General features: G+C 43.6%; 3 protein-coding genes and 1 pseudogene across 5 annotated transcripts in view; 3 read left to right on the forward strand and 1 right to left on the reverse strand.

The window, feature by feature from the left end:
• Positions 1-9,156, forward strand: part of LOC311121793 (GTPase IMAP family member 4-like) — a 17,604-nt gene extending 8,448 nt beyond the window's left edge. The window contains exon 2 of the mRNA XM_084196243.1: positions 7,076-9,156. Within this exon, the coding sequence (XP_084052369.1) occupies positions 7,076-7,941 (866 nt within the window). The 3' untranslated portion in view covers positions 7,942-9,156. The remainder of the gene's footprint in view (positions 1-7,075) is intronic.
• An 11,048-nt stretch (positions 9,157-20,204) lies between these two features.
• LOC311121803 (GTPase IMAP family member 8-like) lies at positions 20,205-96,141 on the forward strand (the record flags this gene model as incomplete). Its single annotated transcript, XM_084196248.1, has 7 exons — positions 20,205-20,437; positions 20,538-20,710; positions 26,415-26,612; positions 26,812-27,057; positions 33,610-33,780; positions 42,485-43,159; positions 95,306-96,141. 7 exons carry the CDS (start codon positions 20,205-20,207, stop codon positions 96,139-96,141), a joined length of 2,532 nt encoding a protein of 843 aa, XP_084052374.1.
• A 3,512-nt stretch (positions 96,142-99,653) lies between these two features.
• Positions 99,654-106,686, reverse strand: LOC311121804 (small ribosomal subunit protein uS9-like; annotated as a pseudogene). Its single transcript has 2 exons — positions 106,257-106,686; positions 99,654-99,659 (listed from the first exon to the last, which is right to left on the reverse strand). The product of its transcript is annotated as a small ribosomal subunit protein uS9-like (transcript).
• Positions 106,687-134,865: 28,179 nt separating this feature from the next.
• LOC311121790 (GTPase IMAP family member 9-like) lies at positions 134,866-139,179 on the forward strand. 2 transcript variants are annotated; one of them, XM_084196240.1, is made up of 3 exons: positions 134,866-134,926; positions 135,967-136,056; positions 138,209-139,179. In XM_084196240.1, the coding sequence occupies exons 2-3, from the start codon at positions 135,975-135,977 to the stop codon at positions 139,093-139,095; spliced, it is 969 nt and encodes a 322-aa protein (XP_084052366.1). In that variant the 5' UTR covers positions 134,866-134,926; positions 135,967-135,974; the 3' UTR covers positions 139,096-139,179. The 2 variants fall into 2 exon arrangements, with proteins under 2 accessions (XP_084052366.1, XP_084052367.1); XM_084196241.1 differs by having other exon boundaries at positions 134,879-134,926; positions 135,970-136,056.
• The last annotated feature ends 5,000 nt before the right edge of the window (positions 139,180-144,179 follow it).

Consider the following 144,179-nt stretch of genomic DNA (forward strand, 5'->3'; position numbering starts at 1 on the left):
CCATCATGTTAAATGTGCAACCAGAGGAAAAAAAACTCTAGACCACCTTTACTCCACACACTGAGACACATACAAAGCTCTCCCTCGCCCTCCATTTGGCAAATCTGACCATAACTCTATCCTCCTGATTCCTGCTTATAAGCAAAAACTAAAGCAGGAAGCACCAGTGACTCGGTTAATAAAAAAGTGGTCAGATGACAAAGATGCTAAGCTACAGGACTGTTTTGCTAGCACAGACTGGAACATGTTCCGGGATTCTTCAGATAGCATTGAGGAGTACACCACATCAGTCACTGGCTTCATCAATAAGTGCATCGATGATGTCGTCCCCACAGTGACCGTACGTACATACCCCAACCAGAAGCCATGGATTACAGGAAACATCCGCACTGAGCTAAAGGGTAGAGCTGCCGCTTTCAAGGAGCGGGACTCTAACCCGGACGCTTATAAGAAATCCCGCTATGCCCTCCGACGAACCATCAAACAGGCAAAGAGTCAATACAGGACTAAGATTGTATCGTACTACACTGGCTCTGATGCTCGTCGGATGTGGCAGGGCTTGAAAACTATTACAGACTACAAAGGGAAGCACAGCCACGAGCTGCCCAGTGACACAAGACTTCCAGACGAGCTAAACCACTTCTTTGCTCACTTCGAGGCAAGCAACACTGAAGCATGCATGAGAGCACCAGCTGTTCCGGATGACTATGTGATCACGCTCTCCGTAGCCGATGTGAGTAAGACTTTTAAGCAGGTCAACATTCACAAAGCCGCAGGGCCAGACGGATTACCAGGATGTGTACTGCGAGCATGTGCTGACCAACTGGCAAGTGTCTTCACTGACATTTTCAACATGTCCCTGACTGAGTCTGTAATACCAACATGTTTCAAGCAGACCACCATAGTCCCCGTGCCCAAGGACTCTAAGAGAACCTGCCTAAATGAATACCGACCCTTAGCACTGACGTCTGTAGCCATGAAGTGCTTTGAAAGGCTGGTCATGGCTCACATCAACAGCATTATCCCAGAAACCCTAGACCCACTCCAATTTGCATACCGCCCCAACAGATCCACAGATGATGCAATCTCTATTGCACTCCACACTGCCCTTTCCCTCCTGGACAAGAGGAACACCTACGTGAGAATGCTATTCATTGACTACAGCTCAGCATTCAACACCATAGTGCCCTCAAAGCTCATCACTAAGCTAAGGATCCTGGGACTAAACACCTCCCTCTGCAACTGGATCCTGGACTTCCTGACGGGCCACCCCCAAGTGGTAAGGGTAGGTAACAACACATCTGCCACACTGATCCTCAACACGGGGGCCCCTCAGGGGTGCGTGCTCAGTCCCCTCCTGTACTCCCTGTTCACCCATGACTGCACGGCCAGGCACGACTCCAACACCATCATTAAGTTTGCCGACGACACAACAGTGGTAGGCCTGATCACCGACAACGATGAGACAGCCTATAGGGAGGAGGTCAGAGACCTGGCCGTTAGGTGCCAGGACAACAACCTCTCCCTCAACGTGACCAAGACAAAGGAGATGATTGTGGACTACAGGAAAAAAAAGAGGACTGAGCACGCCCCCATTCTCATCAACGGGGCTGTAGTGGAACAGGTTGAGAGCTTCAAGTTCCTTGGTGTCCACATCACCAACGAACTATCATGGTCCAAACACACCAAGATAGTCGTGAAGAGGGCACGACAAAGCCTATTCCCCCTCAGGAGACTGAAAAGATTTGGCATGGGTCCTCAGATCCTCAAAACATTATACAGCTGCACCATCGAGAGCATCCTGACTGGTGGCATCACCGCCTGGTATGGCAACTGCTTGGCCTCCGACCGCAAGGCACTACAGAGGGTAGTGCGTATGGCCCAGTACATCACTGGGGCCACGCTTCCTGCCATCCAGGACCTCTATACCAGGCGGTGTCAGAGAAAAGCCCTCAAAATTGTCAAAGACTCCAGCCACCCTAGTCATAGACTGTTCTCTCTGCTACCGCACGGCAAGCGGTACCAGAGTGCCAAGTCTAGGTCCAAAAGACTTCTCAACAGCTTCTACCCCCAAGCCATAAGACTCCTCAACAGCTAATCATGGCTACCCGGACTATTTGCACTGCCCCCCCACCCCATCCTTTTACGCTGCTGCTACTCTGTTAATTATTTATGCATAGTCACTTTAACTCTGCCCACATGTACATATTACTTCAACTACCTCAACTAGCCGGTGCCCCCGCACATTGACTCTGCACCGGTACCCCCCTGTATATACAGCCTCCCTACTGTTATTTTATTTTACTTCTGCTCTTTTTTCTCAACACTTTTTTTGTTGTTGTTTTATTTTTACTTTTTTGTTAAAAATAAACACACTGTTGGTTAAGGGCTGTAAGTAAGCATTTCACTGTAATGTCTAAACCTGTTGTATTCGGCGCATGTGGCCAATAAAATTTGATTTGATTTGATTTGAACGCATCCAACTGTTTTTAGTCTTTGCTGTAATAAAGGCTTTACAAAAAAGGTATGCTTAATTTATTTAGTGTTGTTTACACTGTTCCAAATGGTCTGATTTTGTTTTCATTGTAATCTAACAGCACCGGTTTGCAGCGTCTTACCTTCCTCCTTTTTCATGATCTCTACAACTAACTACAATTTCTTTCAGACATCTGACTTCCCCTTTCCCTCCTGAGCAACCAGTAAACATTCCCCCATTTCAATTTATTTTCTCGTCCTCCGCATCCATTTTGCTGTCACACGTGTTGTGGTGTTCCGATTTTGTTACAACCGATTTATTGATGCGATTATGATAGGCTATTTTCAGGCCCCATTGATTATGTGCATGCGATGCATACATGTGTCACGTAAAGAGGGAATAGGGAATGTTTTTCTTAAACAAATGACTGATTTCGGTAACAACTTTTAAGTCAGAAATGCTTCAGCAACACGGACAGGATGACAAACACTGTTGGACGAGAGAAAGACAACAGATGCTAGCTGTCATTTTTTTAACACAGTGCAGCAAGTGTAGTTCTAGAGAATTTGGTAGTATGTCCTACTGGCCTCTGAACCACAGACCACGTGAATGGTGTTGTGTGGGCAAGTGGTTTGCTGATGTCAAAACATGTTGCACGTGCATGTTCGTTAGAGGGTGAGCTTTTCATAGATAGCTTTTAATAGTTTGTAATTCAAACAATTCTGACTCTATTTTTTGAACCTCTTTGCATTCACATTGCTATGTTTAGTAAGGTACCAATATCTTTTTCCAACATGCACTCTGGGTTTTTACAAAAGTGCAGGACAAGCCATTCAATCAGAATGTGTTATCGGACAGCTAGATATACCTACTTACAGTGGGGAGAACAAGTATTTGATACACTGCCGATTTTGCAGGTTTTCCTACTTACAAAGCATGTAGAGGTCTGTAATTTTTTATCATAGGTACACTTCAACTGTGAGAGACGGAATCTAAAACAAAAATCCAGAAAATCAATGTCTGATTTTTAAGTAATTAATTTGCATTTTATTGCATGACATAAGTATTTGATACATCACAAAAGCAGAACTTAATATTTGGTACAGAAACCTTTGTTTGCAATTACAGAGATTAGGTTGACCAGGTTTGCACACACTGCAGCAGGGATTTTGACCCACTCCTCCATACAGACCTTCTCCAGATCCTTCAGGTTTTGGGGCTGTCGCTGGGCAATACGGACTTTCAGCTCCCTCCAAAGATTTTCTATTGGGTTCAGGTCTGGAGACTGGCTAGGCCACTCCAGGACCTTGAGATGCTTCTTACGGAGCCACTCCTTAGTTGCCCTGGCTGTGTGTTTCGGGTCGTTGTCATGCTGGAAGACCCAGCCACGACCCATCTTCAATGCTCTTACTGAGGGAAGGAGGTTGTTGGCCAAGATCTCGCGATTCATAGCCCCATCCATCCTCCCCTCAATACGGTGCAGTCGTCCTGTCCCCTTTGCAGAAAAGTATCCCCAAAGAATGATGTTTCCACCTCCATGCTTCACGGTTGGGGTGGTGTTCTTGGGGTTGTACTCATCCTTCTTCTTCCTCCAAACACGGCGAGTGGAGTTTAGACCAAAAAGCTCTATTTTTGTCTCATCAGACCACATGACCTTCTCCCATTCCTCCTCTGGATCATCCAGATGGTCATTGGCAAACTTCAGACAGGCCTGGACATGCGCTGGCTTGAGCAGGGGGACCTTGCGTGCGCTGCAGGATTTAAATCCATGACGGCGTAGTTTGTTACTAATGGTTTTCTTTGAGACTGTGGTCCCAGCTCTCTTCAGGTCATTCACCAGGTCCTGCCGAGTAGTTCTGGGCTGATCCCTCACCTTCCTCATGATCATTGATGCCCCACGAGGTGAGATCTTGCATGGAGCCCTAGACCGTGGGTGATTGACCGTCATCTTGAACTTCTTCCATTTTCTAATAATTGCGCCAACAGTTGTTGCCTTCTCACCAAGCTGCTTGCCTATTGTCCTGTAGCCCATTCCAGCCTTGTGCAGGTCTACAATTTTATCCCTGATGTCCTTACACAGCTCTCTGGTCTTGGCCATTGTGGAGAGGTTGGAGTCTGTTTGATTGAGTGTGTGGACAGGTGTCTTTTATACAGGTAACGAGTTCAAACAGGTGCAGTTAATACAGGTAATGAGTGGAGAACAGGAGGGCTTCTTAAAGAAAACTAACAGGTCTGTGAGAGCCGGAATTCTTACTGGTTGGTAGGTGATCAAATACTTATGTCATGCAATAAAATGCAAATTAATTACTTAAAAATCATACAATGTGAATTTCTGGATTTTTGTTTTAGATTCTGTCTCTCACAGTTGAAGTGTACCTATGATAAATTACAGACCTCTACATGCTTTGTAAGTAGGAAAACCTGCAAAATCGGCAGTGTATCAAATACTTGTTCTCCCCACTGTACATTTTGGAAGCTAATAGATTGAATTTAGTTAAAATATTATAAATAATAATTGTAGTCAGAAGATATTATTAACATGTACATTTGATCGGTAACAGAATAAATGTGGTCCTCTGTAGCTCAGCTGGTAGCGCACGGCACTTGTAACGCCAAGGTAGTGGGTTCGATCCCCGGGACCACCCATACACACAAAAAAAAAAAATATTAATGTATGCCCGCATGACTGTAAGTCGCTTTGGATAAAAGCGTCTGCTAAATGGCATATTATTTATTATTATTATTGTATTATATTATATCAATAGAATAACTGCAGAATAAATTATGCTGCCCCTTTAAGAGCTAAAATAGGTTTTGTACCCTATATTGTGATTCTCACCAAATATATTGTCTTCTCACACTAGTCAAACCCCACAATCAATAAACAGTTTATGAAGCCCTCTCAGCCTATAGATCACATATCGCAAACAAATAATCTGAATTTAAAACTCAAGACATTTTTTGAATTTTTCTGCGTCCTTGACAATCGCTAATCAATATCCAAAAACAGAACACATTTCTGTCCGCGAACCTGCACATCATCATCTTCTCTCTTTTGTGGCACCAATGTGAGGGGTTACCGCAGGGGAAACAGTGTTGCAGTAGTCTAGTGTGTGGTGCGGGAATAATGACAAGGGAACCTGGGGAGCTTTGGGTTCACACAGTTCACTCTATTGAGGGTCTGAGTTCCTTTGAAGTGTATGAAATGCACAAAAAATTTATCGAACTGCGATGAGTTCACAAACATTGGCTGAAAGGCACTAAGTGTGTAAACACCCTAAGACTATGCCACCATCCAGCAATATTAAAATGTACATGTGCGTAGAGCGTGTGTGCTAGCATGTGTCTGTGTATGCGTGTGTCCGCGTTGTTCCGTAAGGTGTGGTTTTATCTGTTTTTTAAATCTGATTTTACTGCTTGACTGAGTTACTTGATGTGGAATAGAGTTCCATGTAGTCATGGTTCTGTATAGTACTGTGAGTTTCACGGAGACTGTCCTGGACTTGGGGACTGTGAAGAGACCTCTGGTTGCATGTCTTGTGGGGTATGTATGGGTGTCTGAGCTGTGCGCTAGTCGTTTGAACAGACAGCTCAGTACCTTTAACATGTCAATACAAAGACCAGTTGTGATTCAATCAATCTCTCCTCTACTTTGTGCCAGGAGAGATTGACATGCATGTCATTGATGTTAGCTCTCTGTGTACATTTAAGGAACATACCTGTTTCTTTCTTCTGGGCCAACTGTAATTTGCTTATGTCACTCTGAATCTAATTTAATGGATTTAGTAAGTGACATCGCCCCGCAGCACTCGCTTCTGGCTTCATGAAGTGCTTTGAGAGGCTAGTTAAGGATCATATCACCTCCAGCTTACCTGACACCCTAGACCCACTTCAATTTGCATACCGCCCCAATAGATCCACAGACAATGCAATAGCCATCACACTGCACACCGCCCTATCCCATCTGGACAAGAGGAATACCTATGTAAGAATGCTGTTAATTTACTATAGCTCAGCATTCAACACCATAGTACCCTCCAAGCTCATTATTAAGCTCGGGGCCCTGGGTCTGAACCCCGCCCTGTGCAACTGGATCCTGGACTTCCTGACGGGCCGCCCCCAGGGGGTGAAGGTAGGAAACAACATCTCCACTACGCTGATCCTCAACACTGGGGCCCCACAAGGGTGCGTGCTCAGCCCCCTCCTGTACTCCTTGTTCACCCATGACTGCCTCAGTCATCAAGCAGTATTCGTTTGTTTTCATGTTCAGTACACTACTTCTGTTTTGTTCAACTGCCTTGATGATTATTAAACGCTCTTTCTGCACCTGCTTCCTGACTCACTGCGTATACGTCATATATTTATATATTTCTTAATTCCATTATTTTACTTTTAGATTTGTGTGTATGGTTGTGAATTGTTAGATACTACTGCACTGTTGGAGCTAGGAACACAAGCATTTCACTGCACCAGCAATAACATCTGCTAAATGTGACCAATAATATTTGATTTGATTTGACATTATTAGTAACTGATAATGATGTGACTTTGAATCTAATTTAATGAATTTAGTAACTGAAACATTTTGTTTTTTCACAGGTTTAGTGCATCCAGCTGATCTGAGGATAGTTATGGTGGGGAAGACTGGATCAGGGAAGAGTTCAACAGGAAACACCATCCTGGGGAAAAAGGGGTTCCATTCTAAGTCAAGTCCAAAGCCAGTGACTGAAATGTGTGAGAAACAAAGTGTAGTGGTGTATGGGAAGAAGATTGACGTCATCGACACTCCTGGGGTCTGTGACATATTATTGACAGAAACAGATTTTATTGAGAAAATAAGGAAACAGATTCGGGGACCAGATAAAGCAGAAATAGAGAGATGCATCAAGATGTCAGTCCCAGGACCCCATGTGTTTCTGCTGGTGATCAAGCTGGGTAGATACACAGAGGAGGAAAGAAAAGCAGTGAAGTACATCCTGGACAACTTTGGAAAACAGGCCTCAAACTACACTATAGTATTATTCACTGGTGTAGATCAGCTGGATGACACATCAGTAGAGGAGTTTCTGAACGAGAGTCCGGAGCTTCAGACACTGGTCAGAGTCTGTGGAGGCAGATATCATGCCTTCAACAACAGAGAGCTTGGAGACCGTACTCAGGTCAGAGAGCTGCTGGAGAAGATAGAGGAGATGGTGAAGATCAACGGATACTACACCAATAAGATGTATGAGAAGGCTCAGACAGAGATCAGGAACAGTCAGTTGATAGAGTTGGGTAAACAAGGAGCTATAACAGTTGGATCCATTACAGCAGTAGGAGTAGGTCTTAATAAAGCCCCAACAAAAGTTCTTATTGCAGCCCCAGTACAGGCTGCAGTTGTAGGGACAGTGATAGTAGCAGTAGCAGCAGCAGCTATAGGAGGAGGGGTGTCACAGCTTGTAACCAAGAGGGAAAACAACAATTAACTACAGGGTTAGTGTCTGTAAATAAGCCCTGAAGGACCAAAATGATTATCGATTTACGTTTGATTTATTCTTTATCTGATATGGTTTGACCTTTACCCTCATTTGGTCACTGCATACTGCATTTAACCACCAAATGACTAAATCATTCATTAAAGTTATTAAGTTAATTATTGTAAGAGTTTTACTTCACATAAAGGAAGGGTGAGCCAGTACATCTGTACAACATGGCTCTCATACCTGATGTGTTAAAGCATCTCTGTAATCATGGTTATAATGTAAAGTAGTTTAATCCCATTTATTTACTGTCTTTTGTTATGTACTTTTAACATGCTGTTAAGTAGTGATGGGCACTGATATGGAACATCTATATCGATATCAGTTTAATATTCTCTAACCTAACCAAGCAGTTTTATTACAATGTGAAGCCTGTTGATGGCCATCAGCAGGCAGTTAAGTATGAGAAGGTATTGTTCCTGTAGGAACAGTGATGTATGGTCTTTTACATACAGTAAGGTTAACAGCAAGGATAAGGCCTTGCTCATATTGATATCATATTGAATTATAGATATTGGTGCCCACCATTACTGTCTTTCAATACATAATAATTCATTTATTTTAACTTTGTAATACTTGTAGATTATTTACAAAATTGAGATATGTAAGATTTTATTGATTCATTGAAACTGTCCTTGATGTTGACCTGTATTTGATGATAAAACATTCCCATATTAAATGGGAAATCTGCAGTTGTTACATCCATTTTAAGACTTATAAATTAATTATATGTACCAATTGATTCTTGAAGAATATAACTTACAAATGTCTCATGAGCTTAGTTCAACTGTCATACCCCATCAAAGAACCCAAATTATAAGCTGGTTTTATTCCAATGTTTGTAAACAAATTAAATGTAAACAAACATTATATAGCACTTAAAACATCAAAAGTATAATTTTGATATCATGGATGGTCAGTCCTTGCATCCATAGCTCTGTCTATGAATTTGAAAGTGGTTACATTTCTCCAGCCCCATCTCTCAGGTTTTTACCGAAACACACTTTATTGTTTCAATTGCTGATTGCCGCTTTAAGCTACATCGATTATTATAATTTCTTTGGTTTCATGCTTGTGCTGCATATGATGTTTCATGATTTGCTAAGTCATTGTTGGTGTATAAATTACTCAGATTTCAACAATATCTAATAAAGTGAAATCAAGAAAATCTTATTTTCATACTTTGTTCAAAAACCACTATGCATACAACAGGCCAGTTGGTTTATTTCATGTTTCTAAATCTCTACTCTCTAGCGAGTGAGAGAGAGAGAGAGAGAGAGAGAGAGAGAGAGAGAGAGAGAGATCATAAGGGGACGTCATTGGGGTTGTCGTGGTAACCTCAGTAATGTAGGGCTTGATTCACACATAGGAAATGCATTTCCTAGGCACACCTTTCCTACGCACGACTTTCCGACGCACTTCTCAGTAGTTGGTATTCAGACGTACCTTATGAAGGTGCATAACAGGCTTTGCAGGCGTGGTTCACTTACACACACTGAACACATTTAATTAAACTGCTGAAATGTCAGGGTTGAGTGTAGAGGTGGTGTAGAATCAGGCGCAGGACACACAGAGGTTTCGAATAGCGTCTTTAGTAAAGTCGAGTAAAACACGGCAACAGGCTACAGGCAAACTTTATGCACAACAGTAAAGTATGCTAAGGCGCACAACGTGCGGAACTCTCTCTCAAAACACAAAATACAGAGAGAACAGAATAAACGAACTAGCACACAACGTGACAAGGAACAATTACACACAACACCAGACCAAACACAAGAGAACTAAATAGGACGCCTAATAAACACTAATAAGGAACAGGTGTAGCAAAACAGACAAAACCAATCAATTATAGAAACATAGAACGGTGGCAGCTAGTACTCCGGAGACGACGACCGCCGAAGCCTGCCCGAACAAGGAGAAGGAGCAGCCTCGGCCGAAACCGTGACATGTAAACTCTCCCACTTAATGTCCAACAGATTTTCTCGTGGGGTATTCATTAAATTGGGTTTAAAGTACATTTATCTTAAGCAATCCCTTTACCCCCTAAGGTCGATGTCTGCGCCCCCACGGAAATCTAATTAGCATCAAAATCCGTCAGTTTAAGCTAGAGATACACTATATATACAAAAGTATGTGGACACCCCTTAAAATTAGTGGATTCGGCTATTTCAGCCACATCCGTTGCTGCCAGGTCTATAAAATTGAGCACACAGCCATGCAATCTGTTGGACATTAAGTGGGAGAGTTTTCAGCAGTTTAATTAAATGTGTTCAGTGTGTGTAAGTGGGCTCCCGAGTGGCGCAGTGGTCTAAGGCACTGCATCTCAGTGCTTGAGGCGTCACTACAGACCCCCTGGATCGATTCCAGGCTGTATCACAACCGGCCGTGACTGGGAGTCCCATAGGGCGGTGCACAATTGGCCCAGCGTCGTCCGGGTTTGGCCGGTGTAGGCCGTCATTGTAAATAAGAATTTGTTCTTAACTGACTTAAAATTTAAAAAAATTAAAAAAATAGACAAACATCGGCAGTTGAATAGCCTTACTGAAGAGCTCAGTGACTTTCAACGTGGCACCGTCATAGGATGCCACCTTTCCGACAAGTCAGTTTCGTCAAATTTCTGCCCTGCTAGAGCTGCCCCGGTCAACTGTAAGTTCTGTTATTGTGAAGTGGAAATGTTTAGGAACAACAACAGCTCAGCCACAAATTGGTAGGCCACGCAAGCTCACAGAACAGGACCGCCGAGTGCTGAAGCGTTTAACGCGAAAAAATTGTCTGTCCTCAGTTGCAACACTCACTACCAAGTTCCAAACTGCCTCTGGAAGAAACGTCAGCACAATAATTGTTTGTCGGGAGCTTCATGAAATGGGTTTCCATGGCCGAGCAGCCGCACACAAGCCTAAGATCACTATACACAATGCCAAGCGTCGGCTGGAGTGGTGTAAAGCTCGCCATCATTGGACTCTGGAGCAGTGGAAACGCGTTCTCTGGATTGATGAATCACGCTTCACTATCTGGCAGTCCGACGGATGAAACTGGGTTTGGCGGATGCCAGGAGAATGCTACCAGCCTGAATGCATAGTGCCAACTGTAAAGTTTGGTGGATGAGAAATATTGGTCTGGGACTGTTTTTCATGTTTCAGCTAGGCCCCTTAGTTCCAGTGAAGGGAAATCTTAACATTACAGCATACAATGACATTCTAGATGATTCTTTGCTTCCAACTTTAGGGCAACAGTTTGGGGAAGGCCCTTTCCTGTTTAAGTATGACAATGCCCCCGTGCACAAAGCGAGGTCCATACAGAAATGGTTTGTCGAGATCGGTGTGGAAAAACTTGACTGGCCTGCACAGAGCCCTGACCTCAACCCCATCAAAACCCCTTTGGGATGAATTGGAACGCCGACTGCGAGCCAGGCCTAATCGCCGGACATCAGTGCCCGACCACACTAATGCTCTTGTGGCTGAATGGAAGCAAGTCCCTGCAGCAATGTTCCAACATCTATGTGAAATTCTTCCCAGAAGAGTGGAGGCTGTTATAGCAGCAAAGGTGGACCAACTCCATATTAATGCCCATAATTTTGGAATGAGTTGATCGACGAGCAGGTGTCCACATACTTTTGGTCATGTAGTGTATCTGTTTTTTCAGCATTAGATGTGTCTCAATCCACTGCATCCGTTTATGTCACACTTCCGCATCTGTTGTTAAAGGTTACAGAGCTAGAGCGGTGTTTGACAGACCATGAGACATCCCAAAAATCGGTCTTCTCACAACATTGTCCGTAGCGTCCGAACGGTTTGGCCTCTATGAAAAGATGAGACTCTCACAAACATGATGGTGTTCTCTGTTTTGCTCTACGACCCCCATAAGCGTCTTGGGACTCATCTGAAGTCGGTACAGCCGATCTGCCAACTTCTGTCTATAGCGTCCAAACAGTTTGGGCTACACACTAATATGACCCCTCTGTGAAAAGGTGAGACTCTCACGAACAAGTACATGTCAGTTTGCTCTAGGACACCCACAGGCCTCACAAGACTCGTCTGAACGTCCCCCAGTACCATTTGGAAAAATGAATGGAAGTAACGTATATAGGGAGACTTAGTGTAAAAAATAAGGGGTTAAATACATGTAAAGAAAAGAACAAAGATCCTGATCTTTCTTATATCTCTCAGATATAGGACCGACACTTCAGAACAAACTTCCTTTTGATTTATTTTGGGGACTATCTGTTGTTCCATGTAGTGAATCTGTTGGTCAATGTGTTTGTACGGGCCCAAAATAACTGTATCAAATAATGTTTTTATATCTTTTTTTGATACTTCAAGGGGTCTTAAAATCAAATAGCTAAATGTATGCCCCCCCACCCGGGCTTAAGCCCTATTCGGACAGGATCAGTTTTTCTGGGGGAGCTCAGGTAATGTAATTATGAGCACAAGTAGAAATCACCACATCCTAATTTTATTCCCGTACGAATCTGCCATGTCAATACTTATTACTTGGCAGGGAGGTTATTATCCCAGCCCTAAAAACCTACTATTTTTCTGCAAACTCCCAGGTCCTCTGATAATACTTATCCCGTGTGAATCGTCATCCCTGTGTTTTGAGGGATATTACAGAGATATTACAGGTGCTGCTACCAGTTTAGGTAAGAACATGGGAACATTGGAACAGATTTATGCTTAAAACAAAGTGCTATGCAGGCAGCATATAGATGAATTATCTGTTTTGTCACATATGAACTTTTCTAGTGCCATACTTCTCTTTTAAAAGATGAAGTGGACAATATTGTGCCAATGAATTGATAAATTGCCAAATGTGTCAGTTAATTAAATGTCTGCATAGGTTACACTTCATGATTCTTATTGATATGCATGATTATTTGGACTTTCTCTGAACTGAAGGCCATTAGGCCAATATTATGCTATCCCTAGACATTTGAAATATCTTCACGCCTAGAAGATCCTCCAGGCTTCCGTCATAACGGTCAATTTTGAATGAGGAAAAAAAAAAATTACAGGGGCAGTTTGGTAAAACTAATCTCGTCCGAAATATCTACTGGAAAAACGGACATGCTGGGGTAATAATCATATAACTGACATTTGTGATGGAAATTTCTGTTAAACCTTTATCATGCTTGTGTAACTAGAAGCTCTTTCTTTAAGCCTGGTTGCTTAGGCATTATTTCTGAGATTGTTGATATAAATAGGTCATATGAGATTGTGTGTGCATGGGTATGGGCCTGTTTCTAACTGTTCTGTGTGTGTAGCATAACAACCTAGTTTTAGGGAAGTATGTACATGATGTCTGGGTGCACAGCCAAGAGCTGACAGGAGAGACCTATGGTTTCCTGCCAGTCTGAAGGGAAAGATCGGTTCCTCTCAATCTACTGAAACCAGAGCAAAGTGTTTAATCCTGCGCTCGAATGACAAAACTGTTGTCCTGGCTACGGCCTGTTGCTGGGCAAAAGGGTCATGCTTCTGTGTGTATATTAAGCCCCACATCATCTAGGCAGACAGCGAAAGACGCTTGCTTGCTCGGGTCAATTGACCATTAATCTACTTTTGAGGAACTATGTCTGGGGAGATTTCCTGTTGTTCTGTCCTCAGAATGAGACGACCTTTTTCACAGTTCAATTGACTTTAGTGACGGAAACCTGGAGGTTTTTATTCTAGGTCTAGACAATAATAAGATAACTTGTGCTCGGCTGACAAATGTGTAGGTTTCCCCATAATATTTAAACTGAGGAATTGTGATCACAATCTTTATTTTAGCGATCAACAGTATTCCTCCTAATGAAAATGCCCCCGATCAACAACGCACCGCATTATGAGAAAGTAAACTTGCCATTTTCCAAAAAGTTTAGATCAGTGGGGAATCGGGCACCCCCTTGGGTGCTGCCATAGATTTACATTAGAAGTGCCCATCCAAGAAGGCTCAAGGTCATTGGCCACAGATAAAATGACGTCAAATCACGTTATATCTACCATAGCTTTGATTGGAATGATCATGTCAACGTCATACTTTCGAAATCTTAGCTAGCAAGCTTGACAAGCAGTCGTCATCATGAATCAAGTCAACAATCTACTGGCAAATCCTTTTCAATCCTTTTCATATGAAGAGAAATTATAGATAAAACATATCGGTGCTCATCGGCATTTGGATATAAAATTACACAACAAGATGGAAATCGCAAATTCAACAATGAGTGGTTTGGAAGCAATCAGTGACTAACTGCAAGCGTTGTAAAGCAATCACTAGCCTGCTATTCGGTGGAGAGGATGTCTGGTCCAAGTCTGGGTTTAAGGGTCTCTTTTCCAAGCTTAAAAGGATAAACATTCACATGCAACACCATGGGCCAGAAAAGGTTGAATACATTGGCCATGCTGTCAATCCAGCATGACTTCTGCCACGTTCAAAACAACTGGAAACTCGGAACTGGGAAATCTCAGACTTCAGTGAGTTCAACACTGAAAAAAACGAGCTCCGACTGGGAAAATACGGTCATCCAACTTGGAATTCCAAGATGTGAACTCGAGGCTCTAGAGCTCCGACCTGAAGATGACTGACGTCATAATTCAACCTGGGTTTTTTTCAGAGTTCTCAGTTGTCTTGAAAGCACCATAAATCCAGAGAATGCCAGACTTTGATGACAAAGTTTGACGACAAAATTTCACACAAGATGGACCGCCGCGCCACCTTCCTGTTCAAGTGAGCACAGCACAACAAGGTGAGTCCAAAAATGTATTGTATGTTGCTGCATAAATGTAATATGCCAGCGAGATATGTATACTGTAGCGAAGAAAGTAATACTAAGTGTATGTTGTGTAGTAAGCTGTTAGTAGCCCATGTGCCTCACCCTAATAATTTGGTATATTTACCCCTCATAACTTAGCTTACTGTTCTGACTTGGTGGTGCAGATGTAGCCTATAGCCTGTTTTAGAGAAATGTCATCATCAAATATTTGAAGAGCTTTCATTGTCTGCTTATATGCCCCCTTTATTTATCCTATGGTTCTGACTTTGTGTACAGGGAGAATACTGTAAGAACGGCCCATGTTCGGAATTCTGTCTCTGTACATTTCAAAAGTGCTGAACAAATCATTATAGTGACTACGTCCGTGTTAGCTCGCTCATTAATGTCTTTAATGTAACGAAATTACGGATTGCCTCATATCCGCTCATCGTTCCCTTATGCCATAGTGTGTACATCTCAATTGTCACTAGAAACCACATTTGTTTCAGCAAGTCAACCAAATCAGCTATGTATTTTAAAAAGGCAGTGAATGAACTGTTTCGCTGCCAGACAAGGCTCCGCTGATAGCCAGGTGTAGCAGTGGTAAGGATTTACTACATGGTGCTGAAAAGAAAGCTCTGCTGTTGGGACAGCTTTATGTAGGCCCTAACAGTTTATGGACACCGTTTGACACCGTTATAGTGCAATGAATGTATTGTTTAGTGTTGTGCTATGTAGTGTAGTGGCTTTGCTGGCATGCATCCCCCAAATACTTTTTGAGTTTGCCCCACCAAGATTTACATGCTAAAATCGGCACTGCTTTAATTAGAATTTTGTAGACAGACTCAATAGAAGACACCAAGAGAATGGGTTCAGAATATTAGGGATCAATGAAAGAAATCCCTCTAAATATATGCATATTTGTTTCTGTTTCAGCACCAACTGGTAGAAAAAAATACTCTTATCTTGCAGATTATTTAGGCAAATTTTAGGGTTACGAAAGTATGTATGATAAAAAACAGGTTTGGAGAGCCTTTACGCACTAAATATATTGATTAATCAAAAATACAGCAGTCCTGAAAGTTGTCATATTCAAGTTCAATCCATGAAATATTGGAAGGTGGAAAGAAGTGTAAAATAGGGGTTGAACAATAGTCCAATGAATCCTCCCTAATCATGGAACTGTATGACAACGGTCCAGTCGCCGTGAACCGTGGGCCAGGCTCAAGGTTTAACCTGCTACTTTTTATATTATCAACTGTTACTGCAATGACGGCGTTTACAGAGGAAGGAAATGAAGGGAAACGAAACAATGGAACTAAATCGAACGGTAATGTACATTGTCGTTCGATTTATACCAACTGAAGGGAACTAACAGTAATTTGGCAGTTGAATATGTGTTGTTATTAGGCCTACTGACGGTCGATACTGACAGTGGCTAATATTTAATAAACCCTTTTTGATTAAAATGTCTGGTTTTGTTATTACTTTACTGTCGTAATGTATTACATTTATGGGTTTGTAATGTGCAGATTTCTGGTAGTGGGCACGGGCTCCAGGTCCACCAAACTTCTTGGACTCTAAGCTTTGAGGGTCGGCCACCAGCAGGGTCCTATCGCACTGGATCAGCATATTCTTGATCTCCTTCATGGAGGCCTCATCCACATATTCCTGGTAGTATGTGATCAGGGCTTTGGAGATGGTCTGAAAGATAGTGTAGATCTGTGCCACGTGTCCACCACCCTTCACTCTGACTCTGATGTCAACTCAAGCAAAACGCTAAATGCCCAGCAGCAGCACTGGCTCCAGCAGCTTGTTCTGGAGATCGGCTGGCTCAATCATCTCAAGGGGTCTGCTGTTCACCTTGATGAGGCCATCCCCCTCTTGCAGTGAGCGACAGCGGAGGCACTTTTTTAAATCTGAAAACCTGGACAGTTTGCAGAAGACCTTTGGCTGGCATGTTTGTGAAACAAGTAAAGCACCCAAAAAATGTTTTATCTGATTCTATTTTTGCCTTTTTATCAGAGCTCACGGGGGAACATACCATCTTCAGTTTAGTGCTGTTTGGAGAGATAATCTGGTTATTAATTTCATTTTGAGGTGCACATTTTTCAAATATGCACATTTACAATGTATTGTTTGACAATCCGTGTGCGGGTCTGTGAATTAAAAAATGATCTAAAAGTGTGTGCTGAAATATATATCTGTCCAGAAGAGTTCACTGTAGTGTACAAACACAGTTACAGTTTCCAGAAAGAGGATGAACCTTTAATACGGATCGGCAGTAATTTTGGCAGGAGGACCATGACTTCCAATTGCAGCTTTTGCAGCACATCAACTTTTAAATGACCATGACTGAAGATGAGGAAGAGGGGAGGAGGCAGTGTGACTCTTCCATCTTTACTTAATGTCAAGTAGTAGCAGTAGAGTAGATTAATACTGTACAATAAGCCCTACATAAATGGGTCACAAATCATCTACAGTATAATACTTTTCCATGCTCTGTAAAAGATGAATAAATGTGAACAAATACATTAATGATTTTGTCACACAGCTATGCCACATTATGAATCTTTATAGAACATGATGTACGGTTATAGATTATTTGTGAAGCATCTATGTAGTGCTTATGAAGCCTATATGAAGCCTTTATAAGATGCACTTCAAATAAAGCGGGAACCTACTTTTAAAAAACAATTCTAATGTATATAGATGGAAGGGCTTTGGTGATGGAACAAGTTTCTTGATGCAATTATAATTTTTTGTGGAAATTAATAAAAGCCCAATAAATAAATAAAATATACAGAGCATATATAGATTATTTTAAAGATAGATGAAACCCTAATATTCATCAGCAGTGCTAGCCTACTTCTGTTAAGTCAGTCCTGATATGGGTCTGAACCTGTTAGTCATCAAGGGATTAAAAGAGAGATTCATCCAGCAATATCTTTCCCTGATTTCATCTGACCAAGTATTCAGATATTGTGTGATGAGAGTTACAGGCCAGGCCACTGAAAGGCATTTATCCTACCCTGTAAAATCCTTAAAAATAACAGCAACAAGAACTAATGACTAGATCACCAGATACACATGATCAGATAATCCTTTATGTAAACAAACATAGTGAGCCCACTAGAACCCAGGTCCAGCGGCTGTCAACCCAACACAGCCCGTATCCACAAAGCATCTCAGAGTAGGAGTACTGATCTGGGATCTGTCCATATAATCTTATTCATTATGATCTAAAAGTCAAAACGGATATTAGGTCAGCACTCCTACGGGCCCTGGTCACTACTAATCGTTGTTGTCGGCTCAATCTGTCATGGAATCAGTAAACCCTGCTCTCATATCTGTCATGGAATCAGTAAACCCTGCACTCATATCTGTCATGGAATCAGTAAACCCAGCTCACATATCTGTCATGGAATCAGTAAACCCTGCTCTCATATTAACACAAATATGTAACCTAGATTTGGTCCTTTAATTCATGATTGCTCTTCTGCTGTTCTTACATTTAAGTCATTTAGCAGACGCTCTTATCCAGAGTGAACCACATGAACAATTAGGGTTAAGTGCCTTGCTCAAGGGCATGTCGACAGATGTTTCAGCTAGTCGGCTCGGGGATTCAAACCAGCGACCTCTCGTTTATTGGCCCAACACTTCTAACCGCTAGTCTACCTGCCTGGAAAGAGGCCTCCATTAAAGTATTAAAACTGACTGTATAAGATGTAATTGCATTTTACAGGCATGGCAGATGATGTTGAAAGTAAATGATGTATTACTTTCCCTTGTATTTCCAATAGCCTGTTATCAGTAGTGATGAAGCTTGTTCAGTTCTAAGAGTTGAATGGTGCTTCCTGCTGTATGTTGATGGGATTACATGATCTTTGAACCAGTCCCAAACCTTCCTTCTGTGAAACTATTTTGCTTTCAAACAGTGTATCCACCAGTGTTATTTCAGGATGATTTCCACCATATTGTTGATTTATTTGAACACACACTGAAGACTATAATCATATTCAGGGCCAAATGTGTTTTACCCTTATCATGTAGTTTTAGTCATCAGTCCTACTTTGTTGTTTTTACTGTTTATGAAATCTCATTTACTATCTGCATGATCTTTAACGCTTCGAACACACCGAATGTGTTGTACACCAGAAGTACATTCATTTCCAATGGAACAGCATTGCGTTGCAGAGGCAGTTGCAGATCGTTCTGTGTGGTGCATACGTTGGATTTATCGAACGTATGCATCAAATTGTATGCGTAGACTTGACAGAAAGTAGCAAAATGTGAATGTTGAATTTTTGTTGCCACATATCCAGTAAAATAAATTGTGGGATTTACATTATAAAAACAGTTTGACTGCAGAATTTCTTTACATTCTTTATTATATTAGATATATTTTATGTGTAACTAGCTAGCTAAAGGGCTCTCTAGTTAATAGCCCCTATGGGACATCAGATGTACTTTTACAGAATGTTCATTAGGACTATAACTTTTCCCAAAGTTGGTTTAAAATCATTTTTGAATGATGCAATGTTACCAAATGAAAAGGAAGTTGGGGTGCCTTCTGCCCTGATGAAGGTAGGCTAGTCTTCTCCAGGACCCCTTGTTGTTCAGGACAGTTACAGTCATTCATTACATTCTTATTGGAATCATGTACACTCTTAGAACAAGGGGTTCCAAAAGTGTCCTTCTGCTGTCCCCATAGGAGAACCCTTTTTGGTTCCAGGTAGAACCCTTTTTGGTTCCAGGTAGAACCCTTTGGGGAAAAGGTTATACATGGAACCCAATAGGGTTCTGCTTGGAACCAAAAGGGTTCTACCTGGAACCAAAAAGGGTTCTTCAAAGGGTTATCCTATGGGGACAGCCGGAGAACCCTTTTAGGTTCTAGATAGCACCTTTTTTTCTAAGAGTAGAGTTGGCCTGGGCTACAGTTTATTGATACAGTCATAGACTGAATTGTACTTTTTCAAGGCATTGTTAATGATGGTTGATGAGTATTATAATATAATTAGTAGAGCATAATAAACAGTAATGAGGTAGCTATATGAGTAGATAGAATATGTGGGTGGAATTCAAGTCACACACACTATTGATAAATATTCTGAATTATGTTTCAGATTCTTGGCGACAGGGGACTCCTACAGAACCATCGGATTCAGCTACTGAGTTGGACGGTCTATGGTGGCAGGCGTTGTCCCCTCTGTGGCACAAGCCATTTGGGACTGCCTGGTCGGTGAATACATGCCTGTCCCCAAGGAGGAAGACTGGAGGGCCATCGCTGCCAAGTTCCTGGAGAGGTGGAATTTCCCCAACTGTCTTGGCTCCATTGACGGGAAACATGTAGTAATCAAGGCTCCACCGTGCTCGGGTTCGCAATTCTACAACTACAAGGGTACATATTCAGTTGTACTCTTGGCTGTTGTAGATGCCATCTACTGTTTCCTTGTCGTTGGTGCTTACGGCAAGGGAAGTGATGGCGGGACCCTCTGGGACTCTACCTTCGGCCAGGCACTTCAGGATGGCACCCTGGAGATTCCACCACCTGCATCACTCCCTGGGGCTGAAGACCTGGGACCCGTTCCCCCACGTCTTCATCAGCGACGAGGCCTTCCCTTTGAGACTCAACCTCATGAGGCCCTTTGCTGGACGCCAGCTGCTGTTGCCAAAGCCTGTAAGGATCTTCAACAAACGACTGTCCAGGGCAAGGTTAGTTGTTGAATGCGCCTTTGGGATTCTGGCAGCCCGGTGGAGAATGTATCGGAGAGTGCTTGGTCTCAGCCCCTGAAATGTCGATGCCTGCGTGAAGGCCACGTGTTCTCCACAACTACCTGTGGAGGGCATTCCAGGAGCCGCTCCGGATGGAGATGGGCACGCCAAACGGTCACCTACCTGATGTCGCCAGGGCACGTGCCAACAACGCCCCAAGACAGGCACTCCAGGTGAGGGAGAAGCTGACCACCTACTTCTCATCGCCAGCAGGTGAAGTCACATGGCAGCATGCCGTGGAGTGAAACGGCTCTTTTAAGAGCCCCCTAACACAAAGGTTATTTTAAGAACCATCCACCGTTGTCCATAAAATATATATTTTTCCCAGATTATTTTATGTCTCATTGTCTCTCTTCATTTGGAAGTTATATTTAAGTGAAATCTGGGAGTAAAGACCACACCTTAACCCCTTCGCTCTCTCATTAACATCAGTATTATACACACCTGGCATGGTACATCAGGTGAGCAGGAGCTCTAATTAAGGTTATACGACATACAGGTAGTATGATAACGATGGGAAAAGGTCATCTAGGGTCCATACAAATAGTACAGTTTACCACGATCTTCACTGGTCTGACAAAATGCAGGTGGAACAACAACGAATTAGGAAGAGAATGGGTTTTTTCCTTGATCTTGTCTTAGCTCTGCAAAGGTGTAGGGAAGAAATAAACAGAATAATTATAAATGAGATATAAATAAACAAATGAAAACTGACTATGAAAACATTAGAATTGAAGAAGTATTCAAGTACAGGAAAGAACATGACAGGTGTGTGGGTTGTAAAAATGTTACACAACTATTGAAAGAGGTGTGTGTGTGTGTGTGTGTGTGTGTGTGCATGTATGTGCGTGTAAAAATACAAAAAATAATGTGTAGCCTGTAAGAGAACAACAAGAGCATGTATTTTTGACACAACTGCAGACAGATACAGGCACTACTCATAAAGCCTAGACGTAGTAGGGGAACATCAGACATGGCCATAAAGAGAGAGAGAAGGCGGGGCACTGGAGATCTAAGGTACAGAGAGGAGTGGAGGAGAGGTGTGTGTGTGTCTCTGTCTCTTCCTGTTCAACGAGGTCCTCACTGGTCACTTCCGGGTCATAATAATCTCAGGTGGTCCTAGGTCCAGAGGTGCTTCCTCTATTTCATTATCTTCCATGGCAGCACCAGTGGAGGTCATACTTGTGGATGATGTAGAGGGTCTGGCTGTAAAATTGCCACTCGTTGCCCTAGGCACAATAACTGGATCCAGAAAGGAAAGAATGTGGCAGAAGCTCCAAGGCCGCTGGCCTGAAGCCGCTGGCCTGAAGCCGCTGGCCTGAAGCCGCTGACCTGAAGCCGCTGACCTGAAGCCGCTGACCTGAAGCCGCTGACCTGAAGCCGATGGCCTGAAGCCGCTGACCCAGACCTCTCTTCTTCTCTTTCTCTCTCTCTGATACCTTCTCCCTGAGTCCTCTCCACTTCCTCCTACAGTCTTCTTCTACATAGACATGAACATGATAAGCCAAACCATTACCTAGCATAACTATAGTTATTAGATAGCTATCATGGACATGTCACCTACCGTACACACAGACACACACACGGTTATCTGACCAAGTTATCAGGGGTAGTATCTACCATCATTTCTATTACTATTTATCTCACATACACACTCACACTCTCTCACATACACACTCACACTCTTTCAAACATGATTACTTGGCCAAGTTATCAGGGGTAGTAACTAGCATAATTTATATTACTATTTCTCTTTCACACACACACACACACACACACACACACACACACACACACACACACACACACACACACACACACACACACACACACACACACACACCTCATTGGCTAGGTTAGCTAGCTAGGTTAGCTAGCTAGCTAACTAGCCACATCTAGCACAAGCTCACTACTAAACTGACCTGGAAATCCTACTATCGTGGACACTCGTCTCCAAGCAGCATTTTCTGTGTCCCTGTAGCTGTCAGCAGTTGTGTCAAAAAGACACGGTTTTGAGGATACTGGGAAAATTATTCTCTAACCGCATGTGACTGTCTGCAACACGTGTGTAGATACCTGCATTCAGTATCGTTGCGTAGCTGCGCAAAATGTTATGCAGCATTGATGCAATGACGCAGCCAGTGTGTTAGAAGCGTTAATCATTTAGAATATGCTGCATTGTTTACACAGAATAAACAGAACAGAAGAAGCATGGGAAATAGAACAGAATAACAGAATAAACAGAACAGACTGTTTCACAATCAACTATGAGTCTACTGATGCACCCGTGCGTCAATCTAAGTAACATCATAACAAAATCCCCATCACAATCCATCAGTTTAAGCTAAAGATACTGTATGTGTTTTTTGGCATGGGCTGCTTCTCAATCTACCACAATCTGTTTATTCACTTCTATGTTTATTGTGTTATATATTTATTCTGTTATTGTGTTCTATGTTCTATGTTGATTCTGTTCTGTGTTGATTCTGTTCTATGTTGATTCTGTTCTATGTTGATTCTGTTCTGTGTTGATTCTGTTCTATGTTGATACTGTTCTGTGTTGATTCTGTTCTATGTTGATTCTGTTCTATGTTGATTCTGTTCTGTGTTGTTTATTTTCTATGTTGATTCTGTTCTGTGTTGATTCTGTTCTATGTTGATTATGTTCTGTCTCTATTTCGGCCTTCCACATCTGCGGTGGTGGAAGGTGGCCGAGCTACAGCGGTGTTTGTCAGACCATGAGGCATTGTGGAAATCGGCCTTCTCACTAAAACGTCTGTAGCGTCCGAACGGTTTGGCCCACAAACGATGGTGTTCTTCGTTTTGCTCTACGACCCCCACAGTGTTATGAGACTGGTCTGAAGTCAGTACCAGTGTAATGAGACTGGTCTGAAGTCAGTACCACTGTGTTATGAGACTGGTCTGAAGTCAGTACCACAGTGTTATGAGACTGGTCTGAAGTCAGTACCACTGTGTTATGAGACTGGTCTGAAGTCAGTACCACCGATGTGCCAACTTCTGTCTGTAGCGTCTGAACGGTTTGGGCTACACACTAATATGACCCCACTATGGAAAGGGGGAGATTCTCACAGGCACGATGGTATGTGACAGGACTCATCTGAAGTAACTGGTACCATTAAAAAAATGAATGGAAGTATGCAGGTAGGATTGTGGTTAAATATGTGTCCATATCTTCTAGATATAGGAAAGACCCCTATGAATTAACCCTGATGCTTGTCCAGTAGGGGTGCATCTCAATAGTCTGCCTTGGCTTCTTAACCTTTTCTGTCTCCTTTCCTTCATCTGTAGAGAACATGAGATAACTTGACAAATGCCCATTAGCCATCCTCTACATTGCTATCTGTGTGCTATCCTATCTTGTATTTTGAGATCAGCGCAAAGGCAAGCGGAGAGACAAGGAGAGGAAGCCACAAGACTATTGAGATACACCTTCTCTCTCTGTGTGAAAGATCACCTGGTTCCTGTGAATAATACACCTATACTGCCCCCATGTTGATATATAGGGGAACTGCAGTTTGGTTTAGGCCAAGAGGCATTCTCTGTAAATATTGTCACAGAAAGTGTAAAAGCGCAATTTTATTTGCCATTCTATGAGTTGATTGCAAATACAGTGCCTTGCAAAAGTATTCATCCCCCTTGGCGTTTTTCCAATTTTGTTGCATTACAACCTGTAATTTAAATTGATTTTTATTTGGATTTAATGTAATGGATATACACAAAATAGTCCAAAGTGAATTGAAAAAAATAACTTTTTTAAAGAAATTCTAAAAAATAAATAATGGAAAAGTGGTGTGTGCATATGTATTCACCCCCTTTGCTAGGAAGCCCCTAAATAAGATCTGGTGCAACCAATTACCTTCAGAAGTCACATAATTAGATAAAATAAAGTCCACCTGTGTGCAATCTAAGTGTCATATGATCTGTCAAAACTGGAAAGAATATTGCACCAAAACAAACCTGCCAAGAGAGTGCTGCCCACCAAAACTCACGGACCAGGCAATTAATCAGAGAGGCAACAAAGAGACCAAAGATTACCCTGAAGGAGCTGCAAAGCTCCACAGCGGAGATTGGAGTATCTGTCCATAGGACCACTTTAAGCTGTACACTCCACAGAGCTGGGCTTTACAGAAGAGTGGCCAGAAAAAAGTTATTGCTTAAAGAAGAAAATAAGCAAACACGTTTGGTGTTCACCAAAAGGCATGTGGGAGACTCCCCAAACATATGGAAGAAGGTACTCTGGTCAGATGAGACTAAAATTGAGCTTTTTGGCCATCAAGGAAAACGCTATGTCTGGCGCAAACCCAACACCTCTCATCACCCCGAGAACACCATCCCCACAGTGAAGCATGGTGGTGGCAGCATGATGCTGTGGGGATGTTTTTAATTGGCGGGGAAACTGGTCAGAATTGAAGGAATGATGGATGGCGCTAAATACAGGGAAATTCTTGAGGGAAACCTGTTTCAGTCTTCCAGAGATTTGAGACTGGGACGGAGGTTCACCTTCCAGCAGGACAATGACCCTAAACATACTGCTAAAGCAACACTTGAGTGGTTTAAGGGGAAACATTCAAATGTCTTGGAATGGCCTAGTCAAAGCCCAGACCTCAATCCAATTGAGAATCTGTGGTATGACTTAAAGATTGCTGTATACCAGCGGAACCCATCCAACTTGAAGGAGCTGGAGCAGTTTTGCCTTGAAGAATGGGCAAAAATCCCAGTGGCTTTCACACCCCAAGAGACTTTCAGCTGTAATTGCTGCAAAAGGTGGCTCTACAAAGTATTGACTTTGGGGGGTGAATAGTTATGCACTCTAAAGTTTTCCGTTTTTTTGTCTTATTTCTTGTTTGTTTCACCCCAAAAATATTTTGCATCTTCAAAGTGGCAGGATGTTGTGTAAATCAAATGATACAAAAAATTCATTTTAATTCCGGGTTGTAAGGCAACAAAACAGGAAAAATGCCAAGGGGGGTGAATACTTTTGCAAGCCACTGTAGTAGTACCGCAAAATGGCCGTTGTTAATTTCTCAGATATACTACATTGGTAGTGGATGGGGTTAGGGTTTTTAAAGTGCTTTGAGACCCATAGGAAAGCACCAGCCCTTGAGACCTGGGTTCAAACACTATTTGAAATCATTGACTGAGCTCGCCTGTTGCAATGGAACCAATAGAAAAGTCGTAAAAGTGCAAAGCCGCCCAGAGCCCTCACCGTTTTGTTGACGTTGAGTGAGAGGTTATTTTCCTGGCACCACACTCCCAGAGCCCTCACCTCCTCCCTGTAGGCTGTCTCATCATTGTTGGTAATGAAGCCTACTACTGTTGTGTCGTCTGCAAACTTGATGATTGAGTTGGAGGTGTGCTTGGCCACGCAGTCTTGGGTGAACACGGAGTACAGGAGGGGGCTGAGCATGCACCCTTGTGGGACCCCAGTGTTGAGGATCAGTGAAGTGGAGTTGTTGCTTGTAGCCCATTCCAGCCTTGTGTAGGTCTACAATCTTGTCCCTGACATCCTTGGAGAGCTCTTTGGTCTTCTGGAATCTGATTGATTGATTGCTTCTGTGGACAGGTGTCTTTTTTTACAGGTAACAAGCTGAGATTAGGAGCACTCCCTTTAAGAGTGTGCTCCTAATCTCAGCTCGTTACCTGTATAAAAGACTTTCTGATTGAGAGGGGGTCAAATACTTATTTCCCTCATTAAAATGCAAATCAATTTCTAACATTTTTGACATGCATTTTTCTGGATTTTGTTGTTGTTACTCTGTCTCTCACTGTTCAAATAAACCTACCATTACAATTATAGACTGATCATGTCTTTGTCAGTGGGCAAACGTACAAAATCAACAGGGGATCAAATACTTTTTTCCCCTCACTGTACATACTATATTTTGTGTTTCAACAGCATTAATAAAGCCTGCTGGTCTGAGGATACTTCTGGTGGGGAAGACTGGGTCAGGGAAAAGTGAAACAGGAAACACCATCCTCGGGAGAGAGGTGTTTAAAGCAGAATTCTCTTCGAAGTCTGTGACTGCAAAGAGTGAGAAACAGAGTGGAGAGGTGGATGGGAAGAACATTGATGTGGTTGACAGTTCAGGAATCTGTGACATATTATTGTCAGAAGCCCATGTCCTTCAAAAAAAACCTGAAAAAGATTGGGGGGAAAGAGAGAATGAAAATAGAGCGATGCGTCAAGTTGTCTGTCTGATACACAGAGGAGTGTAGAAAAGCTGTGAAGTGCATCCTGGCGAACTTTGGAATTGGGCCCTCAGACTACACTATAGTATTGTTCACTTTTGCAGATCAGTTAGGAAGAAAACCATTTAAGGTGTTTCTGAAGGAGAGTGAGGATCTTCAGACACTGGTCAATATCTGTGGAGGCAGATATCATGTCTTCAACAATAGAGAGCAGAGAGACCGTGCTCAGGTCAGACAGCTGCTGAGGAAGATAAAGGAGATGGTGAAGGGGAATGGAGGAAAACACTACACCAATAAGATGTATGAGAAGGCTCAGACAGAGATCAGGAACAGTCAGTTGATAGAGTTGGGTAAACAAGCAGCTATAACAGCTGTAACAGCTGGATGCACAACTACAGCCGTAGGACTAGGTCTTATTGCATCCCCAATAGAGGCTGCAGTTGTAGGGACAGTGATAAAGGTAGGATTAGCAACAGCATTGGGAACAGCTATAGGAGGAGAGATAAAACAACATGTTATGGATAACAAGGGACAGGAGGAAATGAGATGCAAGAGGGGGAAGATGCAAGTGGAGAGGAAGAGACAGGAGGAGGGGAGGATGATTGAAGAGGAGATGAGGAAGATGGAAGAGGAGAGGAAGAGACAGGAGGAGGTGAGGAAGATTGAAGAGGAGATGAGGAAGATGGAAGAGGAGAGGAAGAAGATGGAGGACGTGAGGAAGATGGAAGAGGAGAGAAGGAAGATGGAAGAGGAGAGAAGGAAGATGGAAGAGGAGAGGAGGAAGATGGAAGAGGAGATGATGAAGATGGAAGAGGAAGAAGATGGAAGAGGAGATGAGGAAAGAGCAGTAGGAAGAAGTTAATTAAGAGTCCATTAATGCACACTTGTGTCAATATAATGAACATAATAAAAAACTCCCCATCAAAATCCGTGAGTTTAAATTAGAGAGATGTTTTTTTGCATGGGCTGAATCTCAATCCACCACATCCGCCTATCTCGCCCTTCTGCGTCTGCTGTGGAAAGTGGCAGAGCTACGGCGCTATTTGTCAGACCAGGAGACATCCCGAAAATCGGTCTTCTCACGAAAACATATGTAGCGTCCGAATGGAAAGATGAGTCTCACGAAGTTGATGGTGTTCTCCGTTTTGCTCTACGATCCCCACAAGCATCACAGGACTTGATGCTGAAGTCGGTACCACCGATCTGCCAACTTCTCTCTGTAGCTTCCAAACACTGATATGACCCCTCTATGGAGAGGTGAGACTCTCACGAACATGTTGGTTGTTTCGCTCTAGGTCACCCACAAGCCTAACAAGATTAATCTGAAGGTAGCCCAGGACAAGTAAAAAAAAAAAGGAATGGAAGTATACAGTATATGGAAGTCGTTTAGTGCTTAAAAAAGAAAGGGGTTTAATATGAATGTTTCCTGATCTTTTTTATATCTCTCAGATATAGGACAGACACTTCAGAACAAACTTCATTTAGATGTTTTTGGGGACTGTCTTTCCATGTATGAATCTGTAATTCAATGCATTTCTATGGGGTAATAGCATTAAGGCAAAATTTAAAAATGTGCCTTCGGAAAGTATTCAAACCCCTTGACTTTTTCCACATTTTGTTACGTTACAGCCTTATTCTAAAATGTATTAAATAAAACAATTTCCTCAGCAATCTACACACAATATCCCTTAATAACAAAGCAAAAACAGGTTTTTAGAAATTGTTGCAAATTTATTAAAAATAAAAAAACAGAAATACCTAATTTACATAAATATTCAGACCCTTTGCAATGAGATTCGAAATTGAGCTCAGGTGCATCCTGTTTCCATTTATAATCCTTGAGATGTTTCAAAAACTTGATTTCAGTCCACCTGTGGTAAATTCAATTGATTGGACATGATTTGGAAAGGCACACACCTGTCTATGTAAGGTCCCACAGTTGACAGTGCATGTCATAGCAAAAACCAAGCCATGACGTCGAAGGAATTGTCCGTAGAGCTCCAAGACAGGATTGTGTCGAGGCACAGATCTGGGGAAGGGTACCAAAAAATGCCTGCAGCATTGAAGATCCCCAAGGTCATAGTGGCCTCCATCATTCTTAAATGGAAGTTTGGAACCACCAAGACTCTTCCTAGAGCTAGCCGCCCAGCCAAACTGAGCAATTGGGGGAGAAGGACCTTGGTCAGGGAGGTGACCAAGAATCCGATGGTCACTCTGACAGAGCTCTAGAGTTCCTCTGTGGAGATGGGAGAACCTTCCAGAAGGACAACCATCTCTGCAGCACTCCACCAATCAGGCCTATGGTGGAGTGGCCAGACGGAAGCCATTCCTCAGTAAAAGGCACATGACAGCCCGCTTGGAGTTTGCCAAAAGGCACCTAAAGACTCTCAGACCATGATAAACAGGATTCTCTGGCCTGATGAAACCAAGATTCATCTCCTTGGCTTGAATGCCAAGCGTCACGTCTGGAGGAAACCTGTCACCACCCTTACGGTGAAGCATGGTGGTGGCAGCATCATGCTGTGGGGGTGTTTTTCAGCGGCAGGGACTGGGAGACTAGTCAGGATCGAGGCAAAGATGAATGGAGCAAAGTACAGAGTGGTCCTTGATGAAAACCTGCACAGGACCTCAGACTGGGGCAAAGGTTCACCTTCCAACAGGACAACGACCCTAAGCACACAGCCAAGTCAACGCATGAGTGGTTTCGGGACAAGTCTCTGAATGTCCTTGAGTGGCCCAGCCAGAGCCCGGACTTGAACCTGATCGAACATCTCTGGAGAGACCTGAAAATAGCTGTGCAGCGACGCTCCCAATCCAACCTGACAGAGCTCGAGAGGATCTGCAGAGAAGAATGGGAGAAACTCCCCAAATACAGGTGTGCCAAGCTTGTAGCGTCATACCCAAGAGGACTCGAGGCTGTAATCGCTGCTGATGGTGCTTCAACAAAGTACTGAGTAAAGGGTCTGAATACTTATGTAAATGTGATATTTCAGGGTTTAAAAAAATATATAACAAAAAAATCTAAAAACCTGTTGTCACGGCCGTCTACGGAAGGAGTGGACCAAAGCGCAGCGTTTGTAGCGAACATGACTTTATTAAAGTTAAAGTGCACGAACGAGAAAACAATAAACAATGACGGATAGTGAAGTCCTCAGTACACAGACTGAAACATGGAACAAAAACCCACAACCCTAAGGTGAACACTGACAGTTTAAATATGGCTCCCAATCAGAGATAACGAGCCGACAGCTGACACTCGTTACCTCCGATTGGGAGTCACATGACGAGACAAGACACTACAACCAAAACCAAACACAACCAAATGAACACACCCTATACCCAACACAACCAAATGAATACACCCTGGCTCAAACTACACAGTCCCGGAGCCAGAGCGTGACAGTACCCCCCCCTAAAGGCGCGGACTCCGACCGCGCCTACACCCCAAAATAGGGGAGGGCTGGGTGGGTGTTGCTCCTCGGAGGCGGCTCCGGCTCCGGGCTTGACCACCACCCCACTTCACTCCCCCCGTAGTGCCCCCGGTCCGATCTGACCCAGCTTGCTGGATCAGGACCTCCGACGCGCACCCCTGGCTTGGTGCGTGAGGTAGGAATGGACCGGAACTGGCAGACGATACGCACCCTTTGCCTGGTGCGTGGAGCCGGAACAGGCCTCACCAGGCTGAAGACTCGCATCCCTGGCTTGGTGCGAGTAGCAGGAATGGGCCGGATCAGGCTGACGGCTCGCACCCTTGGCTTGGTGCGAGTAGCAGGGACGAGCTGAACCAGGCTGACGACTCGCACCCTTGGCTTGGTGCGAGTAGCAGGAACGGGCTGGACCAGGCCGACGACTCGTACCCCTGGTTTGGTGCGAGTAGCAGGAACGGGCTGGACCAGGCTGACGACTCGCACCCTTGGCTTGGTGCGAGTGGCAGGAACAGGCCGGACCGGGCTGGCGACGCGCACCGTAGGTTTGGTGCGAGTGGCAGGAACAGGCCGGGTCGGGCTGGCGACGCGCACCGTAGACTTGGTGCGGGTGGCAGGAACAGGCCGGACCGGGCTGGCGACGCGCACCGTAGGTTTGGTGCGAGTGGCAGGAACAGGCCGGGTCGGGCTGGCGACGCGCACCGTAGACTTGGTGCGGGTGGCAGGAACAGGCCGGGCTGGGCTGGCGACGCACACCGTAGGTTTAGTGCGTGGAGCAGGAACAGGCCGGGCTGGGCTGGCGACGCACACCGTAGGCTTTGTGCGTTGAGCAGGAACAGGCCGGGCTGGGCTGGCGACGCACACCGTAGGCTTTGTGCGTTGAGCAGGAACAGGCCAGGCTGGGCTGGCGACGCACACCGTAGGTTTAGTGCGTGGAGCAGGAACAGGCCGGGCTGGGCTGGCGACGCACACCGTAGGCTTAGTGCGAGGAGCAGGAACCGGCCGGGCAGGGCTGGCGACGCACACCGTAGGTTTAGTGCGTGGAGCAGGAACAGGCCGGGCTGGGCTGGCGACGCACACCGTAGGCTTAGTGCGAGGAGCAGGAACCGGCCGGGCAGGGCTGGCGACGCACACCGTAGGTTTGGTGCGAGAGGTAGAAACAGGCCGGACTGGGCTGGCGACGCACACCGTAGACCTGGTACGTGGAGCAGGAACAGGCCGGTCCGTACTGGGAACACACACCACTGGCCTTAACCGGGGATCAGGAACGGGCCGGACCGGACTGGTAACACACCTCAGTCTCTCACGCCGTGCCTCAATTACTTCCCTCCCTCTACTCGCCAATGGCTCCCGTAATCCGGTAGCCTTCTCTCCACGTCTCCCTGTGGCAGCCTCCTGCTGCCCAGCCGCCCATGCCGTGTGCCCCCCCCTAAAAATTTCTTGGGGTTGCCTCTCGACCCTCCGACGCTGCTCCCACGTCCAGGTTGCCTGTTCCTGGACACGCTGCTTGGTCCTGGTATGGTGGGTTTTTCTGTCACGGCCGTCTACGGAAGGAGTGGACCAAAGCGCAGCGTTTGTAGCGAACATGACTTTATTAAAGTTAAAGTGCACGAACGAGAAAACAATAAACAATGACGGATAGTGAAGTCCTCAGTACACAGACTGAAACATGGAACAAAAACCCACAACCCTAAGGTGAACACTGACAGTTTAAATATGGCTCCCAATCAGAGATAACGAGCCGACAGCTGACACTCGTTACCTCCGATTGGGAGTCACATGACGAGACAAGACACTACAACCAAAACCAAACACAACCAAATGAACACACCCTATACCCAACACAACCAAATGAATACACCCTGGCTCAAACTACACAGTCCCGGAGCCAGAGCGTGACACCTGTTTTGTCATTATGGGGTATTGTGTGTAGATTGATGAGGAAAAAAAACATTTAATCCATTTTAGAATAATGCTGTAACATATATATTTTAAGTCAAGGGGTCTGAATACTTTCTATATGCACTGCATAGCATACTTTCTTACACAAAACAATACTAGTTAGTTAATGTTAGTTTCGTTTAAAACCACCAAAATTTGGGAAATCCCACGCTCATCACATTAATTTGCATTTCACAGACCAAACTACGGTAACGTTAAGACGAGGTAGCCAGATTTCAGACAGGACAAACACTGCAATTAGCTATTCTAATTTTTTTTGTAAATGGCATGTTATAGAATGGTCCAGACACTTCTTTTGTGATTTGGCTTGTTTTTGAGGAACTTATCCCAGCTGAGATTCACTTCCACATTGCTCATTGTGCAGTATCAGGGCACACAAAAGACATGAACAAAAACTTGAAAAACACCCAAATAAGTCCTTTTAGAAACGGACACACTCTCAGTATAGTGATGTAGGTATTTAGATGAACAGATATATTCTAAATGTGTACTATTGTTGCGTCACCATCTTTATTGCAAAAATTCAGACCAATGCCTATTCTCACTTAAAAGGTAGTGTTTTGTTTTTAATTACATTATGTCCCTGTTAATTTAGCTTGCCAACAATCATTTAGTTGTCTCAATGGAGCATTCATCATGACATAGCCCGTTATGGACAAATAGACTACATTCTAGATTGCTAAACACTTATTGAGCTTATGTTGTGTACACGTATCTACATTAAAGCACAGGTTTTGTTCTTGAGACATGGGGAATGGGGTGGGGTTTAGGGGTAGGTGGGGTGTATCTGAGGGAACAGTGGGTGTAAGGGTAGGTGGTGTTGATATAATGGGCATCATGCCAACCCAGAGAGGGCGCTAGTGGGTCACCTATCTAGGATAGATAAACAGGTGGGTTGTAGGGTAGGTTGGGTGTATGGCTGGTGGGTGTAGTGGTAGGTGGGGTGGGTGTAGGGTAGGTTGGGTGGGTGTAGTGGTAGGTGGGGTGGGTGTAGGGTAGGTTGGGTGGGTGTAGTGGTAGGTGGGGTGGGTGTAGGGTAGGTTGGGTGGGTGTAGTGGTAGGTGGGGTGGGTGTAGGGTAGGTTGGGTGGGTGTAGTGGTAGGTGGGGTGGGTGTAGTGGTAGGTTGGGTGGGTGTAGTGGTAGGTGGGGTGGGTGTAGTGGTAGGTGGGGTGGGTGTAGGGTAGGTTGGGTGGGTGTAGTGGTAGGTGGGGTGGGTGTAGGGTAGGTTGGGTGGGTGTAGTGTGGTAGGTGTGCATACATTTTTACGTATGGGTGGTCTGGGATCGAACCCACTACCCTGGCGTTACAAGCGCCATGCTCTACTAATTGAGCTGGGAATAGTTGTTGTAGGGACTTTTGAAACACTACTGTGGTTGGCACAAAGTGAAAAACATTTTTAAACTTTCAGTTTGCCTTTGTGTAGTTAACTGAACATACTCAACAGTAAATATATGCTGTATTCACTGTTATCTCTCTGCCCTCTCAATACCTTCCCCCTATCTCTGACCCCATAGCTCTGATCCTCATGTCTCTGATCCTCATGTCTCTGACCCTCATGTCTCTGATCCTCATGTCTCTGACCCTCATGTCCATGTCTCTGACCCTCATGTCTCTGACCCTCATGTCTCTGACCCTCATGTCCATGTCTCTGACTCTCATTTCTCATGTCCTTGATCCTGATGTCTGTGATCCTTATCTCTCAAATCTCTGACACTCATGTCTCTGACCCTCATGTCTCTGATCCTGATAGACTACCATTTAGAGGGCACTTAACCCTGATCTGGGACATAGCCCTTTCTTTGTGCGTGTGTTTGTGTGTGTGTGAGTCTGTGAGTCTGTCAGTCTGTGTGAGTGTGTTTTCATGCATTTGAGTGTATGTTACTCAACATTGCAATCAGCCTGTGGTTCAGAAGGGCAGTGAAGAGATTAGACCTGAGATAAGTAGAGGTATGCACACCTGCAGAATTGCACGTACTCACCCACATGTTTTCTCTGAAATGTCTATGTTTTGGTATAAGATAATCTGCGAGTACCATATCTTGTTGTATGAGACCATGTGACTATGCTGAAAGCCATAACCAACACACACACACACACACACACACACACACACACGTTTCTCGGAAACGTCTCTGTTTTGGTAAAACAGCAGTAGAGGGTGTGGTCACTAGTTTGAGGCAATGTTAAAGCCGACTGAATAGTTTATAGATCTGAGATCATTCTTTGTCTTCACCTCCAACTAACCAGAGTTTCATTAAGAACTGGAGATGATGAACTACAGAGTTTCATGAAGAACTGGAGCTGATGAACTACAGAGTTTCATGAAGAACTGGAGCTGATGAACTACATGTAACACTCTGGCTCCGGGACTTTTGGATTTGAGCCAGGGTGTATTTGTTTTGTTGGGTATTTGTTGTGGGGTTGGTTGTAAGGGTGTATTTGGTTGGTTGTGTTTTGGGTGTGTTAATTGTGGTGTCGTGTGACTCCCAATCGGAGGTAACGAGTGTCAGCTGTCGGCTCGTTATCTCTGATTGGGAGCCATATTTAATCTGAATGTTTTCCTGTGGGCTTTGTGGGTTTTTGTTCCAGGTTCAGTCATAGTCACTGTAGGACTTCACTATCGTCATTTGTTTGTTGTTTTCGTGGTTGCTTTTATTTAAATAAAGTCATCATGTTCTCTCCACGCGCTGCGTATTGGTCCGTTTCCTCAGACGATCGTGACAGAAAAACCCACCTTAGAAGGACCAAGCAGCGTGTCCAGGAGCAAGACAGCTGGACATGGGAGGAAGCGCCTGGTAAGGAAATCGAGAGGCTGGCGATGGCCCAGGTGGGCAAATCGTGGTCCTGGGAGGACATGCTCGGGGGCAAGGGACCTTGGGGGAAGATCAAGGCCCTGGCGAGAGAGGAGCAACGGCGTCAGCAGGGCCATCATCGTTGGAAGGACGAGAGGCAACCCCAAAAAGTTTTTGGGGGGGGGCACATGGCTTGGACGACGGGGCTAACGGAGGCAGAGAAGGGGCGAATTCAAGAGGCAACCAGGTTACGGGGGTCACTGGCCAAAGTAGGGAAAGGAGATGTAGAGGCACGGCGTGAGAGACTGAGGTGTGTATCCAGTCCGGTCCGGCCCGTTCCAGTTCCCGGGGTAGAGCCAGTGGTGTGTGCCTCCAGTAGGGTCCGGCCTGTTACGACCCCTCGCACCAAGGATACGGTGCGCTTCGCCAGCCCGGCCCGGCCTGTTCCGGCCACTCGCACCAGGGATACGGTGCGCTTCGCCAGCCCGGCCCGGCCTGTTCCGGCCACTCGCACCAGGGATACGGTGCGCTTCGCCAGCCCGGCCCGGCCTGTTCCGGCCACTCGCACCAGGGATACGGTGCGCTTCGCCAGCCCAGCCCGGCCTGTTCCGGCCACTCGCACCAGGGATACGGTGCGCTTCGCCAGCCCAGCCCGGCCTGTTCCGGCCACTCGCACCAGGGATACGGTGCGCTTCGCCAGCCCAGCCCGGCCTGTTCCGGCCACTCGCACCAGGGATACGGTGCGCTTCGCCAGCCCGGCCCGGCCTGTTCCGGCCACTCGCACCAGGGATACGGTGCGCGTCGCCAGCCCTTTCCCACCAGTGCCTACACCACGCCCCAAGCCTCCTGTGTGTCTCCCGAGTCCTGTGCGTCCTGTTGCTGCTCTCCGCACTAGGCTTAATGTGAGTCCCCAGGGTCCAGCATGCCCTGTTCCGGCTCTCCGCACTAGCCCTTATGTGCGTTCCCAGGGTCCAGCATGCCCTGTTGCTTCTCCCCGCACTAGCCCTGAGATGCGTGTCCTCAGCCCGGTACCTCCAGTTCCGGCACCACGCATCAGGCCTACGGTGCGTCCCCAGGGCCAAGCATGCCCTGTTGCTGCTTCCCGCACTAGCCCTGAGATGCGTGTCCTCAGCCCGGTACCTCCAGTTCCGGCACCACGCATCAGGCCTACGGTGCGTCCCCAGGGTCCAGCATGCCCTGTTGCTTCTCCCCGCACTAGCCCTGAGATGCGTGTCCTCAGCCCGGTACCTCCTGTTCCGGCACCACGCACCAGGCCTACGATGCGCCTCAGACGGTCAGAGTCTGCCGTCTGCCCAACGGGGTCTGAACTGCCCGTCTGCCCAACGGGGCCTGAACTGTCCGTCTGCCCAACGCCGTCTGAACTGTCCGTCTGCCCAACGGCGCCTGAACTGCCCGTCTGCCCAACGCCGTCTGAACTGTCCGTCTGCCAAGCGCCGCAGGAACTGCCCGTCTGTACTGAGCCTGCAAAGCCGCCCGTCTGCCATGAGCCTTCAGAGCCGTCCGCCAGACCGGAGCCGCTAGAGCTCTCCGCCAGACAGGAGCAGCCAGAGCCTTCCGCCAGACAGGATCAGCCAGAGCCTTCCGCCAGACAGGAGCAGCCAGAGCCTTCCGCCAGACAGGATCAGCCAGAGCCTTCCGCCAGACAGGATCAGCCAGAGCCTTCCGCCAGACAGGATCAGCCAGAGCCTTCCGCCAGACAGGATCAGCCAGAGCCTTCCGCCAGACAGGATCAGCCAGAGCCTTCCGCCAGACAGGATCAGCCAGAGCCTTCCGCCAGCCAGGATCCGCCAGAGCCGTCCAGCCAGGATCCACCAGAGCCGTCCAGCCAGGATCCGCCAGAGCCAGCCAGCCAGGATCCGCCATTTAGTCAGGTACTGCCCCTTAGTCCGGTGCTGCCCCTTAGTCCGGTGCTGCCCGTTAGTCCGGTGCCGCCCCTTAATCCAGTGGGGTTTAGTTGGGGGGTGGTCATGTGGAGGAGGCTAGGGAAGCGGGTGGTGACTAAGGTGGGGTGGGGACCACGACCAGGGCCAGAACCGCCACCGTGGACAGACGCCCACCCAGACCCTCCCCGAGACTGTATGCTGGTGCGCCCGGAGTGCGCACCTTTAGGGGGGGGTACTGTAACACTCTGGCTCCGGGACTTTTGGATTTGAGCCAGGGTGTATTTGTTTTGTTGGGTATTTGTTGTGGGGTTGGTTGTAAGGGTGTATTTGGTTGGTTGTGTTTTGGGTGTGTTAATTGTGGTGTCGTGTGACTCCCAATCGGAGGTAACGAGTGTCAGCTGTCGGCTCGTTATCTCTGATTGGGAGCCATATTTAATCTGAATGTTTTCCTGTGGGCTTTGTGGGTTTTTGTTCCAGGTTCAGTCATAGTCACTGTAGGACTTCACTATCGTCATTTGTTTGTTGTTTTCGTGGTTGCTTTTATTTAAATAAAGTCATCATGTTCTCTCCACGCGCTGCGTATTGGTCCGTTTCCTCAGACGATCGTGACACTACAGAGTTTCATGAAGAACTGGAGCTGATGAACTACAGAGTTTCATAAAGAACTGGAGCTGATGAACAACAGAGTTTCATGAAGAACTGGAGCTGATGAACAACAGAGTTTCATGAAGAACTGGAGCTGATGAACAACAGAGTTTCATAAAGAACTGGAGCTGATGAACTACAGAACGAAGCTTTTCTAAGAACATCCACGAAGAAGGACGAAGGAAAATGGCAGATGAGAGCGGTAAGAAAGTTTATTCACAAATCTTTTTAAATTCAAATGTGAACACATTTCCAGCAGCAACACCATAGAGATGTAATAGCAATGCCACTAAAACAATGATATAACGACTTTTGATATAGATATTGGATTTATTAATGTCTGTAAACTCATAAGATGTATGTGAGTGACAGAGGACAAGGACACGCCATGTGTTATTGATGTCACGGGTGAGAGACAGAAGGTCGGCGTGCCAAGATAGATTGGGGGCCACTGGTGCTAATCTTAGAAGGAGTACGTGGTGTAATGGCCTGGCTAGGGTGCCACACGATACCATGTACGGGGATCCTATTGTAGTAGATGAGTGACACTAAATAATGGTTGGTAACTGTGGGACAGAAGTAGATCAGAGAGCATTATATATTAATATAATAATATGCCATTTAGCTAACGCTTTTATCCAAAGCGACTTACAGTCATGCGTGCATACATTTTTTACGTATGGGTGGTCCCGAGGATCGAACCCACTACCCTGGCGTAACAAGTGCCATGCTCTACCAGCTGAGCTGCAGAGGACCACCCATACGTATATAAACTGAGAGATTTTCTATGGAAGTCATTCGGATGACAAGGGGCTACATCCGTACTGCCTGTCATTGAATCCAATACTGTAACCATTAAATAACAATGAATCAACTCTCCATCTAAGTGGTCGAATACTCTCTTACATCCTGAATTACTCGATACCAGAGAAACTAGTCGTAACAAACAAAAAATGTTTCAAGGGAATTTGCAAAAACAAATAACTTTCACTGTCGAACGGCAAAGCAAAGAAAATAAAAGGAAATGAGATTAAATGACTAGACCACAATATGGCATAATTATAAACTGCGTGATTCGAGCCCTGAATGCTGATTGGCTGAAAACCGTATACCACGGGTATGACAAAATGTATTTGTTCTGTTCTAATTGCGTTCATAACCAGTTTATAATTGCAATAAGACACCTCTGGAATTAGTAGTATATGGCCAATATACCACGGCTAAGGGCTGTTCTTAGGAACGACGCAATGCGGTTGTTTTTCAATGTTAGTTTGAGTTTGCTGCAACTGTCTGCTGCTAGGAAGACATTGCAGTCAGAGATTATTTTCACCCGTGCGTCAATTTAAGTAACATAAAAAAATCCCCATCAAAATCCGGAAATTTAAGCTAGGGATACATTACATACCAAAAGTATGTGGACACCCTTTCAAATTAGTGGATTTGTCTGTCCTCGGTTGCAACACTCACTACGGAGTTCCAAACTGCTCTGGAAGCAAAGTAAGCACAAGAACTGACCTGAAATAAAAGATTCACGAAATTTTCCATACACACAAAAATATTATTTATGTCTAATTTAGTGCACACATTTGTTTACATACCTGTTAGTGAGCATTTTTCATTTTCCAAGATAATCCATCATGCGATGCTATTTGATTTTAAGACCCCTTGAAGTATCAAAAAAAGATATGAGATATTATTTGATACAATTATTTTGGGCCCGTACAAACACATTGACCAACAGATTCACTACATGGAACAACAGATAGTCCCCAAAATATATCAAAAGGAAGTTTGTTCTGAAGTGTCGGTCCTACATCTGAGAGATATAAGAGAGATTAGGATCTTTGTTCTTTTCTTTACATGTATTTAACCCCTTATTTTTTACACTAAGTCTCCATATATACTTTACTTCCATTAATTTATTCAACTAGTACTGGGGGACGTTCAGACGAGTCTTGTGAGGCCTGTGGGTGTCCTAGAGCAAACTGACATGTAGTTGTTCGTGAGAGTCTCACCTTTTCACAGAGGGGTCATTTTAGTGTGTAGCCCAAACTGTTTGGACGCTATAGACAGAAGTTGGCAGATCGGCTGTACCGACTTCAGATGAGTCCCAAGACGCTTGTGGGGGTAGTAGAGCAAAACAGAGAACATCATCATGTTTGTGAGAGTCTCATCTTTTACATAGAGGCCAAACCGTTCGGACGCTACGGACAATTTTGTGAGAAGACCGATTTTCGGGATGTCTCATGGTCTGTCAAACACCATTTATTTTCTCGTCCTCCGCATCCATTTTGCTGTCACACGTGTTGTGGTGTTCCGATTTTGTTATAACCAATTTATTGATGCGATTATGATAGGCTATTTTCAGGCCCCATTGATTATATGATGCATACATGTGTCACGTAAAGAGGGAATAGGGAATGTTTTTCCTAAACAAATGACTGATTTTGGGAACAGAACTTTTAAGTCAGAAATGCTTCAGCAACACGGACAGGATGTCAAACACTGTTGGACGAGAGAAAGACAGAGATGCTAGCTGTCATTTATTTAACACAGTGCAGCAAGTCTGAGCCCAGCCAATCAAATCAATTGCTGTCGGACTCCCTCGAGTCATTTGTGTGCCTTAATAATGTCATAAAACTGTGTGCTTAAAACATCAGACAAGCTCAGTGCATATAGTTGATTTGAATAAAACACATAGGTTGTATCTGTATATGGAAAAAATACCTCTGGTGGCATGTCTTGTGGGGTATTTATGGGTGTCTGAGCTGTGCGCTAGTCGGTTGAACAGATAGGTCAGTACCTTTAACATGTCAATACAAAGACCAGTTGTGATACCATTCACATTGCTATGTTTAGTAAGGTACCAATATCTTTTTCCAAAATGCACTCTGGGTTTTTACAAAAGTGCAGGACAAGCCATTCAATCAGAATGTGTTATCGGACAGCTAGATATACCTACTTACATTTTGGAAGCTAATAGATTGAATTTAGTTAAAATATGATAAATAATGATTGTAGTCAGAAGATATTATTAACATGTACATTTGATCGGTAACAGAATAAATGTGGTCCTCTGTAGCTCAGCTGGTAGAGCACGGCACTTGTAACGCCAAGGTAGTGGGTTCGATCCCCGGGACCACCACCAAAAAAAAAATGTATGCCCGCATGACTGTAAGTCGCTTTGGATAAAAGCATCTGCTAAATGGCTTATTATTATATTATATCAATAGAATAACTGCAGAATAAACTATGCTGCCCCTTTAAGAGCTAAAATAGGTTTTGTACCCTATATTGTGATTCTCACCAAATATATTGTCTTCTCACACTAGTCAAACCCCACAATCATTAAACAGTTTATGAAGCCCTCTCAGCCTATAGATCACATATCGCAAACAAATAATCTGAATTTAAAACTCAAGACATTTGAAATTTTTCTGCGTCCTTGACAATCGCTAATCAATATCCAAAAACAGCACACATTTCTGTCTGCGAACCTGCACATCATCATCTTCTCTCTTTTGTGGCACCAATGTGAGGGGTTACCGCAGGGGAAACAGTGTTGCAGTAGTCTAGTGTGTGGTGCGGGAATAATGACAAGCGAACCCGGGGAGCTTTGTGTTCACACAGTTCACTCTATTGAGGGTCTGAGTTCCTTTGAAGTGTATGAAATGCACAAAAAATGTATCGAACTGCGATGAGTTCACAAACATTGGCTGAAAGGCACTAAGTGTGTAAACACCCTAAGACTATGCCACCATCCAGCAATATTAAAATGTACATGTGCGTAGAGCGTGTGTGCTAGCATGTGTCTGAGTATGCGTGTGTCCGCGTTGTTCCGTAAGGTGTGGTTTTATCTGTTTTTTAAATCTGATTTTACTGCTTGACTGAGTTACTTGATGTGGAATAGAGTTCCATGTAGTCATGGTTCTGTGTAGTACTGTGAGTTTCACGGAGACTGTCCTGGACTTGGGGACTGTGAAGAGACCTCTGGTGGCATGTCTTGTGGGGTATGTATGGGTGTCTGAGCTGTGCGCTAGTCGTTTGAACAGACAGCTCAGTACAAAGACCAGTTGTGATTCAATCAATCTCTCCTCTACTTTGAGCCAGGAGAGATTGACATGCATGTCATTGATGTTAGCTCTCTGTGTACATTTAAGGACCATACCTGTTTCTTTCTTCTGGGCCAACTGTAATTTGCTTATGTCACTCTGAATCTAATTTTATGAATTTAGTAAGTGACATCGCCCTGCAGCACTCGCTTCTGGCATCATGAAGTGCTTTGAGAGGCTAGTTAAGGATCATATCACCTCCAGCTTACCTGACACCCTAGACCCACTTCAATTTGCATACCGCCCCAATAGATCCACAGACGATGCAATAGCCATCACGCTGCACACTGCCCTATCCCATCTGGACAAGAGGAATACCTATGTAAGAATGCTGTTAATTTACTATAGCTCAGCATTCAACACCATAGTACCCTCCAAGCTCATCATTAAGCTCGGGGCCCTGGGTCTGAACCCCGCCCTGTGCAACTGGATCCTGGACTTCCTGACGGACCGCCCCCAGGGGGTGAAGGTAGGAAACAACATCTCCACTACGCTGATCCTCAACACTGGGGCCCCACAAGGGTGCGTGCTCAGCCCCCTCCTGTACTCCTTGTTCACACATGACTGCCTCAGTCATCAAGCAGTATTCGTTTGTTTTCATGTTCAGTACACTACTTCTGTTTTGTTCAACTGCCTTGATGATTATTAAACGCTCTTTCTGCACCCGCTTCCTGACTCACTGCGTATACGTCATATATTTATATATTTCTTAATTCCATTATTTTACTTTTAGATTTGTGTGTATGGTTGTGAATTGTTAGATACTACTGCACTGTTGGAGCTAGGAACACAAGCATTTCACTGCACCAGCAATAACATCTGCTAAATGTGACCAATAATATTTGATTTGATTTGACATTATTAGTAACTGATAATGATGTGACTTTGAATCTAATTTAATGAATTTAGTAACTGAAACATTTTGTTTTTTCACAGGTTTAGTCCATCCAGCTGATCTGAGGATAGTTATGGTGGGGAAGACTGGAGCAGGGAAGAGTTCAACAGGAAACACCATCCTGGGGAAAAAGGGGTTCCATTCTAAGTCAAGTCCAAAGCCAGTGACTGAACTGTGTGAGAAACAAAGTGTAGTGGTGTATGGGAAGAAGATTGACGTCATCGACACTCCTGGGGTCTGTGACATATTATTGACAGAAACAGATTTGATTGAGAAAATAAGGAAACAGATTCGGGGACCAGATAAAGCAGAAATAGAGAAATGCATCAAGATGTCAGTCCCAGGACCCCATGTGTTCCTGCTGGTGATCAGGCTGGATAGATACACAGATGACTGTAGAAAAGCTGGGAAGTACATAAAGGACACATTTGGAAAACAGGCCTCAAACTACACTATAGTATTGTTCACTGGTGTAGATCAGCTGGATGACACATCAGTAGAGGAGTTTCTGAACGACAGTCCGGAGCTTCAGACACTGGTCAGAGTCTGTGGAGGCAGATATCATGCCTTTAACAATAGAGAGCAGAGAGACCGTACTCAGGTCACAGAGCTGCTGAGGAAGATAGAGGAGATGGTGAAGATCAACGGATACTACACCAATGAGATGTATGAGAAGGCTCAGACAGAGATCAGGAACAGTCAGTTGGTAGAGTTGGGTAAACAAGCAGCTAATACAGCTGTAACAGCTGGATGCACAACTACAGCAGTAGGACTAGTTCTTATTGCAGCCCCAGTAAAAGTTGCAGTTGTAGGGACAGTGATAGGGGTAGGAACAGCAACAGCTATAGGAGGAGGGATTGCACAGCTTGTAATCAAGAGGGAAAACAACAATTAACTACAGGGTTAGTGTCTGTAAATAAGCCCTGAAGGACCAACATGATTATCGATTTACCTTTGATGTATTCTTTATTTGATATGGTTTGACCTTTACCCTCATTTGGTCACTGCATACTGTATTTAACCAAATGACTAAATCATTCATTCAAGTTATGAAGTTAATTATTGTAAGAGTTTTACTTCACATAAAGGAAGAAGGGTGAGACAGTACATCTGTACAGCATGGCTTTCATACCTGATCATGGTTATAATGTAAGGTAGTTTAACGTGCTGCTCGCTAATCCCATTTATTTCCTGTCTTTTGTTATGTACTTTTAACATGCTGTTAAGTAGTGATGGGCACTGATATGGAACATCTATATCGATATCAGTTTAATATTCTCTAACCTACCCAAGCAGTTTTATTACAATGTGAAGCCCGTTGAAGCCATCAGCAGGCAGTTAAGTATGAGAAGGTATTGTGCCTGTAGGAACAGTGATGTATGGTCTTTTACATACAGTAAGGTTAACAGCAAGGATAAGGCCTTGCTCATATTGATATCATATTGAATTATAATAATAATATAATAAATTATAGATATTGGTGCCCACCATTACTGTCTTATAATACATAATAATTCATTTATTTTTACTTTGTAATACTTTTAGATTATTTACAAAATAGAGATATGTAAGATTTTGTTGATTCATTGAAAATGTCCTTGATGTTGACCTGTATTTGATGATAAAACATTCCCAGGTTAAATGGGAAATCTGAAGTTGTTACATCCATTTTAAGACTTATAAATTAATTATATGTACCAATTGATTCTTGTAGAATATAACTTACAAATGCCTCCATTAGCTTAGTTCAACAGTCATACCCCATCAAATAACCCAAATTATAAGCTTGTTTTATTCCAATGTTTGTAAACAAGTTAAATGTAAACAAACATTATATAGCACTTAAAACATCAAAAGTATAATTTTGACATCATGGATGGTCAGTCCTTGCATCCATAGCTCTGTCTATGAATTTGAAAGTGGTTACATTTCTCCAGCCCCATCTCTCAGGTTTTTACCGAAACACACTTTATTGTTTCAATTATATAATAATTTATTTGGTTTCATGCTTGTGCTGCATATGATGTTTCATGATTTGCTAAGTCATTGTTGGTGTATACATTACTCAGATTTCAACAATATCTAATAAAGTGAAATCAAGTGAAATCAAGAAAATCTTATTTTCATACTTTGTTCAAAAACCACTATGCATACAACAGGCCAGTTGGTTTATTTCATGTTTCTAAGTCTCTACTCTCTAGCGAGCGAGAGAGAGAGAGAGAGAGAGCGAGAGAGAGAGAGAGAGAGAGAGAGAGAGAGATCATAAGGGGAAGTCATTGGGGTTGTCGTGGTAACCTCAGTAATGTAGGACTTGATTCACACATAGGAAATGTATGCATTTCCTAGGCACACCTTTCCTACGCACGACTTTCCGACGCACTTCTCAGTAGTTGGTATTCAGACGTACCTTATGAAGGTGCATAACAGGCTTTGCAGGCGTGGTTCACTTACACACACTGAACACATTTAATTAAACTGCTGAAAACTCTCCCACTTAATGTCCAACAGATTTTCTCGTGGAGTATTCATTAAATTGAGTTTAAAGTACATTTATGTTAAGCAATCCCTTTACCCCCTAAGGTCGATGTCTGCGCCCCCACGGAAATCTAATTAGCATCAAAATCCGTCAGTTTAAGCTAGAGATACACTATATATACAAAAGTATGTGGACACCCCTTAAAATTAGTGGATTCGGCTATTTCAGCCACATCCGTTGCTGCCAGGTCTATAAAATTGAGCACACAGCCATGCAATCTGTTGGACATTAAGTGGGAGAGTTTTCAGCAGTTTAATTAAATGTGTTCAGTGTGTGTAAGTGGGCTCCCGAGTGGCGCAGTGGTCTAAGGCACTGCATCTCAGTGCTTGAGGCGTCACTACAGACCCCCTGGATCGATTCCAGGCTGTATCACAACCGGCCGTGACTGGGAGTCCCATAGGGCGGTGCACAATTGGCCCAGCGTCGTCCGGGTTTGGCCGGTGTAGGCCGTCATTGTAAATAAGAATTTGTTCTTAACTGACTTAAAATAAAAAAAATAGACAAACATCGGCAGTTGAATAGCCTTACTGAAGAGCTCAGTGACTTTCAACGTGGCACCGTCATAGGATGCCACCTTTCCGACAAGTCAGTTTCGTCAAATTTCTGCCCTGCTAGAACTGCCCTGGTCAACTGTAAGTTCTGTTATTGTGAAGTGGAAACGTTTAGGAGCAACAACAGCTCAGCCACAAATTGGTAGGCCACGCAAGCTCACAGAACAGGACCGCCGAGTGCTGAAGCGTGTAACGCGAAAAAATTGTCTGTCCTCAGGTGCAACACTCACTACCAAGTTCCAAACTGCCTCTGGAAGAAACGTCAGCACAAGAATTGTTTGTCGGGAGCTTCATGAAATGGGTTTCAATGGCCGAGCAGCCGCACACAAGCCTAAGATCACTATACACAATGCCAAGCGTCGGCTGGAGTGGTGTAAAGCTCGCCACCATTGGACTCTGGAGCAGTGGAAACGCGTTCTCTGGATTGATGAATCACGCTTCACTATCTGGCAGTCCGACGGATGAAACTGGGTTTGGCGGATGCCAGGAGAATGCTACCAGCCTGAATGCATATGAGAGATATTGGTCTGGGACTGTTTTTCATGGTTCAGCTAGGCCCCTTAGTTCCAGTGAAGGGAAATCTTAACATTACAGCATACAATGACATTCTAGACGATTCTTTGCTTCCAACTTTAGGGCAACAGTTTGGGGAAGGCCCTTTCCTGTTTAAGTATGACAATGCCCCCGTGCACAAAGCGAGGTCCATACAGAAATGGTTTGTCGAGATCGGTGTGGAAAAACTTGACTGGCCTGCACAGAGCCCTGACCTCAACCCCATCGAAACCCCTTTGGGATGAATTGGAACGCCGACTGCGAGCCAGGCCTAATCGCCTGACATCAGTGCCCGACCACACTAATGCTCTTGTGGCTGAATGGAAGCAAGTCCCTGCAGCAATGTTCCAACATCTAGTGGAAAGCCTTCCCAGAAGAGTGGAGGCTGTTATAGCAGCAAAGGGGGACCAACTCTATATTAATGCCCATGATTTTGGAATGAGTTGATCGACGAGCAGGTGTCCACATACTTTTGGTCTTGTAGTGAATCTGTTTTTTCTGCATTAGATGTGTCTCAATCCACTGCATCCGTTTATGTCACACTTCCTCATCTGTTGTTAAAGGTTACAGAGCTAGAGCGGTGTTTGACAGACCATGAGACATCCCTGAAAAATGGGTCTTCTCACAACATTGTCCGTAGCGTCCGAACGGTTTGGCCTCTATGAAAAGATGAGACTCTCACAAACATGATGGTGTTCTCTGTTTTGCTCTACGACCCCCATAAGCGTCTTGGGACTCATCTGAAGTCGGTCCAGCCGATCTGCCAACTTCTGTCTATAGCAGGGGTGTCAAACTCATTTTAGCTCAGGGGCCACATGGAGGAAAATCTATTCCTAAGTGGGCCGGACCGGAAAAATCATGGTATATATAACTTAAAAACAACAACTTCAGATTGTTTTCTTTGTTTTAATACGATCAACATACAACATAAAGCTGGAGCCTGAGGACAGTGTGTCCAAAATAGTACAAGCACAACATCACTATTAATCATAAAACACGTCAAGTTTATTTGAAAATTCTAAAGAAAAAGAACACACAAACACACAATGCCTCAGTGATTAACATAACTGTTTCACAGATCACAGAACTATATCAGGGTGTCATTTCTCAGGCAGAAATGTAGATAAAAATAATGAAATCCTGTTCCCCAAACAAGTGCAAGAACCACAGAGTCAAGAATAGGTTAAATATACAAATAAAATAAAATCAATTAAAAACAATAGCACATCAACATAAAAACATATAAACATAAAGCTGGAGCCTGAGGACAGTGTCCAAAAGCACAACATCACTATTAATCATAAAACACCTCAAGTTATTTGAAAGTTCTGAGGACAAAGAACACACAAACACACAATGCCTCAGTGATTCACAGAAGTATATCACAGATCACAGAACTATATCAGGGTGTCATTTCTCAGGCAGAAATGTAGATAAAAATAATGAAATCCTGTTCCCCAAACAAGTGCAAGAACCACAGAGTCAAGAATAGGTTAAATATACAAATAAAATAAAATCAATTAAAAACAATAGCACATCAACATAAAAACATATAAACATAAATCTGAAAGCGTTGCTCAAACTCCCGTAACAGTCCAGTTATTTTATCTTTGAACCGCTTCATGTCTGCCACATGTTGGGTCGCGCACACATTTTTCAGACAGGGGAAGTGAGCTGCATCACCACCGGCAAGTTGCGTCTCCCACAATGACAGCTTCAACTTGAAAGAACGTATGCTGTAATAATACTGCGTGACAACTTTGTTGCGCCCTTGCAGCTGTTTGTTCAAGTTATTCAGGTGCTCTGTAACATCCACCATAAATGCAAGGTCCGGCATCCATTCTGCGGAATGAAATTCTAACACTGGTTTGCCCTTTTCTTCCATGAACTGTTCAATTTCTTCTCGTAAATCAAAGAAACGCCTCAGCACAGCACCTCGGTTTAACCATCTTACCTCAGTGTGGTATGGCAGGCCATAGATGTGGTCTTTCTCTCTGAGAAGGCTGTCAAACTGACGGTGATTCAGGCTTCTGGATCGGATGAAATTAACAGTTTGGATGACCACCTTCATGACGTTATCCATCTTTAATGACTTGCAACACAAAGCCTCCTGGTGCAAAATACAGTGAAAAGTCAAAAAATCACATCCTCCATTTGCAGATTGCACTTTCTCTCTGAACTTTGTCACAACGCCTGCTTTTTTCCCGATCATTGAGGGCGCACCATCTGTAGCCAGGCTGACAGCGCGGGACCAGTCCACTCCGACCCTGTCCAGCGCGCCGACCAGTGCGGTAAAAATATCAGCTGCTGTCGTTGTATCTGTCATCGGCACCAACTCCACAAACTCCTCGGTGACGGTCAATGTGTCATCAACTCCGCGGATGAAAAAATGGCCAGTTGTGCAACATCTGTAATGTCCGTGCTTTCATCAATTGCAACCGAAAACGCAATAAATGACTTTACTTTTTGCTTCAACTGGCTGTCCAAATCCACTGAAAGATCGGAAATCCTGTCTGCAACTGTGTTTCTTGTCAGGCTGATATTTGCAAAAGCCTGCCGCTTTTCAGGGCACACAATCTCCATTAAAAACATCATGCATGTTTTTACAAATTCACCCTCACTAAATGGTTTTGAAGCCACTGCGATTTCATTTGCAATGAGGTAGCTAGCTTTCACTGCAGCGTCACTGATGTCTCGGCTGTGAGTAAACACAGACTGCTGTTTCTTCAGACCCGCCAACAGTTCATTCACCTTCTCTCATCTCCGCTGTCCTTGAAAGTTGTCATATTTGTCGGCATGAAGACTCACATAGTGGCGACGAAGGTTATATTCTTTCAGCACTGCAACATGCTCTGAACACACCAAACATACAGCTTTCCCATTCAATTCCGTGATTAAATAGGATGACCATTTTTCTTGGAACACTCTGCACTCTGCGTCCACTTTTCTCTTTTTTGACAGAGACATATTGGGGCAATGAGGGTGCCAAAGCACATAATGTTAAAAGTAGAAGCCGTAATAAATATCGCGGGCAAAACAAAGTAGCTCATTGGCTGCACGTGCTTGACCTACTTGCTCTGCCCCGGTATAAATAGTTTGCTTGCTTAACACAATTGCTATTGTGCCATCCAGTGGACGCAATTGGAACAGCAGTTTATTTTATTGAAAAATTGCAGCACATTTTTATACTTAAATTATTTTTTTTTTAAATACAAAATGTTTTATTTTTTATTTTTTCAAAATCATCTCGCGGGCCGGATTAAACCCGTTTGCGGGCCTGATTCGGCCCGCGGGCCGTACGTTTGACACCCCTAACTTAAATCCAATGACATGGTGGCATTTGTTGTTAATTTCACGTTGAATTCACGGTTAGTTGACAACTCAACCAAATGTAAATCAAAACTAGACGTTGAACTGAAGTACATGTGTGCCCAGTGGGTGATGGTGATGCAAAGCATTGCAGAATGATAGTTGTACCAAATGTAACTTTTGGGCACTCACAAAAGGTTTTAATTATGTAACTTTCTCTGTTTCCTACTATTTCCATCATCTTAAATACACTTATTATCACGATTCAGGATATGACCCAGATGCAGACACAGGAGGCGGATGGTTCAGTTCTTAGATAATTTATTATAACACGGGGAGCAGGCAAAGGGTAGGTCAAGGACAGGCAAAGGTTCGTAACCAGATCAGAGTCTGACAGGTACAGGACGGCATGCAGGCTCAGGGTCAGGGCAGGCAGAATGGTCAAAACCAGAAAGACTAGAAAACAGAAAGTAGAGGGACTGGAAACGAGGAAAACACGCTGGTAAGACTTGGCAAGACGAACTGGCAACAGACAAACAGAAAACGAAGGTATAAATACACATGGGATAATGGGGAAGATGGAAGACACCTGGTGGGGGGTGGAGACACCTGGTGGGGGGTGGAGACACCTGGTGGGGGGTGGAGACAAGCAAAAGAGGTGAAACAGATCAGGGTGTGACACTTATCTTCCAACATTACCATGGGTTGAAGAACTGAATGTGTAAATTGTATTGATGGCTATCTTTCATTGGTCTCCACTCTGAACGCATTCTCCATAGGCTACGTTCTAATATTGTGCCAATCAAATTCAAATTAAATGTACACAGTATCTAAAGGGATAGCTTTAAATAAATAAACCGAATTTTTTTTGAAGAAAAACTCCCTCATCAAGTTGGTAGGCCACCCAGTGGGTGTGTTTTCTGGGATTTAATGAAACGTATTCAGTACAGGCAAGGGAGCCACACCTGCAAACCTTTATACGCTCCTGCATTAGGTAAGTCTGAATACCAAATACTGAGAAGGGCTTGAACCAAAACACATAAAAAGGGATACATTTCCTAAGTCTGAATCGGCCTCATGACGCATTTATGAGTTTGACTCTTCAAGAATGAATGGCTGTATCACTAATAAGATAAAACAGATGTACCAATCCCAGATTGCCCATTTAACCCCAGATTAACATTAAGGTTACCACAAAGCACAGATGATTCATCACTGCTGTGTGCCGACTTCACCCAATTATACACTGGCATGGCAGGAATGTATGTAACCCTTTACTCTGCCCTCCTTCAGGTACAGGTTGCTATAGCTGCAGGAAAAACACCTCATCTGCATTGCTCCTCCTCTTGTTTCATAGTCTGTGATTTCCCAGAATCACTGTTGTGCTGTCATAGAGACAGAGACGAGAGACAGGAGGAGAAGGAACTCTTGTTATTAGCAACTGTTACAAGTGGGTTGGCATTACTAGCTGCAGCATGTTTTAGGGCCAAACAATAGAAGATTGAATAAGGTGTTTGATTGAATGCTGATATAATGTTTCATCACCTGACCACAGAAGTTACACCTACTAATGAAATGTTTTGTTCCCATCAATATGTTCTGTATATAGCAATATTTTCAGATTTAGATATAAATATGTTTGATATGTAAAGGAATGGGTATTTAAGGTATTGTGATATGAGGGTGATGTTTAGCCTTGCATTTAAGAGCGTTGGGCCAGTAACCAAAAGGTCGCTGGTTGGAATCCCCGAGCCGACTAGGTGAAAAATCTGTCTGTGCCTTTGATCAAGGTACTTAACCCTAGTTGCTCTGGAAAAGAGCGTCTGCTAAATTACATAACTGTAATATGATATGAATTTGTCAGATTAATGATTTCATGTTCTACCAAAACTTTTGTTAATCTTGGTTGAACTGGAATCCCCTCTGTGTGTGACACATGACACAAAATGTATTTCTTCAATAAAAATAATGTAGTACTGCATCTACTTAGTCACTGGGTCATTGATATTGGATATCATGTAAAAGAAAAACAGAATAGGCATTTGTTTTATAATTTTAACAAAATCAGCCCAGAAACATCTGACATGTTGGTTGCAAACTTAAAGACAAACAAATGAGTATGTGACATATTAGTTTGTTTCACGTTAAGCAGTTAGCTTGGGTACTTGACTGCCGTTGTGAGGTCAGAACGCTCGGATCAACCCTACTCCTCGGCCAGAGCGACCAGTGTGCGCTCTGAATGCTCTGAGAGCGAAACGCTCTGAGTCTATGAACAGACAATCTGACAACACTCTGAATTTACGAAAGCCCAGAGCGCACTCTGGCACTCCAGGGGGAATTTACGAACACAACCAAAGACAAACAAATGACTATGTGACAAATGCATTCGTTTGTTTATCCAGGCATGCTGCTGTCACACCTAACAATTACTCTACAGGTAGCTACCACAAGGTTATTAATAAGGCAGAGCTAGGGGTTTTCCAAAACTGTGTGTGTGCGTGCGTGAGTGCATGTGTGTGCGTGTGCATGTGTCAAACCGGCAGCTCCAACAATTGGAGGGTTGCTGGCCACCTCTGCTATGTCATCATTCCATAAAACCAGTTCCTCCAGCAACATGCAAGCCACACCTCTATAGTTCCTCCTATTCTTTTCTGATCTCTGATTTCCCAGAATCATTAACATATTCTAATAGAGAGGACAGTGGTTTTTAATTAAACCAGTCTACTATTTGAAACATGGTTGACTTTGAGATTTTAACTATGTACAGATATAGGATCTTAATTTGATCACTCTTGTAGCTGAGCATTTTCCTGCTAAGCAGGAAATGCAAACTTGTAGTGTATTTGAGTTTTTAAAAAGCTTCTAAAGTTTGTAATTTCCACATAGAAATATCAGACTTTCTCTTTCTACCATTTTATTTTGGTCTTCTCTTAACTACTTCTCCTCTTCCTGTTATCTCGCTGCTTCCTCCTCCTCTCTCTCCTCCTTCTCCTCTCATCTCTTGGACCTTCATCTAAGCCTCCTGGTCCATCTCATTGGTGTACAGTCCTCCATTCTGCTTCACCATCTCCTCTATCTTCCTCAGCTGGGGCCTCATCTATAAACCGTGCGCACGTACAAAATAGACCCCGAAATGTGCGTGCGCCAGTTTTCACGCACAATTTATAATTTCTAAAATCTTAACTTGACGTGAGAATGTGCTTTCCTCCCCGCAAACTTTAAACCATTCATATGCACAGTTTCTAGTGGTTGAAGTATTTCATTGCAAGAAGGCAAAAGTAGCTGTCAAGGTGCTGAGTTAAGGGACGGTAAACGGAGTGCTCGTAGAGTGTCATCCTTTTATTAAACTTATCACACTATACGTTCTCAAAAATAAGCAAAGAGCGAGAAGCACCAAGTGACTTACGTGCCGTGAACACAATAGCAGACAAGCACGAACAATGATCCACACACAGGTGGATGTGAGAGGTGCCTAAATACTATCCCCAATCAGAGACTAACTCTAGACAGCTGTCTCTGTTTGGGGATCATCAACCACCTTTAGTATTCATGTGAGGGCTTGACTGTGGTCCTACCACTCCCCCTAGTGGAAATAAGGCCTACCGACAGTCAAACCTTCACAGTAGCATTGTAGCGTTGTGCAAATGGGGAATACAGTGCTTTCAGAAAGTATTCATACCCCTTGACTTACTCCACATTTTGTTGTATTAAAAACTGAATTCAAAATGGATGAAAAAATAATAGTTGCTCACCCATCTACACACAATACCACAAAATGACAAAGTGAAAACATGTTTTTAGAAATCTTTGCACATTTATTAAAAATGAAATATAGAAATATTACATTTAGATAAGTATTCATCTCCCAGAGTTAATATATTTTAGAATAATCTTTGGCAGCGATTACAGCTGTAGTCTTTCTGGTTAAGTCTCTAAGAGCTTTGAACACCTGGATTGTACAATATTTGCACATTATTCGTTTTTTAAATTCTTCAAGCTCTGTCAAGTTGGTTGTTGTAGACAGCCATTTTCAAGTCTTGCCATAGAATTTCAAGCCCATATAAGTCAAAACTGTAATTAGGCCACTCTGGAACATTCAATGTCGTTTTGATAAGCAACTCCAGTGTATATTTGGCCTTGTGTTTTAGGTTATTGTCCTGCTGAAAGGTGAATTTGTCTCCTAGTGTCTGTTGGAAAGCAGACTGAACCAGGTTTTCCTCTAGGATTTTGCCTGTGCTTAGCTCCATTCTGTTTATTTTTATCCTAAAAAAAACTCCCTAGTCCCTACCAATGACAAGCATACCCATAACATGATGCAAAAAAAACTTTTAACTATTAATTTCCTCTTGTTAAAGTTAGCTACATAGCACAATCTGCAGTAAGAGATGTACTAGTGGAACCTTTAGTAGGACCATCATGGTGAATGATTGGAATGATTGGAGTTCTTGCTACTTCTGTAACAAAATCATAATAACAGTGCAATTGCTGTTGCAGTCATTGATATTGGCTACGTTCTAATATTGTGCCAATCAAATTCAAATTAAATGTACACAGTGTCTAAAGGGATTGCTTTAGATAAATAAACAGAAAAACAAATTCAAGAAAAACTCCCTCATCAAGTTGGTAGGCCACCCAGTGGGTGTGTTTTCTGGGATTTAATGAAACGTATTCAGTACAGGCAAGGGAGCCACACCTGCAAACCTTGTTACGCTCCTGCATTAGGTAAGTCTGAATACCAAATACTGAGAAGTGCTTGAACCAAAACGCATAAAAAAAGGGATACATTTCCTAAGTCTGAATCGGCCTCATGAGGCATTTATGAGTTTGACTCTTCAGGAATGAATGGCTGTATTACTAATAAGATAAAATAGATGTACCAATCCCAGATTGCCCATTTAACCCCAGATTAACATGAAGGTTACCACAAAGCACAGATGATTCATCACTGCTGTGTGCCGACTTCACCCAATTACACACTGGCATGGCAGGGATGTATGTAACCCTTTACTCTGCCCTCCTTCAGGTACAGGTTGCTATAGCTGCAGGAAAAACACCTCATCTGCATTGCTCCTCCTCTTGTTTCCTAGTCTGTGATTTCCCAGAATCACTGTTGTGCTGTCATAGAGACAGAGATGAGAGACAGGAGAGGAGGAGAGAGCAGAAGAGACAGGAGGAGAAGGAACTCTTGTTTTTAGCAACTGTTACAAGTGGGTTAGCATTACTAGCTGCAGCCTGTTTTTGGGCCAAACAATAGAATATTGAATAAGGTGTTTGATTGAATGCTTATTGTAATGAATACTCGGACAGAGTGGTAAGATCCAATCGCAGAATAGCGATGCTTTATTAGAGTACAGACAAGGGAATAGCTTAATCGTGGTCGGGCGGGCTGTGGTCAAAACCGGGCCAGGCATAGACAGGCAGAGGTACCAATGGAGCAGGCTTAGTCGTAGTCGAGGGCACAGGCACAGGATCAGAGGACGGTAATCACTGGGGTAGACAAGCAGAGGATTAAGCAATTTGGGGAGTCAAACAACAAGGCACAGGTCGGATACACGGGTAATCAAAAACAACAAACTCTCTCTCTCTCTCTCGGAACAAAACGCTTAGCAAGTCACAATGTAACAATACCTCGCGCCGACTGAGCTTCTGAGCACACCTTAAATCCTACACTAATTACTGACAGGTGTGCTCAGAACTCAGGTGAACCAGATCGAGTCTGATGACTCCCCTTCTCTGTAGATCGGGGAAGTGTCAGACTCTGTCTAGACCCTGCCAACCCCCGATCCCTTACAGTATCCCCCTCCCCAGGGCCGGCTCCTGACGGCCTTCTACCTCTACCGGGTGGTCTTCCTCTGGGTCGGGGTTTTGGATGATCTGGGTGCTCAGCGTGGAAAGTGGCCTTGAGAGCGGGATCCAGTATGTCCTTAGCCGGAACCCAGGACCGTTCCTCAGGTCCATATCCCTCCCAGTCCACGAGATATTCGATGCCCCCTCGTCTCCGTCTTGACTCCAGTATCTCGTGGACTGTATAGGTGGTGTCCTGTTCATCCTCCAAAGGTGGTGTAGTAGGTTGTTGAGCGATTGGTGGATACATCGGGCTATAATGGACAGGTTTCAACAGGGAGACGTGGAACGTAGGGTTTATCCTGTAGTGTCGAGGGAGTAACAGACGGTAGGTGACAGGGTTAATACGTCTCTGAACTTTGAAAGGACCAATGTACCTGGGTTGGAGCTTCTTGCAGCTCCGTCGGAACCGCAGGTCTCGGGTAGACAGCCACACTCGTTGCCCGGGTTGATAAGTGGGAGTAGGTCTCCGGCGTCGGTCGGCGTAGGTCTTTTGCTGTTGTGAGGCTTGACTGAGATGTTGACGGGCCGTCTCCCAGACCTGCGCACTGCGACGGAACCACTCGTCCACCGCCGGTACCATCCCTGATGCGGTATCCCACGGGAACAGGGGGGGTTGATACCCTAGAACACACTGGAAGGGCGTTAAGCGTAGGGAGGTGTGAATGAGTGAGTTCTGAGCATACTCTACCCAAGGAAGGAATCGACTCCACTCTTGCGGTTGGCCGCGAACATTGTTGCCGTAGATATTTCCCAATTTCCTGGTTGAGCCGTTCTGTCTGCCCATTGGCCTGGGGATGATATCCAGAGGTTAGGCTAACCGAGATGCCCAAGCGTTCGCAGAAGGCCTTCCATACCCGGGATACAAACTGGGGTCCCCGGTCGGAAACAATATCCTCCGGGACACCAAACTGCCGGAACACCTGGGTAAACATAGTCTCAGCCATCTGAGTGGCGTTAGGCAAACTGGTCATGGGTACTAACCGGCACATCTTGGAGAAACGATCGATGACCACAAGAATTACAGTATGGCCCTCTGATTCTGGTAGGTCGGTAACAAAGTCCATAGCAATGTGCGACCATGGTCGCTGAGGAGTTGGCAATGGCATCAGCTTACCCTACGGTAGTGCACGAGGTACCTTGGACTGAGCACATACTGGACAGGATAAGACATAGACTCTGACGTCATCTGTGAGGGAATCCCACCAGTATTTTCGGCTGATGAGTCGTGTAGTTCGAGTGATTCCGGGATGACCAGATCCCAGCGACGTGTGGCACCATTCCATCAGTTGAGGTCGAAGAGGAGCTGGCACAAACACCTTAGACCCCGGGGTTTCTGGAGGGGCTGGTTCCGCTTGTAAGCTCTCCTGAATCGTGTCATCAATAGCCCACCTCACCGGACCAGCACGGTAACTCATGGGGAGAATAGGTTCTGGCTCCACGGGTCTTTCCGTGCGCTCGAACCGTCGGGAAAGCGCGTCCGCCTTACCATTCTTGGACCCAGGGATATAAGAGACAGTGAATCGGAAACGGTTGAAGAATAAAGACCACCTTGCCTGTCGGGAGTTCAGTCGTTTGGCACTGTGAAGATACTCCAGGTTGCGGTGGTCCGTGAGCACTTGGAACGGATGCTCTGCTCCCTCCAACCAATGTCTCCACTCCTCCAGTGCTAACTTCACCGCCAGTAATTCCCGATTACCCACGTCATAGTTCTGCTCGGCAGAATTCAGTTTCCTTGAAAAGAAAGCACAGGGTCGTGATTTAGGTGGCTCACCTTGGCGTTGGGATAACACGGCTCCAACTCCAACCTCCGAAGCGTCCACTTCCACGATAAACGGTAAGGTAGGGACCCGGCTGACATAGAATAGGAGCGGTGGTAAAGCGTTGTTTCAACGTCTCAAACGCACGCACTGCCCCCTCCGTCCAGTTCAGACCACGACCCTTGTAGCTGGTCATCGCCGACAGGGGCGCTGCGGTTGTGCTGAAATTACGCACGAACCGTCTATAGTAATTGGCAAACCCTAAGAACCTCTGGAGCTCCTTCACCGTCTGGGGTTGAGGCCAGTCTTGTACCACTTGCACCTTGGATTCATCCAGTTTAACCCCTTCGGGAGTGAGTATGGCCCAAAGGAAGGAAATCGTAGTGACATGGAATTCACTCTTTTCTGCCTTCACGAACAGAGAATGTTGTAGGAGCCGATCCAGAACCTGTCGTACATGGGACACATGTTCACTCAGAGAGTTAGAATATATTAGGATGTCATCAATGTACACTATAACAAATCGATCAATCATGTCCCTGAAAATGTCATTCATGAACGCCTGGAATACTGAGGGCGCGTTGGTAAGTCCATAGGGCATGACACAATATTCGTAGTGTCCTCGATGTGTGATGAAGGCGGTCTTCCATTCATCCCCCTCTCTAATACGCACCAGATTGTACGCACTCCTTAGGTCCAGTTTACTGTACATGGAGGCCTGTCCCACCTGTTCAAGGGCTGCTGGAATCAAAGGAAGAGGGTAACAATGTTTGATGGTAATATCGTTCAACCCTCGATAGTCTATACAAGGACGCAGTCCGCCATCCTTTTTCTTCACAAAGAAAAAACTGGATGCGGCGGGAGACGTCGATGGTTGAATGGCCCCTTGCTGTAGCGCCTCATCAATATACTGGCTCATCGCTTCTCGTTCCGGCTGTGACAACGGGTAGATTCTTCCACGAGGAGGTGTAGCTCCGGATAGCAGATCAATCCCGCAGTCCTAGGCCCGATGAGGTGGTAACACGGTAGCCCTCTCCTTGGAGAACACCTGCGCGTAATCCTGGTATTCTGTAGGGACCACAGTAGACACCGCACCCTGCGCATCCTCCACAGTAGACATTTTGCACGGTAAATTGAGGCACTCTGCCCTACATACCTCACTCCAAGCTGTGATATCGCCAGATTTCCAGGAGATGACCGGATCATGGAGGACGAGCCAGGGGTGGCCGAGAACTAGTGGCTCCCGTGGAGCGGAGATGACGAAAAAAAAGATGTTCTCCTGGTGTATGGAGCCCACTTGTAACTTGATTACCTCTGTACGGTGCGTAATGAACCCAGTGCCCATGGGCTCACCGTCTAGCGCGTTGACTCACAGGGGAGGTTGAATTGGGATAAGTTGAACTCCCAACTCCTCAGCAAGACCCATATCCAGAAAGCTGGCAGCCGCTCCGGAATCAATAAGTCCTTCCAACCTGCGCACTTTCTCTCCGACAGATAAGGTAACTGGCACATACATTTGTTTCGATGTAATGTTCAAAACTTGATTCTCACTCACCGGTTTGGCAGTTCCAAGGCGATATCCTGGTGTACGGTTAGGTCGTACCGGACATTGACGAACGAAATGACCCGACTGACCACAATACAGGCATAGTCCGTCTTGCCGACGTTGTTGTCTCACCGAACCTTGTAGAGGTGACCGTCCCAGTTGCATAGGTTCCTCCTCAGATTCTCTCCTCCGCTCTGTCGATTGCATAGGACCATTGATCGAGGACTCCCGGACTGTGGATGCCTTGTGTTGCACTATAAGATTATCAATAGAGATGGCTATTTTGATAAACTCATGTAGCGCAGTGATATCTCCTCGACAAGCCAACTCAGTCTGTACGTCTTTCCGCAGCCCTCTTCGGAAAACTGTGAGCAAAGCAGTCTCGCTCCATCCGCTACCGGCTGCTATAGTACGGAACTCTAAAGCGTACTCGGCTACTGTGCGACGGCCCTGCTGAAGTTCGCATAGTTGGTCTCCCACACTACGCCCAGATACTGGGTGGTCGAACACCTCTTGAAACAGTCTCTTGAACTGAACTTCCGCATTCAACTCGGGGACCTCAGCTGCCCAAAGCGCAGTAGCCCAATCCAGTGCTCTTCCCGTTAGCAGAGAAATCATGAAATCCACACTGCTACGGTCATCGGAAAACATAGTACAATTATACGACATATACAGGGACGTCTGGAGTAGAAACCCCTGACATTTGCCAGGTTCCCCGTCGTACCTTGTAGGTAGAGAAATCGGAGGTGCATGACGAGGACTGACCGTGCTCAGGGTGGTGCCTTCAGCCGCACCAGCGTTGAGTAGCTGTAGGAGTTCATCCATCCGTTTCTCCTGTAATTCCCATCGCCTCTATAATTCCGCTGGATCCATGGTATTGGCGAGGTATTCTGTAATGAATACTCGGACAGAGTGGTAAGATCCAATCGCAGAATAGTGATGCTTTATTAGAGTACAGACAAGGGAATAGCTTAATCGTGGTCGGGCGGTCTGTGGTCAAAACCGGGCCAGGCATAGACAGGCAGAGGTACCAATGGAGCAGGCTTAGTCGTAGTCTTGTAACTCCTGAGTGGCGCAGTGGTCTAAGGCACTGCATCGCAGTGCTAACTGTGCCACTAGAGATCCTGGTTCGATTCCAGGCTCTGTCGCAGCCGGCCGCGACCGGGAGACTCATGGGCGGCGCACAATTGGCCCAGCGTCGTCCAGGGTAGGGGAGGGAATGGCCGGCAGGGATGTAGCTCAGTTGATAGAGCATGGCGTTTGCAACGCCAGGGTTGTGGGTTTGATTCCCACGGGGGGCCAGTATAAAAACAAATATGTATTCACTAACTGTAAGTCGCTCTGGATAAGAGTGTCTGCTAAATGACTAAAATGTAAATGTTAAATGTAGTCGAGGGCACAGGCACAGGATCAGAGGACGGTAATCACTGGGGTAGACAAGCAGAGGATTAAGCAATTCGGGGAGTCAAACAACAAGGCACAGGTCGGATACACGGGTAATCAAAAACAACAATCTCTCTCTCTCTCTCTCTCTCTCTCTCTCTCTCTCTCTCTCTCTCTCTCTCTCTCTCTCTCTCTCTCTCTCTCTCGGAACAAAACGCTTAGCAAGTCACAATGGAACAATACCTCGCGCCGACTGAGCTTCTGAGCACACCTTAAATCCTACACTAATTACTGACAGGTGTGCTCAGAACTCAGGTGAACCAGATCGAGTCTGATGACTCCCCTTCTCTGTAGATCGGGGAAGTGTCAGACTCTGTCTAGACCCTGCCAACCCCCGATCCCTTACACTGATATAATGTTTCATCACCTGACCACAGAAGTTACACCTACTAATGAAATGTTTTGTTCCCATCAATACGTTCTGTATATAGCAATATATTCAGATTTAGATATAAATATGTTTGATGTGTAAAGGTATGGGTATACCTTTACACCTCCAAAAGTTACACCTCCAAATAAACACACCCTGTCTTCCTGTTGTTCTCTCTCTGTCTGTCTCTGGTCTGGTCTAGTCTGACTGGTTTCGCTGTGCTAGATATAAGTTAATAATGTCTCCCAAATGGCCCTATTCCCTATATAGTGTTCTACTTTTGAACAGTGGCCCATAGTGAATAGGGTGCCATTTGGGACGCATACAATGTGTTAGACACACTGCTGCTAGGCTGAATAATAATGTATGCACTCACTAACTGTAAGTCGCTCTGGATAAGAGCGTCTGCTAAATGACTAAAAATGTAAATGTAAATGTATTTAAGGTATTGTGATATGAGGGTGATGTTTAGCCTAGCGGTTAAGAGCGTTGGACCAGTAACCAAAAGGTCCCTGGTTGGAATCCCTGAGCCGACTAGGTGAAAAATCTGTCGATGTGCCTTTGATCAAGGCACTTAACCCTAGTTGCTCTGGAAAATAGCATCTGCTAAATGACTGAACTGTTATATGATATTAATTTATGTCAGATTAACTATTTCATGTTCTACCAAAACTTTTGTTAATCTTGGTTGAACTGGAATCCCCTCTGTGTGTGACACATGACACAATGTATTTCTTCAATAAAAATAATGTAGTACTGCATCTCTAATTAGTTTGGAGGCAAGTGATTCTCGTTTAATGTGCAATTTATCTCACCTGTGGTAAGTTAAAGGTTCCTACAGGGTAAAGATAGCCATCCAACCAGTTTTGTAAAGAGAAAACAAAACATTCTGCTCCATTGCACTCCATTGTAAAGTGCAAGGGTGACAATATTTTTGATCGCAACTGTACTTTAGATCCAGAAGAGACTCCACTATCAAAATAAGAAATGATGGTAAACTGTATAGACACACAGGCTGGGATTCAATACAATACTGTATCGACACACATAGGCTGGGATTCAATACAATACTGTATCGACACACATAGGCTGGGATTCAATACAATACTGTATCGACACACAGGCTGGGATTCAATTCAACACTGTAGAGACACAGATAGGCTGGGATTCAATCCTATACTATATAGACACAAATAGGCTGGGATTCAATACAAGGCGTGTTATAGAGCACTAGACAGCTGACAATGCAACTTCAGCAGACATTTGTATGCATTTACCATTAATGTGATCTCTGTGAATGGGGAAATTGCCTTGGGGGCATTGTCAGCTGTCTAGTGCACTGTTCTGTAACACACCTTGGATTGAATCCAGGCCATAGTGTTGTTCTGTACTGCTACCTGAGGTCAGAGCATTGGGCCAGTAACCAAAAGGTCACTGGTTCAATTCCAGGAGCAGACAAAGTGAAAGATTTCTCATGATGCCCTTGAGCAAGGCACTTAACCTCAATTGCTCCAGGGATGCCGTTAATAATGGCTAACCCTGGCTAACGACCCCACCTCTCTGCGGGTGTTGGGATATGCAAGAAATACATGGACAAATTAAAGCAGCTACTATAGTCACCATGTGTTATGATGAGTTTCTCGGGTATCAAAGAATCAAGGATGCAAGGATATACTTAGACACTTTGTAGACAGTTAATGCAAATGTTTAATGATCGGTACCGGGTTCGTTACAACAATGACCAGAGCTTTGCCCTTAGTATTACAAACTAACTTGAACAAAGGAAACACTCTACCTTATATACCTTCTGTTACCCTCTTCCTGGCATACATCTGGTGAGTCTCCATGGGCACTCCCTGTCTTTGATGTTCATCACTCTTTACCCCAAGTCACTATCCTGCCCATCACTCATGCTATCCTAAACATCAGTAATCTACCTTGACATAATGGAATGTAGACTCCGTGGCACCAAGCCACTTATCTAGTAACTCTACCCCACGATACTATGACATGACATCATTACACTATAAAAACATCATATCACCATGCTAGTGAGCCTGACCTGAAATAACCCCTGCACATCTCATGACTGTTCTTAATCATGGCAGTTATCTAAGGTTTCTCTTTCCCTGTTTGGAAACATGCAAAACGAGTTTATAACCATTCCATTGGATAACAATAGACATGTGGTAAAAGATAAGATATGTATCTAAAGAGAAAAGACATCGGTACATGTAGGATGCGTCACAAATGGCACCCTATTCCCTTAATAGAGCGCTACTTTCGACCAGGACATAGTGCACTATAAAGTGAATAGGGTGCTCTTTGGGAAAAAACCCATGTGGAAATTGAGCAAGTTGAGGTGACTAAACTGCTTGGAGTAACCCTGGATTGCAAACTGTCATGGTGAAAATATATTGATACAACAGTAGCTAAGATGGGGAGAAGTCTGTCCATAATAAAGCACTATCAACAAGGCCAGTCCTACAGGCTCTAGATTTGTCGCACCTGGACTACTGTTCAGTCGTGTGGTCAGGTGCCACAAAGAGGGACATAGGGAAATTGCAATTGGCTCAGAACAGGGCAGCACGGCTGGCCCTCGGATGTACACAGAGAGCTAACATTAATAATATACATGTCAATCTCTCCTGGCTCAAAGTGGAGGAGGACTTCATCACTACTTGTATTTGTGAGAGGTGTTGACATGTTGAAAGCACCGAGTTGTCTGTTTAAATGACTGGCACACAACTCAGACACCCATGCATACCCCACAAGACATGCCACCAGAGGTCTCTTCACAGTCCCCAAGTCCAAAACAGACTATGGGAGGCGCACAGTACTACATAGAGCCATGACTACATAGAACTCTATTCCACATCAGGTAACTGATGCAAGCAGTAGAATCAGATAAAGACTATGCCAGGGATGGCAAACTCATTCCTTGGAATGAGTTTGAAACCTGTGATCTATGCTAACTGGTAATGTTACAAGACTTCATTAAAAAATACAAAGCAGGGTCATTATATTGCAATGACACAACTTAATTACTTGCCATGTGTCATGTCTACTCCCGCTCCGGCGCTTGACCTTGCCGGTTTACTAACCACCGGTCCTGGCAACCCATCATGAGGCACACCTGGCAACCCTTATTACGCACACCTGCGCCCCATCATGAGGCACACCTGGACTCCATCACTACCCTGATTACTCCCCCTTTATCTAGCACTCCCTAGCATCACTCTTCAGGTAGTATTGGTTCAGTTTTCACGTCCAGACGTTGCTCTTGTTTTGTAGCGCTCCATGTTCGTTATTATTAAACTCACCATCTGCACCTGCTTCCCTGCGTTTGTTATGTAACACCATGACACAGAATTGTAAGTTACAAGGCATTTGATGACCAGAAAATGCACAAGATAAGGATTCAATAAATTCAGATGTTGTCTATAGTCATTTTTCGGGGCGATGGCTAATGACAACTCAAAAGTTATTTAAATTTGACCAAATTCAATTGTTTGGTGTTGAAATACTGTTCAAAATTGCATAACACATTTCATATATTTTTTTAACCGTCCTCTGACCAACTCACCTATATGAAGGGTGTAAAGCTGGTCGCGTTCCTGCCTGACTACATTGCTGAGGTTACATTGCTTCAACCAATGTTGCATGCCATGTCTTAGACTGCACAGTCGGGCATCAGATTGCTATAGCATATGATGTGTTTAGCTGATATGTTAAACACCTATTCAGGCGTTGTGAGATCTGACAGGCATCTGGATTGTTGTTGGCCTGGAAGGTTGTCGGCCCTAACCACCCCCCTTCTCTTCCCTGATCAACAGAACACATTTCTGTGAAACTGACATCTGTGCAGCAGAGATTCCACCTCCAACTAATCTTAGGTGACACAATCAGTGAATGTTCAGTTCATTACCTGCCTATTGTATAAACAGGTGGGCCCATAATGACCTAGTTACATAGGTGAGACCCATAAAAGACAGAACATCTCTTGGCACAATAGATTCATACTATAGTCTGACAATAAGACATACTTTCACTTCTAAAGCGAGCCAACACTGGAATGAATGTGGTCCAACAAGAAAGACAGCAGAAAAAACTTCTTGCAACACAACACTGCGATGTTGAAATGGGACCCCTTTCCCTAATCCAGATTGTCATGCCTCTAAACCGTGATGTTGTCACGTTCGTTTAAGGACGGGTCAGACCAAGGCGCAGCGTGAAATGCATACATGTTTATTTCAACGATAAACACACGAACAAAACAACGTAACATGAAGTCCTCAGGCTGAACACAATACAATCCTCTACACCAGGGTTCTTCAATTCCGGTCCTGGAGGGCCGAAACACTTCTGTTTTTTATTTCTACCTGGTAGTTAATTGCACTCACCTGGTGTCCCAGGTCTGAATTAGCCCCTGATTAGAAGGAGAGGATGAAAAACAGAGGTGTTTCGGCCCTCCAGGACCGGAATTGAAGAACCCTGCTCTACACGGAACAAGATCCCACAACTAATGAATGCAAACAGGCTGCCTAAGTATGATCCCCAATCAGAGACAATGAGCGACAGCTGTCTCTGATTAGAAATCACACCCGGCCAAACATAGAAATACAACACCTAGACTGAGAACATAGAAAATACAACATATAACTCCACACCCTGACTCAACATACTAGAGTCCCATAAGTCAGGGTGTGACAGATGTAAAAGTGAGTTAAATGTCATCCCTCCCCTATTCCAGCTTAATCTGTTCACTATCATATAGAAATGGATGAGATTCTTGCAGAAAGCATTAAGGCTTTTCAGATATATATTTTTTTGTGTTGCCCAAACGGTTTGGACACTATAGAGAGAAGTTGGCAGATCGGCTGTACCGACATCAGACGCCTGTGGGGGTCGTAGAGCAAAACGGAGAACACCATCGTATCCGTGAGAGTCTCATCATTATGAGGGCTTTAACAGGTTGAAATCGCCTAATGAGTGACAGGTTGACAACTGTGTGGCTTAATGCCAGACAAAATTATAAATAAATAAATAAATAATTAGTCATTTAGCAGACGCTCTTATCCAGAGCGACTTACAGGAGCAATTAGGGTTAAGTGCCTTGCTCAAGGGCACATCGACAGATTTTTCACCTAGTCGGTTTGGGGATTAGAACCAGCGACCTTTCGGTTACTGGCACAACGCTCTTAACCACTAAGCTACCTGCCGCCCAACATGTCATTAGAGCCCAACATGTCATTACATTTTAACATCATGACAGATAATGATAACATTTTATTAACAACATAATAACCAGTAACTTGTGACTTTCACACATTTCAGAAAGCAACAGAATGAAAACAGTCATTCTGAAATGATAAAACAGTTACAGAGATAACCATGATAATACTTACTTCTCCAAACCAAACCCCAGAGGACTCTGCTGCTCTGCATCAGTGGGCAGTATGAACAGTCCTGTCCTGTCCTGTGTAGTCTAACACTGTGTATTAGTAGAGTTCTGTCCTGTCCTGTGTAGTCTAACACTGTGTATTAGTAGAGGTCTGTCCTGTGTAGTCTAACACTGTGTATTAGTAGAGGTCTGTCCTGTGTAGTCTAACACTGTGTATTAGTAGAGGTCTGTCCTGTGTAGTCTAACACTGTGTATTAGTAGAGGTCTGTCCTGTGTAGTCTAACACTGTGTATTAGTAGAGGTCTGTCCTGTGTAGTCTAACACTGTGTATTAGTAGAGGTCTGTCCTGTCCTGTGTAGTCTAACACTGTGTATTAGTAGAGGTCTGTCCTGTGTAGTCTAACACTGTGTATTAGTAGAGTTCTGTCCTGTGTAGTCTAACACTGTGTAGTGGTAGTAGCTGGGCTTCGCACTATGGCACACACACACACACACACACAGTGGTAAGAACACATATCCATACATCCCCACACACGGACACATAAATGCTGTCACACACACGTACCCACTACACACACACACACACATACACACGTACCCACTAAACACACACATACACACGTACCCACTACCTTTTGTGTATTTTACTCCCTTTTTCTCCCCAATTTCGTGATATCCAATTTCGATCGAATTACGATCTTGTCTCATCGCAGCAACTCCCCGACAGGCTCGGGAGAGGTGAAGGTCGAGTCAAGCGTCCTCCGAAACGTGACAGGCCAAACCACACTTCTTAACACCCGCCCGCTTAATCCGGAAGCCAGCTGCACCAATGTGTCGGAGGAAACACCGTTCAACTGACGACCGAAATCAGCCTGCAGGCGTCTAGGCTGTCACAAGGAGTCGCTAAAGTGCAATGAGAAAAGTAAAGCCCCCCCGGCCAAACCCAGACGACGCTGGGCCAATTGTGCACTGCCCTATGGGACTCCCACTCACGGCCTGGGATCGACACAGTCTGGGATTGAACCTGGGTCTGTAGTGACACCTTGAGCACTGCAGTGCCTTAGACCGCTGCGCTACTCGGGAGGCAAGGTGTTAACATTCTATTGTTGCAGGAGTAGTAACACCCTTGAACCTTAGGTTTTATTGATGGTTTAATGTCTCGGAAAACCTTGATAACCCCCCTGAGTTAATACTAAGTGGAAGTACCTTTGGCAGCCATTACTGCTGTGAATCATTTTCAATAAAAATATCATAACTGGATAAGTCTCCACCCCCCTGTGTTAATACTTGGTGGAAGCACCTTTGGCAGCCATTACTGCTGTGAATCATTTTCAATAAAAATATCATAACTGGATAAGTCTCTACCCCCCTCAGTTAATACTAGGTGGAAGTACCATTGGCAGCCATTACAGCTATTAATCATTTTCATTAAGACTCTACCAACTTTGCACAACTTTTAAGTCTACATACATCCATTGTTTTTGTCAACATTACTCAAACTCATAAAATTGCTTTGGGAATCATTGATGGACAGCAATATTCAAACCTTGTCTTTGATTTCCAACCAAATTTAAGTCAGGCTTGAGACTGGAGGCAGATATTGACTTTGTGTTCGGGTGCCTGGATGATGAGGAAGGGAAGGTGTTCTTAGTGCAGGGGTCCCATGGTAATGGTGCGTAGTGCTGTGATGTGTGTGATTGTACCAGATCCCAGTTGATTATCCAGAGCTTGAACCGGAAACGCTTGAACTCTACTTCATTACTGTATTTCGAATGCACTTCATTACTGTATTTCTACTGTACTTAATAATCCAGGGTAAGGGATGTGGGCTCAGCAATATAAGGCAATTATTACTCAAAAAATTACATTAGATTAACTATTTGTATTACCTTAACAATTACTTAGAGGGATTTTTTATTGTATACCTACTGAAAAGGATTTAGATAGAATTCTATATTGTATAAATATAGCAGTAGGTCAATTTGAATATGGGTATTTCTATGTAGTGCTTGGGCTGTATAAAGTTTCATGATTTACATTTTACATTTACATTTTCGTCATTTTGCAGATGCTCTTATCCAGAGTGACTTACAAATTGGTGCATTCACCTTATGATAGCCAGTGGCACAACCACTTTACAATAGTATTATTATTCTTTTTTGGTGGGGGGGGGGGGGGGGGGGGGTTGGGGGGGGGGGGTAGAGGGATTACTTTATCCTATCCCAGGTATTCCTTAAAGAAGTGGGGTTTCAAGTGTCTCCGGAAGGTGGTGAGTGACTCCGCTGTCCTGGCGTCGTGAGGGAGCTTGTTCCACCATTGGGGTGCCAGAGCAGTGAACAGTTTTGACTGGGCTGAGCGGGAACTGTGCTTCCGCAGAGGTAGGGGAGCCAGCAGGCCAGAGGTGGATGAACGCAATGCCCTCGTTTGGGTGTAGGGACTGATCAGAGCCTGAAGGTACGGAGGTGCCGTTCCCCTCACAGCTCCGTAGGCAAGCACCATGGTCTTGTAGCAGATGCGAGCTTCAACTGGAAGCCAGTGGAGTGTGCGGAGGAGCGGGGTGACGTGAGAGAACTTGGGAAGGTTGAACACCAGACGGGCTGCGGCATTCTGGATGAGTTGTAGGGGTTTAATGGCACAGGCAGGGAGCCCAGCCAACAGCGAGTTGCAGTAATCCAGACGGGAGATGACAAGTGCCTGGATTAGGACCTGTGCCGCTTCCTGTGTAAGGCAGGGTCGTACTGTGCGAAGGTTGTAGAGCATGAACCTACAGGATCGGGTCACCGCCTTGATGTTAGCGGAGAACGACAGGGTGTTGTCCAGGGTCACGCCAAGGCCCTTTGCACTCTGGAAGGAGGACACAACGGAGTTATCAACCGTGATGGCGAGATCATGGAACGGGCAGTCCTTCCCCGGGAGGAAGAGCAGCTCCATCTTGCCGAGGTTCAGCTTGAGGTGGTGATCCATCATCCACACTGATCTGTCTGCCAGACATGCAGAGATGCGATTCGCCACCTGGTTATCAGAAGGGGAAAGGAGAAGATTAATTGTGTGTCGTCTGCGTAGCAATGATAGGAAAGGCTATGTGAGGATATGACAGATCCAAGTGACTTGGTGTATAGCGAGAATAGGAGAGGGCCTAGAACTGATCCCTGGGGGACATCAGTGGTGAGAGAACGTGGTGCGGAGACAGATTCTCGCCACGCCACCTGGTAGGAGCGACCTGTCAGGTAGGACGCAATCCAAGAGTGAGCCGCGCCGGAGATGCCCAACTCGGAGAGGGTGGAGAGGAGGATCTGATGGTTCACAGTATCAAAGGCAGCAGATAGGTCTAGAAGGACGAGAGCAGAGGAGAGGGAGTTAGCTTTAGCAGTGCAGAGAGCCTCCGTGACACAGAGAAGAGCAGTCTCAGTTGAATGACCAGTCTTGAAACCTGACTGGTTTGGATCAAGAAGGTCATTCTGAGAGAGATAGCAAGAGAGTTGGCTAAAGACGGCACGCTCAAGAGTTTTGGAGAGAAAATAAAGAAGGGATACTGGTCTGTAGTTGTTGACATCGGAGGGATCGAGTGTAGGTTTTTTGAGAAAGGGTGCAACTCTCGCTCTCTTGAAGACGGAAGGGACATAGCCAGTGGACAATGATGAGTTGATGAGCGAGGTGAGGTAAGGGAGAAGAGAAATGGTCTGGAGAAGAGAGGAGGGTATAGGGTCAAGCGGGCAGGTTGTTGGGCGGCCGGCCGTCACAAGTCGCAAGATTTCATCTGGAGAGAGAGGGGAGAAAGAAGTCAAAGCATAGGGTAGGGCAGTGTGAGCAGGACCAGCGGTGTCATTTGACTTAACAAACGAGGATCCAGTCATCCACAGAGAGGGAGGAGGGGTGGTGGGAGGTGGAGGAGGATTCAGCAGGGAGGAGAAGGTGGCAAAGAGCTTCCTAGGGTTAGAGGCAGATGCTTGGAATTTAGAGTGGGCTCACTCACAATTGTGCCTAAGAACACAGCCATGAATAAAGCATGGTACCAACACATTCTCAGAGAACAACTTCTCCCAACCATCCAAGAACAGTTTGGTGATGACCAATGCCTTTTCCAGCATGATGGAGCACCTTGCCATAAGGCAAAAGTGATAACTAAGTGGCTCGGGAAACAAAACATCGAAATTTGGGGTCCATAGACAGGAAACTCCCCAGACCTTAATCCCATTGAGAACTTGTGGTCGATCCTCAAGCGCCGGGTGGACAAACAAAAACCCACAATTCTGACAAACTCCAAGCATTGATTATGCAAGAATGGGCTGCCATCAGTCAGGATGTGGCCCAGAAGTTAATTGACAGCATGCCAGGGCGGATTGCAGAGGTCTTGAAAAAGAAGGGTTAACACTGCAAATATTGACTCTTTGCATAAACTTAATGTAATTGTCAATAAAAGCCTTTGACACTTATGGAATGCTTGTAATTATACTTCAGTATACCATAGTAACATCTGACAAAAATATCTAAAAACACTGAAGCAGCAAACTTTGTGAAGACCAATACTCTGACATCGCCCTATTGAAGCTGACATTTAAAACGTCCATCTCTGACATCATCCCATTGAAGCTGACATTCAAAACGTTTAAGGTTAGGGTTAGGTAAGGGTAAGGGTTAGGTAAGGGTTAGGTTAAGGTTAGGTTAGGGTTAGGTTAAGGGTAGGGTTGCCTTTAGTGTAGGTCTACTGCAGGGACAGAGGTAGAGGCTCACCACTGATATAATTATGACTAAAACAATTACATTAGAGGACCTAGGCAACTAATACCCTGAGTGCCAGTCTGTTTGTGCTATCATTCCAACTACTTGTCACTCATTGTCATGGCTTGATAGTGATCAATGGAGTTGGAAAGAGCACAGACAGATCTGGGACCATGATGCTTCAGGCTTTCAGTCAAAACAGACAGTCAATATAAGAAAGCTCAGAAAAATATATATACAAAATGTGACACATTTTTAACCCCTCATTTTTGTTGGCACAAAACTACTTCCATTCATTTTTAAACAGGTTACCTTCAGACGAGTCCCGTGACACTTGTGGGGGTTGTAGAGCAAAACAGAGAACCCCATTGTATAACACCATAACAAAACCATAATAACAGTGCAATTACAGTTGCGGTCATTAATATTGGCAGCCTTTCAAGATTCAATCTTTTTTCGAATTAAATTGAAATTGAAAAACCTTTTGGTGCACAGGACCAAGAAAAATTAAAAAGTATTCTTTTTTTATTCAGAATTCAAATTAATTTGGTTGGAGGCAAATTATTTTAGTTTACAGTGCAAATGATCTCCCCTGTGGTAAGTTGCAGTTAGCATGGCTGATGCGAACCACATGGTATACTGTACAAGGCCTCCCGAGTGGCGCAGTGGACTAAGGCACTGCATCGCAGTGTTAGCTGTGCCACTAGAGATCCGGGTTTGAATCCTGTCTCTGTCGTAGCCGCCCGCCCGGGAGACCCGGCGCAATTGGCCCAGCGTCGTCCAGGGTAGGGGAGGGAATGGCTGGCAGGGATGTAGCTCAGTTGGTAGCCAGTATGAAAAAAAAAAAAAAAATGTATGCACTCACTAACTGTAAGTCACTCTGGATAAGAGTGTCTGCTAAATGACTATAATGTAAAAATGTATGAGGAGGAGCTGTAACTCACTGGTCTGGACAAGAAGCTGTTAATGCAATATTCTCTCAGAAATTTAGATAACTGTTATGTGAATTATTTAACAAACTATTTAAGTGTCTCTGTGCGTCTCCCAAAAGGTTGTAAGTCTTTTGGGATTTAAGTAACGGACAGAGTCCCGGAATGCATAGTCAGGGATATTTATTCATTGAGAATTCTGCCATCACAATTTCAGAGTCCATCTTTTATACTCATACGTCATACAAACATCCTGCCCCCCCCCCCTTAGGCGGCCTGTATTTTTCCACTATACACATCTTGTAAGCACACACACACACTTCGGTTCAGCTCATGTTTTCCTCTGCTCTCCTGACCATTAGGTCACACACTGTTCTTATCTTTTCCTACTCCTTGCTCGGCCAGGTGGCAAACTTCAGTTATCGCATCCTCACAATATCCTGCATACTCCTCAAAAAGTTTCTCTCCTCCGTAAATTGGGAGGCCCCTTTATCTTGGTTTAGACAGTTCTCCTTTGTTGTCTGGTCTAACTCTTACTCACATTGTTAAATAGTAGCTCAATGCCATAGTCTTTACTGGTCCTACACTCACACATTCTAACACATTTCACACAGTTTCAGGCTGTAATAATTAGTCATTAATAATTAATCTGTCAAGAACGCATTGATTGGTTCTCTGAAATGTTATTTCTTTCCTCTGGGGTTGAGACCTCTCATTGTTTGGATTTGAAAATCCAACAGTTGTAATGGAAGGTGGCGGCGCTCGGGAGCTGTGAGTGTGAGTGAGAAAGGGTGCGTTCCACAGCTAAGGCAAGGCAATGAAACAACCAATGGTTGCGTGCCACGTCATCGACTGTGTCATTGACTGGAAAATTGCTATAACATATGATGATGTTAGCTGATACTTAAAATACCTATCCAGGCATTGTAAGATCTGTCAGGCGTCAGCGATGTCTAAGCATAGGAATGCGACAAGGAGGAGAGCCAACCAGTAAAAGCACAGCCCCCTTCATTGTCAACGCATTGTGCCGACAACATCAAAATAGCCTTTCAAGACTGAAGTCAGGAGGACTTTGAGTTACTATCAGCCAGACTAAATTGCAGGGTTACAGGATAAAATTAGCCATTCAACCAGTTTTGAAAAGAGAAAACAGAACATTCTGCTCCATTGTTGCACTCCCATTGGAAAGTGCAAGGGTGCCAATATATTTGAACGCAACTGTACTTTAGAACTAGAAGCAACTACACTATCAAAATCAGAAATTATGGTAAACTGTATAGACACTTATAGGCTGGGATTCAATACAATACTGTATAGACACACAGGCTGCGATTCAATACAATACTGTACAGACACACATAGGCCGGGATTCAATCCAATACTGCATCGACACACATAGGCTGGGATTCAATCCTATACTATATAGACACACATAGGCTGGGATTCAATACAAGGCATGTTATAGAGCACTAGACAGCTGACAATGCAACTTCAGCAGACATTTGTATGCATTTACCATAACTTTGATCTCTGTGAATGGGGAAATTGCCTTGGGGGCATTGTCAGCTGTCCAGTGCACTGCTCTATAACACACCTTGGATTGAATCCAGGTCATAGTGTTGTTCTGTACTGCTACCTAAGGTCAGACCATTGGGCCAGTAACCAAAGGTTGCTGGTTTGAATCCCAGAGCCAACAATGTAAAACAAATATTTCACTGAGCCCTTGAGCAAGGCACTAAATACCAATACCTTCAGGAAAAGCCAGAGAAATCGCTGACCCTGACTTTGACTCTCCACTAAGGGGGAGTTGAGAAATGCAAGAAGCACATTTCCAGTTCCCACAAAAACACAATTGTACAAGTGTGAAATAGGCACCTACTATCAGTGGTGGGAAAAGTACCCAATGGTCATACCTGAGTAACATTAAAGACACTTGAATAGAAAATAACTCAAGTAAAAGTGAAAGTCACCCAGTAAAAACTTGAATAAAGTTTTAAATGTACTAAAGTACAGTGGTGGAAAAAGTACTCAATTGTCATACTAAGTAAAAAGAAAAGTAAATACTATACATCAAATGTGTTATATTAGGCAAATATATGACAGCAGGGGCACACTCCAACACTCAGACATAATTTACAATGAATAGAGTGCCATTTGGAACGAAACACAACACAACACAACCCCAATGGGGAAATGTAAAATCACTTAAGTTTATATTTAGTGTAGAGAGATCAACACAATGTTTAGCATATTTAGAGTTTCTGTAATAAACATGATTTCCAGGGTTCTATTTGTGACACTCAAGGTGCAGGTTGATAGTCACTAGACTTGATGCTGAATGTTATGGTTTGTTGTCATATCTGTTGATAGTGACTGACACCAGAACAAACTACTGAAGGTCCAAGTTCAATGACCAAGGACACACCAATTATTCACTGTATTATATTGATGACATTCTGTGGACACTGATGATCTGATTATTTTACTACTGCTGTTTGATGTAATTGATTACTAATGATCATTTGACCACTGTGACTGCTTTAATACTGTTATATAAATATGTAACAGCTGATGTTAATAACGCTGTAACGGCTGATTTTTATAACAATGTAATTGCTGATGTTTAACTCTAAGAGCGGATGTTTATAACTATGTTACAGCTGATGTTTTATAACTCTGTTACGGCTGATGATTATAACTCTGTTACAGCTGATGTTTATAACTGTAACATCTGATTTTTATAACTCTGTAGCAGCTGACGTTTATAACTATGTAGCAGGCAATGTTTATAACTCTGTAACAACTGATGATTATCACTCAAACAGATTGTTTATAACTCTGTAACAGATTATGTTTACAATTGTAACATCTGATTTTATAACTCTGTAGCAGGTGATGTTTATAACGCTGTAACAGCTGATGTCTATAACTAACATCTGATGTCTATAAATAACATCTGATGTTTATAACTCTAACAGCTTATGATTATAACTATGTTAAAGCTGATGTTTATAACTTTGTAACAACAGATGTTCATAAGTCTGTAACAGTTGATGTTTATAACTCTGTAACATTATGTTTATAACTCTGTGACAGCTGTTTATATCTCTGTAACAGTTTATGGATATAGCTCTGTAGCAGGTGATGTTTATAATGCTGTAACAGCTGATGTTTATGATGCTGTAACAGCTGATGTTTATGACGCTGTAACAGATTATATTTATTACTCTGTAACAGCTAATGTTTATAATTCTGTAGCAGCTGATGTTTATAACTACGTAACAGCTGATGTTTAGAACTCGGTAGCAGCTGATGTTTAGAACTATGTAACAACTGATGGTTATAACTAAAAGCTCATGTTTATGACTCTCTAACAGCTAATGTTTATAACTCTAACAGCTTATATTTATAACGCTGTAACAGCTGATGTTTATAACTGCTTAACAGCTGATGTTTAGAACTCTGTAACAGCTGATGTTTAGAAATCTGTAAAAGCAAATTACATTTACATTTTACATTTACGTCATTTAGCAGACGCTCTTATCCAGAGCGACTTACAAACTGGTGCATTCACCTTATGATAGCCAATATTTATTATTATTATTATTATTATTATTATTATTATTATTATTATTATTATTATTATTATTATGTATATTATGTATATTTTGTGTGTGTGTGTGGGGGGGGGGGGGGGGGGGGTAGAAGGATTACTTTTATCCTATCCCAGGTATTCCTTAAAGAGGTGGGGTTTCAAGTGTCTCCGGAAGGTGGTCAGTGACTCCGCTGTCCGGGCGTCGTGAGGGAGCTTGTTCCTCCATTGGGGTGCCAGAGCAGCGAACAATTTTGACTGGGCTGAGCGGGAACTGTGCTTCCGAGAGGTAGGGGGACCAGCAGGCCAAAGGTGGAAGAACGCAATGTCCTCGTTTGGGTGTGGGGACTGATCAGAGCCTGAAGGTAAGGAGGTGCCGTTCCCCTCACAGCTCCGTAGGCAAGCACCATGGTCTTGTAGCAGATGCGAGCTTCAACTGGAAGCCAGTGGAGTGTGCGGAGGAGCGGGGTGACGTGAGACAACTTGGGAAGGTTGAACACCAGACGGGCTGCGGCATTCTGGATGAGTTGTAGGGGTTTAATGGCACAGGCAGGGAGCCCAGCCAACAGCGAGTTGCAGTAATCCAGACGGGAGATGACAAGTTCCTGGATTAGGACCTGTGCCGCTTCCTGTTTAAGGTAGGGTCGTACTGTGCGAATGTTGTAGAGCATGAACCCTGAAGATCGGGTCACCGCTTTGACGTTAGCGGAGAACGACAGGGTGTTTTCCAGGGTCACGCCAAGGTTCTTTGCACTCTGGGAGGAGGACACAACGGAGTTGTCAACCGTGATGGCGAGATCATGGAGCGGGCAGTCCTTCCCCGGGAGGAAGAGCAGCTCCGTCTTGCTGAGGTTCAGCTTGAGGTGGTGATCCGACATCCACACTGATATGTCTGCCAGACATGCAGAGATGCGATTCGCCACCTGGTTATCAGAAGGGGGAAAGGAGAAGATTAATTGTGTGTCGTCTGCGTAGCAATGATAGGAGAGACCATGTGAGGATATGACAGAGCCAAGTGACTTGGTGTATAGAGAGAATAGGAGAGGGCCTAGAACTGAGCCCTGGGGGACACCAGTGGTGAGAGCACGTGGTGCGGAGACAGATTCTAGCCACGCCACCTGATAGGAGCGACCTGTCAGGTAGGACGCGATCCAAGAGTGAGCCGCGCCGGAGATGCCCAACTCGGAGAGGGTGGAGAGGAGGATCTGATGGTTCACAGTATCAAAGGCAGCAGATAGGTCTAGAAGGATGATGTTTATAACTTTAACAGCTAATGTTTATAACTCTAACAGCTAATGTTTATAACTCTAACAGCTAATGTTTATAACTCTGTAACAGCTGATGTTTATAAGTACGTAACAGCTGATGTTTATAACTACGTAACAGCTGATGGTTATAACTCTAACAACGGATGTTTAACTCTAACAGCTTATGTTTATAACGCTGTAACAGCTGATGGTTATAATGCTGTAACAGCTGATGTTTATAACTACGTAACATCTGATGCTTATTACTCTGTAGCGTCTGATGTTTATAACTATGTAGCAGGTGATGGTTATAACGCTGTAACATCTGATATTAATAACTATGTAACAGCTGATATTTATAACTCCGTAACAGCCGATGTTTATAACTATGTAGCAGGGGATGTTTATAACTCTGTAACAAATTATGTTTATAACTCCAACAGCTGATATTTATAACTCCGTAACAGCCGATGTTTATAACTATGTAGCAGGGGATGTTTATAACTCTGTAACAAATTAGGTTTATAACTCCAACAGCTGATATTTATAACTCCGTAACAGCCGATGTTTATAACTATGTAGCAGGGGATGTTTATAACTCTGTAACAAATGATGTTTATAACTCCAACAGCTGATATTTATAACTCCGTAACAGCTGATGTTTATAACTCTGTAGCGTCTGATGTTTATAACTATGTAGCAGGTGATGGTTATAATGCTGTAACAGCTGATATTTATAACTCCGTAACAGAAGGATTACTTTTATACTATATTTATAACTCTGTAACATCTGATGTGTGTAAAAAAAAATCTGCTTCTGTTTTGGATGGTGTCTCCCTGTTGTAACTTGCAATAAACCAGACTTTAAGAGGTGCATTGTCGGCTGTCTAGTGTGCTGCAAGAAACTAAACATGTACCCCAGGATCACTACACAGCTGATTCAAATAACCAACTCATCATCAAGCTTTGATTATTTGAATTAACTATGTAGTCCTAAGACAAAAAAACAAACATGCACCTAGGGAGGGCCCCAGGACCGAGTTTGGGAAACCCTGTTATAGATCAGCAACCCTGCTCTATAACACACCTTGAAATGAATTCAGGCCATAGTCTTGTTCTATATTACTACTACAGTGAGCCTGACCTGAAATAACAGGGTTTTCCGAACTCTGTCCTGGGCCGAGTGTCAGGTATATACAGTTACTCTTTCTCTGTTAGGATACATGCTCAGACATGTTGATAGCTTCAAAACACAGCAGACATTCATACATCTGGTAAAATAAAAGATAGTTATCTAAAGAAGAATGAGGAAAGACGTCAGCACATGTGGTAAGTGTCACAAATGGCACCATATTCCCTTTATGGTGCACTACTTTTGACCAGGGCCTTTGTTCACTCTAAAGTGAATAGGGTGTCATTAGGGACGAAACCCACATGTACCATAAAATGGCAGCTACTCTCAGTACGAAGCTATTCTTCGCTGCAACCGAGCGGGGCTCCACTCACACACGCACATATTACACTCTGCAAACTTAACTCTAACTTACTCAAGATGTTACTAAAACACACCTTAACACTCTTGACATGTTAGCAAGTTATTACATTTAAATTAACTCTGTTTTATATCAATAACGTACCTGAAAAAGGGGAGAAATAATCACGAGAGTGATGCAGTTATGTTTCCTCACTGAGTACCCTTAAATTAGGCACCACAAAATAAAGTAGTCAATATAACGTTTACACATTCCTCTTACAATTTTTACCCTTTGTACGCTTGACGGATTTTAACTTTTTAACACAATTATATGAATTTTATCAATCTCTATGAACTAGTACTGAATGCATGATATTTTTAACCTTATATATTTTAAGATCCTCACATACCATGAACTTACTACTACTTTTTAGTGTATAACAGGCTATGAGTATTTCCTTCAACCTGTCACACTATCAACCGTTTTGTTAGCTAAACAGACTGGTACACACATAGAAATAGAATCAGGTTACACAGGCTACATTGCCACACCTTTTACTGGAAATGCACCTCCTGATGAGAAGGGCTGTGAGTCTAAGGGAAGTCATTATATAAACACCAGCTACAATGTAGAGTGTACTTCAGGCTACACCTTTAGGCTAATCCAGGAAGAGACAAAGCTGTGTTATCCATGTTTGCAGAAACCCACTTTTTAAAGACTAGAGAGTGAAGGATTTAGCCTGAATCAACTTCACCTGGACATCTGTGAGGCAGACAAGAGAACAGAAATACCTTTCCTAGGATAAACTTCAGTACACAAACGTTCGGTACACAAAAAACAAGTATGGCAGATGATTATGAGTATAGTGAGTACATATTGTTTTGTATTTATTGTATAATGTGATTTGCAAATTTTTTTTGAAAAGTTTTAATAAGGGTATGTTTGTAAAATCATTCTGGAGTGCCAGAGTGAACTCGGAGTGCATCCTGGGCGTTCGTAAATTCAGAGCGTTGTCAGATTGTCCTTGGCTAAATTCAGAGCATTTCGCTCTCGGAGCGTTGAGAGCGCACACTGGAGACTCTGGCAGAGGAGTAGGGTTGATCCAAACGTTCTGACCTCAAAACAGCAGTCAAGCGCCCAAGCTAACTTGCTAGCTACTTCCAGACACAAATGAGAGAACACCTCACTCTGACCATTTTACTCACCCTAGCAGAGCTGGTTAGGCTGTTTTCATGTTATCTAGATCATTGGTGATGGTAACTGTGCTGCTGGCAACAATTACATTTTTTTGCATATTCAACGGGTGTTGCACGTTTGTAAATGCATCAGTTATTCACTCAGACGAGAGTTTCACATTTCCAAAATATTTTTTTTTAGCTAGCTATAGGTGAGTATGGGTTGATTACTTTATGTTTAGATTTTTTTTTTGAATAATTCATGTTTTCAAATAATAATAGTTTTATTTCTATCATACATTATAGCAGGTGTGTCAAACTCAATCAGCCCATGGGCCATATTGAAAAAACACAACAAATCCGTGGGCCAGACATAGCAAAAATGTTTTTTACAATTGAGATGTTTTATTATAAAAAATATGGTCCTTTATAATGTCTACTTATGTACATAGAATGCTGTTTATAATATTTTAACATATTTAAACAAAATACAAGATTAATAATATCAAATCCAGTCTTTGCTATTATGCTTGCATATGTGCTACAGCCCAAATGAAAAAGTATGTAATAATTCCAAATGAAATTTTTTTAGCTAGCTATGGGTTGTTGTAACATTTAAGCTTTAGACGGCATGGATCACAAGTGCGGTTGAATGCAGCATTGCTGTATGGCGCATTCAACAAGTCTTGTAGTTGGGTAGCCAGCCTAGGCTACTGCTCAAATGTTGCTGTAATATGCCTACATGTTTCTCCTTTGTGTGGTGTTTTGTTGCAGCTTTTGTTGTTTGGCTATTCATTGTCAAGCTTTAAAAACCGAACCTTGGCATGGACGGTCCGGTAGAAGATTCAGTCAGTGCCATTAGTGATGATATGATACAGCACATTGACTGGCTCATGTGTGGGTGTGTCTGGGGGGAGTGGTTTGTGTGTGGCAATGCACTGGCGTTTGACGTGCAGCACAATGGCAGTTTTTGCTGTGACTTGTAGTGCATTGCATCGCGCATAGTATTGTAGCGGTCCAAAAATGAATTGGCAACCCAAATCATTGAGCGGTCTGGATAAAATTGTGTCATGGGCCGGATTTGGCCTGCTGTCCTTGTGTTTGACACGTGCATAATGGACACGGGCTTCAAATAAATTGGTACCATAATATTTTATCAATTTCCACTACAGGTTCTAATTGTGAATTATACCTTGGTGAAATATCCTCACCCATTGGTCCTGCTTCACCCAGTCACATTCCATCCGAGAATGCCAGCAGGTTAGATAAAAGCTGGACAATAGAATAAAACAAGTGCACTTATCAGTAGAAGATTGACAGCCTGTTTTGAAAGGGGCATTCCACCCATTTCCAACCTCATATTCATTATCTCTCTCTACATGTGAGAAAAGTGTGCATGTCTACGTTCTGCAGTTAAAAAGATAAGAAGAAACGTCCTTAAAAAGTGCAGTGTGATGACGTCATCACATTGCTTTACAAGGAAACAAAAACACATTGATTTTCAAAACCTGCAACGAGTTTAACTGGTTACACGTAAATGACTTAGGTTCTCAAGGGAATATACTAGATCTGTTGAAAACGAACATAGGATTCAATAACAAGTGTTTTATTTGATTATTTCCAAACCTATATTTCAAGTTGGTGCAGCCTATTTCTGTCAACATTCAACTTAATTTCTTCCATTGGTTAAACCTAAAGAATAACAAATACAAACAAACATTTCCTGTAAATACAAACCTTTTGTTTTTATCTTGTGGCAAGTATATTTTTCACTTGGGAACTAACTATCCAAATTACTTCAACTGGGTTATGAGCAATTACATCAATTCCATGTGTCCATGACATGTAATAATGACTCCAAACTTTTTTGAACTTTCAAATTTATTGGCCAAAATATTGTAGCCAAATGGTGACTTTGTTAACAATGGACGCCTTAAGGCTTCTAAGTATCACATGAACTTATGCTAGTATCATTACAGATTCCGTGTGGACAGTGTACAATTGAAATGCTGTATGGTAAATACAACATACCAGATTAACTTGAATGACTTTTAGTCAGACAGGTGGTTAAAATAACACATTTAAAGCCACACCACAAATAACCCACACCGCTTCTTCTGTTAGGCTGCCACCACTACAATCCCATATGGAAAAGTAATGCAGTGCATTAGGAAAGTATTCAGACCCCTTAACTTTTTCCATGTTTTGTTATGTTACAGCCTTATTCTAAAATGGTTTAAATCATTTTTTCCTGCATCAATCTACACGCAAAACCCCATCATGACAAAGCAAAAACAGGTTTTTAAAATTGTTTGCAAATTCAATACAAATATAAAACTGAAAGATTACATTTACATCAGTATTCAGACCCTTTACTCAGTACTTTGTTGAAGCTTTGGCAGCGATTACAGCCTTGAGTCTTCTTGGATATGACGCTAGAAGCTTGGCACACCGGTATTTGGGGAGTTTCTTCCATTCCTCTCTGCATATCCTCTAAAGCTCTGTCAGGTTGGATGGGGAGCATCGCTGCACAGCTATTGGCAGGTCTCTCCAGAGATGTTCGATCGGGTTCAAGTCCAGGATTTTGAAAAAGTCAAGGGGTCTGAATACTTTCCTAATGCACTGTAGTAGGCCTAGCCTATAGAAAGCTGTAATCGCTGCCAAAGGTGCTTCAACAAAGTACTATTTCAAGGGTCTGAATACTATGTAAATGTAATTTTTCAGTTGTTGTTTTTTAACACATTTGTAAACATTTCTAAAAACCTGTTTTTGCTTTGTCATTATGGGGTATTGTGTGTAGATTGATGAGGGGAAAACCTATTTTAGAATAAGGCTGTAACGTAACAAAATGTGGAAAAAGTCAAGGGGTCTGAATAATTTCCGAATGCACTGTATGGCCTTATATATAAAAGAACGTGATGCAGGCATGAGTGTGCAAGGAAGTATTGAATGTGTCACTGTCTGTGATCTTGATAACTCAAAAATGTTTCTCCACTTGTGCACCTACGTTGTAAACTTTCATTCATAGGCTAGGTTGTAGCAACCTCATGATGGGCTGCTTGCACCCGCCCACCCGACTAGAATCACTACTCTCGACGGGTCTGACCTAGAGTATGTGGACAACTACAAATATCTAGGTGTCTGGTTAGACTGTAAACTCTCCTTCCAGACTCACATTAAGAATCTCCAATCCAAAGTTAAATCTAGAATTGGTTTCCTATTTCGCAACAAAGCCTCCTTCACTCATGCTGCCAAACATGCCCTCGTAAAACTGACTATCCTACCGATCCTTGACTTCGGCGATGTCATTTACAAAATAGCCTCCAACACTCTACTCAGCAAATTGGATGTAGTCTATCACAGTGCCATCCGTTTTGTCTCCAAAGCCCCATATACTACCCACCACTGTGACCTGTACGCTCTTGTTGGCTGGTCCTCACTACATATTCGTCGCCAAACCCACTGGCTCCAGGCCATCTATAAATCACTGCTAGGCAAATCCCCGCCTTATCTTAGCTCATTGGTCACCATAGCAACACCCACCCGTAGTCTGCGCTCCAGCGGGTATATCTCACTGGTCATCCCCAAAGCCAACACCTCCTTTGGCCGCAATTCCTTCCAGTTCTCTGCTGCAAATGACTGGAACAAATTGCAAAAATCTCTGAAGCTGGAGACTCTTATCTCCCTCACTAACTTTAAGCATCAGTTGTCAGAGCACCTTACCGATCATTGCACCTGTACACAGCCCATCTGAAATTAGCCCGCCCAACTACCTCATTCCTATATTGTTATTTATTTTGCTCATTTGTACCCCAGTATCTCTATTTGCACATCATCTCTTGCACATCTATCAGTCCAGTGTTAATACTAATTGTAATTATTTTGCACTATAGCCTATTTTATTGCCTTACCTCCATAACTTGCTAAATTTGCACACACTGTATATTATATGTATTTCTGTAGTATTTTTGACTTTGTTTTGTTTTACCCCATATGTAACTCTGTGTTGTTGTTGTTTTTATCTCACTGCTTTGCTTTATCTTGGCCAGGTCGCAGTTGTAAATGAGATCTTGTTCTCAACTGGTTTACCTGGTTAAATAAAGGTTAAATAAATACAAATAAAAATAAATGGGTAACTACGGTAACGTTAAGACGAGGTAGCCAGATTTCAGACAGGACAAACACTGCAATTAGCTATTCTATTTTTTTTGGTAAATGGCATGTTATAGAATGGTCCAGACACTTCTTTTGTGATTTGGCTTGTCTTTGAGGAACTTATCCCAGCTGAGATTCACTTCCGCATTGCTCATTGTGCAGTATCAGGGCACACAAAAGACATGAACAAAAACTTGAAAAACACCCTAATAAGTCCTTTTAGAAACGGACACGCTCTCAGTATAGTGATGTAGGTATTTAGATGAACAGATATATTCTAAATGTGTATTAATGTTGCGTCACCATCTTTATTGCAAAAATAAATACAAGTACAAACATAGCTTTAAGATACATATTATTTTGACAGAGGTAGTGAACTGTCCATTGATCAGTACAGCAATTGAAAAAACAGGACCATGTTTGAAACACAACTGGTTCTGAGCTTATGTCAATATTACCCAGGTCAGCTAAACGTTACATCCTGTACGGTCTCTACCACACTGTCTCTCATTAGCACAACCAGCTGAAGAGAATTTTCTCCCTAATTGTCTTCCTCATGCCCTATATGAACTTGTCCATTCCCTTTGTGATTATTCTGAAGTAGGCCATTTTAGGCCAAAACATCAGTCTATTAAACTTGTCTAATAAAACTACACATTTTTAAATGGTGAGTGAGCGTTACGCCTTTTCCTGTCCTGTTCTGGAATTTCCCAAGCTGTTTAAAGGCACAGTCAACTTAGTGTATGTAAACTTCTGACCCACTGGAATTGTGATACAGTGAATTCTAAGTGAAATAATCTGTCTGTAAACAATTGTTGGAAAAATTGTGGTTGAAAAACGAGTGGTTGAAAAACGAGTTTTAATGACTTCAACCTAAGTGAATGTAAACTTCTGACTTCAACTGTAAAGACGGAATAGGGAATGTTTTTCCTAAACAAATGACTGATTTTGGTAACAGAACTTTTCAGTCAGAAATGCTTCAGCAACACGGACAGGATGACAAACACTGTTGGACGAGAGAAAGACAGAGATGCTAGCTGTCATTTATTTAACACAGTGCAGCAAGTCTGAGCCCAGCCAATCAAATCAATTGCAGTCGGACTCCCTCGAGTCATTTGTGTGCCTTAATAATGTCATAAAACAGTGTGCTTAAAACATCAGACAAGCTCAGTGCATATAGTTGATTTGATTAAAACACATAGGTTGTGTCTGTATATGGAAACAATACAATAGAGTATCCAATTCTCACAAGTGTAAAGTGTTAAGGTCAACGGCATCATGAACTCTACCAAGTACCAGGTCATGTTAGCCAAAAACCTGGTTGCCTCTGCCAGGAGGCTGAAATGAGTGTAAGGGGTGAACAATAGATATTATGTAATGTGATTCACAAAAAAACATTTTGAAAATGTCCATTAAATAAGTAAAACTATACAGGATGTCAATCTGAGCCTTTTTTATGTCTTCTACAGCTCATTTACTTTCAGAGGTCGATGAGGCATCAGGCGTTGGTGAGTATGTCTCGATTCCGTTATAGTGAGAAAGATTTTCTGAGAATTCAAAGGGAAAGCCAACAAATGCACAGAAATCCAGATCATATTTCATTATTCTGTCATAATTAATAAATATGTCGGAGTGTACTATGTAACAAACAGATTATTGTCGGATAAGGTAGTCAAAGCAGACCTCAACTTGATACATGGTCAACGGGAATTAGAAAAAGATGTATACTGAACCAAAATATAAAAGTGTTGGTCCCATGTTTCATGACCTGAAATATAAGATCCCATACATTTTCCAGACGCATAAAAAATGTATTTCTCTCAAATTATGTGCACAAATTTGTTAACATCCTTGTTAGTGAGCATTTCACCTTTGCCAAGACAATCCATCCACCTGCCAGGTGTGGCATATCAAGAAGCTGATTAAACAGCATGATCATTACACAGGTGCACCTTGTGCTGGGGAACATAAAAGGCCACTCTAAAATGTGCAGTTTTGTCACACAATACAACGCCACAGATGTCTTACGTTGAGGGAGTGTGCAATTTGCATGCTGACTGCAGGAATGTCCACCAGAGCTGTTGCCAGATAATTTAATGTTAATTTCTCTACAATAAGCCACCTCCGTTGTTCTAGAGAATTTGGCAGTATGTCCAACCTGCCTCTGAACCACAGACTGGAGTTGTGTGGGAAAGTGGTTTGCTGAGGTCAACGTTGTAAACAGAGTGCCCCATGGGATTATGGTATGGGCAGGCACAAGCTATGGACACCGAACACAATTGCATTTTATTGATGGCAATTTGAATGCAGAGATACCTTGACAAGATCCTGAGGCCTATCCCTGTGCCATTCATCCGCCGCCATCAGCTCATCTCATGTTTCAGCATGATAATGCAAAGCCCCATGATCTGTACACAATTCCTGGAAGCTGAAAATGTCCCAGTTCGTCCATGGCCTGCATACTCACCAGACCTGTCACCCATTGAGCATGTTTGGGATGCTCTGGATCGATGTGTACGACAGCGTGTTCCAGTTCCCGCCAATATCCATCAACTTCGCACAACCATTGAAGAGGAGTTGGACAACATTCCACAGGCCAAAATCAACAGCCTGATCAACTCCATGCGAAGGAGATGTGTGGCGCTGCATGAGGCAAATAGTGGTCACACCAGATACTGACTGGTTCTGATCCACACCCCTACTTTTTTAAAGGTATCTGAGACCAACAGATGCATATCTGTATTCCCATTCATGTGAAATCCATAGATTAGGGCCTAATGAATTTATTCCAATTGACTGGATTTCATTATATGAACTGTAACTCAGTAAAATCTTTGAAATTGCATGTTGTGTTTATATTTTTGTTCTGTATAAAATGTGCACCCCTTGGGGTCCCCAAGGGATCTACTGTTGTCCAGCTGACTATGACAGGGGGGCGGGGATTGGTCCTAGTGATGTCAGGCTGAATAGGCAGAGCTGAAAGGAAAAATATAATTTCTGTTCTGTTCGAGTAAGGGTGTTTTCTCATATAGTCCTCTTTAAAAGATCCGATTTGTATTCACTCTGCCCTTGCCTTTGAATTATTTTTGCAAGAATTACATTTGATCGGTAACAGAATAAATATCAATAGAATAACTGCAGAATAAATTATGCTGCCCCTTTAAGAGCTAAAATAGGTTTTGTACCCTATATTGTGATTCTCACCAAATATGCCTTCTCACACTAGTCAAACCCCACAATCATCAAACAGTTTATGAAGCCCTCTCAGTCTATACTGTACTTACAGGTTATAGAGAAAACAATGCAATTATCACAACACAGGTTGTAAGATCGATTTTTTCCTGGTTTGGCTTTCCCAGTGATTTTACTCACGCACCGCTACTGGTATCAATCCAGCCTTACACCATAACAATGTCAGATCAGCTGGTCTGCTAATTTATTCCAGTGTTCTTTTAATTGCAACCCCTATTATTTTAGTGTAATCTCCCAGAAGTATCATTTTAAGGAAACCAGCATTAACTCAGCAGTACGTGTGAAGTTCAGCTTGTTCATTGCAATAACCTTAGACCACCAAAATGGCTACAGTTCTTGGAAACATATGTCAGCCTTCCCCTTTAAGAATATGAATTAAAATACATATATTCAAAAACAGGTCACGTGTTACCTTGTTGGCCTCCAAGCTGCCACACCAAAGAAACAGCAAATGTCTTTCATCTTACTTTTCTAAATGATCATCCAATAATTCAATAAAACTCAACCTTTAAGGTGACCGCCGTGGCAGCTTGGAGTCCAGCAGCTACCTCTCTCTGATCTGTCTTGCCACCAGAGCACACCATATTCTTTTAAAGGGAGGGGCAGAGGTGTGCTCAGTCACCTTGTTAACCTGCAAACGGGAAGACAAACATAATGGATCACCTATCACATTCAACACAGAATGGCACACAACAAATAGTCAAAAAGGCTATGAGTAAAATGGAATATCTACCCTGTTCCCGGGGTCCAGTCACATTTAAGCCTACTAGTAGGTGTATACCCCCAGGCTTGGAGGGAAGTAAAAGTCATTCCGCTACCTAAGAATAGTAAAGCCTTCTTTACTGGCTCAAATAGCCGACCAATTAGCCTGTTACCAACCCTTAGTAAACTATTGGTAAAAAATGGTGTTCGACCAGATACAATGCTATTTTACAGTAAACAAATTGACAACAATCTTTCAGCATGCTTATAGAGAAGGACATTCAACAAGCACGGCACTTACACAAATGACTGATGATTGGCAGAGAGAAATTGATGATGAAAAGATTGTGGGAGCTGTTTTGATAGACTTCAGTTCGGCTTTTGACATTATCGATCATAGTCTGCTGCTGGAAAAACGTATGTGTTATGGCTTTACTCCACCTGCTATATTGTGGATACAGAGTTACCTGTCTAACAGAACACAGAGGGTGTTCTTTAATGGAAGCCTCTCCGACATAATCCAGGTAGAATCAGGAATTCCCCAGGGCAGCTGTCTAGGCTCATTACTTTTTTCAATCTTTACTAATGACATGCCACTGGCTTTGAGTAAAGCCAAAGTGTCTATGTATGCGGATGACTCAACACTATACATGTCAGCTACTACAGCGACTGAAATGACTGCAACACTTAACAAAGAGTAGCAGTTAGTTTCAGAGTGGTTAGTCCTAAATATTTCTACAACTAAAAGCATTGTATTTGGGACAAATCATTCACTAAACCGTAAACCTCAACTAAATCTTGAAATAAATCATGTGGAGATTGAGCAAGTTGAGGTGACTAAACTGCTTGGAGTAACCCTGGATTGCAAACTGTCATGGTCAAAATATATTGATACAACAGTAGCTAAGATGGGGAGAAGTCTGTCCATAATAAAGCACTATCAACAAGGCCAGTCCTACAGGCTCTAGTTTTATCGCACCTGGACTACTGTTCAGTCGTGTGGTCAGGTGCCACAAAGAGGGACTTAGGAAAATTGCAATTGGCTCAAAACAGGGCAGCACGGCTGGCCCTTGGATGTACACAGAGAGCAAACATTAATAATATGCATGTCAATCTCTCCTGGCTCAAATTGGAGGAGAGATTGACTTCATCACTACTTGTATTTGTGAGAGGTATTGACATGTTGAAAGCACCGAGCTGTCTGTTTAAACGACTAGCACACAGCTCAGACACCCATGCATACGCCACAAGACATGCCACCAGAGGTCTCGTCACAATCCACAAATCCAGAACAGACTATGGGAGGCGCACAGTACTACATAGAGCCATGACTACATGGATCTCTATTCCACATCAGGTAACAAGCAGTAGAATCAGATTTTAAAAAACAGATAAAAATACACCTTATGGAACAGCGGGGACTGTGAAGCAACACAAACATAGGCACAGACACATGCATACACACACATGATAACATACACACTATACACACACGTACACATGGATTTTGTGTTGTAGATATGTGGTAGTGGAGTAGGGGCCTGAGGGCACACACTTAGTGTGCTGTGAAATCTGTTGTGAATGTATTGTAATGTTATTTGAAATGTATAACTGCCTTAATTTTGCTGGACCCCAGGAAGAGTAGCTGCTGCCTTACTTGATGCCTTACGTGATGTGGAATAGAGTTCCATGTAGTCATGGTTCTGTGTTGTACTGTGAGTTTCACGGAGACTGTCCTGGACTTGGGGACTGTGAAGAGACCTCTGGTTGCATGTCTTGTGTGGTATGTATGTATGGGCCAGTAGAGATTGACATGCATGTCATTGATGTTAGCTCTCTGTGTACATTTAAGGACCATACCTGTTTCTTTCTTCTGGGCCAACTGTAATTAGCTTATGTCACTATGAATCTAATTTAATGAATTTAGTAAGTGTCATAACCCTGTGGCACTCACTTCTGGCATCATGAAGTGCTTTGAGAGGCTAGTTAAGGTTCATATCACCTCCAGCTTACCTGACACCCTAGACCCACTTCAATTTGCATACCGCCCCAAAAGATCCACAGACGATGCAATCGCCATCACACTGCACACTGCCGTAACCCTTCTGGACAAGAGGAATACCTATGTAAGAATGCTGTTCATTGACTATAGCTCAGCATTCAACACCATAGTACCCTCCAAGCTCATTATTAAACTCGGGGCCCTGGGTCTGAACCCCGCCCTGTGCAACTGGGTCATGGACTTCCTGATCGGCAGCCCTCAGGTGGTGAAGGTAGGAAACAACACTTCCACTACGCTGATCTTAAACACAGGGGCCCCACAAGGGTGTATGCTCAGCCTCCTCCTGTACTCCCTGTTCACCCATGACTACGTGGCCAAGCACGCCTTCAACTCAATCATCAAGTTTGCAGATGACACAACAGTAGTAGGCCTGATTACCAACAATGACGAGACAGCCTACAGGGAGGAGGTGAGGACCCTGGCGGAGTGGTGCCAGAAAAATAACCTCTACCTCAACATCAACAAAACGAAGGAGCTGATCGTGGACTTCAGGAGACAGCAGAGGGACCATGTCCCCTATCGACGGGACCGCAGTGGAGAAGGTAAAAAGCTTCAAGGTCCTCGGCGTACACACCACTGACAATCTGAAATGGTCCATCCACACAGAACACAGTGTGTTGAAGAAGGCACAACAGGAGGCTGAATAAATTTGGCTCTTAAGACCCTTACAAACTTTTACAGATGGACAAATGAGAGCATCCTGTCGGGCTGACTCCGACATGCTCGTCCTTGTCACGTCTACTCCCGCTCCCCCTCTCCAGTGCTCGACGTCACCGGTCTACTAACCACTGAGCCTGACAACCATCATTACACACCTGGACTTCATCACCACCTTGATTACCTTCACTTTATTTAGCCCTCAGTAGCCTCAGTCATCAGGCAGTATTGGTTTGTTTTCACGTTCAGTACGCTACTTCTGTTTTGTTCATCTGCCTTGATTATTAAGCTCTCCTTCTGCACCTGCTTCCTGGCTCACTGCGTATACGTCATATATTTATATATTTCTTAATTTCATTATTTTACTTTTAGATTTGTGTGTATTGATATTGGTAACAGAACTTTTAAGTCAGAAATGCTTCAGCAACACGGACAGGATGACAAACACTGTTGGACAAGAGAAAGACAGAGATATAGAACCTACACACCGTGGCTCAACATTAAAGAGTCCCCAAAGCCAGGGCGTGACAAGCATGATAAAGGTTTAACAGAAATTTCCTTCACAAATGTAAGTTATGTAGTTATTACCCCAGCATGTTCGTTTTTCCAGTGGATATTTCAGACGGGATTAGTTTTACCAAACTGCCCCTGTAATTTTTTTTTTTTCCTCATTCAAAATTGACCGTTATGACGGAAGCCTGGAGGATCTTCTAGGCGTGAAAATATTTCAAATGTCTAGGGATAGCATAATATTGGCCTAATGGCCTTCAGTTCGGAGAAAGTCCAAATAATCATGCATATCAATAAGAACCATGAAGTGTAACCTATGCAGACATTTAATTAACTGACACATTTGGCAATTTATCAATTAATTGGCACAATATTGTCCACTTCATCTTTTAAAAGAGAAGTATGGCACTAGAAAAGTTCATATGTGACAAAACAGATAATTCATCTGTATGCTGCCTGCATAGCACTTTGTTTTAAGCATAAATCTGTTCCCATGTTCCCATGTTCTTACCTAAACTGGTAGCAGCACCTGTAATATCTCTGTAATATCCCTCAAAACACAGGGATGACAATTCACACGGGATAAGTATTATCAGAGGACCTGGGAAACAGTAGGTTTTTAGGGCTGGGATAATAACCTTCCTGCCAAGTAATAAGTATTGACATAACAATTATTTTGGGCCCGTACAAACACATTGAACAAGAGATTCACTACGTGGAACAACAGATAGTCCCCAAAATAAATCAAAAGGAAGTTTGTTCTGAAGTGTCGGTCCTATATCTGAGAGATATCAGAAAGATCAGGATCTTTGTTATTTTCTATACATGTATTTAACCCCTTATTTTTTACACTAAGTCTCCATATATACGTTACTTCCATTCATTTTTCCAACTGGTACTGGGGGACGTTCAGATGAGTCTTGTGAGGCCTGTGGGTGTTCTAGAGCAAACTGACATGTACTTGTTCGTGAGAGTCTCACCTTTTCACAGAGGGGTCATATTAGTGTGTAGCCCAAACTGTTTGGACGCTATAGACAGAAGTTGGCAGATCGGCTGTACCGACATTAGATGAGTCCCAAGACGCTTATGTGGGTCGTAGAGCAAAACAGAGAACACCATCATGTTTGTGAGAGTCTCATCTTTCCATAGAGGCCAAACCGTTCGGACGCTACGGACAATATTGTGAGAAGACCGATTTTCGGTCAGTCTCATGTTTTGTCACACACCATTTATTTTCTCGTACTCCGCATTCATTTTGCTGTCACATGTGTTGCGGTGTTCCGAGTTTGTTATAACCAATTTATTGATGCGATTATGATAGGCTATTTTCAGGCCCCATTGATTATATGATGCATACATGTGTCACGTAAAGAGGGAATAGGGAATGTTTTTCCTAAACAAATGACTGATTTTGGGAACAGAACTTTTCAGTCAGAAATGCTTCAGCAACACGGACAGGATGACAAACACTTTTGGACAAGAGAAAGACAGAGATGCTAGCTGTCATTTCTTTAACACAGTGCAGCAAGTCTGAGCCCAGCCAATCAAATCAATTGCAGTCGGACTCCCTCGAGTCATTTGTGTGCCTTAATAATGTCATAAAACAGTGTGCTTAAAACATCAGACAAGCTCAGTGCATATAGTTGATTTGATTAAAACACATAGGTTTTGTCTGTATATGGAAAAAATACAATAGAGTATCCAATTCTCACAAGTGTAAAGTGTTAAGGTCAACGGCATCATGAACTCTACCAAGTACCAGGTCATGTTAGCCAAAAACCTGGTTGCCTCTGCCAGGAGGCTGAAATGAGTGTAAGGGGTGAACAATAGATATTATGTAATGTGATTCACAAAAAAACATTTGGAAAATGTCCATTAAATAAGTAAAACTATACAGGATGTCAATCTGAGCCTTTTTTATGTCTTCTACAGATCATATTTCATTATTCTGTCATAATTAATAAACATGTCGGAGTATACTATGTAACAAACAGATTATTGTCGGACAATTTTGTTAACATCCTTGTTAGTGAGTTTTTCACCTTTGCCAAGACAATCCTCCTACCTGACAGGTGTAGCATATCAAGAAGCTGATTAAACAGCGTGATTATTACACAGGTACACCTTGTGCTGGGGGCCATAAAAGGCCACTCTAAAATGTGCAGTTTTGTCACACAATACAATGCCACAGATGTCTTAAGTTGAGGGAGTGTGCAATTGGCATGCTGACTGCAGGAATGTCCACCAGAGCTGTTGCCAGATAATTTAATGTTAATTTCTCAACAATAAGCCGCCTCCGTAGTTCTAGAGAATTTGGCAGTATGTCCTACTGGCCTCTGAACCACAGACCACATGAATGGAGTTATGTGGGCAAGTTGTTTGCTGATGTCAAAACATGTTGCACGTGCATGTTCGTTAGAGTGTGAGCTTTTCATAGATAGCTTTTAATAGTTTGTAATTCAAACCATTCTGACTCTATTTTGTGAACCTCTTTGCATTCACATTGCTATGTTTAGTAAGGTACCAATATATTTTTCCAACATGCACTCTGGGTTTTTACAAAAGTGCAGGACAAGCCATTCAATCAGAATGTGTTATCGGACAGCTAGATATACCTACTTACATTTTGGAAGCTAATAGATTGAATTTAGTTAAAATATGATAAATAATAATTGTAGTCAGAAGATATTATTAACATGTACATTTGATCGGTAACAGAATAAATGTGGTCCTCTGTAGCTCAGCTGGTAGAGCACGGCACTTGTAACGCCAAGGTAGTTGGTTCGATCCCAGAGAAAAAAAATATGTATGCCCACATGACTGTAAGTCGCTTTGGATAAAAGCGTCTGCTAAATGGCTTATTATTATATTATATCAATAGAATAACTGCAGAATAAACTATGCTGCCCCTTTAAGAGCTAAAATAGGTTTTGTACCCTATATTGTGATTCTCACCAAATATATTGTCTTCTCACACTAGTCAAACCCCACAATCAATAAACAGTTTATGAAGCCCTCTCAGCCTATAGATCACATATCGCAAACAAATAATCTGAATTTAAAACTCAAGACATTTTGGAATTTTTTTGCGTCCTTGACAATCGCTAATCAATATCCAAAAACAGCACACATTTCTGTCTGCGAACCTGCACATCATCATCTTCTCTCTTTTGTGGCACCAATGTGAGGGGTTACCGCAGGGGAAACAGTGTTGCAGTAGTCTAGTGTGAGGGGTTACCGCAGGGGAAACAGTGTTGCAGTAGTCTAGTGTGAGGGGTTACCGCAGGGGAAACAGTGTTGCAGTAGTCTAGTGTGAGGGGTTACCGCAGGGGAAACAGTGTTGCAGTAGTCTAGTGTGAGGGGTTACCGCAGGGGAAACAGTGTTGCAGTAGTCTAGTGTGAGGGGTTACCGCAGGGGAAACAGTGTTGCAGTAGTCTAGTGTGAGGGGTTACCGCAGGGGAAACAGTGTTGCAGTAGTCTAGTGTGAGGGGTTACCGCAGGGGAAACAGTGTTGCAGTAGTCTAGTGTGAGGGGTTACCGCAGGGTAAACATTGTTGCAGTAGTCTAGTGTGTGGTGCGGGAATAATGACAAGCGAACCTGGGGAGCTTTGGGTTCACACGGTTCACTCTATTGAGGGTCTGAGTTCCTTTGAAGTGTATAAAATGTACAAAAAATGTATCGAACTGCAATGAGTTCACAAACATTGGCTGAAAGGCACTAAGTGTGTAAACACCCTAAGACTATGCCACCATACAGCAATATTAAAATGTACATGTGTGTAGAGCGTGTGTGCTAGCATGTGTCTGAGTATGCGTGTGTCCGCGTTGTTCCGTAAGGTGTGGTTTTATCTGTTTTTTAAATCTGATTTTACTGCTTGACTGAGTTACTTGATGTGGAATAGAGTTCCATGTAGTCATGGTTCTGTGTTGTACTGTGAGTTTCACGGAGACTGTCCTGGACTTGGGGACTGTGAAGAGACCTCTGGTTGCATGTCTTGTGTGGTATGTATGGGTGTCTGAGCTGTGCGCTAGTCGTTTGAACAGACAGCTCAGTACCTTTAACATGTCAATACAAAGACCAGTTGTGATTCAATCAATCTCTCCTCTACTTTGAGCCAAGAGAGATTGACATGCATGTCATCGATGTTAGCTCTCTGTGTACATTTAAGGACCATACCTGTTTCTTTCTTCTGGGCCAACTGTAATTTGCTTATGTCACTCTGAATCTAATTTAATGAATTTAGTAAGTGACATCGCCCCGCAGCACTCGCTTCTGGCTTCATGAAGTGCTTTGAGAGGCTAGTTAAGGATCATATCACCTCCAGCTTACCTGACACCCTAGACCCACTTCAATTTGCATACCGCTCCAATAGATCCACAGACGATGCAATCGCCATCACACTGCACACTGCCCTATCCCATCTGGACAAGAGGAATACCTTTGTAAGAATGCTGTTAATTTACTATAGCTCAGCATTCAACATCATTAAGCTCGGGGCCCTGGGTCTGAACCCCGCCCTGTGCAACTAGATCCTTGACTTCCTGACGTACCGCCCCCAGGGGGTGAAGGTAGGAAACAACATCTCCACTACGCTGATCCTCAACACTGGGGCCCCACAAGGGTGTGTGCTCAGCCCCCTCCTGTACTCCCTGTTCACCCATGACTGCGTGGCCATGCATGCCTTCAACTCAATCACCAAGTAGCCTCAGTCATCAAGCATTATTAGTTTATTTTCATGTTCAGTACACTACTTCTGTTTTGTTCAACTGCCTTGATGATTATTAAACTCTCTTTCTGCACCTGCTTCCTGACTCACTGCGTATACGTCATATTTTATATATTTCTTAATTCCATTATTTTACTTTTAGATTTGTGTGTATGGTTGTGAATTGTTAGATACTACTGCACTGTTGGAGCTAGGAACACAAGCATTTCACTGCACCAGCAATAACATCTGCTAAATGTGACCAATAATATTTTATTTGATTTGACATTATTAGCAACTGATAATGATGTGACTTTGAATCTAATTTAATGAATTTAGTAACTGAAACATTTTGTTTTTTCACAGGTTTAGTGCATCCAGCTGATCTGAGGATAGTTATGGTGGGGAAGACTGGAGCAGGGAAGAGTTCAACAGGAAACACCATCCTGGGGAAAAAGGGGTTCCATTCTAAGTCAAGTCCAAAGCCAGTGACTGAACTGTGTGAGAAACAAAGTGTAGTGGCATATGGGAAGAAGATTGACGTCATCGACACTCCTGGGGTCTATGACATATTATTGACAGAAACAGTTTTGATTGAGAAAATATGGAAACAGTTTTTGGGAACAGATAAAGTAGAAATAGAGAGATGCATCAAGATGTCAGTCCCAGGACCCCATGTGTTCCTGCTGGTGATCAACCTGGATAAATACACAGAGGAGGAAAGGAAAGTAGTGAAGTACATCCAGGACAACTTTGGAAAAAAGGCCTCAAACTACACTATAGTATTATTCACTGGTGTAGATCAGCTGGAGGGACCAGTAGAGGAGTTTCTGAACGACAGTCCGACGCTTCAGACACTGGTCAGAGTCTGTGGAGGCAGATATCATGCCTTTAACAACAAAGAGCTTGGAGACCGTACTCAGGTCAGAGAGCTGATGAGGAAGATAGAGGAGATGGTGAAGTTCAATGGAGGAAAACACTACACCAATCAGATGTATGAGAAGGCTCAGACAGAGATCAGGAACAGTCAGTTGATAGAGTTGGGTAAACAAGGAGCTATAGCAGTTGGATCCATTGCAGCAGTAGGAGTAGGTCTTATTAAAGCCCCAACACAAGTGGGGAAAGTGATAGTAGCAGTAGCAGGAGCAGCTATAGGAGGAGGGATAACACAGCTTGTAACCAAGAGGGAAAACAACAATTAACTACAGGGTTAGTGTCTGTAAATAAGCCCTGAAGGACCAAAATGATTATCGATTTACGTTTGATTTATTCTTTATCTGATATGGTTTGACCTTTACCCTCATTTGGTTATGTCACTGCATACTGCATTTAACCACCAAATGACTAAATCATTCATTAAAGTTATTAAGTTAATTATTGTAAGAGTTTTACTTCACATAAAGGAAGGGTGAGACAGTACATCTGTACAGCATGGCTTTCATACCTGATCATGGTTATAATGTAAAGTAGTTTAACGTGCTGCTCGCTAATCCCATTTATTTACTGTCTTTTGTTATGTACTTTTAACATGCTGTTAAGTAGCGATGGGCACTGATATGGAACATCTATATCGATATCAGTTTAATATTCTCTAACCTACCCAAGCAGTTTTATTACAATGTGAAGCCCGTTGAAGCCATCAGCAGGCAGTTAAGTATGAGAAGGTATTGTTCCTGTAGGAACAGTGATGTATGGTCTTTTACATACAGTAAGGTTAACAGCAAGGATAAGGCCTTGCTCATATTGATATCATATTGAATTATAATAATAATATAATAAATTATAGATATTGGTGCCCACCATTACTGTCTTTCAATACATAATAATTCATTTATTTTTACTTTGTAATACTTTTAGATTATTTACAAAATAGAGATATTGATTCATTGAAACTGTCCTTGATGTTGACCTGTATTTGATGATAAAACATTCCCATGTTAAATGGGAAATCTGCAGTTGTTACATCCATTTTAAGACTTTAATTATATGTACCAATTGATTCTTGAAGAATATAACTTACAAATGTCTCATGAGCTTAGTTCAACTGTCATACCCCATCAAAGAACCCAAATTATAAGCTTGTTTTAGTCCAATGTTTGTAAACAAATTAAATGTAAACAAACATTATATAGCCCTTAAAACATCAAAAGTATAATTTTGATATCATGGATGGTCAGTCCTTGTATCCATAGCTCTGTCTATGTATTTGAAAGTGGTTACATTTCTCCAGCCCCATCCCTCAGGTTTTTACCGAAACACACTTTATTGTTTCAATTGCTGATTGCCGCTTTAAGCTACATCGATAATTAAACTTTTTTTGGTTTCATACTTGTGCTGCATATGATGTTTCATGATTTGCTAAGTCAATGTTGGTGTATAAATTACTCAGATTTCAACAATATCTAATAAAGTGAAATGTAAAAAATTAAATTAAATTGGGTTTAAAGTACATTTATCTGAAGCCATCCCTTTACCCCCTAATGTCGATGTCTGCGCACCCACGGAAATCTAATTAGCATCAAAATCTGTCAGTTTAAGCTAAAGATACACTATATATACAAAATTATGTGGACACCCCTTAAACTTAGTGGATTCGGCTATTTCAGCCACACCCGTTAATGACAGGTATATAAAATTGAGCACACAGCCATGCAATCTCCATAGACAAACATTGACTGTTGAATGGCCTTACTGAAGAGCTCAGTGACTTTCAACGTGGCACCGTCATAGAATGCCACCTTTCCAACAAGTCATTTTCGTCAAATTTCTGCCCTGCTAGAGCTGCCACAGTCAACTGTAAGTTATGTTATTTTGAAGTGGAAACGTTTAGGAGCAACAACAGCTCAGCAGCAAATTGGTAGGCCACACAAGCTCACAGAACAGGACTGCCAAGTGCTGAAGCGTGTAACACGAAAAAATTGTCTGTCCTCAGTTGCAACAATTACTACCAAGTTCCATACTGCCTCTGGAAGAAACGTCAGCAGAATAATTGTTTGTCGGGAGCTTCATGAAATGGGTTTCCATGGCAGAGCAGCCGCACACAAGCCTAAGATCACCATACGCAATGCCAAGCGTCGGCTGGAAAGCTTGCCACCATTGGACTCCAGAGCAAAGGAAACGCGTTCTCTGGATTGATGAATCACACTTCTCCATCTGGCCGTCCGACGGACAAAACTGGGTTTGTCGGATGCCAGGACAACGCTACCTGCCCCAATGCATTGTGCCAACTGTAAAGTTAGGTGTAGGAGGAATCTTGGTCTGGGACTGTTTTTCATGGTTCGGGCTAGGCCCCTTAGTTCCAGTGAAGGGAAATCTTAACACTACAGCATACAATGACATTCTAGACGATTCTGTGCTTCCAACTTTGTGGCAACAGTTTGGGGAAGGCCCTCTCCTGTTTCAGCATGACAATGCCCCTGTGCACAAAGTGAGGTCCATACAGAAATGGTTTGTCGAGATCGGTGTGGAAGAACTTGACTGGCCTGCACAGAGCCCTGACCTCAACCCCATCTAACACCTTTGGGATTAATTGGAGCGCCGACTGCGAGCCAGGCCTAATCAGTGCCCGACCACACTAATGCTCTTGTGGCTGAATGGAAGCAAGTCCCTGCAGCAATGTTCCAACATCTATGTGAAATTCTTCCCAGAAGAGTGGAGGCTGTTATAGCAGCAAAGGTGGACCAACTCCATATTAATGCCCATCATTTTGGAATGAGTTGATCGACGAGCAGGTGTCCACATACTTTTGGTCATGTAGTGTATCTTTTTTTTCTGCATTAGATGTGTCTCAATCCACTGCATCCGTTTATGTCACACTTCCGCATCTGTTGTTAAAGGTTACAGAGCTAGAGCGGTGTTTGACAGACCATGAGACATCCCAAAAATCGGTCTTCTCACAACATTGTCCGTAGCGTCCGAACGGTTTGGCTTCTATGAAAAGATGAGACTCTCACAAACATGATGGTGTTCTCCGTTTTGCTCTACGACCCCCATAAGCGTCTTGGGACTCATCTGAAGTCGGTACAGCCGATCTGCCAACTTCTGTCTATAGCGTCCAAACAGTTTGGGCTACACACTAATATGACCCCTCTGTGAAAAGGTGAGACTCTCACGAACAAGTACATGTCAGTTTGCTCTAGGACACCCACAGGCCTCACAAGACTCGTCTGAACGTCCCCCAGTACCAGTTGGAAAAAATGAATGGAAGTAATGTATATATGGAGACTTTGTGTAAAAAATAAGGGGTTAAATAAATGTAAAGAAAAGAACAAAGATCCTGATCTTTCTTATATCTCTCAGATATAGGACCGACACTTCAGAACAAACTTCCTTTTGATTTATTTTGGGGACTATCTGTTGTTCCATGTAGTGAATCTGTTGGTCAATGTGTTTGTACGGGCCCAAAATAACTGTATCAAATAATGTTTTTATATATTTTTTTTATACTTCAAGGGGTCTTAAAATCAAATAGCTAAATGTATGCCCCCCCACCCGGGCTTAAGTCCTATTCGGACAGGATCAGTTTTTCTGGGGGAGCTCAGGTAATGTAATTATGAGCACAAGCAGAAATCACCACATCCTAATTTTATTCTCGTACGAATCTGCCATGTCAATACTTATTACTTGGAAGGAAGGTTATTATCCCAGCCCTAAAAACCTACTATTTTTCTGCAAACTCCCAGGTCCTCTGATAATACTTATCCCGTGTGAATCGTCATCCCTGTGTTTTGAGGGATATAACAGAGATATTACAGGTGCTGCTACCAGTTTAGGTAAGAACATGGGAACATGGGAACAGATTTATGCTTAAAACAAAGTGCTATGCAGGTAGCATACAGATGAATGTTCTGTTTTGTCACATATCAACCTTTCTAGTGCAATACTTCTCTTTTAAAAGATGAAGTGGACAATATTGTACCAATGAATTGATAAATTGCCAAATGTGTCAGTTAATTAAATGTCTGCATAGGTTACACTTCATGGTTCTTATTGATATGCATGATTATTTGGACTTTCTCTGAACTGAAGGCCATTAAGCCAATATTATGCTATCCCTAGACATTTGAAATATCTTCACGCCTAGAAGATCCTCCAGGCTTCCGTCATAACGGTACATTTTTAATGAGGAAAATAAAGAATTACAGGGGGTTGCCTATATAAGGGTTATGTACTCCTTGTGTCATTCGAGCTCTCTGGCGTACACCTAAGAACTGCATGTCCGACCAGCTCCATTATTGCAATAATTAATTTATAAATAAAGTATAATTGTTTGTAGAAATAACAAAGTCTCCCCTTATTGGGTAGAATTTCCACGACCCATTCCATTGTAATACTAGTCTTTAGCCCTATTCGGACTGGACTAGTGTTACTGTGGAATGTTGGATATGTAATTATTACCCCAGCATGTGCGTTTTCCAGGAAACGATCCGCACAAGAATAGTTTTTCCAAACTGCCCCCTGTAATCACTTCTTTCGTTCAATTGACTTTAGTGACGGAAACCTGGAGGTTTTTATTCTAGGTCTAGACAATAATAAGATAACTTGTGCTCGGCTGACAAATGTGTAGGTTTCCCCATAATATTTAAATTGAGGAATTATGATCACCATCTTTATTTTAGCCATCCACAGTATTCCTCCTAATGAAAATGCCCCCGATCAACAACGCACCGCATTATGAGAAAGTAAACTTGCCATTTTCCAAAAAGTTTAGATCAGTGGGGAATCGGGGATGCCCTGCTTTACGATGTACTACCTACATTTACAGCCAGAGTTTCATTAAATATACCTCTCCTGCCAAAAAAAGTATCGACATGGCACATTACCCAACCTCCGAATTTACTCTTATGGGTTAAATACATTGTACCTTTAATTCAGTGGCGACCCGTCATTCAGGTTAGGTGGGACAGAGTGTGATACTCTGGCTCCATGGACTTTGATTATTTGAGCCAGGGTTGTTCATTTTCATTGTTTGGGTGTATTTCTATGTTGGGTTTTGGGTGATTTTCTATGGTTGCATTTCTGTCACGTTTATTTCTAGGATTAGTCATATGACTCCCAATCGGAGGTAACGAGTGTCAGCTGTCGGCTCGTTATCTCTGATTGGGAGCCATATTTAAACTGTGTGGTTTCTCCTTGGTTGGTGGGTTTTTGTTCCATGTTTCTGTTAGTGTTACAGAGGACTTCACTATCGTCATTTGTTGTTTTTTCGTGGTTGCTTTATTTAATAAAGTCATTATGTTCACTCCACGCGCTGCGTATTGGTCCGCTTCTTCAGACGATCGTGACAGAAAAACCCACCATAAAAGGACCAAGCAGCGCGTCCAGGAGCAAAGGGTCTGGACATGGATGGAACTGTTGGACGGTAAAGGGTCCTGGACTTGGGAGGAGATCCTGGATGGTATGGATCGCCGACCATGGAACGAGACGGTGGAGAGGCGACGGCGAGAGGAGCAACGGCATCGGCAGGGCCATCGTCGGAAGGACGAGAGGCAACCCCAAAAAGTTTTTTGGGGGGGGCACATGGCTTGGGCGACTGAGCAGCAGGAGGCTGCCACAAGGCAGATTCAGAAGGCTACCAGGTTAAGGGGGCTGACGGAGGCAGAGAAGGGACGGATTCAGGAGGCTACCAGGTTAAGGGGGTCACTGGCCAAAGTAGGGAAAGGAGATGTAGAGGCACGGCGTGAGAGACTGAGGTGTGTATCCAGTCCGGTCCGGCCCGTTCCTAATCCCGAGGTACAGCCAGTAGTGTGTGTCCCCAGTACGGTACGGCCTGTTCCGGCCCCTCGCACTAAGTGTACGGTGCGCGTCGCCAGCCCAGCCCGGCCTGTTCCTGAGCCTCATACGAAGCCTACGGTGCGCGTCGCCAGCCCGGCCCGGCCTGTTCCGGCCACTCGCACCAGGGATACGGTGCGCTTCGCCAGCCCGGCCCGGCCTGTTCCGGCCACTCGCACCAGGGATACGGTGCGCGTCGCCAGCTCAGCCCGGCCTGTTCCTACTCCACGCACCAGGGATACGGTGCGCTTCGCCAGCCCGGCCCGGCCTGTTCCGGCCACTCGCACCAGGGATACGGTGCGCGTCGCCAGCCCAGCCCGGCCTGTTCCTACTCCACGCACCAGGGATACGGTGCGCTTCGCCAGCCCGGCCCGGCCTGTTCCGGCCTCTCGCACCAGAGATACGGTGCGCGTCGCCAGCCCAGCCCGGCCTGTTCCTGCTCTCCGCACTAGGCCTACGGTGCGTCCCCAGGGCCAAGCATGCCCTGTTGCTTCTCCCCACACTAGCCCTGAGATGCGTGTCCTCAGCCCGGTACCTCCAGTTCCGGCACCACGCATCAGGCCTACGGTGCGTCCCCAGGGCCAAGCATGCCCTGTTGCTTCTCCCCGCACTAGCCCTGAGATGCGTGTCCTCAGCCCGGTACCTCCAGTTCCGGCACCACGCACCAGGCCTACGGTGCGCCTCAGACGGCCAGAGTCTGCCGCCTGCCCAACGGGGCCTGAACTGCCCGTCTGCCCAACGGCGCCTGAACTGCCCGTCTGCCCAACGCCGTCTGAACTGTCCGTCTGCCCAACGCCGTCTGAACTGCCCGTCTGTACTGAGCCTGCAAAGCCGCCCGTCTGCCATGAGCCTTCAGAGCCGTCCGCCAGACCGGAGCCGCTAGAGCTCTCCGCCAGACAGGATCAGCCAGAGCCTTCCGCCAGACAGGATCAGCCAGAGCCGTCCGCCAGACAGGATCAGCCAGAGCCGTCCGCCAGACAGGATCAGCCAGAGCCTTCCGCCAGACAGGAGCAGCCAGAGCCTTCCGTCAGACCGGATCAGCCAGAGCCTTCCGCCAGACGGGATCAGCCAGAGCCTTCCGCCAGACGGGATCAGCCAGAGCCTTCCGCCTGCCATGAGCAGCCAGATCCGTCAGCCAGCCATGAGCAGCCAGATCCGTCAGCCAGCCATGAGCCGTCCAGCCAGGATCCGCCAGAGCCGTCCAGCCAGGATCCGCCAGAGCCGTCGAGCCAGGATCCGCCAGAGCCAGCCAGCCAGGATCCGCCATTCAGTCCGGTGCTGCCCCTTAATCAGGTACTGTCCCTTAGTCCGGTGCTGCCCCTTAGTCCGGTGCTGCCCCTTAGTCCGGTGCCGCCCCTTAATCCAGTGGGGTTTAATTGGGGGGTGGTCAGGTGGAGGGGCCTACGGAAGCGGATAGTGACTAAGGTGGGGTGGGGACCACGACCTGGGCCAGAGCCGCCACCATGGACAGACGCCCACCCAGACCCTCCCCTAGACTGTATGCTGGTGCGCCCGGAGTGCGCACTTTTAGGGGGGGGGTACTGTGACACTCTGGCTCCATGGACTTTGATTATTGAGCCAGGGTTGTTCATTTTCATTGTTTGGGTGTATTTCTATGTTGGGGATTCTAGTTGTTCATTTCTATGTTGGGTGTTTGTTCTTGATTAGTCATATGACTCCCAATCGGAGGTAACGAGTGTCAGCTGTCGGCTCGTTATCTCTGATTGGGAGCCATATTTAAACGGTGTGGTTTCTCCTTGGTTTGTGGGTTTTTGTTCCATGTTTCTGTTAGTGTTACAGAGGACTTCACTATCGTCATTTGTTGTTTTTTCGTGGTTGCTTTATTTAATAAAGTCATTATGTTCACTCCACGCGCTGCGTATTGGTCCGCTTCTTCAGACGATCGTGACACAGAGCCCCACCTGTTTAGCATGTTATTTTTATACGTGTGCAAACAATGTAAAAAAAATAAATAATTAGTTAATAAAGACACATAAAAACATGGTCTCTTTTTTGCTTTCTTGAGTAAGGCAGCTCCTAAATGCAGGTGTTTCAGTCTAGCTCAGTGCTATCTGTGGTGGTGGGGCAGCCAGTGGAAAATACGGAGCGTAGGGGTTGGTAATGTTCTCTAGTTGCGCCGTGATTGGCTCAGTGTTCTGTCACTCATGGGGATACTACTTCACCGCAAACTCTACGGGGAGAGCTAAAAAGTTCAACCCCCTTGGGTGCTGCCATAGATTTACATTAGAAGTGCCCATCCAAGATGGCTCAAGGTCATTGGCCACAGATAAAATGAAGTCAAATCACGTTATATCTACCATAGCTTTGATTGGAATGATCATGTCAACATCATACTTTCGAAATCTTAGCTAGCAAGCTAGACAAGCAGTCGTCATCATGAATCAAGTCAACAATCTACTGGCAAATCCTTTTCAATCCTTTTCATATGAAGAGAAATTATAGATAAAACATCGGTGCTCATCGGCCATTGGACATAAACATTACACTCAAGTTGGAAATCGCAAATTCAACAATGAGTGGTTTGGAAGCAATCAGTGGCTAACAACAAGCGTTGCAAAGCAATCACTAGCCTGATGTTCGGTGGAGAGGATGTCTGGTCCAAGTCTGGGTTTAAGGGTCTCTTTTCCAAGCTTAAAAGGATAAACATTCAGAAAAGGTTGAATACATTGGCCATGCTGTCAATCCAGCATGACTTCTGCCACGTTCAAAACAACTGGAAACTCGGAACTGGGAAATCTCAGACTTCAGAGAGTTCAACACTGAAAAAAACTAGCTCCAATACGGTCATCCAACTTGGAATTCCAAGATGCGAACTCGAGGCTCTAGAGCTCCGACCTGAAGATCACTGACGTCATGATTCAACCTGGGGTTTTTTTCCGAGTTCTCAGTTGTCTTGAAAGCACCATAAATCCAGAGAATGTCAGACTTTGATGACAAAGTTTGACGACAAAATTTCACACAAGAAGGACCGCCGCGCCACCTTCCTGTTCAAGTGAGCACAGCACAACAAGGTGAGTCCAAAAATGTATTGTATGTTGCTGCATAAATGTAATATGCCAGCGAGATATGTATACTGTAGCTAAGAAAGTAATACTAAGTGTATGTTGTGTAGTAAGCTGTTAGTAGCCCATGTGCCTCACCCTAATAATTTGGTCTATTTACCCCTCATAACTTAGCTTACTGTTCTGACTTGGTGGTGCAGATGTAGCCTATAGCCTGTTTTAGAGAAATGTCATCATCAAATATTTTAAGAGCTTTCATTGTCTGTTTATATGCCCCCTTTATTTATCCCATGGTTCTGACTTTGTGTACAGGGAGAATACTGTAAGAACGGTCCATGTTCGGAATTCTGTCTCTGTACATTTCAAAAGTGCTGAACAAATCATTATGGTGACTACGTCCGTGTTAGCTCGCTCATTAATGTCGTTAATGTAACGAAATTACGGATTGCCTCATATCCGCTCATCGTTCCCTTGTGCCATAGTGTGTACATCTCAACTGTCACTAGAAACCACATTTGTTTCAGCAAGTCAACCAAATCAGCTATGTATTTTAAAAAGGCAGTGAATTAACTGTTTCGCTGCCAGACAAGGCTCCGCTGATAGCCAGGTGTAGCAGTGGTAAGGATTCACTACATGGTGCTGAAAAGACAGCTCTGCTGTTGGGACAGCTTTATGTAGGCCCTAACAGTTTATGGACACCGTTTGACACCGTTATAGTGCAATTAATGTATTGTTTAGTGTTGTGCTATGTAGTGTAGTGGCTTTGCTGGCATGCATCCCCCAAATACTTTTTGAGTTTGCCCCACCAAGATTTACATGCTAAAATCGGCACTGCTTTAATTAGAATTTTGTAGACAGACTCAATAGAAGACACCAAGAGAATGGGTTCAGAATATTAGGGATCAATGAAAGAAATCCATCTAAATATATGCATATTTGTTTCTGTTTCAGCACCAACTGGTAGAAAAAAATACTCTTATCTTGGAGATTATTTAGGCACATTTTAGGGTTAGGAAAGTATGTATGATTAAAAAAAAACAGGTTTGGAGAGCCTTTAAGCACAAAATATATTGATTAATCAAAAATACAGCAGTCCTGAAAGTTGTCATATTCAAGTTCAATCCATGAAATATTGGAAGGTCGAAAGAAGTGTAAAATAGGGGTTGAACAATGGTCCAATGAATCCCCCCTAATCATGGAACTGTATGACAACGGTCCAGTCGCCGTGAACCGTGGGCCGAACCATAAACCTGCTACTTCTTATATTAACAACTGTTACTGCCATGACGACGTTTACAGAGGAAGGAAATGAAGGGAAACGAAACAATGAAACTAAATCAAACGGTAATGTACATTGTCGTTCAATTTATACCAACTGAAGGGAACTAACAATAAATTGGCAGTTGAATATGTGTTGTTATTAGGCCTACTGACGGTCGATACTGACAGTGGCTAATATTTAATAAACCCTTTTTGATTAAAATGTCTGGTTTTGTTATTACTTTACTGTCGTAATGTATTACATTTATGGGTCTGTAATGTGCAGATTTCTGGTAGTGGGCACGGGCTCCAGGTCCACCAAACTTCTTGGACACCAGCAGGGTCCTATCGCACTGGATCAGCATATTCTTGATCTCCTTCATGGAGGCCTCATCCACATATTCCTGGTAGTATGTGATCAGGGCTTTGGAGATGGTCTGAAGGATAGCGTAGATCTGTGCCACGTGTCCACCACCCTTCACTCTGACTCTGATGTTAACTCAAGCAAAACGCTAAATGCCCAGCAGCAGCACTGGCTCCAGCAGCTTGTTCTGGAGATCGGCTGGCTCAATCATCTCAAGGGGTCTGCTGTTCACCTTGATGAGCCAATCCCCCTCTTGCAGTGAGCGACAGCGGAGGCTCTTTTTTGCGTCTGAAAACCTGGACAGTTTGCAGAAGACCTTTGGCTGGCATGTTTCTGAAACAAGTAAAGCACCCAAAAAATGTTTTATCTGATTCTATTTTTGCCTTTTTATCAGAGCTCACGGGGGAACATACCATCTTCAATTTAGTGCTGTTTGGAGAGATAATCTGGTTATGAATTTCATTTTGAGGTGCACATTTTTCCAAATATGCACATTTACAATGTATTGTTTGACAATCTGTGTGCGGGTCTGTAAATTAAAAAATTATCTAAAAGTGTGTACTGAAATATATATATATCCAGAAGAGTTCACTGTAGTGTACAAACACAGTTACAGTTTCCAGAAAGAGGATGAACCTTTAATACGGATCGGCAGTAATTTTGGCAGGAGGACCATGACTTCCAATTGCAGCTTTTGCAGCACATCAACTTTTAAATGACCATGACTGAAGATGAGGAAGAGGGGAGGAGGCAGTGTGACTCTTCCATCTTTACTTAATGTCAAGTAGTAGCAGTAGAGTAGATTAATACTGTACAATAAGCCCTACATAAATGGGTCATACATCATCTACAGTATAATAATGTTTCATGCTCTATAAAAGATAAATAAATGTGAACAAATACATTGATGGTTTTGTCACACAGCTATGCCACATTATGAATCTTTATAGAGCATGATGTACGGTTATAGATTATTTGTGAAGCATCTATGTAGTGCTTATGAAGCCTTTATGAAGCCTTTATAAGATGCACTTCAAATAAAGCGGGAACCTACTTTTAAAAAAGATTCTAATGTATATAGATGGAAGGGCTTTGGTGATGGAACATGTTTCTTGATGCAATTATCAAACTTTGGTTCTTAAATATTTGGAAATTAATAAATGCCCAATAAAGAGAGACAATATATAGATTATTTTAAAAGATAGATGAAGCCCTAATATTCATCAGCAGTGCTAGCCTACTTCTGTTAAGTCAGTCCTGATATGGGTCTGAACCTGTTAGTCATCAAGGGATTAAAAGAGAGATTCATCCAGCAATATCTTTCCCTGATTTCATCTGACCAAGTATTCAGATATTTTGTGACGAGAGTTACAAGCCAGGCCAATGAAAGGCCTTAATCCTACCCTGTAAAATCCTTAAAAATAAAAGCAACAAGAACTAATGACTAGATCACCAGATACACATGATCAGATAATCATTTATGTAAACAAACACAGTGAGCCCACTAGAACCCAGGTCCAGCGACTGTCAACCCAACACATTTTGGCTAAGATCACACCACATATCCATAAAGCATCTTAGAGTAGGATTACTGATCTAGGATCTGTCCATATAATCTTATTCATTATGATCTAAAAGTCAAAACGGATATTAGGTCAGCACTCCTACGGGCCCTGGTCACTACTAATCTCAACAATGTTGTTATTGTTGTCGGCTCAATCTGTCATGGAATCAGTAAACCCTGCACTCATATCTGTCATGGAATCAGTAAACCCTGCACTCATATCTGTCATGGAATCAGTAAACCCAGCTCACATATCTGTCATGGAATCAGTAAACCCTGCTCTCATATTAACACAAATATGTAACTAGATTTGGTCCTTTAATTCATGATTGCTCTTCTGCTGTTCTTACATTTAAGTCATTTAGCAGACGCTCTCATCCAGAGTGAACCACATGAACAATTAGGGTTAAGTGCCTTGCTCAAGGGCATGTCGACAGATGTTTCAGCTAGTCGGCTCGGGGATTCAAATCAAATCAAAAATCAAATCAAATCAAATTGTATTGGTCAAATGCACCGAATACAACAGGTGCAGACATTACAGTGAAATGCTTACTTACAGCCCTTAACCAACAGTGCATTTATTTTAAACAAAACAAGTACAAATAAAACAACAACAAAAAAAAAATGTTGAGAAAAAAAGAGCAGAAGTAAAATAAAGTGACAGTAGGGAGGCTATATATACAGGGGGGTACCGTTGCAGAGTCAATGTGCGGGGGCACCGGCTAGTTGAGGTAGTTGAGGTAATATGTACATGTGGGTAGAGTTAAAGTGACTATGCATAAATACTTAACAGAGTAGCAGCAGGTTTAAAAGGATGGGGTGGGGGGGCAGTGCAAATAGTCCGGGTAGCCATGATTAGCTGTTCAGGAGTCTTATGGCTTGGGGGTAGAAGCTGTTGAGAAGTCTTTTGGACCTAGACTTGGCACTCCGGTACTGCTTGCCGTGCGGTAGCAGAGAGAACAGTCTATGACTAGGGTGGCTGGAGTCTTTGACAATTTTGAGGGCCTTCCTCTGACACCACCTGGTATAGAGGTCCTGGATGGCAGGAAGCTTTGCCCCAGTGATGTACTGGGCCGTACGCACTACCCTCTGTAGTGCCTTGCAGTCGGAGGCCAAGCAGTTGCCATACCAGGCGGTGATGCAACCAGTCAGGATGCTCTCGATGGTGCAGCTGTAGAATTTTTTGAGGATCTGAGGACCCATGCCAAATCTTTTTAGTCTCCTGAGGGGGAATAGGCTTTGTCGTGCTCTCTTCATGACTGTCTTGGTGTGTTTGGACCATGATAGTTCGTTGGTGATGTGGACACCAAGGAACTTGAAGCTCTCAACCTGTTCCACTACAGCCCCGTCGATGAGAATGGGGGCGTGCTCGGTCCTCTTTTTTTTCCTGTAGTCCACAATCATCTCCTTTGTCTTGGTCACGTTGAGGGAGAGGTTGTTGTCCTGGCACCTAACGGCCAGATCTCTGACCTCCTCCCTATAGGCTGTCTCATCGTTGTCGGTGATCAGGCCTACCACTGTTGTGTCGTTGGCAAACTTAATGATGGTGTTGGAGTCGTGCCTGGCCATGCAGTCATGGGTGAACAGAGAGTACAGGAGGGGACTGAGCACGCATCCCTGAGTGGCCCCCGTGTTGAGGATCAGTGTGGCAGATGTGTTGTTACCTACCCTTACCACCTGGGGGCGGCCCGTCAGGAAGTCCAGGATCCAGTTGCAGAGGGAGGTGTTTAGTCCCAGGATCCTTAGCTTAGTGATGAGCTTAGAGGGCACTATGGTGTTGAATGCTGAGCTGTAGTCAATGAATAGCATTCTCACGTAGGTGTTCCTCTTGTCCAGGTGGGAAAGGGCAGTGTGGAGTGCAATAGAGATTGCATCATCTGTGGATCTGTTGGGGCGGTATGCAAATTGGAGTGGGTCTAGGGTTTCTGGGATAATGCTGTTGATGTGAGCCATGACCAGCCTTTCAAAGCACTTCATGGCTACAGACGTCAGTGCTACGGGTCGGTAGTCATTTAGGCAGGTTATATTAGAGTCCTTGGGCACGGGGACTATGGTGGTCTGCTTGAAACATGTTGGTATTACAGACTCAGTCAGGGACATGTTGAAAATGTCAGTGAAGACACATGCCAGTTGGTCAGCACATGCTCAGAGTACACGTCCTGGTAATCCGTCTGGCCCTGCCAGCGACCTCTCGTTTATTGGCCCAACACTTCTAACCGCTAGTCTACCTGCCTGGAAAGAGGCCTCCAGTAAAGTATTAAAACTGACTGTATAAAATGTAATTGCATTTTACAGTAATGACAGATGATGTTGAAAGTAAATGATGTATTACTTTCCCTTGGATTTCCAATAGCCTGTTATCAGTAGTGATGAAGCTTGTTCAGTTCTAAGAGTTGAATGGTGCCTCCTGCTGTATGTTGATGGGATTACATGATCTTTCAACCAGTCCCAAACCTTCCTTCTATTCAACTATTTTGCTTTCAAACTTTTCAAACATATTGTTGATTTATTTGAACACACAATGAAGACTATAATCATATTCAGGGCCAAATGTGTTTTACCCTTATCATGTAGTTCTTGGCATCAGTCCTACTTTATTTGTTTTTACTGTTTATGAAATCTCATTTACTATATGCATGATGTTTAAGACAAACAAAACGTTGATGGAAACCATTATTTTGAGATATTTACTCATTATATTGTAGGCATTTGCAAGGTGAAATTTTAGATTCAAATGATTTTAAAAAAGTATTTACTCTGCCACGTTTTTGGTAAACAGCTGAGGAATGGGCCTGGAGAAATCTAACCGTCACAAATTCATAAACAGAGCTATGGGTGCAATGACTGACTATGACACAAAAATATTTTGCTAATTTTAAACAAACAAGCTATAGTGTTTTTTTCCAATTACTATTTTAACTAACTCATGGGGGGAAATTCAGACCAGAGTTATGCGTGCGTAAATGGAACTTCATTCCCTTGTAATGCACATTTCTCTCTACGCGCATTCTGACTTTACGCGCATTCTGACTTTACATTTAAGCATGGGTTAACGCATGTGCCAGCCATTTTGCAAGTAAATCAAGAGTTTCTATTGGACAATTTCAAGTAGGTCCCTCCCCGTTTCGTTCAGTTTGCCCCTGTTATTGGTTTAGGTTGGAGATCACAGGAATGGAGGTGTGTCTACAGATATGCTGTATTCCGACTTTGACTTCATCTCCTAATAATTCCATCAGTTTTAGGCGAGAGGAAACCATGAATAAGGTTGAGCAACCCTGTCGGTTCCAATCAGAAAAACATCTACTTGCTTTTTTCCCGATATAAATAACTCTAGTGCATGGAGATATTATCTGTATTATCTATATTATCTATGCACTGTAATGTATACATTGATAAGAACTATTGATAAGAGCTAGTGAGAAGTAAGAAGTAAATGTATACAGTCACTACTCTAAGTTACTCTGGATAAGAGCGTCTGCTAAATGACAAATATTGTAAACAATTTATTTTTTAAATATAAGCTAGGTAAATGAATAGGGCTTCATCTGTTTGGAGAAGGGGATTGTAAATACAAACAGCAATTGTTTTAGATGAATTTTCCTTCTGCTTGATGGAGACAAATGTGAATCAAACTGAACATTCTAGGCTATCAACAAGGGCCCCTTTCCCACAGTGAAGTAAGGAATGCTGGGACCTTATGCATCATTTTAATTGTATGGCCTTTTAACTTGCAATGATGAAACTTGGAGATGCAAGCCAAATAGATAGGCTACTGCAGCCAGGTCATTTCAAGCAAAAACCGATTGGATTTGAAAAAAGTCATCAACGTAAGGGAATTTCGTAGTTTTTTCACCCAACTTTTAACTTAAATCCAATGACATGGTGGCATTTGTTGTTAATTTCACGTCGAATTCACGGTTAGTTGACAACTCAACCAAATGTAAATCAAAACTAGACGTTGAACTGACGTACATGTGTGCCCAGTGGGTGATGGTGATGCATAGCATTGCACAATGATAGCTGTACCAAATGTAACCTTTGGGCACTCACAAAAGGTTTTAATTATGTAACTTTCTCTGTTTCCTACTATTTCCATCATCTTAAATACACTTATTATCACGATTCAGGATATGACCCAGATGCAGACACAGGAGGCGGATGGTTCAGTTCTTAGATAATTTATTATAACACGGGGAGCAGGCAAAGGGTAGGTCAAGGACAGGCAAAGGTTCGTAACCAGATCAGAGTCTGACAGGTACAGGACGGCATGCAGGCTCAGGGTCAGGGCAGGCAGAATGGTCAAAACCAGAAAGACTAGAAAACAGAAACTAGAGGGACTGGAAACCAGGAAAACATGCTGGTAAGACTTGACAAGACGAACTGGCAACAGACAAAAAGAAAACGAAGGTAAATACACATGGGATAATGGGGAAGATGGAAGACACCTGGTGGGGGGTGGAGACACCTGGTGGGGGGTGGAGACACCTGGTGGGGGGTGGAGACACCTGGTGGGGGGTGGAGACAAGCAAAAGAGGTGAAACAGATCAGGGTGTGACACTTATCTTCCAACATTACCATGGGTTGAAGAACTGAATGTGTAAATTGTATTGATGGCTATCTTTCATTGGTCTCCACTCTGAACGCATTCTCCATAGGCTACGTTCTAATATTGTGCCAATCAAATTCAAATTAAATGTACACAGTATCTAAAGGGATAGCTTTAAATAAATAAACCAAATTTTTTTTGAAGAAAAACTCCCTCATCAAGTTGGTAGGCCACCCAGTGGGTGTGTTTTCTGGGATTTAATGAAACGTATTCAGTACAGGCAAGGGAGCCACACCTGCAAACCTTTATACGCTCCTGCATTAGGTAAGTCTGAATACCAAATACTGAGAAGGGCTTGAACCAAAACGCATAAAAAGGGATACATTTCCTAAGTCTGAATCGGCCTCATGACGCATTTATGAGTTTGAGTCTTCAAGAATGAATGGCTGTATCACTAATAAGATAAAACAGATGTACCAATCCCAGATTGCCCATTTAACCCCAGATTAACATTAAGGTTACCACAAAGCACAGATGATTCATCACTGCTGTGTGCCGACTTCACCCAATTACACACTGGCATGGCAGGAATGTATGTAACCCTGTACTCTGCCCTCCTTCAGGTACAGGTTGCTATAGCTGCAGGAAAAACACCTCATCTGCATTGCTCCTCCTCTTGTTTCATAGTCTGTGATTTCCCAGAATCACTGTTGTGCTGTCATAGAAAGAGAGATGAGAGACAGGAGGAGAAGGAACTCTTGTTATTAGCAACATATGCAGCATGTTTTAGGGCCAAACAATAGAAGATTGAATAAGGTGTTTGATTGAATGCTGATATAATGTTTCATCACCTGACCACAGAAGTTACACCTACTAATGAAATGTTTCTTCCCATCAATATGTTCTGTATATAGCAATATTTTCAGATTTAGATATAAATATGTTTGATATGTAAAGGAATGGGTATTTAAGGTATTGTGATATGAGGGTGATGTTTAGCCTTGCATTTAAGAGCGTTGGGCCAGTAACCAAAAGGTCGCTGGTTGGAATCCCGACCAGGTGCCGACTAGGTGAAAAATCTGTCTGTGCCTTTGATCAAGGTACTTAACCCTAGTTGCTCTGGAAAAGAGCATCTGCTAAATTACATAACTGTAATATGATATGAATTTATGTCAGATTAATGATTTCATGTTCTACCAAAACTTTTGTTAATCTTGGTTGAACTGGAATCTCCTCTGTGTGTGACACATGACACAAAATGTATTTCTTCAATAAAAATAATGTAGTACTGCATCTCCTTAGTCCCTGGGTCATTGATATTGGATATCATGTAAAAGAAAAACAGAATAGGCATATTTGTTTTATAATTTTAACAAAATCAGCTCAGAAACATCTGACATGTTGGTTGCAAACTTAAAGACAAACAAATGAGTATGTGACATATTAGTTTGTTTCATGTTAAGCAGTTAGCTTGGATATTTGACTGCCGTTGTGAGGTCAGAACGCTCGGATCAACCCTACTCCTCGGCCAGAGTGACCAGTGACCCTCTGAACGCTCTGAGAGTGAAACGCTCTGAGTCTATGAACAGACAATCTGACAACACTCTGAATTTACGAAAGCCCAGAGCGCACTCTGACACTCCAGGGTGAATTTACGAACACAACCAAATACAAACAAATGACTATGTGACAAATGCATTCGTTTGTTTCTCCTGGAATGCTGCTGTCACACCTAACAATGACTCTACAGGTAGCTACCACAAGGTTATTAATAAGGCAGAGCTAGGAGTTTTCCAAAACTGTGTGTGTGTTCGTGCGTGAGTGCATGTGTGTCAAACCGGCAGCTCCAACAATTGGAGGGTTGCTGGCCACCTCTGCTATGTCATCATTCCATAAAACCAGTTCCTCCAGCAACATGCAAACCACACCTCTATAGTTCCTCCTATTCTTTTCTGATCTCTGATTTCCCAGAATCATTAACATATTCTAATAGAGAGGACAGTGGTTTTTAATTAAACCAGTCTACATTTTGAAACATGGTTTACTTTGAGATTTTAACTATGTACAGATATAGGATCTTAATTTGATCACTATTTTGTTGCTGAGAATTTTCCTGCTAGGCAGGAAATGCAAACTTGTAGTGTATTTGAGTTTTTAAAAAAGCTTCTAAAGTTTGTAATTTCCACATAGAAATATCAGACTATCTCTTTCTACCATTTTATTTTGGTCTTCTCTTAACTTCTTCTCCTATTCCTGTTATCTCGCTTACTCCTCCTCTCCTCTCTCCTCCTCCTCCTCCTCCTCCTCTGCTCTCTTGGACCTTCATCTAAGCCTCCTGGTCCATCTCAATGGTGTAATACAGTCCTCCATTCTGCTTCACCATCTCCTCTATCTTCCTCAGCTGGGGCCTCATCTATAAACCGTGCACACGAACAAAATAGACCCCGAAATGTGCATGCGCCAGTTTTCACGCAAAATTTATAATTTATAAAATCTTAACTTGACGTGAAAATGTGCTTTCCTCCCCGCAAACTTTAAACCATTCATATGCACAGTTTCTAGTGGTTGAAGTATTTCATTGCAAGAAGGCAAATGTAGCATAGTAGCATTTTGCAAATGGGAAATACAGTGCTTTCAGAGAGTATTCATACCCCTTGACTTACTCCACATTTTGTTGTGTTAAAAACTGAATTCAAAATGGATGAAAAAATAATACTTGCTCACCCATCTACACACAATACCACAAAATGACAAAGTGAAAACATGTTTTTAGAAATCTTTGCACATTTATTAAAAATGAAATATAGAAATATTACATTTAGATAAGTATTCATCTCCCAGAGTTAATATATTTTAGAATCATCTTTGGCAGCGATTACAGCTGTAGTCTCTAAGAGCTTTACACACCTGGATTGTACAATATTTGCACAATATTCATTTTTTTTTATTCTTCAAGCTCTGTCAAGTTGGTTGTTGTAGACAGCAATTTTCAAGTCTTGCCATAGATTGTCAAGCCTATATAAGTCAAAACTGTAATTAGGCCACTCAGGAACATTCAATGTCGTCTTGATAAGCAACTCCAGTGTATATTTGGCCTTGTATCTTTATGTTATTGTCCTGCTGAAAGGTGAATTTGTCTCCTAGTGTCTGTTGGAAAGCAGACTGAACCAGGTTTTCCTCTAGGATTTTGCCTGTGCTTAGCTCCATTTTGTTTATTTTTATCCAAAAAAAAAACTTCCTAGTCCTTACCAATGACAAGCATACCCATAACATGATGCAAGAAAAACCGTTTACCTATTAATTTCCTCTTGTTAAAGTTAGCTACATAGCACAATCTGCAGTAAGAGATGTACTAGTGGATCCTTTAGTAGGACGATCATGGTGAATGATTGGAATGATTGGAGTTCTTGCTACTTCTGTAACAAAATCATAATAACAGTGCAATTGCTGTTGCAGTCATTAACATTGGCTACGTTCAAATATTGTGCCATTCTAATTCAAATTAAATGTACACAGTGTCTAAAGGGATTGCTTTAGATAAATAAACAGAAAAACAAATTCAAGAAAAACTCCCTCATCAAGTTGGTAGGCCACCCAGTGGGTGTGCTTTCTGGGTTTTAATGAAACTTATTCAGTACACGCAAGGGAGCCACACCTGCAAACCTTGTTACGCACCTGCATTAGGTAAGTCTGAATACCAAATACTGAGAAGTGCTTGAACCAAAACGCATAAAAAGGGATACATTTCCTAAGTCTGAATCGGCCTCATGACTCATTTATGAGTTTGACTCTTCAAGAATTAATGGCTGTATCACTAATAAGAAAAAATAGATGTACCAATCCCAGATTGCCCATTTAACCCCAGATTAACATTAAGGTTACCACAAAGCACAGATGATTCATCACTGCTGTGTGCCGACTTCACCCAATTACACACTGGCATGGCAGGGATGTATATAACCCTTTACTCTGCCCTCCTTCAGGTACAGGTTGCTATAGCTGCAGGAAAAACACCTCATCTGCATTGCTCCTCCTCTTGTTTCATAGTCTGTGATTTCCCAGAATCACTGTTGTGCTGTCATAGAGAGAGAGATGAGAGACAGGAGGAGAAGGAACTCTTGTTATTAGCAACTGTTACAAGTGGGTTGGCATTACTAGCTGCAGCATGTTTTAGGGCCAAACAATAGAAGATTGAATAAGGTGTTTGATTGAATGCTGATATAATGTTTCATCACCTGACCACAGAAGTTACACCTACTAATGAATTGTTTCTTCCCATCAATATGTTCTGTATATAGCAATATATTCAGATTTAGATATAAATATGTTTGATATGTAAAGGTATGGGTATTTAAGGTATTGTGATATGAGGGTGATGTTTAGCCTAGCGGTTAAGAGCGTTGGGCCACTAACCATAAGGTATCTGGTTGGAATCCCCGAGCCGACTAGACGAAAAATCTGTCGATGTGCCTTTGATCAAGGTACTTAACCCTAGTTGCTCTGGAAAAGAGCATCTGCTAAATGACTGAATTGTTATATGATATGAATTTATGTCAGATTAATGATTTCATGTTCTACCAAAACTTTTGTTAATCTTGGTTGAACTGGAATCTCCTCTGTGTGTGACACATGACACAAAATGTATTTCTTCAATAAAAATAATGTAGTACTGCATCTCCTTAGTCCCTGGGTCATTGATATTGGATATCATGTAAAAGAAAAACAGAATAGGCATATTTGTTTTATAATTGTAATAAAATCAGCCCAGAAACATCTGACATGTTGGTTGCAAACTTAAAGACAAACAAATGAGTACGTGACATATTAGTTTGTTTCACATTTACCAGTTAGCTTGGGTACTTGACTGCCGTTGTGAGGTCAGAACGCTCGGATCAACCCTACTCCTCGGCCAGAGTGACCAGTGTGCGCTCTGAATTCTCTGAGAGCGAAACGCTCTGAGTCTATGAACAGACAATCTGACAACGCTCAGAATTTACGAAAGCCCAGAGCGCACTCTGGCCCTCCAGGGGGAATTTACGAACACGACCAAATACAAACAAATGACTAAGTGACAAATGCATTCGTTTGTTTCTCCTGGAATGCTGCTGTCACAACTAACAATTACTCTACAGGTAGCTACCACAAGGTTATTAATAAGGCAGAGCTAGGGGTTTTCCAAAACTGTGTGTGTGTTCGTGCGTGAGTGCATGTGTGTCAAACCGGCAGCTCCAACAATTGGAGGGTTGCTGGCCACCTCTGCTATGTCATCATTCCATAAAACCAGTTCCTCCAGCAACATGCAAACCACACCTCTATAGTTGAATAGCTGAATAAGTTGACGACGGACTCGCTCAAGCTGTCGGGACTAACCCACAACGTTAGACACGGACACGAACGATCTGCTTGGGTGTTGATACACTGGTGGTTTGTTGTGGCCGAGTATTGGCGCTAAACCGTGTTGTTGGAGACCGGCATGCTAGCTGGCTGTGGCGTCTTATGACGAGGTGCCCGGACGATTTTCACGGAATAATACTGCACCCAGTTAGCTAGCTGAATAAACTAAGTTAGTCTATTCCTAGAAAACATTGAACCGCTGTAGTTTACAACAATTATAGTTTCTGAGGTGGAAGTTGGGAGAGTTATATTTGGGAGTTGTGGTGAGGGAGGCCCCGCTCTCTCCTTTCCCAGATGTTTAGTTCATTTCATTCCGATCTCCTCTGCATTATTGTAGCCTTCTGCTGCAGCCTGTCAACTATGACTCTGCCTATCCCTGTTCTCTACTCTCCGCACAGGCTACACAAACGCCTCACACCGCGTGGCTGCTGCCTCTCTAACCTGGTGGTCCCTGCACGCATGACCCACGTGGAGTTCCAGGTCTCAGGCAGCCTCTGGAACTGCCGTTCTGCTGCCAACAAGGCAGAGTTCATCTCAGCCTATGCTACCCTCCAGTCCCTCGACTTCTTGGCGCTGACGGAAACATGGATTACCACAGAAAACACTGCTACTCCTGCTGCTCTCTCCTCGTCTGACCATGTGTTCTCGCATACCCCGAGAGCATCTGGTCAGCGGGGTGGTGGCACAGGAATCCTCATCTCTCCCAAGTGGACATTCTCAATATTTCCCCTGACCCATCTGTCTATCTCATCTGAATTCCATGCTGTCACAGTCACTAGCCCATTTAAGCTTAATATCCTTGTCATCTATCGCCATCCAGGTTCCGTTGGAGAGTTCATCAATGAGCTTGACACCTTGATAAGTTCCTTTCCTGAGGATGGCTCACCCCTCACAGTTCTGGGGGATTTCAACCTCCCTACGTCTACATTTGACTAATTTCTCTCTGCCTCCTTCTTTCCACTCCTCTCCTCTTTTGACCTCACCCTCTCACCGTCCCCCCCTACTCACAAGGCAGGCAATACGCTTGACCTCATCTTTACTAGATGCTGTTGTTCTACTAATCTCACTGCAACTCCCCTCCAAGTCTCCGACCACTACTCTGTATCCTTTTCTCTCTCCCTCTCCTCCAACACGACTCACTCTGCCCCTACACAGATGGTAATGCGCCGTCGCAACCTTCGCTCTCTCTCTCCCGCTACTCTCTCCTCTTCCATCCTATCATCTCTTCCCTCTGCTCAATCATTCTCCCTCCAATCTCCTGATTCTGCCTCCTCAACCCTCCTCTCCTCCCTTTCTGCATTCTTTGACACTCTATGTCCCCTATCCTCCCGGCCGGCTCGGTCCTCCCCTCTAGCTCCGTGGCTTGATGACTCATTGCGAGCTCACAGAACAGAGCTCCGGGCAGCTGAGCGGAAATGGAAGAAAACTAGACTCCCTGCGGACCTGGCATCTTTTCACTCCCTCCTCTCTACATTTTCTTCATCTGTTTCTGCTGCTAAGGCCACTTTCTACCACTCTAAATTCGAAGCATCTGCCTCTAACCCTAGGAAGCTCTTTGCCACATTCTCCTCCCTGCTGAATCCTTTCCCCCCCCCCTCCTCCCTCTCTGTGGATGACTTCGTCAACCATTTTGAAAAGAAGGTTGACGACATCCGATCCTCGTTTATTAAGTCGAATGACACTGCTGGTCCTGATCACACTGCCCTACCCTATGCTTTGACTTCTTTCTCCCCTCTCTCTCCAGATAAAATCTTGCGACTTGTGACGGCAGGCCGCCCAACAACCTGCCCGCTTGACCCTATCCCCTCCTCTCTTCTCCAGACCATCTCCGGCGACCTTCTCCCTTACCTCACCTTGCTGATCAACTCATCCTTGACCGCTGGCTATGTCCCTTCTGTCTTCAAGAGAGCGAGAGTTGCACCCCTTCTCAAAAAAACAACACTCGATCCCACTGATGTCAACAACTAAAGACCAGTATCCCTTCTTTCTTTTCTCTCCAAAACTATTGAGCGTGCCGTCTTTAGCCAACTCTCTTGCTATCTCTCTCAGAATGACCTTCTTGATCCGAACCAGTCAGGTTTCAAGACTGGTCATTCAACTGAGACTGCTCTTCTCTGTGTCACAGAGGCTCTCCGCACTGCTAAAGCTAACTCTCTCTCCTCTGCTCTTGTCCTTCTAGACCTGTCTGCTGCCTTTGATACTGTGAACCATCAGATCCTCCTCTCCACCCTCTCCGAGCTGGGCATCAACGGCGCGGCTCACTCTTGGATTGCGTCCTACCTGACCGGTCGCTCCTACCAAGTGGCGTGGCGAGAAGCTGTCTCCGCACCACGTGCTCTCACCACTGGTGTCCCGCAGGGCTCAGTTCTAGGCCCTCTCCTATTCTCGCTATACACCAAGTCACTTGGCTCTGTCATATCCTCACATGGCCTCTCCTATCATTGCTACGCTGACGACACACAACTAATCTTCTCCTTTCCCCCTTCTGATAACCAGGTGGCGAATCGCATCTCTGCATGTCTGGCAAACATATCAGTGTGGATGACGGATCACCACTTCAAGCTGAACCTTGGCAAGACGGAGCTGCTCTTCTTCCCGGGGCAGGACTGCCTGTTCCATGATCTCGCCATCACGGTTGACAACTCCATTGTGTCCTCCTCCCAGAGTGCGAAGAGCCTTGGCGTGACCCTGGACAACACCCTGTCGTTCTCCGCTAACATCAAGGCGGTGACCCGATCCTGTAGGTTCATGCTCTACAACATTCGAAGAGTACGACCCTGCCTTACACAGGAAGCGGCACAGGTCCTAATCCAGGCACTTGTCATCTCCCGTCTGGATTACTGCAACTCGCTGTTGGCTGGGCTCCCTGCCTGTGCCGTTAAACCCCTACAACTCATCCAGAATGCCGCAGCCCGTCTGGTGTTCAACCTTCCCAAGTTCTCTCACGTCACCCCGCTCCTCCGCACACTCCACTGGCTTCCAGTTGAAGCTCGCATCTGCTACAAGACCATGGTGCTTGCCTACGGAGCTGTGAGGGGAACGGCACCTCCGTACCTTCAGGCTCTGATCAGTCCCTACACCCAAACGAGGGCACTGTGTTCATCCACCTCTGGCCTGCTGGCTCCACTACCTCTGCGGAAGCATAGTTCCCGCTCAGCCCAGTCAAAACTGTTCGCTGCTCTGGCACCCCAATGGTGGAACAAGCTCCCTCACGGCGCCAGGACAGCGGAGTCATTCAACACCTTCCGGAGACATTTGAAACCCCACCTCTTTAAGGAATACCTGGGATAGGATAAAGTAATCATTCTACCCCCCCCCCCCCCCTTACCCCAACCCCCCCCCAAAAAAATAAATAAATAAATAAATAAATAAATAAACATTGTAAAGTGGTTATCCCACTGGCTATAAGGTGAATGCACCTATTTGTAAGTCGCTCTGGATAAGAGCGTCTGCTAAATGACGTAAATGTAAATGTAATAGTTCCTCCTATTCTTTTCTGATCTCTGATTTCCCAGAAACATTAACATATTCTAATAGAGAGGACAGTGGTTTTTAATTAAACCAGTCTACTATTTGAAACATGGTTTACTTTGAGATTTTAACTATGTACAGATATAGGATCTTAATTTGATCACGATTTTGTTGCTGAGAATGTTCCTGCTAAGCAGGAAATGCAAACTTGTAGTGTATTTGAGTTTTTAAAAAAGCTTCTAAAATCTCTTTCTACCATTTTATTTTGGTCTTCTCTTAACTTCTTCTCCTCTTCCTGTTATCTCGCTTCCTCCTCCTCTCTCCTCTCTCCTTCTCCTCCTCCTCCTCTCCTCTCTTGGACCTTCATCTAAGCCTCCTGGTCCATCTCATTGGTGTAATACAGTCCTCCATTCTGCTTCACCATCTCCTCTATCTCACGTACCGCAGCCCAGCTGGACACTGCGGTGGAGATGGATCTGTGCGTAATGCCCGCTCTATATCCGCGTCCATCGCCCATACTACCGGTGCCACAATGCAGGAGGCTGGGAGTATGGGGGTGTTGTCTCTGCACCTCTCCTCTGTGTCATACAGCCGGGACAGTGTGTCTGCCTTCACGTTCTTCGTACCCGGAATGTATGATAGTGTAAAATCAAACTGGGTGAAGAATAGGGCCCACCTGGCCTTGCGAGGATTCAGCCTCCTCGCTGCCCGGATGTACTCCAAGTTACGGTGTTCCGTCCAGACGAGGAAAGGGTGTGTCGCCCCTTCGAGCCAGTGCCTCCACACGGTCAAAGCTCAGACAACAGCTAACAGTTCCCGATCACCAACGTCGTAGTTCTGCTCCGCCGGGCTGAGTTTCTTCGAGAAGAAGGCACAGGGGCAGAGCTTGGGGGGTGTGCCCGAGCGTTGGGACAGGACAGCGCCTATCCCTACCTCGGATGCATCCACCTCCACTACGAACGGTAGTGATGGATCGGGGTGGGCCAGTACCGGAGCTGAGGTGAACAGACCCCGCAGTCTCCTGAAGGCCAGATCCGCCTCAGCAGACCAGCGGCGCCGGGACGGCCCACCCTTCAACAGGGATGTGATGGGAGCTGCGACCTTGCCAAAGCCCCTGATAAACCTTCGGTAGTAGTTGGCAAAGCCAAGGAATCGCTGCACCTCCTTAACCGTGGTTGGAGTCGGCCAATTACGCAAGGCTGAAATGCGATCTCCCTCTCCACACCTGAGGTGGTAATGCGGTATCAAAGGAAGGAGACGGACTGCTGGAAAAACATACACTTCTCTGCCTTGGCATAAAGGTCATTTTCCAACAGACTGGCCAGCACTTTGCGAACCAGGGACACATGCTCGGCGCGAGTAGCGGAATACACCAGGATGTCATTGATGTAGACCACTACACCGCGACCAAGCATGTCCCGAAACATCTCGTTCACAAAGGACTGGAAGACGGATGGAGCATTCATCAAACCGTACGGCATCACCAGGTATTCATAATGCCCCGTGGTTGTGCTGAATGCCGTCTTCCACTCGTCCCCATCCCGAACACGCACCAGGTTGTACGCACTCCTGAGATCTAGCCTTGTGAAGAAGCGCACCCCATGCATTGACTCGATCACTGAAGGAATGAGGGGGAGAGGATAACTACAGTGGGGGAAAAAAGTATTTAGTCAGCCACCAATTGTGCAAGTTCTCCCACTTAAAAAGATGAGAGAGGCCTGTAATTTTCATCATAGGTACACGTCAACTATGACAGACAAATTGAGAAAAAAAATTCCAGAAAATCACATTGTAATGAATTTATTTGCAAATTATGGTGGGAAATAAGTATTTGGTCACCTACAAACAAGCAAGATTTCTGGCTCTCACAGACCTGTAACTTCTTCTTTAAGAGGCTCCTCTGTCCTCCACTCGTTACCTGTATTAATGGCACCTGTTTGAACTTGTTATCAGTATAAAAGACACCTGTCCACAACCTCAAACAGTCACACTCCAAACTCCACTATGGCCAAGACCAAAGAGCTGTCAAAGGACAACAGAAACAAAATTGTAGACCTGCACCAGGCTGGGAAGACTGAATCTGCAATAGGTAAGCAGCTTGGTTTGAAGAAATCAACTGTGGGAGCAATTATTAGGAAATGGAAGACATACAAGACCACTGATAATCTCCCTCGATCTGGGGCTCCACGCAAGATCTCACCCCGTGGGGTCAAAATGATCACAAGAACGGTGAAAAAAATCCCAGAACCACACGGGGGGACCTAGTGAATGACCTGCAGAGAGCTGGGACCAAAGTAACAAAGCCTACCATCAGTAACACACTACGCCGCCAGGGACTAAAATCCTGCAGTGCCAGACGTGTCCCCCTGCTTAAGCCAGTACATGTCCAGGCCCGTCTGAAGTTTGCTAGAGTGCATTTGGATGATCCAGAAGAGGATTGGGAGAATGTCATATGGTCAGATGAAACCAAAATATAATTTTTTGGTAACAACTCAACTCGTCGTGTTTGGAGGACAAAGAATGCTGAGTTGCATCCAAAGAACACCATACCTACTGTGAAGCATGGGGGTGGAAACATCATGCTTTGGGGCTGTTTTTCTGCAAAGGGACCAGGACGACTGATCCGTGTAAAGGAAAGAATGAATGGGGCCATGTATCGTGAGATTTTGAGTGAAAACCTCCTTCCATCAGCAAGGGCATTGAAGATGAAACGTGGCTGGGTCTTTCAGCATGACAATGATCCCAAACACACCGCCCGGGCAATGAAGGAGTGGCTTCGTAAGAAGCATTTCAAGGTCCTGGAGTGGCCTAGCCTGTCTCCAGATCTCAACCCCATAGAAAATCTTTGGAGGGAGTTGAAAGTCTGTGTTGCCCAGCGACAGCCCCAAAACATCACTGCTCTAGAGGAGATCTGCATGGAGGAATGGGCCAAAATACCAGCAACAGTGTGTGAAAACCTTGTGAAGACTTACAGAAAATGTTTGACCTGTGTCATTGCCAACAAAGGGTATATAACAAAGTATTGAGAAACTTTTGTTATTGACCAAATACTTATTTTCCACCATAATTTGCAAATAAATTCATAAAAAATCCTACAATGTGATTTTCTGGATTTTTTTCTTCTCATTTTGTCTGTCATAGTTGATGTGTACCTATGATGAAAATTACAGGCCTCTCTCATCTTTTTAAGTGGGAGAACTTGCACAATTGGTGGCTGACTAAATACTTTTTTCCCCACTGTAAATCTAATCGTCTCCTTGTTCAGTGATAGATAATCAGTGCACGGGCGCAGACCGCCGTCTTTCTTCTTCACAAAGAAGAAACTCGAGGAGGCGGGTGAAGTGGAGGGACATATCTACCCCTGGCCCAGGGACTCTGAGACATATATTTCCATAGCCTCCGTTTCAGCCTGCGACAGGGGGTACACATGACTCCTGGGAGGTACAGCGTCTACCCAAAGGTCTATCGCGCAATCCCCCGCCCGATGAGGTGATAATTTAGTAGCACGCGTCTTGGAAAACGTGTGCGCCAAATCAAGGTATTCGGTGGGAATGCGCACGGTGGAGGTACCGTCTGGACTTTCCACCGTGGTTGCACCAACGGAAACATCTAGACACCTACCCTGACATTCACGTGACCACCCCGTGAGAGCCATCTGCGGCCATGAGAAGGTGGGGTTATGGAGTGCTAGCCAAGGGATACCTAATACCACAGGGAAAGCAGGAGATTCAATAATCGAAAAAATTACCTGCTCACAATGAGTCTCCTGGGTGATCATGGTGACCGGTATAGTGACTTCCGTAACAAACCCGGACCCTAATGGTCGACTATCGAGCGCTCTGATGGGGAGTGGAACCAATGAAATGCCTTGATGGCGTGCGAATGACCTGTCCGTAAAGTTCCCAGCTGCGCCTGAATCGACTAGCGCCTTACACTGGGGAACTACCATGATATCGGGAAAGTGGATAGGTAGGATACAGTGCGCAACAGAGGGCTCTGAACAAGTGTGGGTGTTCGATACCTCGGGTGATGCGTGAGTGCCCTGCCTGACCTTCCGGCCCAAAAGAACGTTGACTACGACGTGTGGTGTACTGTCCCTTCATGCCACCAGAGTGGCACTGTCGCTGTCCTCCTCCGCTCTCTCGGCCGGCGGCTCCACCCAGCTCCATCGGCTCGGGATCCGAGTCGTCCGGGGTGGAAACGGGCAGACCCCTACCACGGACGTCCTCTGGCTGCCAGCAGGTTGTCCTTACGAATGGCCATGTCCACCAGTTTATCGAAGGACACCACCGTCGGACATCCTCCAGCAGATGGCACCGGAAATGGTCGATCAGGGCCCGCTCGTTCCACCCGGACCCCGCTGCCAGCGTCCGAAACTCCAACGCGAAGTCCTGCGCGGTCCTCGTTCCCTGCGTCAGGTGCCTCTCGACCCTTGGGCGGGTGATCAAAGACCGCCCGAAAGAGGTGAGCGAACACCCTGTAATCCTCCAACGCGGCTCCGCCCTCGTTCCACACCACGTTGGCCCATTCCAGGGCTTTCCCACAGAGGCAGGAAACGAGGACGGACATCTTCTCCCGCTCCGATGGCGCCGGTCTGATGCTGGTGAAGTAAAGCTCCAATTGGAGGAGGAATCCATGGCACAGCGCTGCCGTCCCATCAAACACCTGTGGTCGGGATATCTGGATCCCTCTGGGTGCTGGGGTGTAGATGGCTGGATCCGTTTGGCCAGCTGGTCTCGACAGATCGGGTAATCTCCTCTCCAGGCGTTGGACGGCCTGAAGAACCGAATACAGAGTTTATTCCTTCGTTGACACACAAATGCGCAAAGTATGCGCCTCTACCGAGCTACATACTCTCACAATTAACAATCACCCACTAGGACAAGGGGGCAGAGGGAACACTTATACACAGACTAATTAGGGGATAGGAACCAGGTGTGTGTGATTGACAAGACGAGACAATTGTGATGATCATTTGGGCGGCAGTGCCGGTAAGCCGGTGACGATGAACGTCGAAGCCTGCCCGAACAAGGAGGGGGGGCAGCCTCGGCCGAAGTCGTGACAGACGATCATGGTGACTGATTGGAATGATTGGAGTTCTTGCTACTTCTGTAACAAAATCATAATAACAGTGCAATTGCTGTTGCAGTCATTAATATTGGCACCCTTGCACAATTCAATATTTTTCTAAATAAGTTGAAATTGAAAAAGTATTTTGGTGTCCACACATGTATTTGTTTGATTAACAACTGCACAGGACCCCAAAAAGATTATCTAAACTCAAATGGAGATTTTTCACTTAAAAGTCAATAAATTACCTGGACTGAATTATTCAGAATTCAAATTAATTAGTTTGGAGGCAAGTGATTCTCGTTTAATGTGCAATTTATCTCACCTGTGGTAAGTTAAAGGTTCCTACAGGGTAAAGATAGCCATTCAACCAGTTTTGTAAAGAGAAAAGAAAACATTCTGCTCCATTGCTCACCATTGTAAAGTGCAAGGGTGACAATATATTTGATTGCAACTGTACTTTAGATCCAGAAGAGACTCCACTATCAAAATAAGAAATGATGGTAAACTGTATAGGCACACATAGGCTGGGATTCAAACCAATACTATATAGACACACAGGCTGGGATTCAATTCAATACTGTATAGACACACATAGGCTGGGATTCAATACAAGGCGTGTTATAGAGCACTAGACAGCTGACAATGCAACTTCAGCAGACATTCGTATGCATTTACCATAACTTTGATCTCTGTGAATGGGGAAATTGCCTTGGGGGCATTGTCAGCTGTCTAGTGCATTGCTCTATAACACACATTGGATTTAATCCAGGCCATAGTGTTGTTCTGTACTGCTACCTAAGGTCAGACCATTGGGCCAGTAACCGAAAGGTCGCTGGTTCAACTCCAGGAGCAGACAAGGTGAAACATTTCTCATTGTGCCCTTTAGCAAGGCACTTAACCTCAATTGCTCCAGGGATGATGTTAATAATGGCTGACCCTGGCTTTGAACCTGGCTCTACGGGCATTGGGATATGCAAGATACACATGGACAAATTAAAGCAGCTAAGTAGTTAAATAGTTGTTTTCCCTCCTCAATCTACACACAATGCCTCATAAAGACAAAGCAAAAACAGGACGGTACAGGTGCATAAGTTTTCAGACCCTTTACTCAGTACTTTGTTGAAGCACCTTTGGCAGCGATTACAGCCTCGAGTCTTCTTGGGTATGACGCTACAAGCTTGGCACACCTGTATTTGGGGAATTTCCCATTCTTCTCTGAAGATCCTCTCGAGCTCTGTTAGGTTGGATGGGGATTGTCGCTGCACAGCTATTTTCAGGTCTCTCCAGAGATATTAGATCGGGTTCAAGTCCGGTCTCTGGCTGGGCATACAGAGACTTGTACCGAACCCACTCCTGCGTTGTCTTGGCTGTGTGCATAGGGTCGTTGCCCTTTTGGAAGGTGAACTTTCGTCCCAGTCTGAGGTCGAATATTGTAAGAGCTTTCATTGTCAGCTTATATGCCCCCTTTAGAACAAACTAAACAAACTATCATAGACCAAACACACCAAGAAAGTCGTGAAGAGGGCATGACAACGCCTTTTCCCCCTCAGGAGACTGAAAAGTTTTGGCATTGGTCCCCAGATCCTCAAAAGTTCTACAGCTGCACCATCGAGAGCATCCTGACCGGTTGCATCACCGCCTGGTATGGCAACTAATCGGCATCCGACTGTAAGGAACTACAGAGGGTAGTGCGTACGGCCCAGTACATCACTGGGGCCAAGCTTCCTGCCATCCAGGACTTGTATATTAGGCGGTGTCAGAGGAAGGCCCAAAAGATTATCAAAGACTCCAGTCACCCAAGTCATACACTGTTCTCTCTGCTACCGCACAGCAACCGGTACCAGAGCGCCAAGTCTAGGTCCAAAAGGCTCCTTAACAGCTTCTACCCCCAAGCGATAAGACTGCTGAACAATTAATCAAATGGCCACCCTTTGAAGATGCAAAATATTTTTTTATTTTGAAACAAACAAGAAATAAGACCAAAAAACAGAAAACCTGAGCGTACATAACTATTCACAAAGTCAGTAATTTGTAGAGCCAACTTTTGCAGCAATTACAGCTGCAAGTCTGTTGGGGAATGTCTCTATAAGCTTGGCACATCTAGCCACTGGGATTTTTGCCCATTCTTCAAGGCAAAACTGCTCCAGCTCCTTCAAGTTGGATGGGTTCCGCTGGTGTACAGCAATCTTTAAGTCATACCACAGATTCTAAATTGGATTAAGGGCTTTGACTAGGCCATTCCAAGACATTTAAATGTTTCCCCTTAAACCACTTGAGTGTTGCTTTAGCAGTATGCTTAGTGTCAATCTTAAATCTCTGGAAGACTGAAACAGGTTTCCCTCAAGAATTTCCCTGTATTTAGCGCCATCCATCATTCCTTCAATTCAGACCAGTTTCCCAGGCCCTGCATATGAAAACCATCACCACAGCATGATGCTGCCACCACCGTGCTTCACTGTGGGGATGGTGTTCTTCGGGTGATGAGAGGTGTTGGGTGTGCATCAGACATAGTGTTTTCCTTGATTGCCAAAAAGCTCAATTTTAGTCTAATCTGATCAAAGTACCTTCTTCCATATGTTTGGGGTGTCTCCCACATGGCTTTTGGCAAACACCAAACGTCTTTGCTTATTTTCTTCTTTAAGCAATGGCTTTTTTCTGCCCACTCTTCCGTAAAGCCCTGCTCTGTGGAGTGTACGGCTTAAAGTGGTCCTATGGACAGATACTCCAATCTTCGCTGTGGAGCTTTGCAGCTCCTTCAGGGTTATCTTTGGTCTCTTTGTTGCCTCTCTGATTAATGCCCTCCTTGCCTGGTCCGTGAGTTTTGGTGGAAGGTCCTCTCTTGGCAGGTTTGTTGTGGTGCCATATTCTTTCAATTTTTAATAATGGATTTAATGGTGCTCCGTGGGATGTTCAAAGTTTCTGATATTTTTTTATAACCCAACCCTGATCTGTACTTCTCCATAACTTTGTCCCTGACCTGTTTGGAGAGCTCCTTGGTCTTCATGGTGTCGCTTGCTTGGTGGTGCACCTTGCTTAGTGGTGTTGCAGACTCTGGGGCCTTTCAGAACAGGTGTATATATACTGAGATCATGTGACACTTAGATTGCACACAAGTGGACTTTATTTAACTAATTATGTGACTTCTGAAGGTAATTGGTTGCACCAGATCTTATTCAGGGGCTTCAAAGCAAAGGGGGTGAATACATATGCGAGCACCTCTTTTCTGTTATTTATTTTTTAGAATTTTTTGAAACAAGTTATTTTTTTCATTTCACTTCACCAATTTGGACTATTTTGTGTATGTCCATTACATGAAATCCAAATATAAATCCATTTAAATTACAGATTGTAATACAACAAAATAGGGAAAATGCCAAGGGGGATGAATGCATTTTCAAGGCACTGTACATTCCAATGGGTTTACTTTTTCATCAATCAGTTCCACTTTAATTCACATGTCTACTTTTATGATGTATTCAATATTTTTTAAATATTACATTTGTTATTAATATACTGAACAAAAACATAAAAGTAGCATGCAACAATTTCAAAGATTTTACTGAGTTACATTTCATACAAGGAAATCAGTCAATTAATACATTCATTAGGCCCTAATCTATGGATTTCACATGACTGGGAATAAAGATATGCATCTGTTGGTCACAGATACCTTAAACATAAAGTAGGGGCGTGGATCAGAAAACCAGTCAGTATCTGGTGTGACCATTTGCCTCATGCAGTGCGACACATCTCCTTCGCATTGAGTTGATCAGGCTGTTGATTGTGACCTGTGGAATGTTGTCACACTCCGCTTCAATGGCTGTGCGAAATTCCTGGATATTGGCAAGAACTGGAACACGTTGATACAGAGCATCCCAAACATGCTCAATGGGTGACATGTCTGGTGAGTATACAGGCCATGGAAAAACGGGGACATTTTCAGCTTCCAGGAATTGTGTACATATCCTTGCGACACAGGGCCGTGCATTATCATGCTGAAACTTAAGATGATGGCAGACGGATGAATGGCATGACAATGGGCCTCAGGATCTCGTCACGGTATCTCTGTACATTCAAATTGCCATCGATAAAATGTAATTGTGTTCGTTGTTCGTAGCTTATGCCTGCCCATACCATAACCCTACTGGCACCATGAGGTACTCTGTTCACAACGTTGACATTAGCAAACCGGTGTTCCACACAACGCCATACACGTGGTCTGTGGTTGTGAGGACGGTTGGACGTACTGCCAAATTTTCTAAAATGACATGGTAGAGAAATTAACATTAAATTCTCTGGCAACAGCTCTGGTGGACATTCCTGCAGTCAGCATGGCAATTGCACACTCCCTCAAAACTTGAGACATCTGTTGCATTGTGTTGTGTGACAAAACTGCACATTTTAGAGTGGCCTTTTATTGTCTGCAGCACAAGGTGCACCTGTGTAATGATAATTCTGTTTAATCAGCTTCTTGATATGCAACACCTGTCAGGTGGATGGATTATCTTGGGAAAGGAGACATGCTCACTAACAGGGATGTAAACAAATGTGTGCACAACATTTGAGAGAAATACGCTTTAGGTGCGTATGGAACATTTCTGGGATCTTTTATTAACATTGGACCAACAGTGTATACAAAGATGACTTTATCCCATTACTCAACAATATGAAAGCAGATCTAATTAAATGGAATAATCTTCCCATAAATCTTACAGGTAGAATAAACCTCTCTAGAACGGCATGGCTCCCAAAGTTGCTGAGGAGTATGTCTGTCTGTAATAAAGCGCTTTTGTGCAGAAAAAATATTTATGTTTGGCTGGGCATGGCTCCCCAGTGGGTGGGCCTGGCTGCCATGTGGGTGGGCCTATGCCCTCCAAGGCCCACCCATGGCTGTGCCCCTGCCCAGTCACATGTGAAATCCATAGATTAGGGCCTAATGATTTTATTTCAATTGATTTCCTTATATGAAGTGTAAATAAAGGGAACACTACAATAACACATCCTAGATCGGAATGAATGAAACAATCTTATTAAATACTTTTTTCTTTACATAGTTGAATGTGCTGACAACAAAATCACACAAAAATTATCAATGGAAATCAAATTATTTATTAACCCATGGAGGTCTGGATTTGGAGTCACCCTCAAAATTAAAGTGGAAAACCACACTACAGGCTGATCCAACTTTGATGTAATGTCCTTAAAACAAGTCAAAATGAGGCTCAGTAGTGTGTGTGGCCTCCACGTGCCTGTATGAACTCCCTACAGCGCCTGGGCATGCTCCTGATGAGGTGGCGGATGGTCTCCTGAGGGATCTCCTCCCAGACCTGGACTAAAGCATCCGCCAACTCCTGGACAGTCTGTGGTGCAACGTGGCGTTGGTGGATGGAGCGAGACATGATGTCCCAGATGTGCTCAATTGGATTCAGGACTGGGGAACGGGCGGGCCAGTCCATAGCATCAATGCCTTCCTCTTGCAGGAACTGCTGACACACTCCAGCCACATGAGGTCTAGCATTGTCTTGCATTAGGAGGAACCCAGGGCCAACCGCACCAGCATATGGTCTCACAAGGGGTCTGAGGATCTCATCTCGGTACCTAATGGCAGTCAGGCTACCACTGGCGAGCACATGGAGGGCTGTGCGGCCCCCCAAAGAAATGCCACCCCACACCATTACTGACCCACCGCCAAACTGGTCATGCTGGAGGATGTTGCAGGCAGCAGAACGTTCTCCACGGCGTCTCCAGACTCTGTCACGTCTGTCACGTGCTCAGTGTGAACCTGCTTTCATCTGTGAAGAGCACAGGGCGCCAGTGGCGAATTTGCCAATCTTGGTGTTCTCTGGCAAATGCCAAACGTCCTGCACGGTGTTGGGCTGTAAGCACAACCCCCACCTGTGGACGTCGGGCCCTCATACCACCCTCATGGAGTCTGTTTCTGACCGTTTGAGCAGACACATGCACATTTGTGGCCTGCTGGAGGTCATTTTGCAGGGCTCTGGCAGTGCTCCTCCTGCTCCTCCTTGCACAAAGGTGGAGGTAGCGGTCCTGCTGCTGGGTTGTTGCCCTCCTACGGCCTCCTCCATGTCTCCTGAGGTACTGGCCTGTCTCCTGGTAGCGCCTCCATGCTCTGGACACTACGCTGACAGACACAACAAACCTTCTTGCCACAGCTCGCATTGATGTGCCATCCTGGATGAGCTGCACTACCTGAGCCAATTGTGTGGGTTGTAGACTCCGTCTCATGCTACCACTAGAGTGAAAGCACCGCCAGCATTCAAAAGTGACCAAAACATCAGCCAGGAAGCATAGGAACTGAGAAGTGGTCTGTGGTCACCACCTGCAAAACCAGTCCTTTATTGGGGGTGTCTTGCTAATTGCCTATAAATTCCACCTGTTGTCTATTCCATTTGCACAACAGCATGTGACATTTATTGTCAATTAGTGTTGCTTCCTAAGTGGACAGTTTGATTTCACAGAAGTGTGATTGACTTGGAGTTACATTGTGTTGTTTAAGTGTTCCCTTTATTTTTTTGAGCAGTGTATTTTTGATCAGTATATACGCATGTGTTGTTTGCTGTCACTTATTAAGCATCCGAAGTATTTCATATTTTTGTGGTCCACTTAAAGGATTGCTGTAGATCCTGAGTTCTTTTTTAGATTTTTCCAATTGCCATTATTTCGTTGTTTTCCACATACATTTTATATTCTGAGATTTTAGAATAAATATGCAAATATTTGTAGCAAAGGGGGCATTGAGTTTTCAATACTGGTCAGGTATATCAGGAGATCATCTGCAAATAAGTTTAGTTTATATTAATACTGATACCTGTTAAGTTAAGGGTCCTGTCTAATTATTTCTGCAAACGGTTCAATTGCCAATGCAAACAGCAGTGGGGAGATAATTCTATAATAATAATCATAATCACAATCATAATAATACATTTTCCAGTATGCATTTCTTTATTATTTCTGTTCATACACCCCCCCCCCCCCAAAAAAAAATAATAAAAAAAATATGAAAGAAATCATTATCATCAGTTAACCAGTAAGTAATCTGTATTTTATTGTTGACAATTCATAAAGTAGTCTTCATTCGACTTTCCTATCTTTTATGATTTGAGGTTAATCAGTGTGTGTATCCAGTGTTATATGTTTCCATATTGTCAACAAGACTATAATAACATTACATTTACATTTTAGTCATTTAGCAGACGCTCTTATCCAGAGCGACTTACAGTTAGTGAGTGCATACATTATTATTTTTTATACTGGCCCCGCGTGGGAATCAAACCCACAACCCTGGCGTTGCAAACGCCATGCTCTATCAACTGAGCTACATCCCTGCCGGCCATTCCCTCCCCTACCCTGGATGACGCTGGGCCAATTGTGCGCCGCCCATGAGTCTCCCGGTCGCGGCCGGCTGCGACAGAGCCTGGATTCGAACCAGGATCTCTAGTGGCACAGTTAGCAATGCAGTGCCTTAGACCACTGCGCCACTCAGGAGTACAATAAAATGAATTGATCTTGTTCGACACTTCATGTATATACTCTTTGTGTCTTGTTAAAGTCTGTTTGTTCTGAGAAGTGTAGGAAATAACAGGAGACAGAATGAGTGGAAATATAAAGTCAAGAAGAAGGAGATTTAAGATGGCGTGTTGACAGCAACAGCAGTTGTTCTGACGGTTGTAGCAACACCAGTAGTAGTTCCTGTTGCAGCTGTTTTAACAGGGGCATTTTCATGCTTCAATGCCTTGTTGGAATGGGACATTCACTCAGTGGTTTAACTGTAGCAGTAGAGTAGATTAATAGTGCATACCCACGTCTTTGCTTTGTACAAAATAATTTTTTCAAGAAAATCCAAGTCATTTGCAAGCCATTGTGAGGTGTTTGTAATACATGTCTTATAACAACTGAACTACTTATTGTTCTTTGGCTCGTGGTACAATTATGAATAAAACAATTACATTAGAAGACCTAGGCAGCTATTAACCTGAGTTCCAGTCTGTTTGTGCTATCATTCCAACTCATTGTCACTTATTGTCATGGCTTGATAGTGATCAATGGAGTTGGAAAGAGCACAGACAGATCTGGGACCAGGCTAGGCAAATACATGCTGTTTTTAATTGTAATTTTTATACTTTTTTTCCAAAGGTAAAATGTGTCAGACATATTTCATTTTCTGTGGCCTAGCTTCTGATTCTGGCAAGCAGCCAAGATTAAACAGCGACACCCAATCAGAATTCAGACTCTGCCTGTCCTGAGTAGAATAATGTTTGCCTAGCAACACTCATTGGCTTGAAATGACTAGTTGCTGGGAAAATGAAACTTAACAGAATGTAAGGTGCAGCACATTGGGCGCTTTAGTATTGCATGAGTTTTAGACCATTCCATTGGTCCTTAAGGTACATCTCCACCCACCTGGGGCACCTGGCTGTGCAAAACCAGCAGGCCCACTGCTTCAGCTCTCTCAGTGACAACAGGGAACAACAATTAACAGATCTGTGCAACCACACTAAAAGTGAGTATACAACTTAACTTCCTTACTAATAAAATGTTGCACAACAATCTATTCTACAATATTTGAATAAATGTAGCACAATATTAAGTAGACATTTTATTAATACCAGGTCTGTTAACATTTACGCATAAATAATCATATGTTTACATCACTTATCATTAAAATGTCAAAACAATAAAATCATATAGCTGTTAACAATCACATTATGCTGTACAGTATGTTTTGTATTTATACACGTTTTAATATTGTAGAACAGTGAAAGGAGAAACATGGTTTGACTTTTACCTGAAACATTTACCTTGTTTAGTGTAGTATACTATATCTTGTTCAAGGGGGCCGATCTTGGGTCAACAACCATCTTATAGCAGGTTGTTGCTGTGAGGGACACACCTGCAGGTTATTGTCAGTGCTGACTAAGGTCGCGCTCCACCGCTTAGACGTTGCATGCATCAACCAATGGTTGACTGACAGATTGCTAAAACACATGATGTGGTTAGCTGATATGTAAAATACCTATCCAGGCGTTGTAAGATCTGGCGTCAGCAACGTCTGAGCAGAGTAACGCACCCTTTGTGTTCCGACACATTAAGCGCTGGTTTCAGTTATACTGATTCCACTTAATTATAGTTTGAACTTTTCCTGTCTGTTTACACAGTAGCTGTGATGTTAATGGGTACACGACGTCTAACTGGTCTATCTGGTCTTGACACGTAGCAGCCAGGCAACGGTAGAATAATAACCATGTTTAGATCATCATTTGATATGCATATGAGTACATTATGTCCACCTGATATAGGCTACGTTGTTAGGGAATGTACTGTGTTTATCGACAGTTATACCATATATCATTACTCTTTTTATAGTTTATAGTTTTTATTGGTTGAAAGTCAAATAGCTGAGAAAAATATATAATTTAGTTTATCCTCATCTGTAAACGTTGGAACTTTGCCAAACATTCTGGGATGAGTCACCGAAGAAATGTTGACTTTGAATTTTGTAACGAGGTCATCATCTGTTTCCATGCTTTTGATTGGCTGCAGTAGAAGTAATGGCTCAAGGAAGAGGAAGGATTCTGAAGATTCTGTTCCTGTTGATACTCTGTCTGCAAGACTTCACTGGTCAATGCCAAGGTAGACACACACACACACACTCTCTCACACACACACACACACACACACACACACACACACACACACACACACACACACACACACACACACACACACACACACACACACACACACACACACACACACACACACACACACTACACACTTGTTTGTTTGTTTGTTTGTATCCCATTAGCTTTTGCAGAGGCAGCAGATATTCTTCCTGGGGTCAACAAAAAACACAAAACATGACAAATAACACTCCACTGATAGACAAGGACAGTCACACAAATAAATACATTAATAATAATAACAATAATGCAATAAAACAAATAAATGAGTGTGTTTGTGTTTGTGTCCCTTCACATTTCCCGCCATTCCATGAGAAGTTGTTTAATCTTTTTTATTTTATTTTTCCATTTTGGACTTTGGGACTGTGAAGAGATCCCTGGTGGCATGTGGGGTATATAAACTCAGCAAAAAAAGAAACGTCCTCTCACTGTCAACTGCGTTTATTTTCAGCAAACTTAACATGTGTAAATATTTGTATGAACATAACAAGATTCAACAACTGAGACATAAACTGAACAAGTTCCACAGACATGTGACTAACAGAAATGGAATAACGTGTCCCTGAACAAAGGGGGGGTCAAAATCAAAAGTAACAGTCAGTATCTGGTGTGACCACCAGCTGCATTAAGTACTGCAGTGCATCTCCTCCTCATAGACTGCACCAGATTTGCCAGTTCTTGCTGTGAGATGTTACCCCACTCTTCCACCAAGGCACCTGCAAGTTCCCAGACATTTCTGTTGGGAATGGCCCTAGCCCTCACCCTCCGATCCAACAGGTCCCAGATGTGCTCAATGGGATTGAGATCCGGGCTCTTCGCTGGCCATGGCAGAACACTGACATTCCTGTCTTGCAGGAAATCACGCACAGAACGAGCAGTATGGCTGGTGGCATTGTCATGCTGGAGGGTCATATCAGGATGAGCCTGCAGGAAGGGTACAACATGAGGGAGGAGGATGTCTTCCCTGTAATGCACAGCGTTGAGATTGCCTGCAATGACAACAAGCTCAGTCTGATGATGCTGTGACACACTGCCCCAGACCATGACGGACCCTCCACTTCCAAATCGATCCCGCTCCAGAGTACAGGCCTCGGTGTAACGCTCATTCCTTCGACGATAAACGCGAATCCGACCATCACCCCTGGTGAGACAAAACCGCGACTCGTCAGTAAAGAGCACGTTTTGCCAGTCCTGTCTGGTCCAGCGACGGTGGGTTTATGCCCATAGGCAACATTGTTGCCAGTAATGTCTGGTGAGAACCTGCCTTACAACAGGCCTACAAGCCCTCAGTCCAGCCTCTCTCAGCCTATTGTGGACAGTCTGAGCACTGATGGAGGGATTGTGCATTCCTGGTGTAACTTGGGCAGTTGTTGTTGCTTTCCTGTACCTGTCCCATAGGTGTGATGTTCGGATGTACCGATCCTGTGCAGGTGTTGTTACAAGTGGTCTGCCACTGTGAGGACGATCAGCCCGTCCTGTCTCCCTGTAGCGCTGTCTTAGGCGTATGGACATTGCAGTTTTTTGCCCTGGCCACATCTGCAGTCCTCATGCCTCCTTGCAGCATGCCTAATGCACGTACATGCAGATGAGCAGGGACCCTGGGCATCTTTCTTTTGGTGTTTTTCAGAGTCATTAGAAAGGCCTCTTTAGTGTCCTAAGTTTTCATAACTGTGACCTTAATTGCCTACCGTCTGTAAGCTGTTAGTGTCTTAACGACCGTTCCACAGGTGCATGTTCATTAATTGTTTATGGTTCATTGAACAAGCATGGGAAACAGTGTTTAAACCCTTTACAATGAAGATCTGTGAAGTTATTTTGATTTTTACGAATTATCTTTGAAAGACAGGGTCCTGAAAATGGGACGTTTCTTTTTTTGCTGAGTTTATATATATATGGGTGTATGAGCTGAATGTTATTTGATTATTTGACTAGAAGAGAAGCAGTTAATGTCTCGTCAACCCTCGACCAGGAAAGACACAGACACACATACAGACACACACACACACACACACATATATATGCATGGAAATACAAAGTGTTTTCAGTAGCCTTTTATCAAGACACCCACTATCAAATCAAGCATTTGTTGTCTGTTTCCACAGTTTCAGGCCAGCCCTCTGACCTGAGGATAGTTCTGCTGGGAAAGACTGGAGCAGGGAAGAGTGCAACAGGAAACACCATCCTGGGGAGTGTAGTGTTTAACGTGGAGGCTTCTCCAGTGTCTGTGACTGCACAGAGTGAGAAACAGAGTGGAGTGGTGGCTGGGAGGAAGATTGATGTCATTGACACCCCGGGGCTCTATGACACTTCCATGTCTCCAGAAGAGATGAGAAGTGAAATAGTCACGTGTATAGAAATGTCAGTCCCAGGACCTCATGTGTTCCTGCTGGTGATCAGACTGGGGAGGTTCACAGAGGAGGAGCAGAACACTGTGAAGTGGATCCAGGAGAACTTTGGAGAAGAAGCCTCAATGTACACCATCTTGCTGTTCACACATGGAGATCAACTGAAGGGTAAATCAGTGGAGGAGTTTCTGGCTAAGAGCAAAGAGCTACGGAAACTCATCAATATCTGTGGGGGCAGATATCACTCCCTAAATAATGACAAGAGAAGAGATAACACTCAGGTCCCAGAGCTGCTGAAGAAGATAGAGGAGATGGTGAAGAGGAATGGAGGACAACACTACACCAACGAGATGTACCAGGAGGCCCAGAGGAAGATCAACGCGGAAAATGAGAGGAAGAGACAGGAAAAGGAGAACAGAGAGAGAGAGAGGAGACAGGAGGAGGAAGAAAGCAGAAAAAGAGAAGGGAAATTGACTGAATGCAGCTGGTCAGCGCTTGCCAGTACGGCTGCATTGGGGTTGGGAGCCTTGTACGGCTCTCCGGTGTCGTTAGTAGCAGGGGCTGCAGTAGCCGCTTGGAAAGGTTATGGATGCATGGGAACCTATTTCGAATCAGGTTCCACCTCAAAAGAGAAGAAGGAGTAAGATTTCCACATCCACCATCTCAGATTGTTTAGAAATTAAGATGAATTATTTTGTGATGTAATATAAATATAATTTGATCTCTGAGATATTTTGCTAATTTATTGCGCCCAAATTGTCCCTTTTAATTGATAGGATTCATATACTATTCAATAAATATAGTACCCAACATCTGATCTGGATCACATTTTTTCCCAACAATGATTAAGAAAAAAGAATGGTCAAAAGCCTCAGATCAGATGTTGGGTATTATGCCTTGCTATGTGGAGGGCGGCCATTTGCATCCCCCCAATGGTCCAAATGTGGAAGCCGTACCCTTGCCGATGTGGTCAGTAATGGTTTGAGGACATTCAGATATTTTAAAGATACATACACATTACCAGGCAACCCTTTTTTTTATATTTACAATTTAGGTTAGCTATGTTGGCCTATGAAGTCCCTTGGGAAACCCAACTACCAAACTATCCAATGATGGGATTTATAAATAAATTATCTGGGCTCCCGAAAGGACTGATCTCTATAATATACATGCTATACATGCTAACTTCTGGAAAGTGGTAAAACATTTTAAACAACTCCACCCCCTTGTTGTCCCAGCAGGTTGACAGCCTCTGGTCCCATACTAGAGAACCATTTAATTTGTGGTACTTTGAAAAACCATTTTGCTTCAGCTGGCCAAATATTTGAAAGGATAATCTCTGAAAATGCATATCATTCTACTGGAGAGAGTCCTCTAGTCACCTCACCTTGTAAATAATGATCCACTAACAGACTCACATACTTTATTTTCATTCCAACCATTTGATGTCTATGATGTACTAAGTACTTTGCTAAAGATTGTAAAAAAGTAAAACAAATCCATAGAGGCTGATTCACATAATCCCTTCTTACTTTCTGCACCACTTATCACAGAACCATTGATATATTTTAACTTTACAATTGTTTATCCCTAAGGTCTGGAAAGCGACACATAAAGGAGGAGATCCTTCTGACTTAGATAACTACCGTCCAATTTGCAAATGATCTTGCCTTTCCAAAGTTTAGAATCCCTGGCCAACTGTCAGCTAATAACTTTTTTAACTTCTCACTCTATTCTTAATGTGCACCAATCCGGTTTTAGACCTGGACATAACACAGTTTCAGCTGCTACGCTTGTTTTACATGTGTTCAATTGCTTAGATCAGAATAATTATTGTGCTGCCTTTCCAAGGCCTTGGACACTATTGACCATCACACTCATTCAAAGGTTGACTGAAATAGGCCTGAATCAGGCTTCTTGAAAGTGGTTTGAGAATTATCTGTCAGACAGGACTCAATGTGTTATTTCTGATGGTGTCAAGTCTAGTTTCTTGGTACTGGGACCTGTTCTCTTTACTATTAATATAAATAATATTGGTCTATCTGTTAAAACTTGTATTAGTCATCTGTATGCAGACATCACTGTTATGTATGCCATTGCTCCAACTGTTGACCTTTGGATATGCTGTCTACCATAGCGCCCTTCGCTTTATCACAGGTGACAGTTTTAATACTCACCACTGCATCCTGTATTAAAAGGTTGGCTGGTCCACATTAAAGTCCCATAGATCACTTCATTACTCCCTTTTTGTTTACAAAGCTCTACTACACAAGCTTCCAACTTACCTAACTTCGTTGCTAACATATGAAAGAATGAGCTATCAAAGCCGCTCGTAAGATTAGTTAGCTCCTGAGGTTCCTCTGGTCTCGACCAATTTAGGTAAATCCTCCTTTAGTGTTAGTGCCCCCCATTGTTGGAATAACCGACAAATTAGGACTCTGGTGTTGAATGAATTCATTGAGGATTGCAGTAGTTTTTTTAGTTTGTAGTTTTTTTACTCCCTTTTTCTCCCCAATTTCAATCTTGTCTTATCGCTGCAACTCCCCAACGGGCTCGGGAGGCGAAGGTCGAGTCATGCTTCCTCCAAAACATGACCTGCCAAACCACGCTTCTTAACAACCGCCGCATAACCCGGAAGCCAGCCGCACGAACATGTCGGAGGAAACACCGTTCAACTGATGACAAAGGTCAGCCTGCAGGCGCCCGGCCCGCCACAAGGAGTCGATAGAGCGCGATGAGCCAAGTAAAGCCCCCCCACCCGGCTAAACCCTCCCCTAACCCAGATAACGCTGGGCCAATTGTGCGCCGCTCTATGGGACTCCCGATCACGGCCGGGTCTGTAGTGACGCCTCTAGCACTGCGATAAAATGCCTTAGACCGCTGCGCCACTCGGGAGGCGGATTGCAGTTGTTTTGATTGATGTAGTTTTATTTGTTGAAGTTGTTGAGGTTGTTTTTATTCTTCTTGTAATATTAGTTTTTCTTCCTGTTTGGGAGATCATTTTGTATTTAAGGCATCATCAGGAATGAGACCCTGGTCTCATTTGGGCTACCCTGAATAAATAAAAGTTAATAAATAAATAAAATATAAACAACTATTGGAAAGCTCATATTCAGAGCTAGCCATTACAAAAATATGGTCTCAGATCTAATTGAATCTGAACAACCCTTTAACTGGAACAGAATATGGAAAAATATGGCATCCTGTGATCCGAACCATCAACCTTTAAGTTTTGTTCACCTCACTTTCTCCTAATTCACCAGTGGATACAGTAACTATTAGAAGTTATAACATTAGAATTATCGACAGTTGTGCTAGTCAAGGAACAATTGAGCCCTGGACAAATATACACTGAGTGTACCAAACATTAGGAACACCTTACTAATATTGAGTCAGTCCCCCTTTAGCCCTCAGAACAACCTCTATTCGTTGGGGCATGGTCTACAAGGTGTCGAAAGCATTCCACAGGGATGCTGGCCCATGTTGACTCCAATGCTTCCCACAGTCGTGTCAATTTGGCTGGAAGTCCTTTGGGTGGTGGACCATTCTTGATACACACGGGAAACTGTTGAGCGTGAAAAACCCAGCAGCATTGCAGTTCTTAACGCACTCAAACCGGTGCGCCTGGCACCTACTACCATACCCCGTTCAAAGGCACTGAAATATTTTGTCTTGCCCATTCACCCTCTGAATGGCACACATACACAATTCATGTCTCAATTGTCTCAAGGCTTAAAAATCCTTCTTTACCTGTCTCCTCCACTTCATCTACACGGATTGAAGTGGATTTAAAAGATGACATCAATAAGGGATCATAGTGTTCAGCTGGATTCACCTGGTCAGTCTATGTAATGTTTTGTACACTCAGTGTACTTGACTCTGTAAAGAATAATCTCAGCTAAAGCCCAACACATACATACAAACAATATACAGCACCAGTCGAAAGTTTGGACACACCTACTCATTCCAGGGTTGTTCTTTATTTTTACTATTTTCTACATTGTAGAATAATAGTGAAGACATCAAAACTATGAAATAACACATATGCAATCATGTAGTAACCAAAAAAGTGTTAAACAAATCAACATATATTTTATATTTGAGATTCTTCAAAGTAGCCACCCTTTGCCTTGATGACAGCTTTGCACACTCTTGGCATTTTCTCAACTAGCTTCATGAGGTTGTCACCTGGAATGCATTTCAATTAACAGGTGTGCCTTGTTAAAAGTTAATTTGTGGAATTTCTTTCCTTCTTAATGTGTTTGAGCCAATCAGTTGTGTTGTGACAAGGTAGGGGTGGTATACAGAAGATAGCCTTATTTGGTAAAATACCAAGTCCCTAATATGGCAAGAACAGCTCAAATAAGCAAAGAGAAACAACAGTCCATCATTACTTTAAGACATGAAGGTCAGTCAATCCGCAAAATTTCAAGAACTTTGAACATTTCTTCAAGTGCAGTCACTAAAACCATCAAGCGCTATGATTAAACTGGCTCTCATGAGGACCACAACAGGAAAGGAAGACCCAGAGTTACCTCTGCCCAGAGGATAAGTTCATTAGAGTTAACTGCACCTCAGATTGCAGCCCAAATAAATGCTTCAAAGAGTTCAAGTAACAGACACATCTCAACATCAACTGTTCAGAGGAGACTGCGTGAATCAGGCCTTCATGGAAGATGGACAGGGACTCTGCTGTCCTAGCATTCAAAAATGAATTTATTCAACTCTTTTATTCAACTCTAATTTATTCTCCCATGGTGATTTCATCAGACACAAAAAATACAAAGTTTCGATCAGAGTTGGATCTTGGTCTGGTCATTTAAATTTTTTTTATTTTTTATTTTTTATTTGATACGTTCTTCTGTCCTGCACATGATACGTTGGATGTGCATATTTTTCTATTAAATGGTTAACAACATTATCCTAATCTGACTTTGGTGCAGATCATGTTTTCCTTTACATTACCGTCTCTGGTAAACACACACTATATCATTTGTATTTGTCACATGCACAGGATACAGAAGGTGGAAATGGTACAGTGAAATGGTTACTTGCATATTTGCATAGTAGCAATATAAAAAATAGAAAGTGTCCAGATAAAAATATTTTATAAATATTTTATAATTATTAGATGATTCTCACTTGTCTAAATTGATGGGTCATGTGAAAGAAATGCTATAACCACCCCTCAGCCATATCTAGCTAAGTGGATGGGTCACTAATGTCTAGAGATGTACACATGTTCATGAAATACAATGGATGGCCGTAATCAGCCCCAGACACACCTGGCTAACTTGATGGTAATCCTCTGGCGAAGTGGAGTCTGCAGGTAGCTCAAGCTAACCAACTAGGTTCAATGTTAGCTAGCTATCTAACATTAGGCTATAGCTAGCAATCCAAATGGATTTCTGAGATACAAATAATATTACTACACAGATCATACAAGTAACGTTAGCTAGCGAGCCAGCAAGCTAACGTTTGCTAGCTAACTAACAGTACGCTTGAACTTGCATAGAAAATTACTTTATTACAAAATTAGAAACTTATAATATTTGAAAATGTAGCTTGACTCTTACCCGTATACATGGATGAACACTTCACAGCAGACTGCTACCCCTTTAACTCTGTTTTTTTTGTAGTTACAGCTTGTTTGACCCGCGTTGTGTCAAGTCACTCCAGTTCACACTGACCGTAGTAGTAGTCCATCACAACTTTTTCACACTGATCT

This window comes from Coregonus lavaretus (genome assembly GCF_964263955.1).
Source record: "Coregonus lavaretus genome assembly, contig: HAP1_SCAFFOLD_171, whole genome shotgun sequence".
Lineage (NCBI taxonomy): Eukaryota > Metazoa > Chordata > Actinopteri > Salmoniformes > Salmonidae > Coregonus > Coregonus lavaretus.

Coding starts and splice junctions, on each gene's coding strand:
- LOC311121790 (XM_084196240.1), top strand. CDS start 135,975: ATGGCTCAAGGAAGAGGAAGGATTCTGAAGATTCTGTTCCTGTTGATA. Junction 136,057..138,208: donor CTTCACTGGTCAATGCCAAG/GTAGACACACAC, acceptor CTGTTTCCACAG/TTTCAGGCCAGCCCTCTGAC.